At 40.7% G+C, this 141780-nt stretch overlaps 11 protein-coding genes and 1 pseudogene across 14 annotated transcripts in view; 1 reads left to right on the top strand and 11 right to left on the bottom strand.

The window, feature by feature from the left end:
* LOC148104363 (uncharacterized) overlaps positions 1-35 on the bottom strand; it is a 1938-nt gene extending 1903 nt beyond the window's left edge. Inside the window, exon 1 of the mRNA XM_087838352.1 lies at positions 1-35. This exon is cut by the window's left edge and continues 17 nt beyond it. Within this exon, the coding sequence (XP_087694478.1) occupies positions 1-35 (35 nt within the window).
* A 7284-nt stretch (positions 36-7319) lies between these two features.
* LOC148104362 (uncharacterized) lies at positions 7320-8480 on the bottom strand (annotated as a pseudogene).
* A 22060-nt stretch (positions 8481-30540) lies between these two features.
* LOC148104361 (uncharacterized) lies at positions 30541-31954 on the bottom strand. Of its 2 annotated transcripts, none has more exons than XM_087839409.1 (6): positions 31906-31954; positions 31416-31754; positions 31208-31249; positions 31027-31134; positions 30880-30911; positions 30541-30642 (listed from the first exon to the last, which is right to left on the bottom strand). In XM_087839409.1, exons 1-6 carry the CDS (start codon positions 31952-31954, stop codon positions 30541-30543), a joined length of 672 nt encoding a protein of 223 aa, XP_087695535.1. The 2 variants fall into 2 exon arrangements, with proteins under 2 accessions (XP_087695535.1, XP_087695536.1); XM_087839410.1 differs by having other exon boundaries at positions 31416-31748.
* A 15573-nt stretch (positions 31955-47527) lies between these two features.
* Positions 47528-48824, bottom strand: LOC102784188 (uncharacterized). Its single transcript, XM_087839411.1, has 5 exons — positions 48782-48824; positions 48285-48629; positions 48088-48205; positions 47970-48006; positions 47528-47647 (listed from the first exon to the last, which is right to left on the bottom strand). The coding sequence occupies exons 1-5, from the start codon at positions 48822-48824 to the stop codon at positions 47528-47530; spliced, it is 663 nt and encodes a 220-aa protein (XP_087695537.1).
* Positions 48825-54251: 5427 nt separating this feature from the next.
* On the bottom strand, positions 54252-56027 carry LOC148104360 (uncharacterized). Its single transcript, XM_087839408.1, has 6 exons — positions 55962-56027; positions 55472-55810; positions 55254-55295; positions 55049-55156; positions 54911-54945; positions 54252-54666 (listed from the first exon to the last, which is right to left on the bottom strand). The coding sequence occupies exons 1-6, from the start codon at positions 56008-56010 to the stop codon at positions 54565-54567; spliced, it is 675 nt and encodes a 224-aa protein (XP_087695534.1). The 5' UTR covers positions 56011-56027; the 3' UTR covers positions 54252-54564.
* Positions 56028-66596: 10569 nt separating this feature from the next.
* Positions 66597-67893, bottom strand: LOC148104359 (uncharacterized). Its single transcript, XM_087837731.1, has 5 exons — positions 67851-67893; positions 67354-67698; positions 67155-67274; positions 67039-67073; positions 66597-66716 (listed from the first exon to the last, which is right to left on the bottom strand). The coding sequence occupies exons 1-5, from the start codon at positions 67891-67893 to the stop codon at positions 66597-66599; spliced, it is 663 nt and encodes a 220-aa protein (XP_087693857.1).
* A 5553-nt stretch (positions 67894-73446) lies between these two features.
* On the bottom strand, positions 73447-75132 carry LOC148104358 (uncharacterized). 2 transcript variants are annotated; one of them, XM_087837729.1, is made up of 6 exons: positions 75084-75132; positions 74591-74932; positions 74374-74415; positions 74169-74276; positions 74019-74053; positions 73447-73774 (listed from the first exon to the last, which is right to left on the bottom strand). In XM_087837729.1, exons 1-6 carry the CDS (start codon positions 75130-75132, stop codon positions 73673-73675), a joined length of 678 nt encoding a protein of 225 aa, XP_087693855.1. In that variant the 3' UTR covers positions 73447-73672. The 2 variants fall into 2 exon arrangements, with proteins under 2 accessions (XP_087693855.1, XP_087693856.1); XM_087837730.1 differs by having other exon boundaries at positions 74591-74926.
* Positions 75133-89676: 14544 nt separating this feature from the next.
* LOC148104357 (uncharacterized) lies at positions 89677-91017 on the bottom strand. Its single transcript, XM_087837728.1, has 6 exons — positions 90969-91017; positions 90473-90817; positions 90256-90297; positions 90057-90158; positions 89882-89919; positions 89677-89781 (listed from the first exon to the last, which is right to left on the bottom strand). Exons 1-6 carry the CDS (start codon positions 91015-91017, stop codon positions 89677-89679), a joined length of 681 nt encoding a protein of 226 aa, XP_087693854.1.
* Positions 91018-94076: 3059 nt separating this feature from the next.
* Positions 94077-96302, top strand: LOC148104356 (uncharacterized). The gene is made up of 3 exons (XM_087838351.1): positions 94077-94229; positions 95371-96137; positions 96185-96302. Exons 1-3 carry the CDS (start codon positions 94077-94079, stop codon positions 96300-96302), a joined length of 1038 nt encoding a protein of 345 aa, XP_087694477.1.
* An 8524-nt stretch (positions 96303-104826) lies between these two features.
* LOC148104355 (uncharacterized) lies at positions 104827-111193 on the bottom strand. Its single transcript, XM_087837732.1, has 6 exons — positions 111071-111193; positions 110599-110943; positions 110475-110516; positions 105713-105823; positions 105554-105627; positions 104827-105190 (listed from the first exon to the last, which is right to left on the bottom strand). Exons 1-6 carry the CDS (start codon positions 111114-111116, stop codon positions 105071-105073), a joined length of 738 nt encoding a protein of 245 aa, XP_087693858.1. The 5' UTR covers positions 111117-111193; the 3' UTR covers positions 104827-105070.
* Positions 111194-120252: 9059 nt separating this feature from the next.
* LOC102782420 (uncharacterized) lies at positions 120253-122551 on the bottom strand. Of its 2 annotated transcripts, XM_087839406.1 has the most exons (6): positions 122506-122551; positions 121972-122316; positions 121845-121880; positions 121616-121723; positions 121512-121534; positions 120253-120404 (listed from the first exon to the last, which is right to left on the bottom strand). In XM_087839406.1, the coding sequence occupies exons 1-6, from the start codon at positions 122549-122551 to the stop codon at positions 120282-120284; spliced, it is 681 nt and encodes a 226-aa protein (XP_087695532.1). In that variant the 3' UTR covers positions 120253-120281. The 2 variants fall into 2 exon arrangements, with proteins under 2 accessions (XP_087695532.1, XP_087695533.1); XM_087839407.1 differs by lacking the exon at positions 121512-121534 and having other exon boundaries at positions 121611-121723.
* An 8497-nt stretch (positions 122552-131048) lies between these two features.
* On the bottom strand, positions 131049-132612 carry LOC148104354 (uncharacterized). Its single transcript, XM_087838350.1, has 6 exons — positions 132564-132612; positions 132094-132438; positions 131942-131980; positions 131712-131819; positions 131566-131598; positions 131049-131176 (listed from the first exon to the last, which is right to left on the bottom strand). The coding sequence occupies exons 1-6, from the start codon at positions 132610-132612 to the stop codon at positions 131049-131051; spliced, it is 702 nt and encodes a 233-aa protein (XP_087694476.1).
* Positions 132613-141780: the final 9168 nt, after the last annotated feature.

Here is a 141780-nt window from a genome sequence, read left to right as displayed (position 1 = left end):
GGAGGGTCCTGTCCTAATTCCAAACCCCACTTCATCTTAGTTCTGCTATAATGAGCCACAGAGCTTTTCCAAATACCATCGTTGAATTCCCTTTACCAATAAACGATGTTCAGTGTCTTCTAATGACCTGTCGTTTTTGAAATGCTGTGCACATCAGTTCCATTATTGAATTCCATCGGAGTGTCTGGAGGTTTTTCAGGGTGTGCCACAGGTGTAGGAAAAGATTTGCTTGAGGTAAAATAAGTTGTTTTTTTGAATGAGTATTGCTATAACCCTGTGCTTTTGCTGCAGAACAACAGCTTTGACAGTAATTTTAATCATTGACTTGGAAATGATTAATCACTGACCAGTAAAAGGAAAACAGTTAAACTGCCCAGGTTCATACTGGATGAATTTTTGTGATCCACCTACTACAAGAATGAAAAATAAAGGTTTTGTAGATTCAAATGTGTCTTATTGTGACACTTTCACGTGGTGTGGGTTTGACATTTAATTTCACACAAAAAATTAGCAGACTAAAGGCTCTGCACGTGTCACCTTACTATAACTGAGAGCAGTGAAGCGTGTTTGTGAAGTTAGGTGTGACCTGTACTCTTGAGTTCAGTGAAATAATGTGAAGGTAATTAACCACCAGCATGTGACCTGGCCTATGTGTGTTTAGCACACAGGAAAAAACACAGTCTGAGCAGCACTTCTAACTAACCCAACTCAGTCTCCACTGTCTCTGAACAGAGTAACAGTTTCATCCCACATATCAGACAGGTCTGCCCCGGATCTGGTGTCAAGCCGGCACTGCTGGTTGACTGGCTGCATGGTAACTGGTATTTCATCCAGATATGTGCCAGGTCTGGCGTGGATAGCACTGTTTATGGGATGGCATGCCACATCTGGCCCGATTATGGTTTGGGTTATGTGGCCCAGGCTCATAGAAAACACGTCTGGCCGAGATCCGGCATCAAGTTGGCACTTCTGACTGACTGGTATCATGGCAGGGTGTATGTCAACCAGATGTGGGCCAGGTCTGGCAATGATGGCACTTTATATGTTCCTATTTTCCTATTTTAGTTAGAAGACCCAAATGCTGTGTTGCAATACTATACTGCTATGGTAGCCAACATTTCAAATGCAGCGTTAACAGGTTTGTGAGTGTACACTTTATCCAAAACCTAGTGAAGGTTTACTCACTGAGTGGCTGTACCTCAGGAGGTAGAGCAGGTCACCTAATGATTGGAAGGTTAGTGGTTTGATCCCTGGTTCCTCCAGTTTGCGTGTCAAGAGTGTGAATGTAGTTAGGAAGCACTCAGTTTAGAGAAAGTGTGTGAATGTAGCATGTTGTATAGAGCACTTTGAGTAATCTGCGAGAGTAGAAAAGTGCTATATAAGAACCAGTCCATTCACTGTCTGAACAGAATTTCATCATGTTACTTTTGCACTGTTATGTTCTGTCACATGTTGTTGTTACATGGCTTGATTAAGGTACACATTAGGCTGACCTTGGGGGCCAGAGCTGAAACTGTTCTGGGCCAGCACAGGAACACCAGTGTGTCTGCAACTGGTCTTGTGCTGGCCCATGTGTGGGCCACCTCTGGCAAACCAGATCTAGGCCACCAAAGGGCCGTCATTCTTTGCGGTATGTGGGCCATGTGTAAGCACATTGTGTGGGCCAGATCTGGGCCATACCGATTTTGCTACGTGGGAATATGACCATAAGAAGTTCCATGATCATATCAACCATAACTGACAGTATACACAGTCCTTATTAGTATGTATGCAAACTGATCCAATCCAGGTTAAAACTGAACTGAGAGGAAAGGCTGACTCATGAAGTATTAAACAGGCAGATGTAAACAGACCTGTTTGTTACCTTGGACACACAACCCCCCCCCCCCCCCCCCCCCCAAAAAAAAAAAAAAAATTAGAGGATGTAAGAATTCTTTTTTTTTTTTTTTTTGCCTGTCCCGTTTGGTTCTTTTGCCATCAGAATTATTGTTTAAAGGCGAAGAAAGATGCCCAACGGATTTTCTTTACCAAATGGACCATCCCAGCCTTGCTGTATTAGGTCTATTTGATTCACCTTTGCTTTTATTGTTTATTTTAATTTAATTTGCTGAACACAGGACAGACTTGACTGGGGGAAAGAAAAAGAGCGGGGAAGAGGAATGGTGATAAGGGGCAAAAACCAAAAACCAACACAACAAACAGACAAAAACTACATATATCGATCACCTGGATCACCTGTTGAGAAAGAAAAAAGAGAAAACAAGCAAAGAAAAAGAGAGCAATATAATAAGCAACATCATCGCGATGATCTATGTGAATATGACAGTAAATACTAAATATTAAACATTATTGTGCAGCACGTAAGATCGACAGCACACAGTGTTCTTTGAGGTGGCAGCCAAAAAGGGTGTAGTTTGTGTGTGTGTGAGCACCCATGTGTACACCTGTGAGCGTGAGCGCGCTTGTATTTAAAAGGTTTCTTCATGTAATGATCTGCTAGAGGGTGTGGGGAGCCACAGCCCCGTCCTCCAGGGATTGAAGCAGGTATGGAGGAGATCAAGGCTCCAGACATCCAGAGGCCCCAAGAGCAAAGGAGACCAAGGAAGACCAACAGAGGGGCAGCCGCGCCAGTATCCCGCAAAGAGCTAAGGAGAGTCCCAGATGAGGGGTCACTCAGCAGCCGCAGAGCAGAAGCCAGGGGGGGTTGCAGTGACGTGCCCGTGAGCTCCGCCGGCAGCCAGCTGTGCCAGAGTGACCGAGCCCCAGGCCGAGAGGCCGAGGGCACCCCACCTCCGAAGGGGCCCGAGCGAGCCCCAGGCTCCAGGCCCCGACAAGCAGCCACCAGGAGTGAGCTGGTGTGTACCTGGACGCCCATCCCCGGACACAAAGAACCACCAACGCACCGATGTCTGAGGGCGTCTGCCACTGGCAAAGGGAGAGGTGGGGGGGAGATAGGCCTCCATACCATGGAGGGCCTGAGATGTCCCTAGAGAGGTGGCGTCTGATACCCAACCTGACATATAGACACAGACAAACAGGCACACACAGATACAAACATCCATTCCCACCCTCATGCTCTCATATGCAATTACTCAACACTCACCCAACGTGGAGACAGACATAAATAGACACTGTACACACAATCACACTCCCCAAGCATACTCCATACCCCGGGTCTAGGTACCCTTGCCCATGGAGGGGGAAACTGCACCCAGACCCAGGTAATGTTACCCTTTTCCCTGGGGTGGAGAGAAGCAGACCGCCCCGACTCCGCAGCAGCAGGGAGGCCCCACATTCCAGACCCCAATCGGACGGCCAACTCCTCCTTCAAGGATGTAAGAATTCTGAGATCAAGTCACAATACCCATACAAAAAACTATTTTGGGGTCTCTTTAACGTCCTCTTTTTCTGTTTCAGGATACATCGTGCATTATGACTGTGTACAATAAACCCTACCGATAAAAAGTTGCTTGCTATTAACTTTTTATTCTTCAGCTCACCACAGAAATACAGCCTGGAGTCAACTGAATCTACTTGTTTGATCTCAAGAAATAGCACAGAGATGTTGGATGTCATGCTGAATTTGCCATTTTGAAATCCTTCATAGAAAGTCACATTGCTCTCAGGGCTGATAATTGATGAGATCCAGCTAGCGTTGAATCTGTTGGTTATTCTGAAGTAAACACAAAAATGCTAAGGTTGGAGCGCTGCAGTGTGACTGCGTTACCAGGCTGAACCTCCACATAGTGAAACTCTAAGGCTAAGACAGAGATCCAACCTGGAACAAACAACGAGCACAACTTAATATTCAATAACAGTCCCTGTGACATGTCAGCCTGCATAATTATAAACAGTATTAGTCTTTATCTTTCTCTGAATAGGACTCCCTAAAGTCTTATCATTTCCCATCCTACGCAGTAGTGTATTTAAATAATAATAATAATGTTGATTTACCTCGAGCAAGAGGTGACGTCATTTAGATTTGTTTGACACACAGGAGCACGTATGCTCTGAGCAGCTCTTCCAAATGAACTAACTGAATCGTCTTTAAACAAATAGTAGAATTTAACAGTTGAACTGCTTACTGATCAGGAAGAGCCCCATCATGTGGTCAACTGCAATTCACAGCACATGCAGTACTTATTAGAAACATCTATGCATGTCCCCAATAATACATTAATCCAGGCAGTCAATCATCTTGTTAAAAATAAAAATCTTTCACAATGGTTCATGGCTTCTAAAAGTTTGCTAGTTTAATCAGATTGGGGCAGACAAAATCCTTTAGTGGGAAAAATGCTTTATTGATGAGGGCATCAAATACTCTCATTTTGTCAGATATACACAATATGTACAAATGTACTGGGCCACAGTGCTTAATCTTTAAATACAGGCATTGAAAATCTCATTACCACTGGTGAATAAAATCAAGTACCCAGCAGTCTGCCCTTCAGATGTTTTAGAAAGATTGGGTTGTTCTGAAGAGTTTACCGAGTTTGACAGTCAGTTTGTGAAATTTCTTCCCTCCTAGATATTTCACAATGGTGAAAGTGGTATTACTGCAAAACGGAAGCATCTAGGAACCAGAACAACTCACCTATAAAGGTGCAGACCATGTAAGGTTACAAAGTGTCGGTGGCTGGGCGTATCACCTCCACCTCAGCCTAATGTGTAAAAGCTGCTGATGCTCTGCTGACTCAGTGACTGCAGGGTTCCAACGTCCTGTGGCATTAACATCAGCAAAAACTAAGCAAAACAATGCACCAGTATATTCATGGCATGGCTGAGGACCTCCTGTAGGTTTAAGGTGGTCCAGTTACTTTGTCTGTATAGTGTATATCCTGTACAAGGTGTCTGATCACACCAGCCACATAGCAGCGAACAGCAGCATTTGATTCCAAGAGGTAATGCTTCTATTTCAGTCATTATAATGTCCATAGTGGAAGTCTGGGAGTGAAGCAAGATCCAAGGTTGTCAGCTGAGAGACACTTTAATCTGTTATTAATGTCCCCATGTTTTTGATTACTGTTTTTCTTTATACAACGTCTTTTTTTATTAAAAAGTTAAAAGAAGTTAGACTTTCTCTTTGTATTCTTATGTCTATTTTTCATTTAAACAGTAAATATAGGAGGCATGTCAGGAATATTCAGAAACAGCCTTGAGAAGAGCACACAGAGAAACACTAGTGTAGTGCAGGGAGTGATTGCCTGAATGTCAGACTTCAACATCAGTCTCTCCAGAGCCTGACAACTTCCTGCTGGAGTTTCCCATCTCAGACCCTCCTTCACCTTCTTTGAGGAGTAGCTCACACTGCCATTCATATTGTTTACCCCAAATTCGGACCCTAACAAGTGTAATATGTTTCTTTTATGTATTTTGTGTAATTACACCCCTAACATATACTGAAGTGAATTTGAATTGTTCGTGATCAACCAATCTGTTATGGGCTGTGAACACCAGGCAGAGAAGATGTCTCAATAGCAGACAAGGATTGAACAGTGAAGCATTTTCAGTCTCAAGTCTTTATAAACACAAGAGGAAATAACAAAGGAATCGAGGTGATAGTCTGAGTCAAGGTTAGGAGGGAGCGTCACTTAGTGAAAGAATAGTTTGGTTATTGGTCAGAAACGGATATTAAGATGTCTCTGAATGTGACTTGGGCAGTGAGAGGGAATTTTCTGGCTTACTTGGTGTGAATGGCAAGTGTGATGTGGAGGGAGTCTGGTGGTTTAAGGTAGGAAAGGAGCTCCAGGAGGTCAGGCAAAAGTGTGCAGAGTGTAAGTGGAAGCTCAAAGCAAGGACATAAACATCTTAGAACTTGGAAACTGGAGGTTTTCAAGAAGTCAATTTACCATGCAGAGCTAACTATCTTGTGAAGACTGAGTGCCCACATCATTCAAGTACATTGTGTGTGTGTGTTTGGATGAATGTTTTTGGGGTTTCTTTACAAATTGAGACCAAATCACAGTAGGAATAGCCTGTCACTGTCATTACTTCCATTGCTGCCACTGCAACTGGACTCTCATTGCACTACTAATAGAGTAATGCAACACAGATATGCTGTATAAGGTAAATGAACCACAGGCATCAACTAGAATTATGTGAAAATTGTAGCAATGACACTGAAGAACTACCTCACTGTGAACGTATCATCCATAAATAGAGTGAGGTCTGCTGTATAATCAGGGCACACTGGTGACACCAGTAATGTGTACTGATGCATGTTGTGTGGCGTACAGTCATAGACATGTTGTTAACCTGCACAGGTGATAGAAGCTGTTTCAGATAAAGTGTGAGGTTTTCAAAATTCATTATAGTTGGAAATTTTGTGTTCAAATGATGTAGAACAAATTTTCCACCAAAATTATGAAATGAGCAAATTTTTATGCTCAGAAAACAATTTTCATGTCACAGTTGGTGACCATATAGAAATACGGCTGCTTTCCCCCCTATTTTGTTGAATTAAAATTGCGTATACATGCTGAATGTTGTTCTTGTATAACCATTTATATTTCTCTACTTGACTCACTGATATTTAAACTGGTAAGATCCATTTGTAAAGCATTTTTTCTAACACTTTTAAATACAAGCAGCATTTTGTTGTAAACCATCATGTGTGTAAATATATCCTTTGTGCTATGTGACTACCCGATTCGATATTTCTGTTAACTAGCAGTTCAACAGGCCCACTAACAAAGTATGCTAACAATAAAGACATTACAGAATATCTATTTATAAACTCAATTTTAATACTAGAATATTAAAATACAGTTTAACTACTCCTTGTATAATTCCTACAGTGGTTTCAACCTTTATGTTCAATGGCACTGCATGACCATAACCACAGTCATTTTAAGACAGTCATGGCGCTCAGAAGATTATGACCTAAAAAACAAATGTTTGCAAGACAGCCCTGTGATATTTTCCGTGGTATTCAGACCACAGAGTTTTGTCTCTTCCTGTTCAACATATCTCACACACCTTTATGCCCCTCTCACTATTAAACTAAAGCAGAGCCTCACTACCTCTCAATACAAAAAATAGTCTGCATTATTTATCAGTCTTCACTAACTCCTCCATTACCTACCAATCACAATGGTTTGCTCTCAGATAAAGTCATAGCAGCTGTGGTGGGAGACGGAGAGATAGCTAGAAAGTGAGAAAGTATTAGAAGTTACTGCATTGTATTAATCTTTATTAGAAAAAGTGTTTTTTTGTTAAAGGTGGTTGAAAAGATTTACATACACCAACTGTACAGAACATCACAAGCAGATAAATATGATAGCTTTCACTTTGTGCTGGTGTTTGTTTATTTTGTGAGTCTATCTTGTAGCAGCGTACAAAACATTTGGCTCCAGCTCCCTCTGTGGTGGAGGCCTTCTCATGTTTGTTCTGGTATGGAAACTCAGTGCTGCATAGTTCATGGCATCAGACTCTGCATTCTGTAATGGAAAATGGGAGAGATGGAAATATGGTAACATTTTCTGTTTTCTGCATTTTCAGCATAGCTAAAACAATTAAACCCTAACTTAGATGGATTGCTGTTGACTGATGGAAGCTAACAGTTTAAATAACTGAATCAGACAATATATCAATAAATCAACTGGAATCCAAGGTTAAAATAGATTACCTCACTGTGTTGCAAATTCTGCATCTCGTCATGAGCTAAATGACAGAAACAGTACATCTATCAGTTCTTTGCTCAAAACCTTTGCAATTTCAGTTTAAATTCAAACACATGTATGAAGTTTCCTGATGCTAACAACCAGACCAATGATGACCAGTAGAAGAAAAACAGTTAAACTGCCGAGGATCACAGTTGATAGATTGGTTAACCCATCTTCTAAAAGAACATCAACTGCAAAAAAAGTAGCACATATAGGATATTCTGCCTTTTTGACAATTACTCAAAAATTAAAGTAAAAGAACAATCTTACCTTCTTACCTGAACCTTCAAATATGTTGCAGTGAAAACACTTGGCCTTCCCATGTGCAACTCTCCACAGAAATATAACCCAGTGTCAGATGGATCCACTTGTTTAATTTTGAGAAATACCAGAGGTGTTGGATGTCATGTTAAATTTAGTATCTTGAAATCCGTCACAGAAGGTAACACGACTATTAGCAGTCGACATAAAAGAGATGCGACTGGCATTGAGTCTGTCGGCCAGTCTGAACCAGAATATGTGGGTTGCAAAACTGCTGAAGTTGGAGCACTGCAGTGTGACTTCTTGTCCAGGCTCAACCACCACAGTGTAAAACTGTGCGAGTGAAACAGATATCCAACCTGAAACAATCAACAAGTATTCATAAAAGACAAATTTCCAAAGAACGAAACAACACCTAAAATTTATGTTGTCAATAAACTTTTGTGAATTTATTTTAATGGCTACAACAAATCTAAACTAACTACTGATAAAAAATAGATAGGTGTACTTACTGAGAGTATAGAGTAAAAATGATAGCAAGTTGAAGTTCACCATTGTGCACACGGCCACTGCAACGGCACTAACTGAATGGTGCTCCAGCAAAAGTGATCTCTAGACAAAGAGGTGGGCTGTTCTTATATGTGTAGACTGACTGCAGACCAACTGCACTGGTGCTTGTAGAAAAGCACAGCAACAAAAATCAGGATATCATCGCTTCTTTGTTAGGTTTGTTTGTTAGACAGTCTCAGTAATGCTTTTGTAAACCTTTCCTGACACTGGCACATTAAGTTTGTCTTTGATTTTTATAACTGCAGGACATGATAATAGTCTATGTGATTAAGCTTTGACTAAACCAGCATCTCTCTATCTAGCTAGCTGGATAGCTACTGCAGTTAAAAGTTTATATTCAGGTTAGTATTTTAGAAACAGTTATGCAATAAGAAAGCCAGTTGCTTCATAAATTGCAGGCTGGCGTGCATGTGCACAAATAACACAAGTAAATTAACAACATGATTATATCTTTAGTGGATATCTGACCTCTATAAAAGTGATAATTAATTGATAGCAATTGAATGATACCAGTATAAGTTTAACATTGAGGGTAGTGATGTTAGCTTATGCAAGTCTTACAGTGGCTTGCAAAAGTATTCAGCCCCCTTGAACTTTTCCACATTTTGTCACATTACAGCCACAAACATGAATCAATTTCATTGGAATTCCACGTGATAGACCAACACAAAGTGGTGTACACGTGAGAAGTGGAACGAAAATCATACATGATTCCAAACATTTTTTACAAATAAATAACTGAAAAGTGGAGTGTGCGTAATTATTCAGCCCCCTGAGTCAATACTTTGTAGAACCACCTTTTGCTGCCAGTCTTTTAGGGTATGTCTCTACCAGCTTTGCACATCTAGAGACTGAAATCCTTGCCCATTCTTCTTTGCAAAACAGCTCCACAACTGCCCTGTAACGGTCTCAGAGGTTGTCTAAGAGAATATTGGGAGCAACAACACCATGAAGTCCAAAGAACACACCAGACAGGTCAGGGATAAAGTTAATGAGAAATTTAAAGCAGGTTTAGGCTACAAAAAGATTTCCCAAGCCTTGAACATCTCACGGAGCACTGTTCAAGTGATCATTCAGAAATGGAAGGAGTATGGCACAACTGTAAACCTACCAAGACAAGACCGTCCACCTAAACTCACAGGCCGAACAAGGAGAGCGCTGATCAGAAATGCAGCCAAGAGGCCCATGGTGACTATGGACGAGCTGCAGAGATCTACAGCTCAGGTGGGGGAATCTGTCCATAGGACAACTATTAGTCGTGCACTGCACAAAGTTGGCCTTTATGGAAGAGTGGCAAGAAGAAAGCCATTGTTAAAAAAAACCATAAAAAGTCCCATTTGCAGTTTGCCACACGCCATGTGAGGGACACAGCAAACATGTGGAAGAAGGTGCTCTGGTCAGATGAGACCAAAATGGAACTTTTTGGCCAATATGCAAAACACTATGTGTGGCGGAAAACTAACACTGCACATCACTCTGAACACATCATCCCCACTGTCAAATATGGTGGTGGCAGCATCATGCTCTGGGGATGCTTCTCTTCAGCAGGGACAGGGAAGCTGGTAAGAGTTTATGGGAAGATGGATGGAGCCAAATAAAGGGCAATCTTGGAAGAAAACCTCTTGGAGTCTGCAAAAGACTTGAGACTGGGGCGGAGGTTCACCTTCAAGCAGGACAACAACCCTAAATATAAAGCCAGGGCAACAGTGGAGTGGTTTAAAACAAAACATATCCATGTGTTAGAATGGCCCAGTCAAAGTCCAGATCTAAATCCAATCGAGAATCTGTGGCAAGATCTGAAAACTTCTCTTCACAAACGCTGTCCATCTAATCTGACTGAGCTGGAGCTGTTTGGAAAGAAGAATGGGCAAGGATTTCAGTCTCTAGATGTGCAAAGCTGGTAGAGACATACCCTAAAAGACTGGCAGCTGTCTATTGACTCAGGGGGCTGAATAATTATAGACACCCCACTTTTCAGTTATTTATGTGTAAAAAATGTTTGGAATCATGTATGATTTTCGTTCCACTTCTCACATGTACACCACTTTGTACTGGTCTTTCACGTGGAAATCCAATAAAATTGATTCACGTTTGTGGCTGTAATATAACAAAATGTGGAAAAGTTCAAGGGGGCCGAATACTTTTGCAAGCCACTGTAAGTCGGTTAAGTGTGATCAGTACTCAGGATGTTGTGAGACAATGTAAGGCTGACTTACCAAGAGTGTGAAGTGATGTCAACAAGTTGTTTATTGTGTAGGAATAGATAATTTCTGAGCAGCTTTTCTAGATGAACTGACTGAATCAATCTCCTGAACAAATTAGTAGAATCAGCAATAAAACTGAGATACCTTACAGACCGTGAAAAACCCAATTTTCACGTCTGTATGTCTCTTTATGCATGAATCCAATCAGACAATCATTGGATGACAAAAACACCTTCATTAACTTTGACCTTGGCATGATTGTTGGTGGCAGAACAGTTAGTTCTGGTTAAAAATAAAAAAGACCCAATTACAACAGGTCAAACAACTCCTTTATTGAAGAGGATAATAATTCCAATATATCCTCACGTTTTTCTTGATAGAATATACAAGATGGGCATGTCGAGATTATTAGGAAGCTGCACTGACTGTCAAAAATACAAATAACATATACCTTCAATGGTGTTTGTGTAAGGCCCACAGTATAATCAAGAATTACAGACATCTAGCAAAAACACTCACAAAGCGCATGGAAATTTAATTACTTTAGTTATTTTTTATCCTGTGACAATTTCTGATGCAGACTTTTTGTCTCATCAGACACACATTATTGCAATTTTGACTCTTTGCTTACTTGCGCACAACAAAAAAAAAACTGAACTGAACCTGCCAACATGATGCTGACACTTTCTACCTCAGACCAATAGACCAAGCAGGAAGTTTAGCTCACACCCTTCATTCTTCACTGTAGTTGTTCAGCTCTCCAGCCTCATCTGTCCAATCTTATTTCACCACTCAGCATATTGCATGTATATGTGTATTGCATATAGAAAAATTAAACCCAGCAACTTTTTCCCTATCAACAGCTCCAATGTCTACACCATGCAGCCCCAAAAGTGTTACAACCTCCAGTGTTAGAACCCAGGTTCCAGCATCTGTTCCTGCACCAAAACTGCCAGCCTACTACTCATCCATTTGCTTCCACTTGCTCTGGTGACCTTGGGTACCAAGCTCTCATCAAACAAATATCAGATCATATACATCATCAGCAGGTGAACCCGAGGCTTTGAGCAGTTTCCATTTGTAGTTCACAAAACAGGAACGCTTTATTTTTATTAGTAAGTATTTGACTATGGTGTCCACAGTTATCTGTTCAGGTACATCATAACCAGAAACTCTTCTGAAAAACATGTGATATACCCTATGTTGTAACCTATAACATTGTAACCTTTTCTTATTCCTAGATCTATATCAATCAATCAATCAATCAATCAGCCAATCAAGGCTTTATTCACCACGTGCAGGTTGCCCTGCAGTGAAATGGGACACCCCCTCGACTTTACACAAACAACACAGACATCACATGGGGATACAGGTCGGAGATCAGTAGCGTTACAGAAAAAACACTGAAATATACACTACAATGGGAAAGTACAAGAGGAAAAAAAGAGACCTCTACTCATGCTGGGCTCCTCGGAGGACAGTATGAGAACAGGAAACAAAAAAACTCCTCTGCACAAAAAAGCACATAAATGTCCACAGCACAACATTATGAAACACGTGACAAGCCACAGGGTTGGGTGGGGATGAGTAGTAATCCGAGGCAAACACAGCACCCATCCTGCCCAGCGCTACCATTCCAGCGCGGGCTCAGACACACGGCGGGAACATTGAAAAATACTTGGTCAACTTTACTGTTATACCACAAATTAATGCTACCTGAACTTTTCTGCCCCGACACTGCAAATGTCCAAGTCAACAATATGTAAGATTTACATGTGGTAGTTTGTTTAAGCTAGCTATGTAGCACTGACCTTTGCTTTAACAATGAACATTTCTTTTGTTCTTTTCCAACACAGTGGAATTACTTACATAATCAGACTGAAAATACATGTAGCTGTCTGTACTTGCTTGTCTCTCTGGTATCACTCTTACACACACAACTTAAAGCATTTAACACAAAATCTGATGAGGTTTACACTCATTTAAAAAATCATCAATTGGCCAGGAAAAGCTGTTTGTTAGCTATTAAAAAAGCCCTCAGCAAAGCAAAGTCATCTTACTATTTATCACTGATAAAAGGAAATAAAAATAACCCAAGGTTTTTTTTAGTGCTGTACCCAGGCTGACAAGGAGTCAGTCTGTCTGAAGTTTTAACTGCAGAACCTGCATGCATTTCTCCTGTTGTGTAGAGATATTTACACCAGAAGTGTCAATGAGAATAAAAAAAAAACAACCCACATTTGTTATGAGGATGATGGATCATGGTTAATTCTGGTGCTGGTGGCGCTGTCACTTGGTGTTCGCTCGCTCTGTGGTATAGTATCACTTCCTGTTCCTGCTCAAACACAGTGGTGTTTCTGAGTAGCTTATTTGCTTAGCAGTTTAATTAACAACTTTTAAATACATTCTTTTTTCATAGTATAATCTTCACGTGCTTCATCCGAAGCACACTTTCTGTGTACTCACTACCTAATTTATAGCCAAAGTATTCACTCACTGTCTCTGTACTGTTTCGCTAGCTTAGCTCGTAGCCGACTTGTTAGCACCATGGCTACTTCACCTGTCCCTCCTGCAATTTCTTGCTCATTGTGTCAGATGTTTAGTTACTCCTCGGCCTCCTTTAGCAGTAATGATATCTGTAACAAATGTAGCATATTTGCAGCTCTGGAGGCCAGGATTACTGAACTGGAGACTCGGCTTCGCACCCTTCACTCACCCTTAGCTAGCCAGGCCCCTGTAGCTGGTGCAGCCGAAGATAGTGTAGGCCCTGCTAGCTGTTCCCCGGCAGATCCCAAGCAGCTGCGGAAAGAGTGCGGCTGGGTAACGGTGAGGAGGAAGCATAGTCCTAAACAGAAGCCCCAGGTACACCACCAACCCGTTCATTTGTCTAACCGTTTTTCCCCACTCGGTGACACACCCGCTGGGGGTCAAACTCTGGTAATTGGTGATTCTGTTCTCAGACATGTGAAGCTAGAGACACCGGCAACCATAGTCAATTGTCTTCCAGGGGCCAGAGCAGGCGACATTGAAGGAAATTTAAAACTGCTGGCTAAGGGTAAACGTAAATTCAGTAAAATCATAATTCACGTCGGCAGTAATGACACCTGGTTACGCCAATCGGAGGTCACTAAAATCAATATTGAATCGGTGTGCAACTTTGCCAAAACAATGTCGGACTCTGTAGTTTTCTCTGGTCCCCTCCTCAATCAGACCAGGAGTGACATGTTTAGCTGCATGTTCTCCTTAAACTGCTGGCTGTCTGAGTGGTGTCCCAGAAATGATGTGGGCTTCATAGATAATTGGCAAACCTTCTGGAGGAAACCTGGTCTTGTTAGGAGAGATGGCATCCATCCCACTTTGGATGGAGCAGCTCTCATTTCTAGAAATATGGACAAATTTATTAAACCCCTCAAAATATGACTATCCAGAGTTGGGACCAGGAAGCAGAGTTGCAGTCTTACACGTCTCTCTGCAGCTTCCCTCCTCCTGCTACCCCCCCAAAAACCCATCTCCATAGAGACTGTGTCAGGTTCCAAAAAGACAAAAAACAAACTAAAAACCAGCAACAAACAACTTAAACATTTACAAAGAAAGAACAATACAGTATCCACATCTGAACCAAAGAGTAAAACAGTGAAATGTGGATTATTAAATATTAGGTCTCTCTCCTCCAAGTCTCTGTTAGTACATGACTTAATAATTGATCAACAAATTTATTTACTCTGCCTTACAGAAACCTGGTTGCAGCAGGATGATTATGTTAGTTTAAATGAATCAACACCCCCGAGTCATTCTAACTACCAGAAATCTCGAAGCACAGGTCAAGGGGGCGGTGTGGCAGCAATTTTTCACACCAGTCTATTAATTAATGAAAGACCAAGACAGACTTTTAATTCATTTGAAAGCCTGATGCTTAACATTGTCCACCCCAGCTGTGAAACTCAGAAACCAGTCTTACTTGTTATCATCTGTCGTCCACCTGGGCCTTACACAGAGTTTCTGTTTGATTTCTCAGACTTTATATCTAATTTAGTTCTGAGCTCAGATAAAATAATTATTGTGGGTGATTTTAACATCCATGTAGATGCTAAAAATGACAGCCTCAACATGGCATTTAATCTGTTGTTAGACTCAATTGGTTTCTCTCAAAATGTAAAAGAACCCACCCACCACTTTAATCACACTCTAGATCTTGTTTTAACATATGGCATAGAAACTGAACATTTAACAGTGTTTCCTGAAAACCCTCTCCTGTCTGATCATTTCTTGATAACATTTACATTTACAATAATTGATTACGCAGCAGTGGAGAGTGGACTTTATCAAAGTAGATGTCTTTCTGAAAGCGCTGTATCCAAGTTTAAGAATATAATCCAGCCACTGTTATCATCGTCAATGCCCTGTACCAACATAGAGCAGAGCAGCTATCTGAACGCTACCCCAACAGAGGTCGATTATCTTGTTAATAATTTCACCTCCTCACTACGTACGACTCTGGATACTTTAGCTCCAGTGAAAACTAAGGTCTCTAATCAGAAGTACCTGACCCCGTGGTATAATTCTCAAACACGTACCCTAAAGCAGATGACTCATAATCTGGAGAGGAAATGGCATGTCACAAATTTAGAGGATCATCATTTAGCCTGGAGAAATAGTTTGTTGCTTTATAAGAAAGCCCTCCGCAAAGCCAGAACAGCTTACTACTCATCACTGATTGAAGAAAATAAGAACAACCCCAGGTTTCTCTTCAGCACTGTAGCCAGGCTGACAAAAAGTCAGAGCTCTTTTGAGCCAACCATCCCTTTAACGTTAACTAGTGATGACTTCATGAACTTCTTCACAAATAAAATTTTTATCATTAGAGAAAAAATTACCAATAATCATCCCACAGATGTAATATTATCTACAGCTACTCTTAGTACCATTGATGTTAAGTTAGACTCTTTTTCTCCAATCGATCTTTCTGAGTTATCTTCAATAATTACTTCCTCCAAACCATCAACGTGTCTTTTAGACCCCATTCCTACAAAACAGCTCAAAGAAGTCCTGCCATTGATTAATTCTTCGATCTTATATATGATCAACCTATCTCTAATAATCGGCTATGTACCACAGGCCTTCAAGGTGGCTGCAGTTAAACCTTTACTCAAAAAGCCATCTCTAGACCCAGCAGTCTTAGCTAATTATAGGCCAATCTCCAACCTTCCTTTCATATCAAAAATCCTTGAAAGAGTAGTTGTCAAACAGCTAACAGATCATCTGCAGAGGAATGGTTTATTTGAAGAGTTTCAGTCAGGTTTCAGAGTTCATCACAGCACAGAAACAGCTTTAGTGAAGGTTACAAATGATCTTCTTATGGCCTCTGACAGTGGACTCATCTCTGTGCTTGTCCTTCTTGACCTTAGTGCAGCATTCGATACTGTTGACCATAATATCCTATTAGAGCGATTAGAACATGCTGTAGGTATTACAGGTACTGCACTGCAGTGGTTTGTATCATATCTATCTAATAGACTCCAGTTTGTGCATGTAAATGGAGAGTCCTCTTCACACACTGAGGTTAATTATGGAGTTCCACAGGGTTCAGTGCTAGGACCAATTCTGTTTACATTATACATGCTTCCCCTAGGCAGCATCATTAGAAGACATAGCATACATTTTCACTGCTATGCAGATGACACCCAGCTCTATCTGTCCATGAAGCCAGATAACACACACCAATTAGTTAAACTGCAGGAATGTCTTAGAGACATAAAGTCTTGGATGGCCACTAACTTTTTGCTTCTTAACTCAGATAAAACTGAGGTCATTGTACTCGGCGCTGAAAAGCTTAGAAAAATGGTATCTAACCAGATTCTTACTCTGGATGGCATTACCTTGGCCTCCAGTAACACTGTGAGGAACCTTGGAGTCATTTTTGACCAGGATATGTCCTTCAACGCACATATTAAACAAATATGTAAGACTGCGTTCTTCCATTTGCGCAACATCTCTAAAATTAGAAATATCCTGTCTCAGAGTGACGCTGAAAAACTAGTTCATGCATTTATTACTTCCAGGCTGGACTACTGCAATTCATTATTATCAGGATGTCCAAAAAACTCACTGAAAAGCCTTCAGCTAATCCAAAATGCTGCAGCAAGAGTACTGACAGGGACTAGAAAGAGAGAGCATATTTCTCCTGTTTTGGCTTCCCTTCATTGGCTTCCTGTTAAATCCAGAATTGAATTCAAAATCCTGCTCCTCACATACAAGGTCTTAAATAATCAGGCCCCATCTTATCTTAATGACCTTGTAGTACCATGTCACCCTATTAGAGCACTTCGCTCCCGCTCTGCAGGCCTACTTGTTGTTCCTAGAGTATTTAAAAGTAGAATGGGAGGGAGAGCCTTCAGTTTTCAGGCCCCTCTTCTGTGGAACCAGCTTCCAGTTTGGATTCGGAAGACAGACACTATCTCTACTTTTAAGATTAGGCTTAAAACTTTCCTTTTTGCTAAAGCATATAGTTAGGGCTGGACCAGGTGACCCTGAATCCTCCCTTAGTTATGCTGCAATAGATGTAGGCTGCCGGGGGATTCCCATGATGCATTGAGTTTTTCCTTTCCAGTCACCTTTCTCGCTCACTATGTATTAACAGACCTCTCTGTGTTGAATCATATCTGTTATTAACCTCTGTCTCTCTTCCACAGCATGTCTTTTATCCTGTCTTCCTTCTCTCACCCCAACCGGTCGCAGCAGATGGCCGCCCCTCCCTGAGCCTGGTTCTGCCGGAGGTTTCTTCCTGTTAAAAGGGAGTTTTTCCTTCCCACTGTCGCCAAAGTGCTTGCTCATAGGGGGTCATATGATTGTTGGGTTTTTCTCTTTATCTATGAAGCGCCTTGAGGCGACTTTTGTTGTGATTTGGCGCTATATAAATAAAATTGAATTGAAATTGAATTGAATGATCTAATTATTGTATATTGCTTCTAAATATGTTTATTTAGGCTTTCACATTTTTTTTCCCTACACAGAAAAGCTGCCTGTTTTATCATCTACTTGAAACCACAGACTGTTTCTATTGTGATTGTCATACTGCAGTTTGCTGCTCTCTGCTGATAGAAGTCAATGGAACTCACCCATTTGTCTCTTTCTTTCTGCAAATTAGGATGTCCAGTGCAAAATGAAAAGCAGAAGTGACAACTCCACCCACAGGTGTCTCACAAACAGCAGGGGGGAAATAGCCATTCGTTACACTCTGAGCAGCAATTCATTTCCCTTCTGAACCTGTCTGGTGGCAACATACACAACAGTTGCCTGTGGCCCTCTTTTGTTTTTGATAAAAAGTTAGTGTGACATCGTCCCTAAATATAGCATGTTTAAGGTATGTTAGTTTTGTTTAACTAAGTTGTATGTTTAAAATATCAATAAAAGACAGTATGCAATAACTTGCAAATATCATAAAACTGCATTTTATTTGACACAGAACTCAGAAACACACATGTTTAAGCTTTTTAAGTAAAAAAAGAAAGGTAATTTTTTTAACAAGTTAGGTATAAACAAAGTAAGTGTATGAGTCAAAGTATAAAAGACAGCATAAAATCTTTTCAGTCATGAAGACAGATATATATCTAACTGACACACAGCGCTGTGTGCTACCACATCGGTTCACATGTATTTGTATTAACTGGTATCTTTGATTCAGATTCAGACATGTGGTTGCACATGTAGTATGCACAATATACAAGTCAAAATTTGATCCAGGTTCCACAATGAAATACTCTGATGTTCAGAAATGTTGGTGGCATTTACTGTTTTATTAGAGATTCTGTAACAAGAAAGATGCAAGTTAACAAGTGTCAGAATTTTCATCACAGTTGTGTTTAAACTATGCACCAAAAAAGTGCCACTAAAAAAGGCGAAAAACTAGAGACTATCTGGTAGCAGCATAGATCACATTTGACTCCATTTGGTTTCTTTTTGCTTTCGGCTGAAACGTTACTGTAGCATAGTTCAAGTCATCATTGTCTCGACTCTGTGAAAAGAACATTCACAATGAATAACAATTACTTATAAGGTGATTATTTGCTTAGTAGATCATATATTTGCAATACAACATACAGACAATGCAAATATATTTACTATAACACATATAGGAACACATCAAATGTTAGTGGTATGTGAGCTAATTTAAATTTAGTCACCTCACTTTGGTCCAGATTTTGTTGTTCTTTAGAAGCTAGAAGGCAAAAACACCACAGTTACTCTGTCTGTTCATTAGTGCACATCATGAAGATTAAATACAAGAAAAGCTGTTGTATGTTTTAAAAAGTACCTTGCTTAAGTTTCCTGTTTTGAACAACCAGTCCAATGATGACCATTAGGAGGAAAACAGACAGAACACCCAAGGTGACGCTCGTCAGCTTAGCTGCAACGTCAGGCTCTTCTACAAGACAAATGCAGAAAATTAAAGCCTCCAAAACTGTTTTTGGCTTTTAAATCATGTGCACGTACACAATAAAATACATTTTTAGAAAAATCTTACGTTTACATTTGCTGTCCATGTCATCCGCAGGCTCATCAGTGTCTTTTGAAAACAAGACACTGAATTAGTTTTTTATTGATTCAATAATTATAATTATAAAAATATAGAGCATCCACATTATTGTACAGTGGAACCCCGACTTATGAAATAAATTCGTTCCAGAGGGTCTTTCGTAAGTCAAAATTTTCTTAAGTTAAAGTACCTTTTTCCATCGCCTTGAGTGAGTGAGGCGATGCTGGCTAAAGACGAAGTTCTTGGTGGAGGAGGACTTCGCTCATATTTATCAATAATTCAATATCAATAATCTCTTTGTTTCCATCGAGAGCACTTTATGCTTCTTTTTTTCACTCGGATCACTTGCAGAAAGTTTTTTCCGCACTATGAATGAACGATAGGCTAATTGCAAACGAAAAGCACACAAAATAGCGCAATGCAACAACAATATGTCTTTCATGTGGAACAGCGAAGCGCAAGTACAAAAGCCAAGGAGTTATCACATCATTCGGAAGGCATTGTGGGCATTCTGAGCTCAGCCAGCGGATTTCGTTACTTGGACATTTTTCCGTACCACGGGCAGAAATATTACTGTTAAGTGCCTTTGTAACTTGAATTTTTCATTTAATGGGGTCTTTGTGAGCCGGGGTTCAACTGTATATGCAATGTAGGAAGTGTAGCTTAATGATAAAGAGAAATATTCAAACAGTGGGAACCAAATCAAAACAAAGACTACAATAATACAATAATCTTACCACCAACGTTTAAATGTGTCACACTGAAAACCAGACATCCATCATAAAATCCACAGAAATACAGCCCAGAGTCAGATTGAGCCACTTTCTTGATTTTGAGGAAAAGAGTGGAGATGTTGGTTGTCATTTCAAATTTTCCATTTTGGAATCCATCACTGTATGTAGCCTCACGTTCAGAATTTAAAGAAAGAGAGATGCAGCTGACTGTGGTACTGTTGACCATTCTGAACCAGAAAGTCAAAGAGTCCCATTTGGAGTTGTTAGTGCACTGCAGAGTCACATCTTCACCTGGCTGGACTTCTACAGTCTGAAAATCAGAAGCTGAAATGGAAATTCCCCCTGAAACAATGAAAAAAACAGACAAATGTTCTTTAGAGACTTACTGTAAGATAACATGATGGGGAATTCGATATCTCTAAATAGTAAAGTTGGTAATAAGCAAATGTAGTTGATGATGGGTTAAACAAACAATAATAAGTTAATATTGATGTTAAGTGTAATAAACTATACTTACAGAAGCTACAAAGACTTAAAGCTGTTATAAAGCTGAAGTTCATCGTCGTCTGTCTGACGCTCTGCAAGCCCGCAGTTGGTGTATTCACTAGAAAGGTTGCTCTCAGTGTACTACTGTGAATGCGATAGAGGCGGAGTGTCATGTTTTACTTAAATCATTTCAAAGGGGCCATGTGAGCTTTCTCAAGACAGTGTTTATTCCTGTTTGGCCATTTTGTAGATAGCAACATCGACCCACACATTACTGTTAACAAGTAACAGCAAATTTTATTTAATCTTCATTTCATTTCACTTCATTTCCCAAGATGAATATCTATTTGATTTACCACTTTCTAAATACAGATGTTTGCCAATAGGGTCAAGAAAGACTCAAACAGCACAAAATAAGAATATATTAGATGTGAGCAAACAGGTCAGTAACTGCACCCTAATTTAATTACCCTGCTAACCCTGATAATACTAGCAAGTTTTAGAGCTTGAGCATGTTTGGATCACTTCCTCGAAATCCCTTCTTGATACTTAGAAGAATTTACTCCACTATTCAAAATGAGCTTTGTAGCAGGGTACCTCAGTCAAACATTGCATTTCTGTACTGAAAAATCAAGTGTTGTGAGAACTGCAGAAGGTGTATAGCCAGCTTCTGTCTTCAAGTAACTGGTAGTGATGGGATTTCCGGCTCTTTTTAGAGAACTGGCTCTTTCGGCTCGGCTCACTAAAAAGAGCCGGCTCTTTCAGCTCCCAACCGGATCTTTCAAGGTTGGGAGCCTTTCAAGGTTGTTTTGCTACTTTACAGTGGCTTGCAAAAGCATTCGGCCCCCTTGAACTTTTCCACATTTTGTCACATTACAGCCACAAACATGAATATATCACTGGAAATCCACATGAAAGACCAATACACAGTGATGTACACGTGTGGTGCTATATTAAAAAGCTGGCAGTTGTTACAATGCTGATAGTGTCATGGTTGGCTGTGTGGCAGGCAAAGGTTGAACCCAAATGAAGGATGCAGAACACAAAGGGATGTACAAAAGGAGGGAGTTTTATTGCTGTAAAGTTATAAACCATAGCTAAACACAAAACTTTAAAACGAGAAACTAAGAACTGGAAACAAAGATATAATAATATATAATAAAGAAAGATATAATAAAGGAGCAGCAATGGAAACAAGGGAAACAAGGAAACAAACAGCTATGTGAAAGACACATAAGCAGAGGAAAACATGCAACACAAGTAGAAATAATCAAACCAACAGGATAGTAGGAAGCAAAACTGAAAAGAACCTGTCAAACAAAACAGGAAACAAACATAGAAACACTGGGTCATGGACCGGGAACCATGACAGATAGTCTTAGTCAAGTCTTGAGTTAAGATAAGTCAACACTTTTTTGACAACAAAAGATATGCTGTTATATAATGAAGTTGTGTTTCAACTTCCATTTGATTTACAACTTCATGGGACATAGCAAATGTTTTTTAAAAAAGAATACATGATCAAAAAATGCCATCTACAAAAGACAGAAACACAGTGACAGGAGGTCACTGAAAAAACTATTCTCCATCATGAACAACCCATCACACCCAGTCCCCTGTGGTCTGAAACTTAGAACCTAAGACAGAAATCCAGCCTGAAACAGTAGAAAGATGTTTCAAATGAACATGATGTAAAATCTGTTGTAAATTTACTTTACAGCTACCACCTCCATGCTTAAAAGCTGGTACAGTTTGAAAGACTCACCAGTCCTCCAAACATACCTCAGTTTTTGTCTTATCTGCCCATAAGACCTTTCTCCAGAAAGCAATTATTCTTTATTCTTCTGATAAATCGCTAGAAAGAAAGAAAAAACAGAGAAACATTGTAGCAGGTGTGGTCTGCGATGCTGCTGCATGTGAGATGGATGCACCTGTGTGGTGGCCGAAACCTGCACAGCCCGACGTTGGGGAGATGGAGGGACTGACGCCGGCCGAGCCGCCTGGGAGCCCCGGTGCAGTTCCACGACTCCTGCACCTCCGCTGCCACTGGATGCGCGGGCAGCCCAACAGAATCCAGGCAGCACAAACAGCCAAGAAAAGGAGTCCAGCAGCACAAGAGTCAAGGGACAGTGAACTGACCAGAGGCCCATGAGGAACACCAGCCGGGTTAATGTGACACGATGAGATAGAGATGATGCTCTTATTTCCCTTTCTTGCAAATAAGATGCAGGTGCAGTAGCAATAACCTTACTACATAAACTTGATGACATGACTTTAATAGAAATACCATAGACCCAATTAGAGCCATCATAGAGTTCTATTATTTTTTATTAGGAGACTCAAAAACACATCAGGGTGTTTAGTTTTTAAGTACCATCACTTTTGTATCTGAAATCAACAAAGTCATTTGATAGTTGTTGTCAGTGGTTAAGTTCTCCTGTGACAGACAGACTTTGATATCAAAGCATAAGTAATAAACAAAGTTTTAGAGGTGCAGGAAATTTAATTTTGTATTACTTGACTTAAATTTAATTATATCCCAAATATTTATACACATACAAAGTCTCATATTATCGGGTCATAATGTACATTTGTTTTGAACTTGGCTATAATGCTCTGCTGTATGTAGAGGCCTTGTGAGTTCACTTGTGCTCAGGCCACAGTGAGCTGTCTCTTCCTGTGGTATGATGTCTCTCACTCAGCTCTACCTCCCCCTGGAGGATTTGACTCTCCTTTTGAGTACAAATAACAATCATCATTTTCCATTTTGTCTGGTCACCAAAAAAATTAATATGCCCTTTTTTTCTTCTTCTCTTTTTTCAAATAAAGATCAGGGGCAGAAAAAATATGAAACATAAAAACATCGCACTAAATAGAAAAAGGGACACTAACATTGAAAATTTTGGACACACATTCTCATATAATGGTTTTTCTTTATTTTCGTGACAATTTACATTATAGATTATCAATTAAAGCATCAAAACTATGAATGAACATATTATGTAGTAAACAAAAAAGTGTGAAATAACTCAAAACACATTTTATATTTTAGATTCGTCAAAATAGCCACCCTTTGCTTTGATTACTGCTTTGCACACTCTTGGCATTCTCTAATGAGCTTCATGAAGTCGTCACCTGAAATGTTTTTCCAACAGTCTTGAAGGAGTTCCCAGAGATGCTGAGCACTTATTGGCCCATTTGCCTTCAATCTGCGGTCCATCTCATCCAAAAAAATCTCTACTGGGTTTAATCTGAGCAAAACCTTCCTTAATTGTATTTGCAACATATCCTGCTGTGAATTCTTTATCTTGTGACACGTGGATGATGCATTCAGTCTTTCTGAGGTTTTAACTGCTGAACCTGCATACATTTATCCTGTTGTTTAGAGATATTTACACCAGACGTCTCCATGGGAATAAAAAGAAACCAAACCCGCATTTGTTATGTGGATGATCTAATTATTGGATATTTCTTTTCTTGAATATTTATTTATGTTTTCACACTGTTTTTTTCCCCACACAGAATATGAGTAATGGGTTAAAGTGAGAATTCAGTTACTTCTCAGGTTTAATTGTTTGAACATGTAAAAAAAATGGAATAGATGGGAGTTAGAGCTAAAAAGTCCTGCCTGTTTTATAATATCTACTCGAAACCACAGGCTGTTTCTACTGTGATAATTTTATGAATTCATACTGCAGTGTGCTGCTCTCTGCTAATAGAAGTCAATGGAACTCACCCAGATGTCTCATTCTTTCTCTAGAACTTTTGCGAGATCTCGCAAAAGTTTTAGCTGCATTCGGAGGCCGCCAGGTCGAAGACGACCGGGAGGTCGAGGCAGGATGTGCCGGGAGAGCGGTGTTCCCCCCGGCTATAGTAGGTCTCTACCTAGCTTCTCGACTTAGCTTCGAGATGGTGGGTGTCAGATGTCTCCGAAAACGTCGGAGCACTTTTGCAAATATGTGATGTCTTGTAAATTGAGCAGATATTTGACATTTACACAGCTACATTCACGCCTCAAAATATCTTAAAAGTTTATTTTGTGACCCAGAAAGAGTAATATTACAACTAAGTAGCTGCCGCCATTGTTGGAATTCAACTTTTGCGAGACCCCGAGTTACCTTTGCGAGATCCCGCAAAACTTTTGCAAGATCCCGAGTTTGTTTTGCGAGATCCCGCAAAAGTTTTTTTTTCTCCCATGTCCCCTGCGGGGCTCCGTAGTTTTCAGAGTCTACAGTAAAAAAGTCAGAAATTGGGTAGTTTTTTAATTTGTGTGCACACGTGTGCACAAAATCAAATCCTTGCTCCTCACCAGCTGTGAGCACCAAGCATCCTGTTTCTCTATAGTAGTTTGTTCACGTCTGAGGTGACTCTGGGGTAAAAACTCAAACTATTACATGGACACAGAACTGTTTTTTATTCCTGATTTATTGCTAAGTGTAGATATTATTAAAGTTACAATATTGTGTGGACAAGAAAGTGTTTTCTTGCACTTTGAATGTGCACAAAGAGAAATTAGGATCTCCAGTGCATTATGAAAAGTAACAACCTCATCCACAGGGGTCTCACAAACAGCAGGTGGGAAAAGGCATTTCTTCTACTCTGAGCAGCAATTCACTTCCCCCTGAACAAATCTGGTGGCAGCATACACAACAGTTGCCTATGGCATTGATTAAAAGTCACTGTGGCATAGTTCATATGTGTAGTATGTGTTATGTTTAACATATAAATAAAAGAAGTATGCAATAACTTGCAAATCTCATAAAACTGCATTTTATTTGCAACAGAACACAGAAACATAGCATGTTTAAACTTTTCAAGTAAAACTTTAAAAACTCCGCAGTTGGTATGTTCACTAGAAAGGTTTCTCTCAGTGTACTACTGTCAATGCAATAGAGGTAGAGTGTCACGTGGTGCTTAAACTATTTCAAACTGGCTCTCTCAAGACAGTGTTTATTTCTGTTCAGCCATTTTATAGATAGTAAAATGAACCCCCACATAACTGTTAACAAGTAACAGCGAATTTAATTTAATCTTTGTTTCATTTCACTTCCTTTCCCAAGATGAAGATCTATTTGATTTACCACTTTCTAAATACAGATGTTTGCCAGTACGGACAATAAAAACTTAAACAGCACAAAATAAGCTTTAGGTTTTCCTGCCAGAAGAGCAGGAAAACACGAGGGACATAACTGGATTGAACAAAAAGCAAGCCTTTAATTATGGCTGACAGAGAAACGTAGAAACAAAAGGCAATGATGAAGCTAAACTATAGCCTAAACTGGGGAAGCTAGGATTAACTATGAAAACAGTGACATGAAACATAAACATGAACATGAATCTGAACCCAAGCTTGAAAGTAATCTTGTGACTTGAAGTACGTGATGCTAGAAAAACAGATGACCCAACACTTAACAGAGGAAGACAGGGGCTGTGTCCCAATTAAGAGACCGCATGCTTGAAGTACGCATTTTGAGTGCGATTACGTCACCACCACGCGACGATGTCTGTCCCAATCCGAAGTGTACTTCAAATGCATACTCCAAATGCGCCGTCGATTTCCCCAAATATTAAGCGTGGTCCGGTGCACGCTTTGTGGTCCCATATATCCCACAATTCATTGCGCGGCGGTGGGTGTGGATAATTTTGTGGCAAAATATTGCAGACGGCAGAAGGGAGCGGCCGAAGAGTGAACTGTCAAAAGTAAGTACTAAATATTATGTCACGTATTTATGTGCAAATGTTTAATAATGAAGAACATTAAAACATTACTGTTGGCCACATGTCAGCAAAGTTATGTGACATTAGTGATATTTGTACTGTCGAATGTGTCGACCTTAATCTTACAGAGAATGTGATGATTTTATGGATAATTAAAGTCAGTCATATATCCACAAACACAACAAGCTGGAAGTCAGTGATGCTGCTCGGTTTGTAGACCTGAATATCACGGCGCAAGCAGGATTCACTGCACTGTTAATGTTAGCTATGTTATATTGCTGCCTCTGTTCGGTGGTGTCGGGTCAAACGGACTTTAACGTGTGTTTGAACAAGCTGACAGTTCACTCGTTAAGCTGAAAGAAAGATGCTTTAATCACAGCAGTCACACATTTGTCCACTGTGTACCATCTGGGAACTCTTCTTGTATAGCACGGGATCTCGCAAAAGTCCGTCTTAATCTTTTTTTTTTCTCCCATGTCCCTTGCAGGGCTCCGTATTACACATATATGTAAGCATTGAGCCAAATGTAATGTAATGCCAACATATTAAACGAATAATATTTGTCTCTTATGTATAATACATCTGTGTATACACTGTCAAAGATACTTGTCTTTGAGTGAAGACTTAAGGTGATAGAAAATATAAATAACTGCAACTTGAATCTTTGACCCAGAGTTCAAGCTCACTGCTGTAATATATAAAAAAAACACCCAGCACGCCCCTGCGGGTGGTTTATCCTTCAAGCTCGGGTCCTCTACCAGAGGCCTGGTAGCTTGAGGGTCCTGCGCAGTATCTTAGCTGTTTCAGGACTGCGCTCTTCTGGACAGAGATCTCCGATGTTATTCCCGGGATCTGCTGGAGCCACTCGCCTAGCTTGGGAGTCACCGCACCTAGTGCTCCGATTACCATGGGGACCACCGTTACCTTCACCCTCCACATCCTCTCGAGCTCTTCTCTGAGCCCTTGGTATTTCTCCAACTTCTCGTGTTCCTTCTTGTTGATATTGCTGTCATTCGGAACCGCTACATCGATCACTACGGCCGTCTTCTTCTGTTTGTCTACCACCACTATGTCCGGTTGGTTAGGATAGGATGAGGGACCTATGGATATATATGTATATATATGTTCAGCTGGTGCTAATTGGCCACACCTAGTCAGGTGTGGATAAAAGCATACCAGAGGCAAGCTTGCCAGAAGCTCACTTGTCTTTGCCTTGGTGGCACCAGCCATTTCAGCCAACCTGCTACGCATTTTAGGATTAAAACCTCTTCTCACCTACAATCTGATGTTCGTCTCCTTATTTATGTTGCAGCTTTTGAGCCGGGTCGAAACACACACACACACACACACACACACACACACACACACACACACACACACACACACACACACACACACACACAGTGTTTTAACCTTTTGTGACCATACCAACAGTAGGAGTCAGACCATGTTTCTTTTTAGCTGAAAAACATTACATCCAGGTAACCTACAGTGTTGAACGATGTTTGCTACCCTACAATCCGTCCTACTCTGTAATAAAATCAGTGACGTTTGACCGTCCTGTTGCTCCCATTGAAATTTATATAGCCTATTTACAATCTAAAAATCTAAATCTTTGTCCTGTTTGAAATAGAATGAGAGAAGCTGGTTATTTTGTCATATGCACACGTACCTATATCAAACCCAAGGTACTAACTAGCTAACTGACTGGATGCCCATTAACCTGCTAACTCCTGTTTTATGTGTGTGTGTGTGTGTGTGTGTGTGTGTGTGTGTGTGTGTGTGTGTGTGTGTTTGTGTACAGAGAGACAGCAGGGCTTTTTCAAAAAAAGGAGCCACATTCAAGTAAAAGTGTAAGATCAAATGATCTGTCAGTCAAGAAAAATGTTGGATCAGTGTCTCAATATTTATATCTCTTATTAGATGTACATGTGTGTGAATGCGTGGAGTGCATTCACACACACTCCACCAGTGTGTGAACGCGAAAGTGAATGAATAGTGGCATTGTAAAGCGCTTTGGGTGCCTTGAAAAGCGCTATATAAATCCAATCCATTAAGAGACAACGGCGGTCTCTCTCCGATTCTTTATATCTTGGTAGAGATCACGCAGAGATGTTTCCATGTTTTACACAATCGTTTTATAATCCATTTTCCTTACAGATGCATCTGGAGATCAGCACACTGCAGTCCTATGCTAAAGGCTGATCTAAAGAATTCCACACAATAGTTACAGTTTGTGAAGGTTCTCAGTCATCCAGGTCATCGTAGTCTCAGGAGCTTGGAAAGAAAAGTGTCTGGACTTCTTTGAGTTGCTTGAAGACGTTTCACCTCTCATCCGAGAAGCTTCTTCAGTCTGAGGGTCAAATGGTGGAGAGTCCCAGATTTAAACCACAAATGGACCTCCTGATGATCTTCGACCTAATCACATGAGCCAAGGTGTGAAAACGGGTGTGGGTCACGATCAGCCAGGGCTTCGGGTGAGCTCATTGTGAAACCTAGCCCCATTCTATCATGTCATTTCCTGACTGTATAAAATGATATATTATCCAGTGTCACTAAGTCGTCCTTACCTTTAAACGACCGTGGCTCAGGGGGTTGGGAAGCGTATCTGTAACCGGTTCGATCCCCGGGCTCTCTGTCCTGGGCGTTGTGTCCTTGGGCAAGACACTTCACCTACCGCCTACTGGTGTTGGCCAGAGGGGCTGATGGCGCGATATGGCAGCCTCGCTTCTGTCAGTCTGCCCCAGGGCAGCTGTGGCTACAACCGTAGCTTGCCTCCACCAGTGTGTGAATGTGAGAGTGAATGAATAGTGGTATTGTAAAGCGTTTTGGGTGCCTTGAAAAGCGCTATATAAATCCAATCCATTATTATTATTATTATTATTATTAAACATAACCTCATTTCTTACTCTTCTGCCAAGTATCCTTGGCCGAGTTGCTCTGTGTGTGTATGTATGAATGTATATGAATGTTAGATAGAAAGCACTTACCTGGAGGAAGCTTATAAAAAAAGTGCTTTTATGAATCTGTGAATGAAGCAAGTTGTACAAAGCACTATAGAAGAACCAGGCCATTTACCATCTCTGAGTAAAATTATCTCACATTTTTTTCTCTCCCTTGAAACACAGCAGCTGTACCTTTTGCTAGCATATGGAAATGACACAGATGTACAGTCTGAAACAAGCAGAAGCAACAAACAGTTTAGTTTCAACTAACCAAAAGATGCATGAACAGTTCCTGAACAGCACTGGAGAATTTCTACATTTGAGAGGAATTCATGACAAGAAGTTACTGAAGCTTAAGGAAAATAAAGTTGTTATAAAGATGAAACACTTCCTAATGAATGATTGTTGGAAAGCAATGACCACTAATGAACACTTCAGAATTGTGCTGTTAAACTTTCATAAGATTATGTTATTTTGGAGCATGTTTACAAATGTATTTATATTACCAGAAATGATGAGAATTAATAATACAGCACATACAAATGTACAATTACAGTAGCATTGTTTTGTCACTGCAGAGTTAGATTTTTTTTTTTTTTATCAAGAGTTGCTGCACTATATCATTAATATGATACAGCAGCATTTCCTTTTACACAGCGAGTCCATCTGGTGGCAGCATAGATCATATCTGACTCGATCTCTCTTCTTTTTGCTTTTGGTCAAAATATGCTGCAGCGACATTTCGACCAAAAGCGAAAAGAAGAGCGATGTTCAATTTTTTATGATTAGTAATACAATAAGTAAAATAAGTCAACTGAACCCATCACTAATTTATTGATCATTAGGCTAATTTTTGGTAAACAAAAATGAAGCTGCCAGAACTCTTGCTAAGTCACCACCAACAAGGACAAGCTGAGACAACTCAGCTTATTTTTATCTGCATAGATAGCAAGGTTTCAACCAGAGGAAATGTTTCATATAAGTGTGAAGTCAGCAGTAATAAAAAACAGGTCTTTTGCAGGAAGAGGAAGTATAATTTTGTGTTGTTTTGTCTTTTGATCAAGACATATAAGAGCATAAGATAATACATACAATATCCAGTCACAGTTATATCCATGTGCCACATGAATGTAGTCTTTATTTTTCAAGAACATTTATAGTCAGCAAGTATCAACTGTTTCTGTTCAGGTTGTGTGCAGATTTCCATTTCATTAACAATCATGTCACGTCTTTGTTTGGCTAAATAGACTTTGATGGATGAAGTAAGAACTCAGAATTAACAGGAAAACACATATGAAAATTCTGTTAGCATTGGTTCACCACAGCAAAGTTAGTTTTATTTTTTTAACAAAGTTTAGTTTGAGTTTTTCATTTCCCCAATAAGTCATGATAACCTCATCAGTCAGTTCAAGTCGCCTGTTGATTCTATCTGGTGGAAGCATAGATCACATTCGGCTCGATCTCTCTTCTTTTTGGTTTTGGTCGAACTGTCACTGCAGCGTAGTTCACCTCATCAGATCCATGATTCTGTGAAAAGCACATTTATTATGAGTATTATATACATATTAATTATAATTATAGACAGATATAAGCAATAACAGTGAAGTGTTTTTGTTACATTTCTAAAGGAAAGAGGACAATTAGTCAACAGCTACTTATTTCTTCCTGTATACGATATGTAATTGACACTGTAATGGTGTACAATAACATTTTGTTTTTGCGCTGCCAATCAGAGCATAAAAGTACATTTTTAGATTGACTCACCGTGCTGTGGTCCGGATTCTGTTCTTTATTTGCTAATCCATGAATAAAACAACATAGTATTACTCTATTTCAAAAGCAATTATAAATTTAAGAAGATCAATAAAAAGTAAAGATTATGAGAGAGATTGTGTAGCTGTTAAAAAGTACCCGTCTGAAGTTTCATGTTTTGAACAGCCAGACCAGTGATGACCATTAACAGGAAAGCAGACAAAACACCCAGGGTGATGCTCGTCAGCTTTGCTACTTCGTGAGCCTCTAATAAAAAAATAAAATAATTTACATTCAAATGTTTCTAATCATCTGTGCAATAAAAGAAATGTTAACTTACGTTTAGAGATGAAGTCCATGTCATGCTGATGCTCATAGGTGCCTATTAAAAAAAGCCTTGATTTTTTTAGTCCTTATTTATATATTTATCTTAATCTATAACCACCATATACACAGGGTGTTCACAATAATTACACTGTACATGCAATATAAACAGAAAGAGCAAATAACCAAAGAATGAGGAGGCAAAGACTTTACAATAATCTTACCTCCAACCTTTAATTGTATGACGCTTAAATTTTGACGTCCCTCTGAGACAAATCCACAGAAATACAGCGCACAATCAGACACATCCACTTGTTTGATTTTGAGAAAGACATCAGAGGTTGTTTTGGTCATTTCAAATTTTCCAGGTTGAAATTCAGCATTGTACTTAACATCGTTAAACATAACAGCAATAGAGTTGACTGTGGTTCCGTTGACCAGTCTGAACCAGAAGGTCAAAACGTCACGTGTGTAAATCCTGGCGCACCGCAGAGTAACAGTTTTACCTGCCTGCACCTCTGAGGTCTGAAACTCAGAACCTGAGACAGCAATCCAGCCTGAAACAGTGGAAACAATGAGATGTTTAATTACTTCAAAAGAACATGAGGCTAAACCTGTAAAGTTACTAATAAGCAAATGTGTTTAAATTATTACAGGTTAAAAATGCAATAATAGATTAGCTAATGATGTCAAAGAGTAATAAAGAATACTTACAGAAACAAGAAAGGGCTAACGCTGTTATTACATTCACCATCCTGCACATGACTGCTGCCCTGCAATGTCCGCAGATGATGTGTTCACCAGGAAGGGTGCTCTCAGTGTGATAAATGTGATAGAGGTGGGAGTTTTGTGTTGCTTTCAAAGCTAAATTCATTTAGGTCATAGAGTCATGACACACGTGTTTAGTCATAAAGTGTTATTTCAAGGTTTTATGTTGTCTTTTTTTTAAAAAATAAGAAGAAGAGTGATGTTTCAGTTTTCTCAGTTTTAAAAACATGCATTATTAAAAACCTGGCTGTTGTTACAATGCTGATAGTGTCAGGGTTGGCTGTTTGGCTGGCAAAGGCTGGACCCAAATGAAGGACTGAGAACACAAAGGGTTTAATAAAAGGAAGGAGTTTTATTGTTGTAAAGTTAGAAACCATAGCTAAACACAAAATTCTAAAACTATAACTAACAAAGAACTGGAAACAAAAAGCTAGAAACCACGAGCTAGGAAGAAGGAGTAGCGATGGAAACAAGGGGAACAAGGAAACACACAGCAATGTCACTGACATGACAATAACCAGAGGAAAGCAGGGAACATAGCTGGAAGCAATCAAACTAACAGGATATTAGGAAGCAAAACCAAACACAGAATGAGAGCCTGTCAAAAAATAAAACAGGAAATGCATGGAGACGCAAACCAAGACACACAGGCTTAACACTTGGGTAAGAAACAGGCATAGGTGAGTGACATGACAGGCTGAGGAGAACACAGACGACACCAATACAACCAGATCACAAAAGGGAGCAGATTAAATGAAGAAGACACTAAGAACTAGAAAAACATGATTAAAGTAGGAAGAACAAGAAAATATCAAATGAGAACTAAAAAATGTAGAAACACTGGGTCACGGACTGGGAACCATTAAAGTCACAGTCAAAGAGTCCTTGAGTTAAGATAAGTCAACACTTTTATGACAACAAAAGCTGCTATAAGACAAAGTTGGGTTTCAACTTCCATTTGACTTAAAACTTCATAGGCCATAGTACTTTTATTATTTTAATTTTTTAAAAGAATACATCAAATAATAATCAAATAATGCCACCTACAGATGCACACAAGAAAGAACCTAACTTGAACTAAACTGGGAAAACTAAATGCTAAACACAAAAGGTAAAGAACAAAACCTTGAACATTGCAAAAATTCTCCATCCATCCATCTTCATCCGCTTTATCCGAGGCCGGGTCGCGGGGGTAGCAGCCTAAGCAAAGAGGCCCAGACCGCCCTCTCCCCAGCCACCTCCCCCAGCTTATCCGGGGGAACGCCAAGGCGTTCCCAGGCCAGCCGAGAGATATAATCTCTCCAGCGTGTCCTGGGTCTGCCCCGGGGCCTCCTCCCGGTGGGACATGCCTGGAACACCTCACCCAGGAGGCGCCCAGGGGGCATCCTTGTCAGATGCCCAAACCACCTCAACTGGCTCCTTTCGATGTGGAGCAGCAGCGGCTCTACTCTGAGCCCCTCCCGGATGGCCAAACTTCTCACCCTATCTCTAAGGGAGAGGCCAGACACCCTTCGGAGGAAGCTCATTTCCGCCGCTTGTATCCGCGATCTCGTTCTTTCGGTCACTACCCACAGCTCGTGGCCATAGGTGAGGGTAGGGACGTAGATCGACCGGTAAATTGAGAGCTTCGCTTTTACACTCAGCTCCCTCTTCACCACGACGGACCGGTGCAGCGTCTGCATTACTGCAGCTGCAGCCCCAATCCATCTGTCGATCTCCGGCTCCCTTCTCCCGTCACTCGCGAACAAGACCCCGAGATACTTGAACTCCCCCACTTGGGGCAGGAACTAATCCCCGACCCGGAGTGGCACTCCACCCTTTTCCGGCTGAGAACCATGGCCTCAGATTTGGAGGTGCTGATCCTCATTCCCGCTGCTTCACACTCGGCTGCGAACCGCTCCAGTGCGAGCTGGAGGCCCTCACCCGATGAAGCCAACAGAACCACATCATCCGCAAAAATCAGAGATGAGATTCTGAGGCCACCAAAGCGAAAGCCATCCGCCACTTGGCTGCGCCTAGAAATCCTGTCCATAAAAATTATGAACAGAACCGGTGACAAAGGGCAGCCCTGGCGGAGCCCATCACCCACCGGGAACGAGTCCGACTTATTGCCGGCAATGCGAACCAAGCTCTTGCAATGGTTGTATAGGGATCGAATGGCCCGTAGCAATGGGCCAGACACCCCACACTCCCATAACACCTCCCACAGGACACCCCGAGGGACACGGTCGAATGCCTTCTCCAAGTCCACAAAACACATGTAGACTGGTTGGGCAAACTCCCATGCACCCTCAAGTATCCTCGAGAGGATGAAGAGCTGGTCCAGTGTTCCACGACCAGGACGAAAACCGCATTTTTCCTCCTGTATCCGAGGTTCGACTAGCGGACGAACTCTCCTTTCCAGCACCCTGGCATAGACTTTCCCGGGGAGGCTGAGGAGTGTGATCCCCCTGTAGTTGGAACACACCCTCCGGTCCCCCTTCTTAAAGATGGGGACCACCACCCCAGTCTGCCAGTCCACGGGTACTGCCCCAGATCTCCACACAACATTGCAGAGGCGTGTCAACCAGGACAGCCCTACAACGTCCAGAGCCTTCAGGAACTCGGGGCGGACCTCATCAACACCAGGGGCTCTGCCACCAAGGAGTTGTTTAACTGCCTCAGTGACCTCACCCCCGGAAATTGGCGGGTCATTCCCCTCATCCCCAGACTCTGCTTCCTCCTCGGAAGATGCATCAGTGGGATTAAGGAGGTCCTCGAAGTATTCCTTCCACCGCCTGACAATTTTCTCAGTCGACGTCAGCAGCGCTCCGCCAGCACTATACACAGTGCAGGTAGAGCACCACTTTCCCCTCCTGAGACGCCTGACGGTTTGCCAGAATCTCTTCGAGGCAGTCCGAAAGTCTTTTACCATGGCCTCTCCGAACTCCTCCCACACCCGAGTTTTTGCTTCAGCCACTGCCCGAGCCGCATTCCGCTTGGCCTGTCGATACCTGTCGGCTGCCTCCGGAGTCCCACAGGCTAACCAAGCCCGATAGGACTCCTTCTTCAGCCTGGTGGCTCCCTTCACCTCTGGTGTCCACCATTTGGTTCGGGGATTACCACCACGGCAGGCACCAACCACCTTGCGGCCGCAGCTCAATGCAGCAGCTTCGGCAATGGAGGTGCTGAACATGGTCCATTCGGACTCAATGTCCCCCGCCTCCCTCGGAATGCTGTTGAAGCTGCGTGTGCGTTGAAGATCTCGCGGACTGGGGCCTCTGCTAGTCGTTCCCAGCACACCCTCACTAGGCGTTTAGGTGCACCAGGTCTGTCCAGCGTCCTCCCCCGCCACCTGATCCAACTCACCACCAGGTGGTGATCAGTTGACAGCTCAGCCCCTCTCTTTACCCGAGTGTCCAGAACATATGGTCGCAGGTCTGGTGATACGATTACAAAATCGATCATCGACCTACGGCCTAGAGCGTCCTGGTGCCATGTGCACTTATGGACACTCTTATGTTCGAACAAGGTGTTCGTTATGGCCAAACTGTGATTAGCACAGAAGTCCAATAACAAAGCACCGCTCGGGTTCAGATCAGGGAGGCCGTTCCTCCCAATCACGCCCCTCCAGGTCTCACTGTCGTTACCCACGTGAGCATTGAAGTCTCCCAGCAGGACAACAGAGTCTCCAGGTGGAGCACCTTCCAGCACCCCACCCAGGGACTCTAAGAAGGCTGGGTACTCCGAACTGCCACTCGGCGCATAAGCACAGATGACAGTCAGGACCCGTTCCCCGACCCTAAGGCGCAGGGAACAAACCCTCTTGTCCACCGGGAAAAACCCCAACGTACCGGCAGCAAGCCGAGGGGATATTAGAATACCCACCCCAGCCCGCCGCCTCTCACCAGGGGCAACTCCAGACTGAGACAGAGTCCAGCCCCTCTCCAGGAGACTGGTTCCAGAGCCCAAGCCATGCGTAGAGGTGAGCCCGACTAGATCTAGCCGGTACCTCTCAACCTCACGCACTAACTCAGGCTCCTTCCCCACCAGAGAGGTGACATTCCATGTCCCTATTGCCAGTCTTGGCAACCGGGGGTCAGTCCACCAGGGCCTCCGCTCCTGGCCTCCACCCGGCACACAATGCACCTGACCCCTATGGCGCCTCCTGCGGGTGGTGGGCCTGCGGGAGGATGGGCCCATGTCTCCTCTTCGGGCTGTGCCCGGCCGGGCCCCATGGACTAAGGTCCGGCCACCAGACGCTCGCCCTCGGGCACCCTCCCCGGGCCTGGCTCCAGGGCGGGGCCCCGGTAACCCTATCCCTGGCAGGGTAAACTGTTCCCTCGGTGTTCTTTTCATAAGGGTCTTCTGAATCGGTCTTTGTCTGGTCCCTCACCCAGGACCAATTTGCCATGGGAGACCCTACCAGGGGGCAAAAGCCCCCAGACAACATAGCCCCTGGGATCCCTGGGACACACAAACCCCTCCACCACGATAAGGTTGTGATTCACGGAGGAGGAGAAAAAACCTAAACATGGAAAATTCTGGAAACATGACATGGAACAACAGACGACCTGACAAGGAATGAACAGAAACACACAGACAACACACAAGGGTGATTAGGGGAGGTGGAAACACATGGAGAAACAGCTGACACTAATCTGACATAACGAGACAAAGGAAGCAAAGCTGACTATGCTGAACTAGGACAGACTTTCACAATAAAACAGGAAACATGAGACGCAGACATATAAACTTGATAATATAAACTTGACAACATAAGACATGCAGCTTGAACACATAAAGGAGACTAAAACACAGGGGTAGAAGACACAAGGGGAATCAAAATAAACAAATAAGCTTAGATAATCTAATGAACTTAAAAATAAACATCAAACATAGACTAAAACTTAAAGCGCTGGGTCAAAAGTCCCAGGATCGTGACACACAGTGAAATCCAAAAACCAAACACTAAAGCAGGCACAGAGAAACAGGGAGTGTGGTGGTCCACATTGTGGCAGGTGTGGTCTGCAGTGCTGCATGTGAGATGGACGCATCTGTGCGTCCCAGGACTGGGCCTGCCAGGGAAGGAGCTGGCCCAAATAGTGGCCACATTGCGGGACCAGTGTCATGCCACCAGTGGTTGGGACTCCAAGACCAGCTTGAGCACGGTGAGCAGAGGTTCAAGAATCTGGCAGCTCCCGGCTGCTACTGCTGCTACCCCCAATGGCGTTTCCTGGAGGCAGGGGAGTGGAGGGTGTTCGGACAGTTCTGACGCCACCCAGTCTGCTGCCGCACCCATCCCCACTCCTCGGGTGGGATGACTCTGCCTGGCAGGGGCCTGCCATGCTGTAGCTGGAGGCGCCTGCCAGAGGTAGAGGAGGAGCTGCGCGAGGGGCTGCTCCAGCTGGACGTAGATGAAGAGCTGCACAGGTGGTGGTGGAGGAGGTGTGCGAGGAGCAGATCCAGCCGGGAGCGGTGGAGGAGCTCTGCGAGGAGACAGAGGTCCACTTGCCAGGGGGGGCTGCTTGGCCTGAGCCTGAGGTCAAGGCGCCCGAAAGACCTGCGTGGTCCGAGGTTGGGGAGATGGAGGGACTGACGCCGGCTGGGAGCCCCAGTGCACTTCCACGGCTGCTGTACCACCTTAAGGGAGTCCAGCTCCATCCCCACGACAATACTGGCCTTACGGATCAGTTTATTGAGTCTGTTAGCATCAGCAACCTTCAATCTGCTCCCCCAGCATGCAATGGCGTAGAGGATTGCACTGGCCACAACAGACTCGTAGAAAATCCTGAGCATAGTCTGGCAGATGTTGAAGGACCTCAGTCGCCTCAAAAAATAGAGACGACTCTGGCCCTTTCTGTAAAGTGCTGTGGTGTTTTTAGCCCAGTCCAGTTATTGTCAATGTATACTCTGCGGTATTTATAGTCCTCCACAATGTCAACACTGACCCCCTGGATTGAAACAGGGGTCAAGTGTTTCCTGGTCTTCCTGAAATCCACTATCAGTTCCTTGGTCTTTGCCATGTTGAGCTGCAGATGATTCTGCTCGCACCACGTGACAAAGGAGTCGACCACAGCCCGGTACGCTGTCTCATCATCCCTGCTGATGCATCAAACCACTGCAGAGTCATCAGAAAACTCCTGAAGATGGCAGGTCTCTGTGCAGTGGCTGAAGTCTGTGGTGTAGAGGGTGAAGTGGAAGGGAGAGAGGACGGTCCCTTGTGGTGCCCCTGTGTTGCTGATTACCTTGTCAGACATACACTGCGGAAGACACACATATTGTGGTCTTCCTGTCAGGTAATCAACAATCCAGGACACCAGAGAAGCATCCACCTGCATCGTTGTTAGCTTATCACCCAGGAGGGTCGGCCTGATGGTGTTGAAAGTAGAGATGGCACGATACCACTTTTTTATGTTCAATACCGATACCATAAATTTGGAAATCGGCCGATACTGATATGAATCCGATTTAGTGTGTTTTTTAATCAATAAAACTGTTTTTTAAATATCTTGCTGCATTTTGTATAAGTTCAAACTCAAGTTTAAAAAAAAAACCACACTAAAGCTATTCTGTTATACCTGTATGCAAAAAATACACTGCACCCAAAATATTTCATAGTTCAGCAATACTGATCAATCTAATAAACTTAACCTACTCCATCCTCCCTATTCTGGTATTTTAAAGAGTAAGTAACCTAACTAATAGGGTTGCAAACTCCCAGCAAAAAAATAAAAAAAATAGGGAACCAACCACCCCTACCTCATGATGCTTAATCGACGTAATCAACTTTAATTTGATGCAATGTGAAAAAAAATGCACAGAAATAAATTATTTTTCTACAATATTTAAATAGATTCAACATCTTTCTTCAACAGAACTGCAGACTGCACAGATGGTACCTTTCCAAAGGAAAAAGTAGTATAGCTTACTAGGGTATATTAGACTTAATAGTTACTATATACAGTAATGGACTTCTATACATTTTACATCAGATTAAAACTTTGGGTGTAAGATTCAGATAATTATTTATTAAAAGCCAGACATTTTAAATGAGAATAAGAAAGAAAAGTATGTCTTTGTGCCCCCTTTTCCCTGTTCATGCCCTATGGCCCCCCTGGCTAAACTTTGCTAGATCCGCCCCTGCACAGTTACCAGTCGTCAGCTACATAGAAAAAGATCCTGGTGTAGAAAGTAATATTAAATAAATTCTATCAATCAATCAATCAATCAATCAAGGCTTTATTCGTCATGTGCAGGTTGCCCTGCAGTGAAATGCCCCCCCCCCCCCCCCCGACCTTACACACACAAAACACAGAGATCACATGGGGATACAGGTCAGAGATCGGTAGCGTTACAGAAAAACACTAAAATATACACAACAATGGGAAAGTACAAGAGGAAAAAAAGAGACCTCTACTCATGCTGGGCTCCTGGGAGGACAGCATGAGAACAGGAAACAAAAAAACTCCTCTGCACAAAAAAGCACATAAATGTCCACAGCACAACATTATGGAACACGTGACAAGCCACAGGGTTGGGTGGGGGGTGAGGAGTAATCCAAAGCAAACACAGCAGCCATCCTGCCCAGCGCTACCATTCCAGCCTGGGCTCAGACCCGCCGTGTTCCCAGGAGGGAACAAGCATTGAAGGCGTTTGGAAAGGGAGGGGGGATGAGTGTGTGCATATCAGTGTATATGTATGTGTGTGCCTGTCCAGAGTTCAGCTGAGACAGTGTCCTTCGCCTAACAACAGCTTATCAAGCTTAAACGTGCTGCTGTTGTTCAGCCGCTGGTTTCGTCTTTCTGGCGCGAAGTGGGTGAGGAACAAACAACAGAGACGGACTCGCGACAGTAAAGCCGATCAGCCGATCATTAATCAGTTTCAGTCGCCCCATATATCGGTTGTTAAGCTTAACGCTGGAATGCTTTACAAACATTCAGAGATGAACTTACACACTTGCTTTACTTCTCTCTGGGATCACTTTCTTGGAGATGAAATGCCAGTTTTGATAGCGAGGCTCCGAATGCTCAACCAGACCGCCGACAGGTCCCGCACGCCACAGCCGCTCTATCACGTGATGCATACTGCTCCGACGTGCTACAGTTATGAGCCAAGTTATGCCATGTCGCAAGTTTTGTGAGGTGCTTTTTTGATAATTAATGGATCTGATTACATTTTTTATTTCTCTCCGATATCCGATCCAGTGATTTAGGTCAGTATCAGACCGATACCTATACTAATATTGGATCAGTCCATCTCTAGTTGAAAGCACTGGAAAAGTCAAAAAACATGACCTTCATAGTGCTCGCCGGCTGGTCCAGATGGGTGTAGACACGATTAAGCAGGTAGATGATGGCGTCCTCAGTTCCAAGACGGGGCTGGTAAGCGAACTGAAGGGGATGCAGATGTGGTCTGACAATGGGTCGGAGCTGGTCCAGGATGAGCCTTTCCAGGGTCTTCATCTTTGGTACAGGGACGAGGCATGATGTCTTCCACAGCACTGAGACCCTCAGCAGACTAAGAATGAACAGTTTATGTAAGACTCCACATAGCTGGGGGGCAGAGGCCTGGAGGATGTGGGGACACACGTCTCCAGCAGACTTGCCTGAGTAACGTTGTAAATTATTAACCTTTACAAGCTCATTGAGTATGAGGAACAATTTAAAGGACTCAAAGAGGCACAACTTAGTTTTGCTGCTTTGTGTCAAATGAAACCAGCCTGGCCTTTCTTCTCTAAACTCTGTCGCTAATGAGGCATTTGGATTCAGAGTAGAGCGTCTTACTGGACCAGTATGTTTTTTCTCTAAAACCATGTCACCCTTTTCAAATGCATTAAAGCAGTTGACCTAAACAGAGAGATGTGAAACTTTTATGTGAAAGCAGTTCAGCTATTTTTGTGTGTGGTTTCATTGCAATGCTAAAGGCCTTTGATAAACAGTGTTGCTACAAACTTTCTGTTTGCTCAAATGTCAAGAAAGAAAACTTCCCCTTTTCTCATACAAGATAATAGAAACTGTGAAACAATTACAAATGTCAGTGTATTCAAACTAAAATCACTTTTGTGTTTTATATAAAACGTGATGGGATTAATTTAAGAGAAACATACCTTATACCATAGCTCCTATGATTTCATTATTTTTGTTTTTTGCGTTACTCATATAGGACCAGCAAGAGGAAAGTTTTGTAAATAACGTCTCTCTTAGTCTTTGAATCAATAAAGTAATTTCATATTTGTTGTTAATGCTGAAATCTTCCTGTGGCACAGGCTTTCTCCGTTACCTGTAACATTTGTCTTCAAAGGGTGCATGGCTGCAGTTTCAATCAGTTTCATTAAATAATTGTAATTATTCTTCTCAAAGTCTGCAATCTTGGACATTATGTAATCAAAACAAGTAGATGAGGTTTCACAGCTTCTTTTAAAACTTTACTATCACGTTACTATCTGCTGGCAGCTTAAGCAACATGAATTTTACTTCTCTCTCAACTGCAGGCTCTCTGTCTCCTGTTGGTTCGAGGTTGAGGTAAATGCAACAAAAAATCTAAAATCACATACTGAAAAGAAATGTCTAACCATGTCTGTTAAAGGACAGTGTACAGCAGCTTCCTGCATACAGTAGCAGGCAGTCTATGTAGCGCCCTCCTTCCTTGATGTTTCGCTGATAAGCCCACCACGTCTCTGGAAGGTTTAGTGGTCAATCCCATTGTCCCAGGCTCACCCCCAAAACAACATCTACTTTGTTGAGGCCTGGCTGAAGTCCGGCAAGTGTTTATGGTCCTTACACAGTGGAGACCAAACTAAAGTTACGTCTTTTGAGCCAGAATCAATGACTGCCTTTATCAGCACTTCTGGAGAGATTCTTCACCACTTGCTGATGGATCTACTCTCACACTCCCAACTCCCGGAAAAGCCTTGCAACCTGCTAAAATGGTTGCAAAACCTATGGAGCCAATTTCAACTGGTTGGACCTTTGCTTTCCAGCTGTGTTGTTTTCAGTTCCGTGTAGCTTCTTGTGCTCATCGGCCTCCTCCAGTGCATCATCTCATGGTACAGTAAGGTCAATGATGTAAAACAAACTGGAGTGATGCTCACCATAGCACAATGTCAGTGTAGACAATCTCAAGGGGGAAGTAGAGTTTTTGGCCTAGGTCCACCAGCAGCTTCCAGTCCTGTGTATTATATAGCTGACCAATGTCTGCTTCAGTGTTGATGGTGACGAGTAAAGCAAGCAAGTGGATCTCCTCTAAAACGCTGGCTAAGATTTTTGGAGATGGAAATATATCACAGCTAAGCAGCTGCTCCAGCTTCTCCAGCTCGGTGACCAGAACCTCATATGAGGTTAGTGGCCACATGAGACATGGAAAGAAGCAAAAGTCCTAAGCACCACAGATTCAGTTTGCCAGGGAGACTAGTTTTGTCAGTGGATTCCAGGTCATCCATGGCACACTTCCTATCCCGTTCAACCAGGTCAGTGTGCTTGAGGGGTGCACCATACTAAAACCCTAAGCTCTTCACAAGCTTATTACAGCAGGAATCAAATCTTCACCAATATAAAAGTATTTTTCAGTCAACTTTTCCTGGATGATGGAAATGCTTCTGCATTGCTTGACTTGATCTTCATTTGAGCCATTTGTATGTTACCTTGGAGCTATCTGAGAAGGCTCTGAGTACACATCTTGGTTGTGGTAAGAGTTGTGAGGTCTTGGTGAGATCCAGACACACCACATGCAAATTTCTTCCCTCTTTCTCTGCAACCTCTGCAGATGAAGAGAGATCAGAGGAAAGTCAAGGCGGTGCCGGAGTGGCCTGCCCCTCCTGCACAGGCTCAGAAACAACTCCAGGCAGTTCATCAAGAACTACAGTCAAGTAGCCTCTCCACTCACCTGTCTCACCTTCACTAAGGTGCCGTTCACTTGGTCCTCTGAGGCCCACACAGCCTTCAAAGAAATTTTTACCACCGCTCCAACTGTGATCCATCTTGGGACAACTGTTGTTGTGACTTGTGCAACAATTGGTATCACATGAATAAAACTATACTCCAACTGCCAAACCCACCTGAATAGACCTGAAAGACGGGAGACATATCGGGTCACTGTGTTATTTGTTTTTAAATTAGTTTTTAATACTGACTCAACAAAGTTTAGCTGTAGATGTTCCACTGTAAGATGACTAAAATTAAAGTTTTAACATAGCACTCCCTATTGCCAGTCTTGGCAGCCGGAGGTCAGTCCACCAGGGCCTCCGCTCCTGGCCGCCACCCGGCACACAATGCACCCGACCCCTATGGCGCCTCCTGCGGGTGGTGGGCCTGCGGGAGGATGGGCCCATGTCTCCTCTTCGGGCTGTGCCCGGCCGGGCCCCATGGACTAAGGCCCGGCCACCAGACGCTCGCCCTCGGGCACCCTCCCCGGGCCTGGCTCCAGGGTGGGGCCCCGGTAACCCTATCCCGGGCAGGGTAAACTGTTCCCTCGATGTTCTTTTCATAAGGGTCTTCTGAATCGCTCTTTGTCTGGTCCCTCACCCAGGACCAATTTGCCATGGGAGACCATACCAGGGGGCAAAAGCCCCCAGACAACATAGCCCCTGGGATCGCTGGGACACACAAACCCCTCCACCATGCTAAGGTTGCGATTCACGGAGGAATGGTTGGCCATGGTTCTCAGCCGGAAAAGGGTGGAGTGCCCACTCCGGGTCGGGGATGAGTTCCTGCCCCAAGTGGAGGAGTTCAAGTATCTCGGGGTCTTGTTCACGAGTGATGGGAGAAGGGAGCCGGAGATCGACAGACGGATTGGGGCTGCAGCTGCAGTAATGCAGACGCTGCACTGGTCCGCCGTGGTGAAGAGGGAGCTGAGTGTAAAAGCGAAGCTCTCAATTTACCGGTCGATCTACGTCCCTACCATAACCTATGGCCACGAGCTGTGGGTAGTGACCGAAAGAACGAGATTGCGGATACAAGCGGCGGAAATGAGCTTCCTCCGAAGGGTGGCTGGCCTCTCCCTTAGAGATAGGGTGAGAAGTTCGTAGTAGAGCCGCTGCTGCTCCACATCGAAAGGAGCCAGTTGAGGTGGTTTGGGCATCTGACAAGGATGCCCCCTGGGCGCCTCCTGGGTGAGGTGTTCCAGGCATGTCCCACCGGGAGGAGGCCCCGGGGCAGACCCAGGACACGCTGGAGAGATTATATCTCTCGGCTGGCCTGGGAACGCCTTGGTGTTCCCCCGGATAAGCTGGAGGAGGTGGCTGGGGAGAGGGAGGTCTGGGCCTCTTCGCTTAGGCTGCTGCCCCCGCGACCCGGCCTCGGATAAAGCGGATGAAGATGGATGGATGGATGGAACATAGCACTCTTTCATTTGTGAATAAAATGAATAAATGTGCACAGATGTATAGTTGTACAAGGATTACACACAAGACTTTATAAAACTCTTACCCTGAACCTATAGTTAGATTCTCCTGACAATTACTCCCATTATTGAACTCTACACAGAAATACAGACCTGGTTAAGAATCAATTTACTTAACTTTAAGATACACAATACAGTGTTTGATGTTAAACTTGGCATTTTTAAAAAAATCCATCACAGAAAGAAACACTGTTATCAGGTGAACTAACGTTAGTGCATTGCTGTATGACTCACCATGAAAATATGAGATTGAGACCTGACAGTTCTGTGTCGTCTTCGTATGTCTTCGTAGCGCTTGTTAAAAAGACCACAGGATCCACTTATGCCTTGCGAGCTACTGCTCCAATCACTTTATTGACACCATTCTAAAAAAAACCTCTCACACCACAGTCTTCTTTTATGTGCTCCCTGGAGGCATTCATGAGCTTTCTTAAATACAGCGCCCCCTGCTGGTAAACCTTATTACATGAACACCTACATATCACCACATCCCCTTTCCTCTGAATTATATACAACATAGGTCTTATAAACTAACATATACACATAATTGTTTTACATACAGGTATCAAACGCTGGATCTGAAAGAAACTGCAAGTATTCATTGGTGTTTCTTGTATTGAATGAAGAGATGTTAACAGTTGTATCGAAGACAACACCTGGACTTACCAACTGAGAAATGCAGTTAGCAGGCTTATCATGATGCACACAGTAGGACTGCAGCTCTTAACTGTGCTCCAGTAACAGTGTATCTAAGTAAAGGGGCAGCCTGTTTCTGATTGGTCACACAAAAAGTATAAATACTACAGGAAAATAAGCAGCACAACCACAAGGAGAATGAAATGTATGTGAGAATGTACTTGTTCACTGTGATATGGACACTTAGACAACCAAAGTGTTGAAAGTACTGTATGTGTCAATAGTTCATGTTTTCATTTAAGTTCATTTCAGGCAAAACACCTGTTAACATGTAATGTGTACCTCACTCAGTGTTGATACCTTCATTATAACTTTGAAAATAACTAAATAACAAAACTTGTCAATGTGTTGTCTGGTCTCTTCTACAATAAAGAGGAAAAACTGTCTCACATTAAATTTCTCAAATTTCATTTCTCACATCTTAAACTGTTGAGTTGAACCACCTAGCCGTTACTCACTCTCATTTCTAACCCGACAGCAGAGGTACTGGCTATGATCCTGAGCAACAGTCACAGCCATAGTGGTTTTTATTTCAGAGGCAGAGTAAATCATTTGCTATTCAGAAGGTTGGTGACTCCTCCAGTCTTCATGCTGTCAGGAGCAAATGTTTGTTTTTAGATGCAAAAATTAAAGTAGTGTATGAATGTATGAATGTTTAGAGTAGAAAAGTGTTTTTAGGTATTTTGAGGCTGAATCAGTTTCCCTTTTTGTAACGTCAAAGTTTTCATGTATTTGGTTGATCTTGAAGTTTTCCAGTAGCTAGGTTTTTTTATCATTTCAAAAGTTTAAACGTGTTTTTTTCCTTGAAAAAGCTAAAGGCAGCATTTATAAAATTATCAGAGTAATTCTCACCAATACCAATACCTTTTAAATCTGAGCAAAACTCTCCTTAAGTTTATTTGCAACATATCCTGCTGTGAATTCTTTATTATGTGACATGTGCATGGTGCATTCACTCTGTCTGAGGTTTTAAATGCTGAACCTGCATGCATTTCTCCTGTTGTTTAGAGATATTTACACCAGAAGTGTCAACGGGAATAAAAAGAAACAGGATGATCTAATTATCGGATATTGCTTTTCTTCAATGTTTATTTAGGCTTTCACACTGTTATTTTCCCCCCCCACAGAATATGGATAACGAGCTAAAGTGAGGATTCAATTACTTGATGCAGCAAATAAGATTAATTGTTTGAAAGTAGAAAAAAATAGTACATGTGTACACATGAACCAAAACCTCAGTTTGCGATGGCCACGTTACATGATTTGTTTAGGACCACACTTCAACAGTCACCTCTACAGTCACCTTTATAGACAAAAATTTAGCGCAGATATTCTGAAACATAAGTTTGACAAAGTGTTGAAATATCAGCATCAAGCATCCTGTTCCTCTATGACAGTTTATCTAGTTGGTGCTTGGTGTCTGATAACGTTGGATCCCTTCAAAGAGAGTTTCACTAAATTTGAGTGTCACTGATATTAGACAGAAGAGAGCTTCTCGGACTCATTGGCCTGTATCACAGAGTTTTAGAAATAATAACGTGCACACCCGTCATGTATACAGCTGAGATGAACAGTGGACTGACAGGCTGCGTTCACTACTGAAGAACAGAAGGTTTGAGGTGACTCTGGGGTAAAAATGCAAAATATTACATTGACACAGAACTGTTTTTTATTCCTGATTTATTGCTAAGTGTAGATATTATTCAAGTTAAAATACAGTGTGGGCAAGAATATTTTTTCTTGCACTTTCAAGGTCCAAAAAGACAAATTAGGATGTTCAGTGCAAAATGAGAAGCAACAGTAACAACTGCACCCACAGTTGTCTCACAAACAGCAGGGGGAAAACGTCATTCAGTCCACTCTGAGCAGCAAATCACTTCCCTCCTGAACCTGTGTGGTGGCACCATACACAACAGTTGCCTGTGGCCCTGATGAGAGACAAAAGAGCATTTTGTCTCTTCCTGTTGAACACATCTCACACACTTTTATGCCTCTCTCACTATTACATTGAACGAGTCTCACTCACTCTCAATATAATTCAATTCAATTCAATTTTTCAATTCAATTTTATTTATATAGCGCCAAATCACAACAAAAGTCGCCTCAAGGCGCTTCATAGATACAGAGAAAAACCCAACAATCATATGAGCCCCTATGAGCAAGCACTTTGGCGACATAAAATAGTGGCAATATAAAATAGTCTGCATTATTTATCAGTCTTCACTAACTCCTCCTCCATTACCTACCATCTACAGTGGTTTGCTCTCAGATAAAGTTATAGCAACTGTGGTGGGAGACGGAGATATAGCTAGAAAATCAGAAAGTATTAGCAGTTACAGCACATTTTGTTTAAATCTTTATTAGAAAAAATGTATTTTTTGTTAAAGGTGGTTGTAAAGATTTACATACACCAACTGTACACAACTCTACAAACAGAAAATAACAGAAATATGATAGCTTTCACTTTGTGCTGGTGTTCGGTTATTTTGTGAGTCTATCTCGTAGCAGCGTACAAAACATTTGGCTCCAGCTCCCTCTGTGCTGCAGGCCTTCTCATGTTTGTTCTGGTATGGAAACTCAGTGCTGCATAGTTCATGGCATCAGACTCTGCATTCTGTAATGGAAAATGTTTGAAGTCACTAATCTCAAAGCATTAAATGTGAACCTGTTGACATCCACCAGGTCACAGGCAGCCCATCAATAGATAAGATTAACATCCAACTGCTATTTATTGAAATTTAATCTTTTGGCAACGTCCAAATGGGAGAGATGGAAATATGGTAACATTTTCTGTTTTCTGCATTTTCGGCATAGCTAAAACAATTAAACCTAAACTTCGATGGATTGCTGTTGACTGATGGAAGCTAACAGTTTAAATAACTGAATCAGACAATATATCAATAAATCAAGTGGAATCCAAGGTTAAAATAGATTACCTCACTGTGTTGCAAATTCTCCATCTCGTCATGAGCTAAATGACAGAAACAGTACATCTATCAGTTCTTTGCTCAAAACCTTTGCAATTTCAGTTTAAATTCAAACACAGAAATATCTGTATGAAGTTTCCTGATGCTAACAACCAGACCAATGATGACCAGTAGAAGAAAAACAGTTAAACTGCCGAGGATCACAGTTGATAGATTGGTTAACCCATCTTCTAAAAGAACATCAACTGCAAAAAAAGTAGCACATATAGGATATTCTGCCTTTTTGACAATTACTCAAAAATTAAAGTAAAAGAACAATCTTACCTTGAACCTTCAAATATGTTGCAGTGAAAACACTTGGCCTTCCCATGTGCAACTCTCCACAGAAATATAACCCAGAGTCAGATGGATCCACTTGTTTGATTTCGAGAAATACCACAGAGGTGTTGGATGTCATGTTAAATTTAGTATCTTGAAATCCGTCACAGAAGGTAACACGACTATTAGCAGTCGACATAAAAGAGATGCGACTGGCATTGAGTCTGTCGGCCAGTCTGAACCAGAATATGTGGGTTGCAAAACTGCTGAAGTTGGAGCACTGCAGTGTGATTTCTTGTCCAGGCTCAACCGCCACAGTGTAAAACTGTGCAAGTGAAACAGATATCCAACCTGAAACAATCAACAAGTATTCATAAAAGACAAATTTCCAAAGAACGAAACAAAACCTAAAACTTATGTTGTCAATTACTTTTGTAAATTTAATTTAATGGCAATAACAAAATGCAACTAACTACTGATAAAAAACAGATAGGTGTACTTACTGAGAGTATAGAGTAAAAATGATAGCAAGTTGAAGTTAACCATTGTGCACACGGCCAATGCAACGGCACTAACTGAATGGTGCTCCAGCAAAAGTGATCTCTAGACAAAGAGGTGGGCTGTTCTTATATGTGTAGACTGACTGCAGACCAACTGCACGGGAGCTTGTAGAAAAGCGCAGCAACAAAAATCAGGATATCATCGCTTCTTTGTTAGGTTTGTTTGTTACTCAATCTCAGTAATGCTTTTGTAAACCTTTCCATAACACTGGCACATTAAGTTTGTCTTTGATTATTATAAATGCAGATCATGACGATAACTACTGACTTCACAGTCTATGTCATTAAGCTTTTTTACTAAACTAGCAGCTTTGTCATTACAAGGGTACAGTATCCAGCTAGCTAACTAGATAGCTCCTGCAGTTAAAAGTTTATGTTCAGGTTAATATTTTTAAAACAGTCATGCAATAAGAAAGATATATGATTATATCTTTAGTGGATATCTGACCTTTATAAAAGTGATAATTAATTGACAGCAATGGAATAATACCAGTATAAGTTCAACGTTGCTATAGCAGAGGGTGATGTGAGTTTATGCAAGTCTTAAGTCAGTTAAGTCTGATCAGTACTCAAGATGTTGTGAAACAATGTAAGACTGGTTTACCGTGTGTGAAGTCACGTCAACAAGTTTTGTTTACTGTGTAGAAATAAATTCACTCTGAGCAGCTTTTCCAGAAAAACTGACTGAATCAATCCCATTTGTGTCTGAACAAATGAGAAGAATCAGCAATAAAACTAAGACTCCTTAAGACCACGAAAAACCCAATCTTCAGGTCAACTGTGTGTCTATTTATGCATGAATCCAAACAGCCAAACATTGGATGAAAAAAACTCACCTTGATTAACTTTGACCTTGACAAGAACAATTAGTTCGGGTTAAAAACAAAAAAGATCCAGCTACCCCGCCACTAAACAATATTCCTTTTTTTCTGCAGTGCATCAAACATATTCTCGTATAGACAGTGTTGGGGAGTAACAGAATACATGTACCAGCGTTAAGTATTTAAAATACAAAATATGAGTAACTGTATTCCGTTACAGTTACCGTTTAAAAAGGTGGTATTCAGAATACAGTTACTTTGTTGAAATAAAGGGATTACACGGCGGTATTTTCCTGTTTGATATGTTCGGCTATGCTCTCTCTATTTTTGGCAATTCCACGCTGGTGGAAACGCAAACAGAACACGCATTAAGAGCCTCAAATGCCTGTGTTTTATCTGGCAGCCCATGTCACTAGGGGTGCAACGATACACGGCCAACGCGTTAACGAGCTAACTGCGCTAACGCACTAGTTCCCACCCTTGTAATTGAGCACTGTGTGGCACATCCAACATACTGTTTTACTTTAGTCCATGACGCGCTTACCTTCAGGGTCATACTTCACATGAAAACCAAAATAGTTCCAAACGCCAGATCTGAATGAGGGTGGGGGAGGTTCAATTTGCCATGTTGCAATGACAGCTTAACTTACCCTGCGCTCAGTGAATCTGCGTTCGACTACTCCGCCTAGGCTGCACTGTCGAACGCAGATCCACTGAGCGCTCAACACAGACAGCATCGTCAGAAGGAAAGTTGATAAAATAAATTAAACATTTTGTATTGTTCAATTCATATGTGTACCGAACCGAAAGCACTGTATCGAACGGTTCAATATCGATACGAGTATCGTTACCCCCCCCACATGTAACCTCTACTTGCGGCCGCATAATGACGTGAAGAAATATTTTTAAAAATTATTGCTCAAAAACTGATTTAATATGAAGGCAATAGGCAAAGTGTTACAGGCATAGCCCTAAAGAATGTAGCCTCATGGGCAGTGTAGTCCAGTTGTAAGTAAGCTATTAAGACTCGACTGTACACCGTGTTCGTGTTTTCCTCTGAAACAATAAGTTTCGTTGGTGCAGCCTTTCAACGCCTCTCTCTGTCTCTCGCTAGCAAAGTTGAACCAGACAACAAAGTAAAGCTAGTTTTCATCTAAGAGCCCAACACGGAGCCCGACGTATTAACCAGAGGTCCCTCTACTACAGTTTGAAGCTGCGGACCTGTTTTATATACGCGTGGAATAGTTTTCTATACGAGATCGCTGCAAAAACCCACCCAACAGTCCACCCTACTGTTTCTCATTTTTATTATTTATAAGATTTAAAAATCCAGTTGTTATTGGTATGGCGATTCACCTTCAGTAATTGTAATAAATCACACAGCAATAGTATATTCACCTAATTGTAAAAAGCATGATAATATATTAAGTAATCCAAAGTATTCAGAATAACGTAACGGAATATGTTACAAAATACATTTTGGTGCATGTATTCTGTAATCTGTAGTGGAATATGTTGAAAAGTCACCTTCCCAACACTGCGTATAGATTACTTTTTTGTTGAGAAAAAACTTCATCCTAATATCAAGACTTGTAAATATGATAGTATCGTAATGTCTGATAGTCCACTTGTTTCGAACTCAGCTTCCGCTTCAACCTTTTGTGTACTTCTGGGGATTCAATCCTCTTCTTTTGTCAGATAAAGAGTTTGTGGAATATATTTCCAAACAAACTGATATCTTTATAAGAATAAACATTACGCCTGACATGGCCTACAGTACGGTTTGGGAAAGCCATATGATATCATACTGTTCATATACTAGAAAACAGAAACAGAAAAACAGAAACAGAAATCTGAATTGATGTACCTTATTTCGCAATTGGAAGAGCAACACTCTACAACCCCCTCTCCAGATACGTATAAACAAAGATTAACTTAAAAAACGGAATTTAATTGAATTGAAGCAGTAGTGACACTTTTCTTTGGTAACCACTGGCTGTCTCAGTGATGCCCATAACACAATGTAGGCTGTGTTTGCATTAGGATCCACACTCTCTCCACTCAATGGCAGATGTGACACTGCCCGATTTATCTGCCTCTGAAGCAGAAAAATATTTCTGCTTGTCTATTAAACTGCTTCTGACATGTCTAGAAGATATCAAAACTTTGATGGCCCTAAACTTTTTAAAATGTAATTCATTCAAACAGATGTGGTAGTGTTTGGTTCGAGCAGACCTTGTGATTCTTTCTGTACAGATTTGGGACCCCTGGCACAGTATTTTTAAACTTGTTACTAACCTGGGTTTTAAGATGGACTGGAATTTTAAACTGGACACTCGAATTCGGGCTACAGTCAAGTCCACTTTTTTTTTTTTATCATTTAAGGCGTTTAGCATAGATAAGACCTATTTTATCCAGGCCTCATTATAGTATACCTCAGTTTGTTTTTTGGATGTTTTACAATATGAAAAAGATGTAACTTCACATACTATAAAGATCCAATACCTGATTTAAAAATCATTTATTATCCAATGTCAATAAGCTGTCCTTACTTTTAAACATAACCTCGCTTCTTCCTCTTCTGCCAAGTATCCTTGGCCGAGTTGCTCTGTGTGTGTATGTATGAATGTATATGAATGTTAGATAGAAAGCACTTACCTGGAGGAAGCTTATAAAAAAGTGCTTTTTTGAATGTGTGAATGAAGCAAGTTGTACAAAGCACTTGTTCTCAGAGTAGAAAAGCGCTATATAAGAACCATCTCTGAGTAAAATGATCTCACACTTTTTTCTCTCCCTGGGAAACACAGCAGCTGTACCTTTTAGAAGCAGACACACTGTGACAAACTACACACAAACAGTTTGTGTGTTTGTACTGATTTCTTGAGCGCTTCAGTTTGTTGTCCACATGGAGCTGACACACATGTACAGTCTGAAACAAGCAGAAGCAACAAACAGTTTAGTTTCAACTAACCAAAAGATGCATGAACAATTCCTAAATAGCACTGGAGAATTTACACATTTGAGAATAATTCATGACAAAAAGTTACTCAAGCTTAAGGAGAGTAAAGTTGTTATAAAGATGAAACACTTTATAATGAATGACTGTTGGAAAGCAATGACCACTAATGAACACTTCAGGATTGTGCTGTTATTGTGCAGCAGGAATCAATGTTATGTACAAATGAATATAAAAGCAATATGCAACAAGGATTATATTGTCACGGTCCTGGGTCGGAGACCAAGTGTTTTTGTTTTTTGTACTTTTACTTTTTTTTATTATGATGAATCATGACTGTTGGTGTTTTGGTTTCCCAGTGTTTATTCTGTGCTCCCTCTGTTTTGTGTCATTCCTGCCTGTGTGTCCCCTCTAGTGTAGTCAGGTCTCTGTGTTAAGCGTCTCTGAGTCTGTGTCTTTGCGTGTGTGTGTTTCCTGTTTTACTTTGAAGGTCTGTGTCTGATGTCAGTGTGTTTATGTTTCCCCCTGTCCAGTCGTGTCTGATTACTCCCAGCTGTGCCCTCCTTCTGTGTCTCATTCCCTCTGTGTATACACTCTGTGTATTTAAGCCTTGTGTCTGCGTCCTTTAGTTGCTGGTTCATCTGCGTTATCCCCCTCCGTCATCCGAAGTGGTTTCCCTGCATCTGTCTACGTCTCCTTGCATCTCCATTTGTTTCTCTAGGTTTCAGGTTTGTTTAATGTGTAGTTTTCCCAGTTTGGGTCCAGGCTCAGTTCTGTTTTTCGCCACCCTTGCCTTTTTGTATTTTCAAACTCCATTAATAAAGCTCCCTCACATCAGACGTGCCTGCATCTTGGGTCCTTTAATAATTCCACACAGCTTGCCCCGCGAGCCTTGACAGATATATGAGAACTTATGTTGTATCGTCTGATGAAAGAGTTTCAGATGTATTTATATTAACTGGACTCTATTGTATTTATATATGTTGTGTTTTTTCCAGACATTTAGCATCATGTTTGTTTGGCGACAAAGATTTTAAATGAGCAAGAAAATATTAAGAATTAATAAAACAGAACATACAAATGTACAATTACAGTAGCATTGTTTCTTCACTGCAGAGTTAGAATTGCTGCATCATATCATTAATATGATACAGCATCATTTCCAGTTACATAGTGAGTCCGTCTGGTGGCAGCATAGATCGTGTCTGTCTCGATCGCTCTTCTTTTTGCATTTGGTCGAAATGTCGCTGCAGCATATTTTGGGCCATCAGAGCCATGAATCTGATATGAATAATCATAACCAGTGTTCAGTTCTTTATGATTGATAATACAATAAGTTAAATAGTTCAACTGAACCCATCACCAATTTATTGATCTTGAGGCTAATTTTCGGTAAACAAAAATGAAGCTGCCAGAACTCTTGCTAAGTCACCAACAGCAAGGACAAGCTGAGAAAACTCAGCTGATTTTATCTGCATAGATAGCAAGGTTTCAACCAGAGGAAATGTTTCATATAGTGTGAAGTCAGCAGTAATAAAAAACAGGTCTTTTGCAGGAAGAGGAAGTATAATTTTGTGTTGTTTTGTCTTTTGATCAAGACATATAAGAGCATAAGATAATACATACAGTATCCAGTCACAGTTATATCCATGTGCCACATGAATGTAGTCTTTATTTTTCAAGAACATTTATAGTCACCAAGTATCAGCTGTTTCTGTTCAGGTCGTGTGCAGATTTCCATTTGATTAACAATCACGTTACATGTTTGTTTGGCTAAATAGACTTTGATGGACAAAGTAAGAACTCAGAATTAACAGGAAAACACATATGAAAATTCAGTTAGCATTGGTTCACCACAGCAAAGCATTTTTTTTTTTCTTAACAAGAGTTTTTCATTTCCCCAATAAGTCATGATAACCTCATCAGGCAGTTCAAGTCGCCTGCTGATTCTATCTGGTGGAAGCATAGATCACATTCGGCTCGATCTCTCTTCTTTTTGGTTTTGGTCGAACTGTCACTGCAGCATAGTTCACCTCATCAGATCCATGATTCTGTGAAAAGCACATTTATTATGAGTATTATAAACATATTAATTATAATTATGGACAAATGTAAGCAATAAGAATGAAGTGTTTATGTTACATTTCTAAAGGAAAGGAGACAATTAGTCAACAGCTACTTGCAACATACAAACTAAAAGTCTCGATATGTAATTTGCACTGTAATGCTGTAAAGGCACATTTTGTTTAAGGGCTGCTAATCAGAGCATAAAAGTACATTTTTAGATTGACTCACCATGCTGTGGTCCGGAATCTGTTCTTCTTTATTTGCTGATCCACAAAAAACAAATTAGTGTTATTCTATTTCATAAACCAATTATACATTTGTGAAGAGTAAAGATTATAAGAGCGATTTTGTAGCTGTAAAAAGTACCCATCTGAAGTTTTATGTTTTGAACAACCAGACCAATGATGACCATTAAGAGGAAAACAGACAGAACACCCAGGGTGATGCTCGTCAGCTTTGCTACTTCGTGAGCCTCTAATACAAAAATAAAGGTAAAAAGCAACACGGCTGAAATTTATTTCACATTCATGTGTTTTTAATCATCTGCACAATAAAAGAAATGTTGACTTACGTTTAGAGATGAAGTCCATGTCATCCTGAGGCTCATCGGTGCCTATTCAAAAATAAAGCCTTGATTTTTTTTAGTCCTTATTTATGTATTTATCTTAATCTATAACCACCATAGTCTTTGTATACAGAGTGTTGACAATAATTACATTGCATATGTAATATAAATTAAAAGAGGAACAACCGAAGAATGAGGAGGCAAAGACTTTACAATAATCTTACCTCCAACTTTTAATTGCATGACGCTTAAATTTAGACGTGCCTCTGAAGAAAATCCACAGAAATACAGCCCAGAGTCAGACACATCCACTTGTTTGATTTTGAGAACGACAGAGGTGTTTTGTGTCATTTGAAATTTTCCAGATTGAAATTCAGCATTGTACTTAACAACATCATTAGCCATAACAACAATAGAGTTGACTGTGGTTCCGTTGACCAGTCTGAACAAGAAGGTCATAACGTCATATTTGTAAATCCTGGGCCACTGCAGAGTGACAGTTTCACCTGCCTGCACCTCTGAGGTCTGAAGCTCAGAACCTGAGGCAGCAATCCAGCCTGAAACTGTGGAAACAATGAGATGTTTAATTGCTCTACATGGTGCTACACCTGTGAGTGTAAAGTTACTAATAAGCAAATGTGTTTAAATTATTATGGGTTAAAAATGCAATAAAAGATTAGCTAATGATGTCAAAGAGTAATAGAGCAAACTTACAGAAACAAGAAAGAGCTAAAGCTTGTATCACGTTCATCATCGTGCACATGACTGCTGCCCTGCAATGTCCGCAGATGGTGTGTTCACCAGGAAGGGTGCTCTCAGTGTGATAAATGTGATAGAGGGAGGAGTTTTGTGTTGCTTTCAAAGCTAAATACGTTTAGGTCATAGAGTCATGACACACGTGTTTAGTCTTAAAGGGCTTTTTGCAAGAATTTTATTTATTTTTTGTCTTTACTTTAAAGAAGAAGAGGAAGAATGATGTTTCATTTTATTCTCAGCTTTAAAAACATGCATTATTAAAAAGCTGGTTGTTGTTAAAATGCTGATAGTGTCAGGGTTGGCTGTGTGGCAGGCAAAGGGTAGACCCAAAAGAAGGGAGTTTTATTGCTGTAAAGTTATAAACCATAGCTAAACACAAAACTCTAAAACTAGAAACTAAGAACTTGAAACAAAAAGCTAGAAACAAGGATAAGCGATGGAAACAAGGGGAACAAGGAAACACACTGCAGCAGGAATGACACGACAATAAGCAAAGGAAAACAGGGAACACAGCTGGAAATAAACAAACTAACAGGCCAGTAGGAAGCAAAACTGAACACAGGATGAGCGCCTGTCAAAATAAAACAGGAACCACGCAGACCAAGACGCACAGGCTTGACACTTGGGGAAGAAACAGGCATGGGTGATAGACATGACGGGCTGGGGAGAACACAGACGACACCAAAACAACCAGAGCACAAAAGGGAGCAGATTAAATGAAGAAGAAACTAAGAACTAGAAAACTAAATTTTTAAACTAAGAAGAACAAGCAACCTAAACAAAATATCAAATGAGACCTAAGAAACATTTACTATCTGTCATGGGAACCATGAAAGATAGTAAAAGTCAAAGAGTCCTTGAGTCAACACTTTTATGACAACAAAAGACATGCTGTTATATGACAAAGTCGGGTTTTAACTTCCATTTGATTTACTACTTCATGGGCCATCGTACTTGTATTTTTGTTTTTTAAGAATACATCAAATAATAATCAAATAATGCAACCTACAAAGAACAGAATGTAACTGAAAAAACGGTTCTCCATCATGGACAACCAATCACACCCATTCCACTGTGGTCTGAAACTTACAACCCAAGACAGAAAATACAGCCTGAAGCAGTAGAAACAACAAGATGTTAGTTTGCAGCCTGCTGCTGCCTCCTTTAAACCTGCCTGGCAGCGGCTTGTGCCTGGCGGGTACCTGCCACACAGTCACTGGAGGTGGAGGTGCGTCAGGATCTACGCCTGCCGGAGGTGGAGGAGGAGCTTCTCCAGCCGGAGGTAGATGAAGAACTGGACCAGTCAATGGTGGAGGAGGCGTGTGAGTGGCTGCTCCAGCTGAGAGCGGTGGATGAGCTGTGCGAGGAGATGGAGGTCTACGTGCCACAGAGGGCTGCTCGGCCTGAGCCTGAGGTCGCCGCTGCCACTGGATATGCGGGTGGCCCCAAACCTACGACACCGGCACCGCTGGATGCGTGGGCGGCCACCAAGAACGACACCTCCCCATTGCTGGGCCAGAAGCTGGGGCCGCCAACGGTCCGGGCCAATTCAATCTCTCGCTTGCAGGAGGAGGGAGTAGGTTCACCTGGATGTTTTCTTTGGCCTCAGTCGGATGATGGAGGTATGTGGCGGGGCGTGGTCTTCAATGCAGCTGCAGGCGAGATGCGCTGCTGGCAGCTGGAAAGCTGCAGCCGTGTTGTAACACAACATTGAGTGTTGATAAAGTGTGTGAGATTCTGAAAAGCATGAACATGTGGACGGGTCTGTTATAGTTTTGTTACACGAATCAAGGCTTCTCAAATCACTAGAGCTTGAACACCAACACATAAAGTGTTAACAAAAACCCAGATGAACCCAGAAACCCCAGGTGGCCCCAACAAAAACAAAGACCAAATCACAGTGCATCCCATCAGCATGCCAAGCTTGAAACATACAGGAAGACCAGTGCCCAAGGCCCCTGCTGAGAACCAACAGAACCCAGACAGCACAAGAGTCAAGGGCAGTGAACAAACCAAAGGCTCATGAAGAACACCAGCCAGCTTAATGTAACACGATGAGATAGAGATGATGCTCTTATCATGCTACACTGACACATGGAAAGAACCATGTATTAAAAGGAGGGATTTTACAACAAATACAGCAACAGTGGTTTACAAAGAGATTCTGTAATTACCCTTTCAATAATCTTTTAACTCTTGTATGATTTGTGCAGTAATAATACAGGCAGAGGCATTCAAAGGCTACAGGCAGCACATCCACACCCAGATAAGCCTTTTTATCATCTACACATGGACTTTAACATTGATCTCAGGCCATGTGAACGTAAAAAATAATGCTCGGTGTTTGCTGACATGTTCTCAAAATAAGCAGCAGATTTCCTTTCTTGCAAATAAGATGCAGGTGCAGAAGCAAAAACCTTGCTCAAAGAAACCCTTTCAAAGTGGCAAATTCCAGATAAGCTCAGCACTAGTTTTGAAACAGTAGGTTAAGGCACAATGTGCATAAAAACACCCACACCCTTACAAACCAGAAAAGTGATAAGAGATCTTCAAAGATGATTCCAGATACTTCTGTGAACCCAGAATGAGGTTAAAGTCAAAGTTGAACCGCTCAAGACTCATGCCAGCAATTACAAGAAGATTCCAGCACCACAAAACTTACTCAGAGTTTTAAAGATTTGCACACTGATGCTGAGGAAGACAACAAGGTTGATCAACGTGCTTTGCCCTTTCAATCTACAGCTGCGTTGGAACAAACGTGAGAGTGTTGGGTGAAAAAGTGCCCCAACAAGAGCTTATCAAGCTCCAACTAAGCGACACACGGGGAGAAACTCTGTCACCAGGTATCAGCAGCTAAACACAGACAATACCTGTTTAGGATGGTGTGACCTGAGAGGTTTTTCAGTTGTGTTGTGTTTTCTGTGATTCGTGATCATTTTCACATATGATCAACATCCACATAAACACAAATGCTGGAAAGGCTTGAAGAATCACTCAAGGTGCTTTCTTCCTGAGAGTTTCAGCTTCTTCTCTAGTCCTAAATTTTATCCAAATAAATTTGTGCGTACACTATTTGAATCTCACAACTACTTCACTAATAAATTATTAGTGCATTTTCTGTATGGCAGGTAGACCTACTTATAATGGTCAACCCTAATAATAATAACAATTACTGCTGTGAGTTCATTTGTCATATCAACCACAGAAATTTTCACTCATCGTCTTAAATTCCAGGACTCTGTGGTCATTTCATCCCCACAAGTGATTTTGCGATGCCTCCAATATGCTTTGAACCCCCACAGGGTGTATTTGCTCCTTCAGAGATAAATGTGACTGATTGTTTCATCTCCCCCTGTCATGTGTTTGCTGGGAGCTCTCCAGGTCTCCAACAGATTCATGCATGTAGTGCAGACATTGATGATTTAATTGCCAGTCTTCTGTCTCCTACCACCAGCACTGAGTCAATGGGCATGACAGAGCTGGCCTTCCTGATGAGCTTATCCAACCACTTCCTCTCAGCTGCAGATAAGCTGCTGTTTCAACAGATATCATAGAAGATGGCTGATGCCACCACAGAGTCAGAAAAGGTCTTCAGGAGCACCTGCTACACTCCAAAAGCTTCCTGAGCAGGTAGAGTCTGATCTGACCCTTCCTGTAATGAGCATCAGTCCACTATCCCACTGTCAGTTCCCCAGATGTTCACTGGTGTCGGTGTGGTGGGTCTGTACCTGTGGAAATCCACCACCAGCATCAGCATGATGGTAAGAATTCCCAACTATGGAAAAGAAAGATCCTTTATGCCCACTCTATCCACACAATGAGTATAAAGGAGCTGTTATAATTTTGCTTTATGGCCAATCCTTGTGATAAGACTGTTCATGCAGTATTGATGTCTTTGCAAAGGCTTCAACAATCTTTCAATAAATATCTGAAAATCAGTTTGATTTTAGTTCTTAGTCAATTTGTTTCACATCACATGTCTTACCCAGTCTGACACATACTTGCAGTAATCCTCTCTAAATATGATGATTAACCTTTACAAGCTCATTGAGTATGAGGAACAATTTAAAAGAATCAAAGAAGCCAAACTTAGTTTTTGCTGCTTTCTGTCAAATGAAACCAGCCTGGCCTTCAGAGTAGAGCCTCTTACTGGATCAGTGTTTTTTCCACTAAAAGCATGTCACCCTTTTCAAATGCATTAAAGCAGTTGACCTAAACAGCTGAAAGAGAGATGTGAAACTTTTATGTGAAAGCAGTTCAGCTATTTTTGCGTGTGGTTTCATTGCAATGCTAAAAGCCTTTGATAAACAGTGTTGCTACAAACTTTCTGTTTGTTCAAATGTCAAGAAAGACAACTTCTCCTTTCTCATATAAGATAATAAAAACTGTGAAACAATTACTAATGTCAGTGTATTCAAACTAAAATCATGTTTGTGTTTTATATAAAACTTGATGGAATTAATTTCAGAGAAACATACCTTACACCATAGCTCCAATGATTTAATTATTTTTGTTTTTGCATATAAGACCAGTGTAGCTCAGTCATAGATTACATATTGTTACAATTACACAAAATGTGTTCTTTATACCTGACTGTTAGAACCTTCAAGCCTGTAGTTATATTCATTATCAGTTAGAACCCCTCCTCATTGTTCTTCTTCTTCTTTGGTGCAACCCTATGAATACAGTGTCCCCCTTTGGCCCCTCCCCTTTTTCTACAATTCCCCTGTGGGGGAGGAGCTAGAGCGAGTAAGTTGTTTACTTGGAGGTCTTTCTTTTTTTTACCCTTCTTTGTCAGACACAACACAGAAACACACCGGTTACACCAGCAAGACGAGAGTTTTGTAAATAACGTCTCTATTAGTATTTGAATTAATGAAGTCATTTCATATTTGTTGTTAGTGCTGAAATCTTCCTGTGGTGCAGACTTTGTCCATTTATTTGTCTTCAAAGGGTGCATGGCTGCAGTTTTAATCACTTTCATTAAATAATTGTAATTATTTTTCTACAAATCCGCAAAATCTGACATTATGTAATCAGTGTTGGGAAGGTTACTTTTAAAATGTATTCCACTACAGATTACAGAATACATGCCCCAAAATGTATTTTGTAACGTATTCTGAATACTATGGATTACTTAATATATTATCATGCTGTTTACAACTACATGAATGTACTTTTGCTGTGTGCGGGTGACTGTGGCTCAGGGGCTTTGGAAGCATATTTGTAACCGGAAGGTTGCCGGTTCGATCCCCGGGTCCTGGTCGTTGTGTCCTTGGGCAAGACACTTTACCCTACCGCCTACTGGTGTTGGCCAGAGGGGCCGATGGCCTGTATGACAGCCTCGCTTCTGTCAGTCTGCCACAGGGCAGCTGTGGCTACAACCGTAGCTTGCCTCCACCAGTGTGTGAATGCGAGAGTGCATGAATAGTGGCATTGTAAAGCGCTTTGGGTGCCTTGAAAAGCGCTATATAAATCCAATCCATTATTATTTATTACTATTACTGAAGGTCTGCGGCTCCGAACCGTAGTAAAGGGACCTCTGGCTAATACGTCGGGTTCGTAGCCGAAAAATAGCTTTACTTTGTTGTCTGGGTCAACTTTGCTTGTGAGGCGAGAGACAGAGAGAGGCGTTGAAAGGCTGCTCCAACGGAACTTATTGTTTCGGAGGAAACAAGCCAAACATACTGTGGCAAGCTCAGACAAGGAGGAGACAGAGGTGTCGTTTGGTCTTGCTACCCTGAGTTGCCAGGGAGCACAGCCGTTTATTTTCCAACAGAAACACACTGCTGTTACCAAACTGCTCGGCATAGCTTAGCACAACAACAACAACAAAAAGGCGCTCTCTCACCCAGGAAACACACAGTCGCAGAGAAAGCGTGTCGCCCTGTAACCATGGCAACCGTAACGCTGCCGCCTGGAACAACAGAACGTAGCTGTCAAACAAAACCCAAACAGTCCTGACCCGCCACAATATGAAACAGGAAAATACCGCCGTGTAATCCATTTATTTCAACAAAGTAACTGTATTCTATTGTAATTATTAACTGTTTTCTAAATACCACAAAACAAATAGGGGCTGAGGGCGTGAAGATGCAGCTGAAAGTATAGAGGAAATAGAAATAAAAACAAGAAGCAGCACGAACACCAGTCAAACAGGGAAATGAGTTTATCTGTTGGTAGTATAAATAACATGAGTTTCTGCTGCAGGCCTCCTGCGTCTTTTTACTGCTGATTGCAGTGCTGGATCCTTCAGGGTGCCAGGGTCCAGACTCTGTAATTAAAAGTACAGAAATAAAATAACTGGCTTAAAGCTGCAAGCATCAAAATATTCAAACATTACAGCATACTGTATAAAAAGGCTCCCACCTCAAATTGTTCTGGATTCTTATTTTCATGTTCTTTAGCTGATAATTCAAAGACATGATCATCAATTCAGTGAACAATACAGTGACATTAAAAGCTAAGACTTTGTGGCAACATTTGTATTTTTTCATATAGTTGACGTTTCACCAAATATGAGAAACACAGAGTTGAAGTAAAAAGTACCTGATTTCCCAAGTTGAACAACCAGACAAGTGTTGACTGTTAAGAGGAAAACAGACAGACCACCCAGGATGACGCTCGTCAGCTTTGCTACTTCGTAAGCCTCTAATACAACAATAATGGTAAAAAGCAACACGGCTGAAATTTATTACACATTCAAATGTTTCTAATCATCTGCACAATAAAAGAAATGTTGACTTACGTTGAGAGATGAAGTCCATGTCATCCTGAGGCTCATCGGTGCCTATTCAAAAATAAAGCCTTGATTTTTTTAGTCCTCATTTCTACATTTATCTTAATCTATAACCACCATAGTCTTTGTATACAGAGTGTTGACAATAATTACATTGCATATGTAATATAAATTAAAAGAGGAATAACCGAAGAATGAGGAGGCAAAGACTTTACAATAATCTTACCTCCAACCTTTAATTGCATGACACTTAAAATTAGACGTCCTTCTGAGAAATATTCACAGAAATACAGCGCAGAGTCAGACACATCCACTTGTTTGATTTTGAGAAAGACATCAGAGGTGTTTTTGGTCATTTCAAATTTTCCAGGTTGAAATTCAGCATTGTAGTTAACAACGTTATTAGACATAACAACAATAGAGTTGGCTGTGGTTCCGTTGACCAGTCTGAACAAGAAGGTCATATGTGTAAATCCTGGGCCACTGCAGAGTGACATCTTCACCTGCCTGCACCTCTAAGGCCTGAAACTGAGAACCTGAGGCAGCAATCCAGCCTGAAACAGTGTAAACAATGACATGTTTAATTGCTCTACATGGTGCTACACCTGTGAGTGTAAAGTTACTAATAAGCAAATGTGTTTAAATTATTATGGGTTAAAAATGCAATAAAATATTAACTAATGATGTCAAAGAGTAATAGAGCAAACTTACAGAAACAAGAAAGAGCTAAAGCTTGTATCACGTTCATCATCGTGCACATGACTGCTGCCCTGCAATGTCCGCAGATGGTGTGTTCACCAGGAAGGGTGCCACAGTGTGATAAATGTGATAGAGGGAGGAGTTTTGTGTTGCTTTCAAAGCTAAATGCGTTTAGGTCATAGAGTCATGACACACGTGTTTAGTCTTAAAGGGCTTTTTGTAAGAATTTTATTTATTTTTTGTCTTTACTTTAAAGAAGAAGAGGAAGAGTGATGTTTCATTTTTTCTCAGCTTTAAAAACATGCATTATTAAAAAGCTGGTTGTTGTTAAAATGCTGATACTGTCAGGGTTGGCTGTGTGGCAGGCAAAGGGTAGACCCAAAAGAAGGGAGTTTTATTGCTGTAAAGTTATAAACCATAGCTAAACACAAAACTCTAAAACTAGAAACTAAGAACTGGAAACAAAAAGCTAGAAACAAGGATAAGCGATGGAAACAAGGGGAACAAGGAAACACTGCAACAGGAATGATACGACAATAAGCAGAGGAAAACAGGGAACACAGCTGGAAATAAACAAACTAACAGGACAGTAGGAAGCAAAACTGAACACAGGATGAGAGCCTGTCAAAATAAAACAGGAACCACGCAGACCAAGACGCACAGGCTTGACACTTGGGGAAGAAACAGGCATGGGTGATAGACATGACGGGCTGGGGAGAACACAGACAACACCAAAACAACCAGGACTGGAGGGCAGGAGGAGACTGAACTACAGGGGACTGGAGTGAAGGCTGAACAGCAGGTGGGACTGGAGCAGACTGGACTACAGGCTGGACTGGAGCAGGAGTGTGAACTGATTGGACTGAGGAGGCTAATGGATAAACAGAGGTCGGTGAGGCTAATGGCTGAGCTACAGACTGAGCTAGCGAAGGAGATAGAGCTATAGCCTGGGCTAGTAAAGCTGGTGCCTGAGCAGGGGACAGGTCAGCTATTCTAACTAGGGACAGTGCGAGGGCGTGAAAGGCTGGGTCAGGAGGTGGAGGAAGTGGTGAAGTGGCCGGTGGACAAGTTAGGTATTCCGTGCCTCCAGAGCGTGAGGGCGCCGGCTGCGGAGCCTCAGCTGACTCTCTAGGGGGGTCAGGTCGGATCCTGGCCACCCTCAGCCTGGGCGCTGGGACAAGCATGGGAGGTGGCTGGACACCAGTCACCCCCACCCGAGAAACAGAAGCGGGTGTGGAGGTAGACTGGGTCGCAGCTGCCCTCCTCCTGGGAGCTGGCACTGGTGTGGGTGTAGACTGGGCCCTAGCCATCTGAGGAGGTGAAACGGGTGAAGGGGAAGGCCGAATCTGGGCCGCCGTGCTGGTGGGAAATGGCTGAGTAATGGGTGTGGAAATGGGGCGGGGTACACAGCCGAGCCTCCGGCGCGGGCGCCTCTGTTGAGCCGAGGTGGGAGGCGGAGCCGCTGTGCCATGGCGAGGTTGAAGGTCCGGTGAATGAGGCAGGTGGCGTGTGAGCGAGGAGCGGATCTGCGAGAGGGGGAGCCGCCGAAACGCGGCGCGAAACGCCCACTCTCCGCGGCAGATGCTCCGGTGCATGGGAGGTAGCAGGTGGGTGAACGCGGCGTCTCCGAGGCCCGCCCAGAGCCAAGCGAGTGCCCTCGAAGACGTGCTCTCGCTCCGCGAAGAGCCTCTGTCTCTCCTTGAGCTTTTCCGCCCACAAGGAGAGCGCTGCCTCCTGCCGCTCAAAAAGGTCCGAGTCCGCTGGGTCCACAACGCGGGGTCGTGTCATTCTGTCAGGGGTTGTGTCGTGGATGAGAAGGAGGACCCAAACGCTGGACTCACAGGTAGGTAGGTGAAGGTTGGTGTTTTATTATCGATGGAGTGAACAAACAGAGCAGAGGAAGGAAATGGCTGGCTGGCTGGCTGACTGAACGAAGGCGGAAACGACAACACAACATCACAGGAACATCAATGACACGACAAGGGCTGAAGGGAAGAGAGGGCTTAAATACATGACTAGTAATGATAACGATTGGAGACAGGTGAGTGAACAGCTGAACATAATGAACTAATGATAAATGGGAAGAGGACTGAACATAATGCACAAAGACTAAGGCTAACACAATAAAACAGGAAGTGGAACAGGCAGTAGATAAACGGTGAACGTGAACTGAAAATACTGGGTCAACGACCCAGAAACCCTGACACCCGTCATGTATACAGCTGAGATGAACAGTGGACTGACAGGCTGCGTTCACTACTGAAGAACAGAAGGTTTGAGGTGACTCTGGGGTAAAAATGCAAAATATTACATTGACACAGAACTGTTTTTTATTCCTGATTTATTGCTAAGTGTAGATATTATTCAAGTTAAAATACAGTGTGGGCAAAAATATTTTTTCTTGCACTTTCAAGGTCCAAAAAGAAAAATTAGGATGTTCAGTGCAAAATGAGAAGCAACAGTAACAACTGCACCCACAGTTGTCTCACAAACAGCGGGGGGAAAACGTCATTCAGTCCACTCTGAGCAGGATATCACTTCCCTCCTGAACCTGTGTGGTGGCAGCATACACAACAGTTGCCTGTGGCTCTGATGAGAGACAAAAGAGCATTTTGTCTCTTCCTGTTGAACACATCTCACACACCTTTATGCCTCTCTCACTATTACATTGAACGAGTCTCACTCACTCTCAATATAATTCAATTCAATTCAATTTTTCAATTCAATTTTATTTATATAGCGCCAAATCACAACAAAAGTCGCCTCAAGGCGCTTCATAGATACAGAGAAAAACCCAACAATCATATGAGCCCCTATGAGCAAGCACTTTGGCGACATAAAATAGTGGCAATATAAAATAGTCTGCATTATTTATCAGTCTTCACTAACTCCTCCTCCATTACCTACCATCTACAGTGGTTTGCTCTCAGATAAAGTTATAGCAACTGTGGTGGGAGACGGAGATATAGCTAGAAAATCAGAAAGTATTAGCAGTTACAGCACATTTTGGTTAAATCTTTATTAGAAAAAATGTATTTTTTGTTAAAGGTGGTTGTAAAGATTTACATACACCAACTGTACACAACTCTACAAACAGAAAATAACAGAAATATGATAGCTTTCACTTTGTGCTGGTGTTCGGTTATTTTGTGAGTCTATCTCGTAGCAGCGTACAAAACATTTGGCTCCAGCTCCCTCTGTGCTGCAGGCCTTCTCATGTTTGTTCTGGTATGGAAACTCAGTGCTGCATAGTTCATGGCATCAGACTCTGCATTCTGTAATGGAAAATGTTTGAAGTCACTAATCTCAAAGCATTAAATGTTAACCTGTTGACATCCACCAGGTCACAGGCAGCCCATCAATAGATAAGATTAACATCCAACTGCTATTTATTGAAATTTAATCTTTTGGCAACGTCCAAATGGGAGAAATGGAAATATGGTAACATTTTCTGTTTTCTGCATTTTCGGCATAGCTAAAACAATTAAACCCTAACTTAGATGGATTGTTGTTGACTGATGGAAGCTAACAGTTTAAATAACTGAATCAGACAATATATCAATAAATCAACTGGAATCCAAGGTTAAAATAGATTACCTCACAGTGTTGCAAATTCTGCATCTCGTCATGAGCTAAATGACAGAAACAGTACATCTATCAGTTCTTTGCTCAAAACCTTTGCAATTTCAGTTTAAATTCAAACACATAAATACCTGTATGAAGTTTCCTGATGCTAACAACCAGACCAATGATGACCAGTAAAAGGAAAACAGTTAAACTGCCGAGGATCACAGTTGATAGATTGGTTAATCCATCTTCTAAAAGAACATCAACTGCAAAAAAAGTAGCACATATAGGATATTCTGCCTTTTTGACAATTACTCAAAAATTAAAGTAAAAGAACAATCTTACCTTGAACCTTCAAATATGTTGCAGTGAAAACACTTGGCCTTCCCATGTGCAACTCTCCACAGAAATATAACCCAGAGTCAGATGGATCCACTTGTTTGATTTTGAGAAATAGCACAGAGGTGTTGGATGTCATGTTAAATTTAGTATCTTGAAATCCGTCACAGAATGTAGCACGACTATTAGCAGTCGACATAAAAGAGATGCGACTGGCATTGAGTCTGTCGGCCAGTCTGAACCAGAATATGTGGGTTGCAAAACTGCTGAAGTTGGAGCACTGCAGTGTGATTTCTTGTCCAGGCTCAACCGCCACAGTGTAAAACTGTGCGAGTGAAACAGATATCCAACCTGAAACAATCAACAAGTATTCATAAAAGACAAATTTCCAAAGAACGAAACAAAACCTAAAACTTATGTTGTCAATTACTTTTGTAAATTTAATTTAATGGCAATAACAAAATGCAACTAACTACTGATAAAAAATAGATAGGTGTACTTACTGAGAGTATAGAGTAAAAATGATAGCAAGTTGAAGTTAACCATTGTGCACACGGCCACTGCAACGGCACTAACTGAATGGTGCTCCAGCAAAAGTGATCTCTAGACAAAGAGGTGGGCTGTTCTTATATGTGTAGACTGACTGACTGCAGACCAACTGCACGGGAGCTTGTAGAAAAGTGCAGCAACAAAAATCAGGATATCATCGCTTCTTTGTTAGGTTTGTTTTTTACTCAATCTCAGTAATGCTTTTGTAAACCTTTCCATAACACTGGCACATTAAGTTTTTCTTTGATTATTATAAATGCAGAACATGAAGATAACTACTGACTTCACAGTCTATGTTATTATGCTTTTTTACTAAACTAGCAGCTTTGTCATTATAAAGGTACAGTATCCAGCTAGCTAGATAGCTCCTGCAGTTAAAAGTTTATGTTCAGGTTAATATTTTTAAAACAATCATGCAATAAGAAAGATATATGATTATATCTTTAGTGGATATCTGACCTCTATAAAAGTGACAATTAATTGACAGCAGTGGAATAATACCAGTATAAGTTCAACGTTGCTATAGCAGAGGGTGATGTGAGTTTATGCAAGTCTTAAGTCAGTTAAGTGTGATCAGTACTCAGGATGCTGCGAAACAATGTAAGACTCGTTTACCGTGTGTAAAGTTACGTCAACAAGTTTTGTTTACTGTGTAGAAATAAATTCACTCTGAGCAGCTTTTCCAGATAAACTGACTGAATCAATCCCATTTGTGCCTGAAGAAATGAGAAGAATCAGCAATAAAACTAAGACTCCTTAAGACCATGAAAAACCCAATCTTCAGGTCAACTGTGTGTCTATTTATGCATGAATCCAAACAGCCAAACATTGGATGAAAAAAACTCACCTTGATTAACTTTGACCTTGGCATGATTGTTGGTGGCAGAACAATTAGTTCGGGTTAAAAACAAAAAAGATCCAGCTACCCCTCCATTAAACAATATTCCTTTTTTTCTGCAGTGCAGCAAACATATTCTCGTATAGACAGTGTTGGGGAGTAACAGAATACATGTACCAGCGTTAAGTATTTAAGTAAAATATGAGTAACTTTATTCCGTTACAGTTACCGTTTAAAAAGGTGGTATTCAGAATACAGTTACTTTGTTGAAATAAAGGGATTACACGGCGGTATTTTCCTGTTTGATATGTTCGGCTATGCTCTCTCTATTTTTGGCAATTCCACGCTGGTGGAAACGCAAACAGAACACGCATTAAGAGCCTCAAATGCCTGTGTTTTATCTGGCAGCCCATGTCACTAGGGGTGCAACGATACACGGCCAACACGTTAACGAGCTAACTGCGCTAACGCACTAGTTCCCACCCTTGTAATTGAGCATTGCGTGGCACATCCAACATACTGTTTTACTTTAGTCCATGACGCGCTTACCTTCAGGGTCATACTTACCACCAAAATAGTTCCAAACGCCACATCTGAATGAGGGTGGGGGAGGTTCAATTTGCCATGTTGCAATGACAGCTTAACTCGCCCTGCGCTCAGTGAATCTGCGTTCGACTACTCCGCCTAGGCTGCACTGTCGAACGCAGATCCACTGAGCGCTCAACACAGACAGCACCGTCAGAAGGAAAGTTGATAAAATAAATTAAAAATTTTGTATTGTTCAATTCATATGTGTACCGAACCGAAAGCACTGTATCGAACGGTTCAATATCGATACGAGTATCGTTGCCCCCCCACATGTAACCTCTACTTGCGGCCGCATAATGACGTGAAGAAATATTTTTAAAAATTATTGCTCAAAAACTGATTTAATATGAAGGCAATAGGCAAAGTGTTACAGGCATAGCCCTAAAGAATGTAGCCTCATGGGCAGTGTAGTCCAGTTGTAAGTAAGCTATTAAGACTCGACTGTACACTGTGTTCGTGTTTCCCTCCGAAACAATAAGTTCTGTTGGTGCAGCCTTTCAATGCCTCTATCTGTCTCTCACTAGCAAAGTTGAACCAGACAACAAAGTAAAGCTAGTTTTCATCTAAGAGCCCAACACGGAAACTGACGTATTAGCCAGAGGTCCCTCTACTACAGTTCGGAGCCGCGGACCTGTTTTATATACACGTGGAATAGTTTTCTATACGAGATCGCTGCAAAAAGTGCAGCCTTACCTACTGTCCACCCTACTGTTACTCATTTTTATTATTTATAAGATTTAAAAATCCAGTTGTTATTGGTATGGCGATTCACCTTCAGTAATTGTAATAAATCACACAGCAATGGAATATTCACCTAATTGTAAAAAGCATGATAATATATTAAGTAATCCAAAGTATTCAGAATAACGTAACAGAATATGTTACAAAATACATTTTGGTGCATGTATTCTGTAATCTGTAGTGGAATATGTTGAAAAGTCACCTTCCCAACACTGCGTATAGATTACTTTTTTGTTGAGAAAAAACTTCATCCTATTATCAAGACTTGTAAATATGACAGTATCGTAATGTCTGATACTTGTTTCGAACTCAGTTTCCGCTTCAACCTTTTGTGTACTTCTGGGGATTCAATCCTCTTCTTTTGTCAGATAAAGAGTTTGTGGAATATATTTCCAAACAAACTGATATCTTTATAAGAATAAACATTACGCCTGGCATGGCCTACAGTACGGTTTGGGAAAGCCATATGATATCATACTGTTCATATACTAGAAAACAGAAACAGAAAAACAGAAACAGAAATCTGAATTGATGTACCTTATTTCGCAATTGGATGAGCAACACTCTACAACCCCCTCTCCAGATACGTATAAACAAAGATTAACTTAAAAAACGGAATTTAATTGAATTGAAGCAGTAGTGACACTTTTCTTTGGTAACCACTGGCTGTCTCAGTGATGCCCATAACACAATGTAGGCTGTGTTTGCATTAGGATCCACACTCTCTCCACTCTATGGCAGATGTGACACTGCCCGATTTATCTGCCTCTGAAGCAGAAAAATATTTCTGTTTGTCTATTAAACTGCTTCTGGCATGTCTAGAAGATATCAAAACTTTGATGGCCCTAAACTTTTTAAAATGTAATTCATTCAAACAGATGTGGTAGTGTTTGGTCCGAGCAGACCTCGTGATTCTTTCTGTACAGATTTGGGACCCCTGGCACAGTATTTTTAAACTTGTTACTAACCTGGGTTTTAAGATGGACTGGGATTTTAAACTGGACACTCGAATTCGGGCTACAGTCAAGTCCACTTTTTTTTTTTTATCATTTAAGGCGTTTAGCATAGATAAGACCTATTTTATCCAGGCCTCATTTTGAAACAATAATCCATGCTCCTGTTTCATACAGAGTATACACCTCAGTTTGTTTTTTGGATGTTTTACAATATGAAAAAGATGTAACTTCACATACTATAAAGATCCAATACCTGATTTAAAAATCATTTATTATCCAATGTCAATAAGCTGTCCTTACTTTTAAACATAACCTCGCTTCTTCCTCTTCTGCCAAGTATCCTTGGCCGAGTTGCTCTGTGTGTGTATGTATGAATGTATATGAATGTTAGATAGAAAGCACTTACCTGGAGGAAGCTTATAAAAAAGTGCTTTTTTGAATGTGTGAATGAAGCAATTTGTACAAAGCACTTGTTCTCAGAGTAGAAAAGCGCTATATAAGAACCATCTCTGAGTAAAATGATCTCACACTTTTTTCTCTCCCTGGGAAACGCAGCAGCTGTACCTTTTACAAGCAGATACACTGTGACAAACTACACACAAACAGTTTGTGTGTTTGTACTGATTTCTTGAGCGCTTCAGTTTGTTGTCCACATGGAGCTGACACACATGTACAGTCTGAAACAAGCAGAAGCAACAAACAGTTTAGTTTCAACTAACCAAAAGAAGCATAAACAATTCCTAAATAGCACTGGAGAATTTACACATTTGAGAATAATTCATGACAAAAAGTTACTCAAGCTTAAGGAGAGTAAAGTTGTTATAAAGATGAAACACTTTATAATGAATGACTGTTGGAAAGCAATGACCACTAATGAACACTTCAGGATTGTGCTGTTATTTTGCAGCAGGAATCAATGTTATGTACAAATGAATATAAAAGCAATATGCAACAAGGGTGATATTGTCACGGTCCTGGGTCGGAGACCAAGTGTTTTTGTTTTTTGTACTTTTACTTTTGATTTTATTATGAATCATGACTGTTGATGTTTTGGTTTCCCAGTGTTTATTCTGTGCTCCCTATGTTTTGTGTCATTCCTGCCTGTGTGTCCCCTCTAGTGTAGTCAGGTCTCTGTGTTAAGCGTCTCTGAGTCTGTGTCTTTGCGTGTGTGTGTTTCCTGTTTTACTTTGAAGGTCTGTGTCTGATGTCAGTGTGTTTACGTTACCTCCTGTCCTGTCATGTCTGATTACTCCCAACTGTGCCCTCCTTCTGTGTCTCATTCCCTCTGTGTATACACTCTGTGTATTTAAGCCTTGTGTCTGCGTCCTTTAGTTGCTGGGTCGTCTGCGTTATCCCCCTCCGTCATCCGGAGTCGGTTCCCTGCATCTGTCTACGTCTCCTTGCATCTCCATTTGTGTCTCTAGGTTTCAGGTTTGTTTAATGTGTAGTTTTCCCAATTTGGGTCCAGGCTCAGTTCTGTTTTTCGCCACCCTTGCCTTTTTGTATTTTCAACCTCCATTAATAAAGCTCCCTCACATCAGACGTGCCTGCATCTTGGGTCCTTTAATAATTCCACACAGCTTGCCCCGCGAGCCTTGACAGATATATGAGACCTTATGTTGTATCGTCTGATGAAAGAGTTTCAGATGTATTTATATTAACTGGACTCTATTGTATTTATATATGTTGTGTTTGTTCAAGACATTTAGCATCATGTTTGTTTGGCGACAAAGATTTTAAATGAGCAAGTAAATATATAAGAATTAATAAAACAGAACATACAAATGTACAATTACAGTAGCATTGTTTCTTCACTGCAGAGTTAGAATTGCTGCATCATATCATTAATATGATACAGCATCATTTCCAGTTACATAGTGAGTCCGTCTGGTGGCAGCATAGATCGTGTCTGTCTCGATCGCTCTTCTTTTTGCATTTGGTCGAAATGTCGCTGCAGCATATTTTGGGCCATCAGAGCCATGAATCTGATATGAATAATCATAACCAGTGTTCAGTTTTTTATGATTGATAATACAATAAGTTAAATAGTTCAACTGAACCCATCACCAATTTATTGATCTTGAGGCTAATTTTCGGTAAACAAAAATGAAGCTGCCAGAACTCTTGCTAAGTCACCAACAGCAAGGACAAGCTGAGAAAACTCAGCTGATTTTATCTGCATAGATAGCAAGGTTTCAACCAGAGGAAATATTTCATATAAGTGTGAAGTCAGCAGTAATAAAAAACAGGTCTTTTGCAGGAAGAGGAAGTATAATTTTGTGTTGTTTTGTCTTTTGATCAAGACATATAAGAGCATAAGATAATACATACAGTATCCAGTCACAGTTATATCCATGTGCCACATGAATGTGGTCTTTATTTTTCAAGAACATTTGTAGTCAGCAAGTATCGACTGTTTCTGTTGAGGTCGTGTGCAGATTTCCATTTGATTAACAATCACGTTACATGTTTGTTTGGCTAAATAGACTTTGATGGACAAAGTAAGAACTCAGAATTAACAGGAAAACACATACAAAAATTCAGTAAGCATTGGTTCACCACAGCAAAGTATTTTTTTTTTCTTAACAAGAGTGTTTCATTTCCCCAATAAGTCATGATAACATCATCAGGCAGTTCAAGTCACCTGCTGATTCTATCTGGTGGAAGCATAGATCACATTCGGCTCGATCTCTCTTCTTTTTGGTTTTGGTCGAACTGTCACTGCAGCATAGTTCACCTCATCAGATCCATGATTCTGTGAAAAGCACATTTAATATGAGTATTATAAACATATTAATTATAATTATAGACAAATGTAAGCAATAAGAATGAAGTGTGTATGTAACATTTCTAAAGGAAAGGAGACAATTACTCAACAGATACTTGCAACATACAAACTAAAAATCTCGATATGTAATTTGCACTGTAATGCTTTAAAGGCACATTTTGTTTAAGCGCTGCTAATCAGAGTATAAAAGTACATTTTTAGATTGACTCACCGTGCTGTGGTCCAGATTCTGTTCTTCTTTATTTGCTGATCCACAAAAAACAAATCAAATCACAAATTAGTGTTATTCTATTACATAAACCAATTATACATTTGTGAAGAGTAAAGATTATAAGAGCGATTTTGTAGCTGTAAAAAGTACCCATCTGAAGTTTCCTGTTTTGAACAACCAGACCAATGATGACCATTAAGAGGAAAACAGACAGACCACCCAGGGTGATGCTCGTCAGCTTTGCTACTTCGTGAGCCTCTAATACAAAAATAAAGGTAAAAAGCAACACGGCTGAAATTTATTTCACATTCATGTGTTTTTAATCATCTGCGCAATAAAAGAAATGTTGACTTACGTTGAGAGATGAAGTCCATGTCATCCTGAGGCTCATCGGTGCCTATTCAAAAATAAAGCCTTGATTTTTTTAGTCCTTATTTATGTATTTATCTTAATCTATAACCACCATAGTCTTTGTATACAGAGTGTTGACAATAATTACATTGCATATGTAATATAAATTAAAAGAGTAATAACCAAAGAATGAGGAGACAAAGACTTTACAATAATCTTACCTCCAACTTTTAATTGCATGACGCTTAAATTTAGATGTGCCTCTGAGAAATATCCACAGAAATACAGCCCAGAGTCAGACACATCCACTTGTTTGATTTCGAGAAAGACATCAGAGGTTGTTTGTGTCATGTTAAATTTTCCAGGTTGAAATTCAGCATTGTAGTTAACAACGTTATTAGACTTAACAACAATAGAGTTGACTGTGGTTCCGTTGACCAGTCTGAACAAGAAGGTCATAACGTCATATTTGTAAATCCTGGGCCACTTCAGAGTGACATCTTCACCTGCCTGCACCTCTAAGGTCTGAAACTCAGAACCTGAGGCAGCAATCCAGCCTGAAACAGTGTAAACAATGAGATGTTTAATTGCTCTACATGGTGCTACACCTGTGAGTGTAAAGTTACTAATAAGCAAATGTGTTTAAATTATTATAGGTTAAAAATGCAATAAAAGATTAGCTAATGATGTCAAATAGTAATAGAGCAAACTTACAGAAACAAGAAAGAGCTAAAGCTTGTATCACGTTCATCATCGTGCACATGACTGCTGCCCTGCAATGTCCGCAGATGGTGTGTTCACCAGGAAGGGTGCCACAGTGTGATAAATGTGATAGAGGGAGGAGTTTTGTGTTGCTTTCAAAGCTAAATGCGTTTAGGTCATAGAGTCATGACACACGTGTTTAGATGTAGCTGCCATCACCAGTGTGTGACTGTGTGCGTGAATGGGTGGATGACTGGATATGTAAAGCGCTTTGGGGTCCTTAGGGACTAGTAAAAGCGCTATATAAATACAGGCCAATTACCATTTACCACGGTCTTAAAGGGCTTTTTGCAAGAATTTTATTTATTTTTTGTCTTTACTTTAAAGAAGAAGAAGAGGAAGAGTGATGTTTCATTTTTTCTCAGCTTTAAAAACATGCATTATTAAAAAGCTGGTTGTTGTTAAAATGCTGATAGTGTCAGGGTTGGCTGTGTGGCAGGCAAAGGGTAGACCCAAAAGAAGGGAGTTTTATTGCTGTAAAGTTATAAACGATAGCTAAACACAAAACTCTAAAACTAGAAACTAAGAACTGGAAACAAAAAGCTAGAAACAAGGATAAGCGATGGAAACAAAGGGAACAAGGAAACACACTGCAACAGGAATGACACGACAATAAGCAAAGGAAAACAGGGAACACAGCTGGAAATAAACAAACTAACTGGACAGTAGGAAGCAAAACTGAACACAGGATGAGCGCCTGTCAAAATAAAATGAGCCTGTCAACAGGAACCACGCAGACCAAGACGCACAGGCTTGACACTTGGGGAAGAAACAGGCATGGGTGATAGACATGACGGGCTGGGGAGAACACAGACGACACCAAAACAACCAGAGCACAAAGGGGAGCAGATTAAATGAAGAAGAAACTAAGAACTAGAAAAACAAATGTTTAAACTAAGAAGAACAAGCAACCTAAACATAGGTTCAAATGCGACCTAAGAAACATTTAATATCTGTCATGGGAACCATGAAAGATAGTAAAAGTCAAAGAGTCCTTGAGTCAACACTTTTATGACAACAAAAGACATGCTGTTATATGACAAAGTTGGGTTTTAACTTCCATTTGATTTACTACTTCATGGGCCATCGTACTTGTATTTTTGTTTTTTAAGACTACATCAAATAATAATCAAATAATGCAACCTACAAAGAACAGAAGGTAACTGAAAAAACGGTTCTCCATCATGGAAAACCAATCACACCCACTCCACTGTGGTCTGAAACTTACAACCCAAGACAGAAAATACAGCCTGAAGCAGTAGAAACAACAAGATGTTAGTTTGCAGCCTGCTGCTGCCTCCTTTAAACCTGCCTGGCAGCGGCTTGTGCCTGGCGGGGGCCTGCCACGCAGTCACTGGAGGTGGAGGTGCGTCAGGGTCTACGCCTGCCGGAGGTGGAGGAGGAGCTGCTCCAGCCGGAGGTAGATGAAGAACTGGACCAGCTGATGGTGGAGGAGGCGTGCGAGGGGCTGCTCCAGCTGAGAGCAGTGGATGAGCTGTGCGAGGAGATGGAGGTCCACGTGCCACAGAGGGCTGCTCGGCCTGAGCCTGAGGTCATGCTGCTGTGCCGCCACTGGATACGCGGGTGGCCCCAAACCTACGACACTGGCACCGCTAGATGCGCAGGCGGCCACCAAGAACGACTCCTCCCCATTGCTGGGCCAGAAGCTGGGGGCGCCAACGGTCCGGGCCAATTCAATCTCTGGCTTGCAGGGGGAGGGAGTAGGTTCACCTGGATGTTTTCCTCGGCCTCAGTTGGATGATGGAGGTATGCAGGCGAGATGCGCTGCTGGCAGCTGGAAAGCTGCTGCCGTGTTGTAACAGCAACATTGAGCGTTAATAAAGCGTGTGAGATTCTGAAAATCATGAACATGTGGACCGGTCTGTCATAGTTTTGTTACACGAATCAAGGCTTCTCAAATCAAAATGTTCAGTTTGAACACCAACACATAAAGTGTTAACAAAAACCTAGATGAGCCCAGAAACCCCAGGTGGCCCCAACAAAAACAAAGACCAAATCGCAGTACATGCCATCAGCATGCCAAGCTTGAAACATACAGGAAGACCAGTGCCCAAGGCCCCTGCTGAGAACCAACAGAACCCAGACAGCACAAGAGTCAAGGGCAGTGAACTGACCAAAGGCTCATGAAGAACACCAGCCAGCTTAATGTGACACGATGAGATAGAGATGATGCTCTTATCATACTACACTGACACATGGAAAGAACCATGTATTAAAAGGAGGGATTTTACAACAAATACAGCAACAGTGGTTTACAAAGAGATTCTGTAATTACCCTTTCAATAATCTTTTAACTCTTGTATGATTTGTGCAGTAATAATACAAGCAGAGGCATTCAAAGGCTACAGGCAGCACATCAACACCCAGATAAGCCTTTTTATCATCTACACATGGACTTTGACATTGAACTCAGTCCATGTGAACGTAAAAAATAATGCTCGGTGTTTGCTGACATGTTCTCAAAATAAGCAGCAGATTTCCTTTCTTGCAAATAAGATGCAGGTGCAGTAGCAAAAACCTTGCTCAAAGAAACCCTTTCAAAGTGGCGAATTCCAGATAAGCTCAGCACTAGTTTTGAAACAGTAGGTTAAGGCACAATGTGCATAAAAAAACCCCACACCCTTAGAAACCAGAAAAGTGATAAGAGATCTTCAAAGACGATTCCAGATACTTCTGTGAACCCAGACTGAGGTTAAAGTCAAAGTTGCACCGCTTAAGATTCATGCCAGCAATAACAAGAGGATTCCAGAACCACAAAACTTACTCAGAGTTTTAAAGATTTGCACACTGATGCTGAGGAAGACAACAAGGTTGATCAACGTGCTTTGCCCTTTCAAACTATAGCTGCGTTGGAACAAACGTGATGGGTGAAAAAGTGCCCCAACAAGAGCTTATCAAGCTCCAACTAAGTGACACGCGAGGGGAAAGTCTGTCACCAGGTATCAGCAGCTAAACACAGACAATACCTGTTTAGGATGGTGTGACCTGAGAGGTTTTTCAGTTGTGTTGTGTTTTCTGTGATTCGTGATCATTTTCACATATGATCAACATCCACATAAACACAAACGCTGGAAAGGCTTGAAGAATCACTCAAGGTGCTTTCTTCCTGAGAGTTTCAGCTTCTTCTCTAGTCCTAAATTTTATCCAAATAAATTTGTGCTTACACTATTTGAATCTCACAACTACTTCACTAATAATTTCTCTAAATTACTGCTGTCAGTTCATTTGTCATATCAACCACACAAATTTTCACTCATCATCTTAAATTCCAGTCATTTCATTCCCACAAGTGATTTTGCGAGGCCTCCAATATGCTTTGAACCCCCACAGGGTGTATTTACTCCTTCAGAGATAAATGTGACTGATTGTTTCATCTCCCCCTGTCATGTGTTTGCTGGGAGCTCTCCAGGTCTCCAACAGATTCATGCATGTAGTGCAGACATTGATGATTTAATTGCCAGTCTTCTGTCTCCTACCACCAGCACTGAGTCAATGGGCATGACAGAGCTGGCCTTCCTGATGAGCTTATCCAACCACTTCCTCTCAGCTGCAGATAAGCTGCTGTTTCAACAGATACCATAGAAGATGGCTGATGCCGACACAGAGTCAGAAAAGGTCTTCAGGAGCACCTGCTGCACTCCAAAAGCTTCCTGAGCAGGTAGAGTCTGATCTGACCCTTCCTGTAATGAGCATCAGTCCACTATCCCACTGTCAGCTCCCCAGATGTTCACTGGTGTCGGTGTGGTGGGTCTGCACCTGTGGAAATCCACCACCAGCATCAGCATGATGGTAAGAATTCCCAACCATGGAAAGATCCTTTATGCCCACTCTATCCACACAATGAGTATAAAGGAGCTGTTATAATTTTGCTTTTTGGCCAATCCTTGTGATAAGACTGTTCATGCAGTATTGATGTCTTTGCAAAGGCTTCAACAATCTTTCAATAAATATCTGAAAATCAGTTTGATTTTGGTTCTTAGTCAATTTGTTTCACATCACATGACTTACCCAGTCTGACACATACTTGCAGTAATCCTCTCTAAATATGATGATTAACCTTTACAAGCTCATTGAGTATGAGGAACAATTTAAAAGACTCAAAGAGGCCAAACTTAGTTTTTGCTGCTTTCTGTCAAATGAAACCAGCCTGGCCTTCAGAGTAGAGCCTCTTACTGGATCAGTGTTTTTTTCCTCTAAAAGCATGTTACCCTTTTCAAATGCACTAAAGCAGTTGACCTAAACAGCTGAAAGAGAGATGTGAAACTTTTATGTGAAAGCAGTTCAGCTATTTTTGCGTGTGGTTTCATTGCAATGCTAAAAGCTTTTGATAAACAGTGTTGCTACAAACTTTCTGTTTGTTCAAATGTCAGGAAAGACAACTTCCCCTTTTCTCATACAAGAGAATAGAAACTGTGAAACAATTACTAATGTCAGTGTATTCAAACTAAAATCATGTTTGTGTTTTATATAAAACTTGATGGAATTAATTTCAGAGAAACATATCTTACACCATAGCTCCAATGATTTAATTATTTTTGTTTTTGCATATAAGACCAGTGTAGCCCAGTCATAGATTACATATTGTTATAATTACACAAAATGTGTTCTTTATACCTGACTGTTAGGACCTTCAAGCCTTTAGTTATATTCATTATCAGTTAGAGCCCCTCCTCATTGTTCTTCTTCTTCTTTGGTGCAACCCTATGAATACAGTATCCGTCCCTTTGGCCCCTCCCCTTTTTCTACAATTCCCCTGTGGGGGAGGAGCTGGAGCGAGTAAGTTGTTTACTTAGAGGTCTTTCTTTTTTTTACCCTTCTTTGTCAGACACAACACAGAAACACACCGGTTACACCAGCAAGACGAGAGTTTTGTAAATAACGTGTCTCTTAGTATTTGAATTAATGAAGTCATTTCATATTTGTTGTTAGTGCTGAAATCTTCCTGTGGTGCAGACTTTGTCCATTTATTTGTCTTCAAAGGGTGCATGGCTGCAGTTTTAATCACTTTCATTAAATAATTGTAATTATTTTTCTACAAATCCGCAAAGTCTGACATTATGTAATCAGTGTTGGGAAGGTTACTTTTAAAATGTATTCCACTACAGATTACAGAATACATGCCCCAAAATGTATTTTGTAATGTATTCTGAATACTTTGGATTACTTAATATATTATCATGCTTTTTACAACTACATGAATGTACTATTGCTTTGTGCGGGTGACCGTGGCTCAGGGGGTTGGGAAGCACATCTGTAACCGGAAGGTCGCCGGTTCGATCCCCGGGCTCTCTGTCCTGGTAGTTGTGTCCTTGGGCAAGACACTTTACCCTACTGCCTACTGGTGTTGGCCAGAGGGGCCGATGGCGCAATATGGCAGACTTGCTTCTGTCAGTCTGCCCCAGGGCAGCTGTGGCTACAACCGTAGCTTGCCTCCACCAGTGTGTGAATGCGAGAGTGCATGAATAGTGGCATTGTAAAGCGCTTTGGGTGCCTTGAAAAGCGCTATATAAATCCAATCCATTATTATTTATTACTATTACTGAAGGTCTGCGGCTCCGAACCGTAGTAAAGGGACCTCTGGCTAATACGTCGGGTTCGTAGCCGAAAAACAGCTTTACTTTGTTGTCTGCGTCAACTTTGCTTGTGAGGCGAGAGACAGAGAGAGGCGTTGAAAGGCTGCTCCAACAGAACTTATTGCTTCGGAGAAAACAAGCCAAACATACTGTGGCAAGCTCAGACAAGGAGGAGACAGAGGTGTCGTTTGGTCTTGCTACCCTGAGTTGCCAGGGAGCACAGCCGTTTATTTTCCAACAGAAACACACTGCTGTTACCAAACTGCTCGGCCTAGCTTAGCACAACAACAACAAAATGGCGCTCTCTCACCCAGGAAGCACACAGTCGCAGAGAAAGCGCGTCGCCCTGTAAATATGGCAACCGTAACGCTGCCGCCTGGAACAACAGAACGTGGCTGTCAAACAAAACCCAAACAGTCCTGACCCGCCACAATATGAAACAGGAAAATACCGCCGTGTAATCCATTTATTTCAACAAAGTAACTGTATTCTAAATACCAGCTTTTTAAACGGTAACTGTAACGGAATACAGTTACTCATATTTTGTATTTTAAACACGTAACGGCGGTACATGTATCCCGTTACTCCCCAACACTGTATGTAATCAAAATAAGTAGATGAGGTTTCACAGCTTCTTTTAAAACTTTACTATCACATTACTATTTGCTGGCAGCTTAAGCAACATGAACTTTACTTCTCTCTCAGCTGCAGGCTCTCTGTCTCCTACTGGTTTGAGGTTGAGGTAAACGCAACAAAAAATCTAGAATCACATACTGAAAAAAAGTGTCTGATCATATATGTTAAAGGACAGTGTACAGCAGCTTCCTGCATACAGTGGCAGGCAGTCTATGTAGCAAACAAAACAAATAGGGGCTGATGGTGTGAATATGTAGCTGAAAGTAGACAGGAAATAGAAATAAAAACAAGAAGCAGCACGAACACCAGTAAAACAGGGAAATGATTTTATCTGTTGGTAGTATAAATAACACGAGTTTCTGCTGCAGGCCTCCTGCGTCTTTTTACTGCTGATTGCAGTGCTGGATCCTTCAGGGTGCCAGGGTCCAGACTCTGTAATTAAAAGTAAAGAAATAAAATAACTGAACTGGCTTAAAGCTGCAAGCATCAAAATATTCCAACATTACAGCATACTGTATAAAAAGGCTCCCACCTCAAATTGTTCTGGATTCTTATTTTCATGTTCTTTAGCTGATAATTCAAAGACATGATCATCAATTAAGTGAACAATACAGTGACATTAAAAGCCTTTGTGGCAACATTTGTATTTTTTCATATAGTTGACGTTTGACCAAATATGAGAAACACAGAGTTGAAGTAAAAAGTACCTGATTTCCCGAGTTGAACAACCAGACCAATGTTGACCATTAAGAGGACAACAGACAGACCACCCAGGGTGGTCTGTCTGTTGTCACCCAGGGTGACGCTACTTCGTAAGCCTCTAATACTACAATAAAGGTAAAAAGCAACACGGCTGAAATTTATTACACATTCAAATGTTTCTAATCATCTGCACAATAAAAGAAATGTTGACTTACGTTTAGAGATGAAGTCCATGTCATCCTGAGGCTCATCGGGGCCTATTCAAAAATAAAGCCTTGATTTTTTTTAGTCCTTATTTATGTATTTATCTTAATCTATAACCACCATAGTCTTTGTATACAGAGTGTTCACAATAATTACATTGCATATGTAATATAAATTAAAAGAGGAACAACCGAAGAATGAGGAGTCAAAGACTTTACAATAATCTTACCTCCAACCTTTAATTGCATGACGCTTAAATTTAGACGTCCTTCTGAGAAATATTCACAGAAATACAGCCCAGAGTCAGACACATCCACTTGTTTGATTTTGAGAACGACATAAGAGGTGTTTTGTGTCATTTCAAATTTTCCAGGTTGAAATTCAGCATTGTAGTTAACAACGTTTGTAGACTTAACAGCAATAGAGTTGACTGTGGTTCCATTGACCAGTCTGAACAAGAAGGTCATATGTGTAAATCCTGGGCCACTGCAGAGTCACATTTTCACCTGCCTGCACCTCTGAGGTCTGAAACTGAGAACCTGAGGCAGCAATCCAGCCTGAAACTGTGGAAACAATGAGATGTTTAATTGCTCTACATGGTGCTACACCTGTGAGTGTAAAGTTACTAATAAGCAAATGTGTTTAAATTATTATAGGTTGAAAATGCAATAAAAGATTAGCTAATGATGTCAAAGAGTAATAGAGCAAACTTACAGAAACAAGAAAGAGCTAAAGCTTGTATCACGTTCATCATCGTGCACATGACTGCTGCCCTGCAATGTCCGCAGATGGTGTGTTCACCAGGAAGGGTGCCACAGTGTGATAAATGTGATAGAGGGAGGAGTTTTGTGTTGCTTTCAAAGCTAAATGCGTTTAGGTCATAGAGTCATGACACACGTGTTTAGATGTAGCTGCCATCACCAGTGTGTGACTGTGTGCGTGAATGGGTGGATGACTGGATATGTAAAGCGCTTTGGGGTCCTTAGGGACTTGTAAAAGCGCTATATAAATACAGGCCATTTAACATTTACCATAGTCTTAAAGGGCTTTTTGGAAGATTTTTATTTATTTTTTGTCTTTACTTTAAAGAAGAAGAAGAAGAAGAAGAAGAGTGATGTTTCATTTTTTCTCAGCTTTAAAAACATGCATTATTAAAAAGCTGGTTGTTTTTAAAATGCTGATATTGTCAGGGTTGGCTGTGTGGCAGGCAAAGGGTAGACCCAAAAGAAGGGAGTTTTATTGCTGTGAAGTTATAAACCATAGCTAAACACAAAACTCTAAAACTAGAAACTAAGAACTGGAAACAAAAAGCTAGAAACAAGGATAAGCGATGGAAACAAAGGGAACAAGGAAACACACTGCAACAGGAATGACACGACAATAAGCAAAGGAAAACAGGGAACACAGCTGGAAATAAACAAACTAACAGGACAGTAGGAAGCAAAACTGAACACAGGATGAGCGCCTGTCAAAATAAAACAGGAACCACGCAGACCAAGACGCACAGGCTTGACACTTGGGGAAGAAACAGGCATGGGTGAAAGACATGACGGGCTGGGGAGAACACAGACGACACCAAAACAACCAGAGCACAAAAGGGAGCAGATTAAATGAAGACGAAACTAAGAACTAGAAAAACAAATGTTTAAACTAAGAAGAACAAGCAACCTAAACAAAATATCAGATGAGACCTAAGAAACATTTACTATCTGTCATGGGAACCATGAAAGACAGTAAAAGTCAAAGAGTCCTTGAGTCAACACTTTTATGACAACAAAAGACATGCTGTTATATGACAAAGTCGGGTTTTAACTTCCATTTGATTTACTACTTCATGGGCCATCGTACTTGTATTTTTTTAAAGAATACATCAAATAATAATCAAATAATGCAACCTACAAAGAACAGAAGGTAACTGAAAAAACGGTTCTCCATCATGGACAACCAATCACACCCACTCCACTGTGGTCTGAAACTTACAACCCAAGACAGAAAATACAGCCTGAAGCAGTAGAAACAACAAGATGTTAGTTTGCAGCCTGCTGCTGCCTCCTTTAAACCTGCCTGGCAGCGGCTTGTGCCTGGCGGGGGCCTGCCACGCAGTCACTGGAGGTGGAGGTGCGTCAGGGTCTACGCCTGCCGGAGGTGGAGGAGGAGCTGCTCCAGCCGGAGGTAGATGAAGAACTGGACCAGCTGATGGTGGAGGAGGCGTGCGAGGGGCTGCTCCAGCTGAGAGCGGTGGATGAGCTGTGCGAGGAGATGGAGGTCCACGTCCCACAGAGGGCTGCTCGGCCTGAGCCTGAGGTCAGGCTGCTGCGCCGCCGCTGCCACTGGATACGCGGGTGGCCCCAAACCTACGACACCGGCACCGCTGGATGCGCAGGCGGCCACCAAGAACGACACCTCCCCATTGCTGGGCCAGAAGCTGGGGGCGCCAACGGTCCGGGCCAATTCAATCTCTGGCTTGCAGGGGGAGGGAATAGGTTCACCTGGATCTTTTCCTCGGCCTCAGTTGGATGATGGAAGTATGTGGCGGGGCGTGGTCTGCAATGCAGCGGCAGGCGAGATGCGCTGCTGGCAGCTGGAAAGCTGCTGCCGTGTTGTAACAGCAACATTGAGCGTTAATAAAGTCTGTGAGATTCTGAAAAGCATGAACATGTGGACGGGTCTGTCATAGTTTTGTTACACGAATCAAGGCTTCTCAAATCACTAGAGTTTGAACACCAACACATAAAGTGTTAACAAAAACCCAGATGAGCCCAGAAACCCCAGGTGGCCCCAACAAAAACAAAGACCAAATCGCAGTGCATCCCATCAGCATGCCAAGCTTGAAACATACAGGAAGACCAGTGCCCAAGGCCCCTGCTGAGAATCAACAGAACCCAGACAGCACAAGAGTCATGGGCAGTGAACTGACCAAAGGCTCATGAAGAACACCAGCCAGCTTAATGTGACACGATGAGATAGAGATGATGCTCTTATCATACTACACTGACACGTGGAAAGAACCATGTATTAAAAGGAGGGATTTTACAACAAATACAGCAACAGTGGTTTACAAAGAGATTCTGTAATTACCCTTTCAATAATCTTTTAACTCTTGTATGATTTGTGCAGTAATAATACAAGCAGAGGCATTCAAAGGCTACAGGCAGCACATCCACACCCAGATAAGCCTTTTTATCATCAACACATGGACTTTAACATTGATCTCAGGCCATGTGAACGTAAAAAATAATGCTCGGTGTTTGCTGACATGTTCTCAAAATAAGCAGCAGATTTCCTTTCTTGCAAATAAGATGCAGGTGCAGAAGCAAAAACCTTGCTCAAAGAAACCCTTTCAAAGTGGCAAATTCCAGATAAGCTCAGGGTGGCTGTAGCTCAGGAGGTAGAGCAGGTCACCTACTGATCGGAAGGTTGGTGGTTCGATCCTTGGCTCCTCCAGTCTGCATGTCAAATATCCTTGGGCAAGATACTAACCCCAAGTTGCTCTCCGATGCGTCCATCGGAGTATGAATGTGTGTGAATGTAGTTAGATAGCACTAAGTGTAGATAAAGTGCTTGTGAGAATGGGTGTGATTGGGTGAATGTGGCGTGTTGTATAGAGCGCTTTGAGTACTCCGAGAGAGTAGAAAAGCGCTATATAAGAATCAGTCCATTTCACTAGTTTTGAAACAGTAGGTTAAGGCACAATGTGCATAAAAAACCCCACACCCTTACAAACCAGAAAAGTGATAAGCGTTCTTCAAAGATGATTCCAGATACTTCTGTGAACCCAGACTGAGGTTAAAGTCAAAGTTGCACGGCTTAAGATTCATGCCAGCAATAACAAGAGGATTCCAGAACCACAAAACTTACTCAGAGTTTTAAAGATTTTCACACTGATGCTAAGGAAGACAACAAGGGTGATCAACGCGCTTTGGCCTTTCAATCTACAGCTGCGTTGGAACAAAAGTAAGAGTGTTGGGTGAAAAAGTGCCCCAACAAGAGCTTATCAAGCTCCAACTAAGTGACACACGGGGGGAAACTCTGTCACCAGGTATCAGCAGCTAAACACAGACAATACCTGTTTAGGATGGTGTGACCTGAGAGGTTTTTCAGTTGTGTTGTGTTTTCTGTGATTCGTGATCATTTTCATCCACATAAACACAAATGCTGGAAAGGCTTGAAGACTCACTCAAGGTGCTTTCTTCCTGAGAGTTTCAGCTTCTTCTCTAGTCCTAAATTTTATCCAAATAAATTTGTGCCTACACTATTTGAATCTCACAACTACTTCACTAATAAATTCTTAGTGAATTTTCTGTATGGCAGTTAGACCTACTTATAATGGTCAACCCTAATAATAATAACAATTACTGCTGTGAGTTCGTCATGTCAACCACAGAAATTTTCACTCATCGTTTTAAATTCCTGGACTCTGTGGTCATTTCATCCCCACAAGTGATTTTGCGAGGCCTCCAATATGCTTTGAACCCCCACAGGGTGTATTTGCTCCTTCAGAGATAAATGTGACTGATTGGTTCATCTCCCCCTGTCATGTGTTTGCTGGGAGCTCTCCAGGTCTCCAACAGATTCATGCATGTAGTGCAGACATTGATGATTTAATTGCCAGTCTTCTGTCTCCTACCACCAGCACTGAGTCAATGGGCATGACAGAGCTGGCCTTCCTGATGACCTTATCCAACCACTTCCTCTCAGCTGCAGATAAGCTGCTGTTTCAACAGATACCATAGAAGATGGCTGATGCCACCACATAGTCAGAAAAGGTCTTCAGGAGCACCTGCTGCACTCCAAAAGCTTCCTGAGCAGGTAGAGTCAGCTCTGACCATTCCTGTAATGAGCATCAGTCCACTATCCCACAGTCAGTTCCCCAGATGTTCACTGGTGTTGGTGTGGTGGGTCTGTACCTGTGGAAATCCACCACCAGTATCAGCATGATGGTAAGAATTCCCAACTATGGAAAAGAAAGATCCTTTATGCCCAGTATAAAGTATAAAGGAGCTGTTATAATTTTGCTTTTTGGCCAATCCTTTTGATAAGACTGTTCATGCAGTATTGATGTCTTTGCAAAGGCTTCAACAATCGTTCAATAAATATCTGAAAATCAGTTTGATTTTGGTTCTTAGTCAATTTGTTTCACATCACATGACTTACCCAGTCTGACACATACTTGCTGTAATCCTCTCTAAATAAGATGATTAACCTTTACAAGCTCATTGAGTATGAGGAACAATTTAAAAGACTCAAAGAGGCCAAACTTAGTTTTTGCTGCTTTCTGTCAAATGAAACCAGTCTGGCCTTCAGAGTAGAGCCTCTTACTGGATCAGTGTTTTTTCCTCTAAAAGCATGTTACCCTTTTCAAATGCATTAAAACAGTTGACCTAAACAGCTGAAAGAGAGATGTGAAACTTTTGTGTGAAAGCAGTTCAGCTATTTTTGCATGCGGTTTCATTGCAATGCTAAAAGCTTTTGATAAACAGTGTTGCTACAAACTTTCTGTTTGTTCAAATGTCAGGAAAGACAACTTCCCCTTTTCTCATACAAGATAATAGAAACTGTGAAACAATTACTAATGTCAGTGTATTCAAACTAAAATCATGTTTGTGTTTTATATAAAACTCGATGGAATTAATTTCAGAGAAACATACCTTACACCATAGCTCCAATGATTTAATTATTTTTGTTTTTGCATGTAAGACCAGTGTAGCCCAGTCATAGATTACATATTGTTATAATTACACAAAATGTGTTCTTTATACCTGACTGTTAGGACCTTCAAGCCTGTAGTTATATTCATTATCAGTTAGAGCCCCTCCTCATTGTTCTTCTTCTTCTTTGGTGCAACCCTATGAATACAGTGTCCCCCTTTGGCCCCTCCCCTTTTTCTACAATTCCCCTGTGGGGGAGGAGCTGGAGCGAGTAAGTTGTTTACTTGGAGGTCTTTCTTTTTTTTACCCTTCTTTGTCAGACACAACACAGAAACACACCGGTTACACCAGCAAGACGAGAGATTTGTAAATAACGTCTCTCTTAGTATTTGAATTAATGAAGTCATTTCATATTTGTTGTTAGTGCTGAAATCTTCCTGTGGTGCAGACTTTATCCATTTATCCATTTATTTGTCTTCAAAGGGTGCATGGCTGCAGTTTTAATCACTTTCATTAAATAATTGTAATTATTTTTCTACAAATCCGCAAAGTCTGACATTATGTAATCAGTGTTGGGAAGGTTACTTTTAAAATGTATTCCATTACAGATTACAGAATACATGCCCCAAAATGTATTTTGTAATGTATTCCATTACGTTACTCAATGAGAGTAACGTATTCTGAATACTTTGGATTACTTAATATATTATCATGCTTTTTACAACTACATGAATGTACTATTGCTGTGTGATTTGTTACTATTACTGAAGGTCTGCGGCTCCGAACCGTAGTAAAGGGACCTCTGGCTAATATGTCGGGTTTGTAGCTGAAAAATAGCTTTACTTTGTTGTCTGGGTCAACTTTGCTAGTGAGACGAGAGACAGAGAGAGGCGTTGAAAGGCTGCTCCAACAGAACTTATTGCTTCGGAGAAAACAAGCCAAACATACTGTGGCAAGCTCAGACAAGGAGGAGACAGATGTGTCGTTTGGTCTTGCTACCCTGAGTTGCCAGGGAGCACAGCCGTTTATTTTCCAACAGAAACACACTGCTGTTACCAAACTGCTCGGCATAGCTTAGCACAACAACAACAAAAAGGCGCTCTCTCACCCAGGAAGCACACAGTCGCAGAGAAAGCGCGTCGCCCTGTAAATATGGCAACCGTAACGCTGCCGCCTGGAACAACAGAACGTGGCTGTCAAACAAAACCCAAACAGTCCTGACCCGCCACAATATGAAACAGGAAAATACCGCCGTGTAATCCATTTATTTCAACAAAGTAACTGTATTCTAAATACCAGCTTTTTAAACGGTAACTGTAACGGAATACAGTTACTCATATTTTGTATTTTAAACACGTAACGGCGGTACATGTATCCCGTTACTCCCCAACACTGTATGTAATCAAAACAAGTAGATGAGGTTTCACAGCTTCTTTTAAAACTTTACTATCACATTACTATCTGCTGGCAGCTTAAGCAACATGAACTTTACTTCTCTCTCAGCTGCAGGCTCTCTGTCTCCTACTGGTTTGAGGTTGAGGTAAACGCAACAAAAAATCTAGAATCACATACTGAAAAAAAGTGTCTGATCATGTCTTTTAAAGGACAGTGTACAGCAGCTTCCTGCATACAGTGGCAGGCAGTCTATGTAGCAAACAAAACAAATAGGGGCTGATGGTGTGAATATGCAGCTGAAAGTATAGAGGAAATAGAAATAAAAACAAGAAGCAGCACGAACACCAGTAAAACAGGGAAATGATTTTATCTGTTGGTAGTATAAATAACATGAGTTTCTGCTTCAGGCCTCCTGCGTCTTTTTACTGCTGATTGCAGTGCTGGATCCTTCAGGGTGCCAGGGTCCAGACTCTGTAATTAAAAGTACAGAAATAAAATAACTGAACTGGCTTAAAGCTGCAAGCATCAAAATATTCAAACATTACAGCATACTGTATAAAAAGGCTCCCACCTCAAATTGTTCTGGATTCTTATTTTCATGTTCTTTAGCTGATAATTCAAAGACATGATCATCAATTCAGTGAACAATACAGTGACATTAAAAGCCTTTGTGGCAACATTTGTATTTTTTCATATAGTTGACGTTTCACCAAATATGAGAAACACAGAGTTGAAGTAAAAAGTACCTGATTTCCCGAGTTGAACAACCAGACCAATGTTGACCATTAACAGGAAAACAGACAGACCACCCAGGGTGACGCTCATCAGCTTTGCTACTTTGTGAGCCTCTAATACTACAATAATGGTAAAAAGCAACACGGCTGTAATTTATTACACATTCAAATGTTTCTAATCATCTGCACAATAAAAGAAATGTTGACTTACGTTTAGAGATGAAGTCCATGTCATCCTGAGGCTCATCGGTGCCTATTCAAAAATAAAGCCTTGATTTTTTTAGTCCTTATTTATGTATTTATCTTAATCTATAACCACCATAGTCTTTGTATACAGAGTGTTGACAATAATTACATTGCATATGTAATATAAATTAAAAAAGGAACAACCGAAGAATGAGGAGGCAAAGACTTTACAATAATCTTACCTCCAACTTTTAATTGCATGACGCTTAAATTTAGACGTGCCTCTGAGACAAATCCACAGAAATACAGCGCAGAGTCAGACACATCCACTTGTTTGATTTTGAGAACGACATGAGTGGTGTTTTGTGTCATGTTAAATTTTCCACGTTGAAATTCAGCATTGAAGTTAACAATGTCACCCCCTGGCTTAACAGCAATAGAGTTGGCTGTGGTTCCGTTGACCAGTCTGAACCAGAAGGTCATAACGTCATAGTTGTAAATCCTGGGCCACTGCAGAGTCACATTTTTACCTGCCTGCACCTCTAAGGTCTGAAGCTCAGAACCTGAGGCAGCAATCCAGCCTGAAACTGTGGAAACAATGAGATGTTTAATTGCTCTACATGGTGCTACACCTGTGAGTGTAAAGTTACTAATAAGCAAATGTGTTTAAATTATTATAGGTTAAAAATGCAATAAAAGATTAGCTAATGATGTCAAAGAGTAATAGAGCAAACTTACAGAAACAAGCAAGAGCTAAAGCTTGTATCACGTTCATCATCGTGCACATGACTGCTGCCCTGCAATGTCCGCAGATGGTGTGTTCACCAGGAAGGGTGACACAGTGTGATAAATGTGATAGAGGTGGCTAAATGCATTTAGGTCATAGAGTCATGATACACGTGTTTAGTCTTAAAGTGTTATTTTGAAGTTATTCTATATCAAAATGTCAATCATATAGATTTCACCTCTGTCATATTCTCAACATTTATAACTGAGCTACTCGTGTATATAAGAGGTCTTTCTTATACTTTGTAAACATTGTAATATTGTAATATTTAATTTAGTCCAGTCTGTTACTGTTCTTATTGTCTTGGAGCAATAGTAACCTTCATCACCCTGAGTGTTTATCTTTTATTATTAATATTCTTTGTTTCATTCTCGTCCTAGTTCTTTGGTTTTGCCCCTATGCGTCTCCTGTGTTTCACGCCTCTTCTTTAGTTTCCTGTCTAGCGTCTCCCGTGTGTCCCCAGCCAGCCGTGTCCCTGTGTTGCAGTTTGTTACTCTTGTCTCTGTGCTCCATGTTCGCTCTGTCTCCCCTCTTTGTGTCTGTCTCCTGTTTCCTTTTTTTCTTTGATAGTCCTGTGTCCTTTGTTCAGTCTTGTGAGTTCTGCTTTTCCCCTGTCTCTTTACGTCTGACTAGTCTCAGCTGTGTTTCCACCTTTTCCCCATCCTCTTGTTATCCTACCGGTGTATTTTAGTCCTCAGTCTTCCCCTGCTTGTTGTTGTGTCATTAACATTCATGTGGTCTCTTGGCTCTGTGTTTTCCTCTGCGCTTCCTAGTTCTCCTCCTCTTCCTGCCTGCCATACAGACGAATCATGATAGGTAACCACATAATTTTCTTAGGAATTAATAAAGCATTCCGAGTCTGATTATTTTCAGAAAATGCAACTCTACATATAATGATTAACACGCACAGTAGTTGGAAATTTAATCTTATTTTAAAGAAGAAGATTTGTCAGTTTATTTCAGCTTTGAAAACGAGACTCATTAATATAATGTCACCTACAAAAGACAGATAATAACCTACTGCAGAAGCAGGGTCTGCCAAAATAGCCACCTGATTTATGAAAGTTGAGAGATGACAGAGAAAAGGATGGGCATTCCATGAAAAATTAACCTCCCATCTGACATACTGACTTTATTTATTACTTACGCGTTCAAATCAAAGTGTCAGAGCTGCAGCAGTCAACAATCTCTTTATAATTATATCCCAAATATCTATACGTGTATGCAGTCTCATATTATCTGGCAATAGTGTATTTAGTCATTTGGTCTTGAACTCGGCTATAAAGCTCTGCTGACTGTAGAGGCCTTGTGATTTCACTTGGTCTCGGGCCACAGCGAGCTTTCCTCCTGTGGTATGATGTCTCTCACTCAGCCCTACCTCCCCCTGGAGTATTTGACTCTCCTTCTGAGTACAAATAACAGTAATTTTCCATTTTTGACCAATTCAAATAGGAGACAGTATTGTCTCAAAGGTCAGAGCCACAAGGTCAACTCCAGTCATTGTGCCTTTTTCTCCTGTTGCCTGCCCAACGAGCAGAATTATAACATGGGGGATAGTGAGCTCCTGCCAATGGGAAGAATGGCGTCACTGGCTGAAGGGAGACGAACACCCATTTCTCATTGGACAGACCTGAAATCAGTCACTCAGTGGCAAACGATTTTCCTTTGGTTTCTGCTCTCTGCTGACATTTTTAGCTCTAGCCACATTCTTCATTCCTTCTGTGTAAATAAAGTCTGGTAAACAGTTTAATTGTGTGCACTGAGTCTGCATTTGGGTCCAAGCCTTGTGTGAACCACGGGTTCATGAAAAAATGTATGTGATGTTTTTTCCTGTATACTAATGTCACTTTTAAAAACAGCATTTTCGAAGCACTCTCTACTTGCGAGCAAAAAGACCCCATCCCTTTCCTATTGGTGGAAAAATGTAATATGACAACCAATCAAAAATTATATGAGAACATGTGGCAGTTGGTTGTTTAGGAAGAGGGGAAAGATGTGGGAGTGACGGAGGTGAGAGAGATGGTGAGTTTTGAGATGTGAGAGATTTGTGGCATTTAGCATGTTTGGAGTGTGTAGTAAGTGTGTTCTTTAATTGTGTGTACCACTGTCGATTGTTTTGTTTTGTGTGTCAAAACAATGAGGTGACTGCTGAACAGTTGCTAGCCGAAAAGCCACCAAAGGCAGTTTTTGAAGTGCTATATAAGAATCAGTCAATTCACCATTTACCTACGGCAACCAGCTGGGGGTGAGGGGCAAGGACAGGGCAAAGGAATGATCACTGACACTGTGGAAGTGTCAGTGATTAATAATAACTAACTGCAACATGTTATAATAAACTGTGAGATTATCCTTTGTATTATGGTTTGGTATTATGATCCTTTTGTTATGCTTTGTTTATTAGTATTATTCTATGTTCTTTGTGAGGGGTTAGTTCTTGGGTTGTGTCTCGTGTTTAGTATAGGTTCAGTTCAGTGTCAAGTCTGTGTCTGTTTCTTGTTTCCTGTTTTATTGTGAAAGGTTGTGCCTCATGTCAGTGTGTCTAGCTTTGCTCCCCGCGTCTCGTTAGCCCAAACCGTCTCAGCTGTGTCTCCCTCCTGTTTCTCATTCCTTGATGACTCCCTCAGTGTATTTAAGCCCAGTGTGTGTTTGTGTCAGTGTCGCGTCGCGTCGTCAATGTCTACTCACCCCCAGTTTCCGCTGTGTGTTCTGTTATCTGTTTTTGCCTGCCTGTTAGTTTATATTTTCCAGTTTAGTTAGTCTTCTGTTTGATCAGCAGCCTGCAATAAAGCAGTTTATTCTGAGTTTACTTTCGCCTTCGTGAGTCCTGCATTTTGGGTCCTTCCTCTCTGCCTGCCTGCACACAGCCATGACAGAACGACGCGACCATAACCTGGACCCAGCGGGCTCGTCCCGGGACAGCGATCTCGCCCGCATCATGAGCTTAATGAAACGGATTTCCCACACAGAGGATACTAAGGCGATGGCAATTGGGATAAATGAATGACCCACCCATTCTGGTTGACTCCGACTGTCGTTCACCTGCCTCTTTTCTGGCAACAATGTGGTCGGGGGACGAGGAGCCAGCTTCCACTAATTCGCCATTACCGGTCTCCTCTACATCTCCAGCCCCTGTTTCCAGGAGAAAGCGACATAAGCCCCACCTGCGCTCCACCCCTCAGCCGCATTCCAGAACTTCCGAACCGCCAGTTGTGGTGAGTGAGAAAGACTCTCTCGGTTCTCTCCCTAAGAGCAGGAATGCAAACACCAATGTATCTGGGTCCACAGACTCCAGCTCAGAGGATTTAAGGACTGATTTTCACCCAGATTCTAAAGTTGAGGGGCTAAAGGACTTATCTTGTGTTACTTTTCCTAATCTTGGGGCAAATCCCTCTGAGACAGCCAGCCCGGATTGTGTTAACCCTGAGTCAGTTTCTCCTCTATCTGACAACCCCATATCTGACTTTTCAGGTTGTGCCAAAACTGAACTTAGAGGTCTCAAAACTGTCTCAGCTGACATATCCGTCTCAGACACTGATAGTTCAGATGCTGTTTATTCCCATTCTTTGGACGTTAAAGACTCTTCTTTTTGTGCTCTTTTGGGGCCTGGGAATATAAAAACTATCATCCCAGAAACTGTTTCTTTTGCCGGGGAAGCCCAGCCAAAAACTGTTTTTTCAGAGGCTGCGTTGGGGTTAAGAGACGGTGTGTATTCTGCTCCCCCTGAGCCAGGGAATATTACTATGAGTACTACCACACACCTGTCACTCTGGTCATCAGCTCAGTTAGACGCTCAGCAGCCCTCAGCTCAGTTAGCCGCTAAGCAGCCCCCTAGGAACTGCACCGTGCCAGCGCTGCCTGAGCAGAGCCAGCGCCCAGTTCTGTGACTTTTTTCGCTGGGGGGCCCGAGGAGCCCGTCCAGTCCCATGCCACGTCAGCTGGGGGGCCCAAGGAGCCCGTCCAGCAACCTTCCTCGTCAGCTGGGGGGCCCGAGGAGCCCGTCCAGCAACCTTCCTCGTCAGCTGGGGGGCCCGAGGAGCCCATCCAGCAACCTTCCTCGTCAGCTGGGGGGCCCGAGGAGCCCGTCCAGCCACCAGCTGCTCCACCACCTGCAACATCCACGTCGCCTGCAGCAGCAGCAGTTTCATCCACGTCGCCTGCAGCAGCAGCAGTTTCATCCACGCTGCCTGCAGCAGCAGTTTCATCCACGCCTGCAAGCAGCAGTTTCATCCACGCCTGCAGCAGCAGCAGTTCCGTCCACGCCTGCAGCAGCAGCAGTTCCATCCACGCCTGCAGCAGCAGCTGCTTCCGCCTCGCCTGGTCCAGCTGCAGCCTCTTCCGCCTTGCCTGGTCCAGCTGCAGCCTCTTCCTCCTCGCCTGCAGCCGCCTCCTCATCACCTTCAGCGTCGCCTGCAGCAGCCTCCTCATCAGCTTCAGCGTCGCCTGCAGGAGCCTCCTCATCAGCTTCAGCGTCGCCTGGTCCAGCCTCCGCATCAGCTTCGCCTGGTCCAGCCTCCGCATCAGCTTCGCCTGGTCCAGCCTCCGCATCAGCTTCGCCTGGTCCAGCCTCCGCATCAGTTTCTCCTGGTCCAGCCTCCGCATCAGTTTCTCCTGGTCCAGCCTCCGCATCAGCCTCGCCTGGTCCAGCCTCCGCATCAGCCTCGCCTGGTCCAGCCTCCGCATCAGCCTCACCTGCATCGGCTTCAGCTTTGCCTGGTGCAGCCTCCGCTTCAGCTTCTGCCTCTGCCTCATCTGGCCCAGCCTCTGCATTGCCTGGTGCTGCAGGGGCCATGCCGTCTTCAGTACCCCAACTGCCACCTCAGCGTCGCCAGCCACTTTCCAGGCCTTTGGTCGGACGACATCGCCATCAAGGGCGGCCCCCTGAACGACGCCGTCTCCGCCACAGCCTTTGGCGTGGACGGCCTCCGGACCTGCTCTGTCACCGCCGCCACTGCCTTCAGTGTGGTTGGCCTCCGGACCTGTTCTTTCACTGCCGCCACTGCCTTCGGTGTGGTCGGCCTCCGGACCTGTTCTTTCACTGCCGCCACTGCCTTCTGCGTGGCCGCTCCCCGGATTTCTTCCACCGGTGCCGCTGCTGCTGCTTTTCGCAAGGTCGGCCCCCAGAACTGTTTGCCCGTCGCCGCCGTTGCCGTCCGCACGGTCGTCCCCGGAACTGTTTGCCCGTCGCCGCCGTTGCTGTCCGCACGGTCGGTCCCCAGAACTGTTTCACCGTCGCCGCCGCTGCCGTCCGCACGGTCGGCCCGCAGAACTTTCTCGTGGAATTGTGATGGATCTGGTTCTGTGTTGAACTGTTTTCTTGTTTATGAACTGCTCTGGACTCATGCTCCTTGTTTTCTGTGTTGTTCTTCCTTCAGCCCAAAGATCAAAGAATTGAGAATTTAACTAAACACATAGTAAGTGAAAAAGGTGAGTGAAGAAGAAAAACTCTGTGCATCATGGGAAGCTCCCAGCAGCCTAGACCTATTGCAGTATAACTAACCCTCCAGTTTTGTGCACCCCCACCTTATTATTTTGTAAATTGTTGTTTGTTGTTGTTGTTGCTTGTGTACAGCGTCCTTGAGGGTTTTGAAATAAAATGTATTACTATTAATATTTTATTATTAACTCTATAAAAACAGAATGTTTTCAGCCTAATCTTAAAAGTAGAGACAGAGTCTGTCTCCCGAATTCAAACTGGGAGCTGGTTCCAAGTAAGCCTGCAGTGTGAGAGCGACATGCTCTATATGGTGATATTGCACTACGAGGTCTTTAATATAAGATGGGGCCTGATTATTTAGGACCTTGAAAATGAGTAGAAGGATTTTAAATTAACTTCAGGGTTTAACAGGGAGCCAATGAAGAGAAGCCAGTATGGGAGAAATATGCTCTCTTTCTAGTGCCTGTCAGAACCCTCACTGCAACATTTTGGATCAACTGAAGGGCTTTTCAGGAAACTTTTAGGTCATCCTGATCCAGCCTTCTCCGGCCTAGAAGTAATCCATGCATGAACTAGTTTCTCAGCATCACTCTGTGAGGATGTTATGCTGTTGTACATGACAATAAAACATTATAGCAACTTTACACCTCTGATGAAAAAAATGTCTTGACAACACATTCACTGTCTCTAAAGCAGAGTGCTTGCAATTCTCATTTTAACTGCATATGAACATTCACACTGACAATTGCAGGAAGTGAAAACACTTTATTTATATAGCACATTTAAATAAAACAGGCCTACTGACAACTGAAATCATTTAAGCCATTGACAAACATTAAAAACATTAAAATACAAATATGAAAAATAATTCAATTCAATTCAATTTTATTTATATAGCGCCAAATCACAACAAAAGTCACCTCAAGGCGCTTCATAGATACAGAGAAAAACCCAACAATCATATGACCCCCTATGAGCAAGCACTTTGGCGACAGTGGGAAGGAAAAACTCCCTTTTAACAGGAAGAAACCTCCGGCAGAACCAGGCTCAGGGAGGGGCGGCCATCTGCTGCGACCGGTTGGGGTGAGAGAAGGAAGACAGGATAAAAGACATGCTGTGGAAGAGAGACAGAGGTTAATAACAGCTATGATACAATGCAGAGAGGTCTGTTAATACATAGTGAGCGAGAAAGGTGACTGGAAAGGAAAAACTCAATGCATCATGGGTGTCACGGCTGGCGGGGTGAGCCGTGTGGTGTGGAGGAAACGGAGGACCCAAAATGCAGACAGCCGATGTGATGATAAGAGTGAGGGTTTAATTTACAGTGTACAAATAACAGAACTGAGGGCAGGACAGAACATAAACCTAAACTGGGTGAGCTAAATAACAACCGGATCATACAAATGGGGTGGGAGGCAGAGAGACACAGACGAGGAACAGACACCATGAAACACAGACGAGCCGACAACGAACACAGACCGACACCCACTATAAATACACACACCAGGTAATCAGGAAATGGCACACAGGAGGGGACACAGCTGGAACTAATGGACATAACGAGACACAACCCTACAAAGTAAAACAGGAAACACACAGACTGTTTTACATAACAACACAAGGACATGAACAGAGCACCGAGGGAGACGCAGGTAGGGAAGATAAACACAACCAAACACCAACAACCAATACAAGATCAGAAATAAACTAGAAAGTGATAATCATCAACTGAAAGCGCTGGGTCACTGACCCAGGACCATGACAATGGGAATCCCCCGGCAGCCTACATCTATTGCAGCATAACTAAGGGAGGATTCAGGGTCACCTGGTCCAGCCCTAACTATATGCCTTAGCAAAAAGGAAAGTTTTAAGCCTAATCTTAAAAGTAGAGATAGTGTCTGTCTCCCGAATCCAAACTGGAAGCTGGTTCCACAGAAGAGGGGCCTGAAAACTGAAGGCTCTCCCTCCCATTCTACTTTTAAATACTCTAGGAACAACAAGTAGGCCTGCAGAGCGGGAGCGAAGTGCTCTAATAGGGTGATATGGTACTACAAGGTCATTAAGATAAGATGGGGCCTGATTATTTAAGACCTTGTATGTGAGGAGCAGGATTTTGAATTCAATTCTGGATTTAACAGGAAGCCAATGAAGGGAAGCCAAAACAGGAGAAATATGCTCTCTCTTTCTAGTCCCTGTCAGTACTCTTGCTGCAGCATTTTGGATTAACTGAAGGCTTTTCAGTGAGTTTTTTGGACATCCTGATAATAATGAATTGCAGTAGTCCAGCCTGGAAGTAATAAATGCATGAACTAGTTTTTCAGCGTCACTCTGAGACAGGATATTTCTAATTTTAGAGATGTTGCGCAAATGGAAGAACGCAGTCTTACATATTTGTTTAATATGTGCGTTGAAGGACATATCCTGGTCAAAAATGACTCCAAGGTTCCTCACAGTGTTACTGGAGGCCAAGGTAATGCCATCCACAGTAAGAATCTGGTTAGATACCATATTTCTAAGCTTTTCAGCGCCGAGTACAATGACCTCAGTTTTATCTGAGTTAAGAAGCAGGAGGTTAGTGGCCATCCAAGTCTTTATGTCTTTAAGACATTCCTGCAGTTTAACTAATTGGTGTGTGTTATCTGGCTTCATGGACAGATAGAGCTGGGTGTCATCTGCATAGCAGTGAAAATGTATGCTATGTCTTCTAATGATGCTGCCTAGGGGAAGCATGTATAATGTAAACAGAATTGGTCCTAGCACTGAACCCTGTGGAACTCCATAATTAACCTCAGTGTGTGAAGAGGACTCTCCATTTACATGCACAAATTGGAGTCTATTAGATAGATATGATACAAACCACTGCAGTGCAATACCTGTAATACCCACAGCATGTTCTAATCGCTCTAATAGGATATTATGGTCAACAGTATCGAATGCTGCACTAAGGTCAAGAAGGACAAGCACAGAGATGAGTCCACTGTCAGAGGCCATAAGAAGATCATTTGTAACCTTCACTAAAGCTGATTCTGTGCTGTGATGAACTCTGAAACCTGACTGAAACTCTTCAAATAAACCATTCCTCTGCAGATGATCTGTTAGCTGTTTGACAACTACTCTTTCAAGGATTTTTGATATGAAAGAAAGGTTGGAGATTGGCCTATAATTAGCTAAGACTGCTGGGTCTAGAGATGGCTTTTTGAGTAAAGGTTTAACTGCAGCCACCTTGAAGGCCTGTGGTACATAGCCGATTATTAGAGATAGGTTGATCATATATAAGATCGAAGAATTAATGAATGGCAGGACTTCTTTGAGCAGTTTTGTAGGAATGGGGTCTAAAAGACACGTTGATGGTTTGGAGGAAGTAATTATTGAAGTTAACTCAGAAAGATCGATTGGAAAAAAAGAGTCTAACTTAACATCAATGGAACTAAGAGTAGCTGTAGATAATATTACATCTGTGGGATGATTATTGGTAATTTTTTCTCTAATGATAAAAATTTTATTTGTGAAGAAGTTCATGAAGTCATTACTAGTTAACGTTAAAGGGATGGTTGGCTCAAAAGAGCTCTGACTTTTTGTCAGCCTGGCTACAGTGCTGAAGAGAAACCTGGGGTTGTTCTTATTTTCTTCAATCAGTGATGAGTAGTAAGCTGTTCTGGCTTTGCGGAGGGCTTTCTTATAAAGCAACAAACTATTTCTCCAGGCTAAATGATGATCCTCTAAATTTGTGACACGCCATTTCCTCTCCAGATTACGAGTCATCTGCTTTAGGCTACGTGTTTGAGAATTATACCACGGGGTCAGGTACTTCTGATTAGAGACCTTAGTTTTCACTGGAGCTACAGTATCCAGAGTCGTACGTAGTGAGGAGGTGAAATTATTAACAAGATAATCGACCTCTGTTGGGGTAGCGTTCAGATAGCTGCTCTGCTCTGTGTTGGTACAGGGCATTGACGATGATAATAAAAATAAAAAGCAATTTAACAATTAAGAAAAAATTAGAGAGATTTGGACATTGGCGTAACAATGCAAATCAACTGCCATGGGAATGTTAATTTCTTTAGAGTAATCTACAGGGTGGGCCATTTATATGGATACACCGTAATAACATGGGAATGATTGGTGATATTAAAGTCCTGTTTGTGGCACATTAGTGTATGTGGGGGGGCAAACTCCTCATGATGGGTGGTGACCATGGTGGCCATTTAGAAGTCGGCCATCTTGGATATAACTTTTTTCAATAGGAAGAGGGCCATGTGACACATCAAACTTATTGGTAATGTCAAAAGAAAAACAATGGTATGCTTGGTTTCAACGTAACTTTATTCTTTCATGAGTTATTTACACGTTTCTGACCACTCATAACATGTGTTCAATGTGCTGCCCATTGTGTTGGATTGTCAATGCAACCCTCTTCTCCCACTCTTCACACACTGATAGCAAAAAGGGAAGCAAAACTAATCACACTGAGAATGGAAAACAAGACTGTGAAAATAAAACAGGAAACATAATGAGATGTAGAAATGAAAACACAAGCTTGAGAATAAGATGTGGAACACGCAGACATGAAATACATAACAGACTGGGAACACAAGGAGAGGAACATGGGATCAGATAACAGGGACAAGGGACGGACATAACTAAAAGTATAGCGGAAAAGAGAGAATTAGACAGGAAACGGGAAAATGACACAAGCGAGGGAGCATGGAAGATAATATTAACTAAAACCTATGACACACTAAATAATAACACGAGAACTTAATATCCTAGTACATCATAAGAACTCAAAAATACAAAATAAACTCACATTGTCCAGCGCCCTGATAAGTGCGCTTAATCAGTATGAAGTCATACTCTGCTTCTTGTTTTCCCTGTTTTTTTTTTTTTTGAGTTTTGCTTGTTGAATGTTTCTTTTGTCTGCCCCTTTTCGCTTTGCCTGTTACAAAGACTGTCTTCCCGTATGACTGTATGAAGGAAGCTGCCATATACTGGCCTTTAACAGACTGGATTAGCCACTTTTTAAAAAACTTATGGCTCCAAATTATTCATTGAGAGAGCTATAGCTCTGTTCAAATCACACAAAAACAACAAGAGTCAGAAGACATGAGGGAGGCTGAAATTCATGTTGCTTAAACTGCCAACAGATATTAGCTCTATAGTATTATTTATTAAAACAAATAAAAAAATATTTTACTAAAATCCATATATCTATCAAAATTACATTTTTATGGTTGTTTCTTCAGTTGTTTTTCCTCTGATTTTCATCTGAAAGGAACCTATTATTAACCTATTTTTATTAAATGTGTGGTAAACAGAAACAATGGAACCTGATGACTGTCATACTTAGAGTGAGAGTCAAATGGTCTGAAGGGGGAGGAAGAGAGGGTGAAATGACTTATCACTTCACAGGAAGAAACAGCACAGTGTGGTCTGAGAGCAGCTGAAATCACAAGGCCTCTGCAGCCAGTAATGCTATAGTGAAACCTGGCCTACCCATTGTTTGGTTTTATAGTAACAAGACAGATGTTGCAGGTAATGAACAAAGTCTATGCAACAGTAAGACTTCACCAATAATAAGAAATATCAGATGTTCTTATTGATTTCAACGGAAGTGCTCCTTGAAAAAGCTTTCCACTTGCTGATCTACTTATGAATGTGACTTAATATTATATCCAGTATCTAATAAGTGTATGTATGTATGTATGAATGACAAAAAGGATAGCTTTCTCCCTTGATATCTGAACATGTGTAGCGGCCCACCCCATTTCCTGCTGTGTTGACAACACTGTACAATGAAACCCACACACAGAAATAGCATTAACTGCTTTCACATAAAGTTTCACATCTTTCTTTTGGTTGTTTAAATCAACTTTTTGAATACATGTAGACAAGATCAAAACAGTCAGTTGAGGTTTAAGTATCACAAGGTATTATTACCACTGCACTCAGTGGTAATAATACACTGGTTATAAACACTACAGTACATGAAGATTTGTCCTACATAATAAACTCTACTATCAGCAAGTATTTTTAAGAGTAAGGGTACAGCCTCGGACTGGATCCATTTTTTTATTCACCAGAAGGATGCCACACTTTTCCTCCCCATTGTGATACTTAAACCTCAACTGACTGTTTTGATCTTGTCTACATGTATTCACTATTTCTGTATCTGGGTTTCATTATACAGTGTTGTCAACACAGCAGGAAATGGGGTGGGCCACTACACATGTTCAAATATCAAGGGAGAAAGCTACCCTTTTTGTCATACATACATACATACATACATACATACATACATTTATTAGATACTGGATATAATATTAAGTCACATTCATAAGTAGATCAGCAAGTGGAAAGCTTTTTCAAGGAGCACTTCCGTTGAAATCAATAAGAACATCTGATATTTCTTATTATTGGTGAAGTCTTACTGTTGCATAGACTTTGTTCATTACCTGCAACATCTGTCTTGTTCCTATAAAACCAAACAATAGGTAGGCCAGGTTTCACTATAGCATTACTGGCTGCAGAGGCCTTGTGATTTCAGCTGCTCTCAGACCACACTGTGCTGTTTCTTCCTGTGAAGTGATAAGTAATTTCACCCTCTCTTCCTCTCCCTTCAGACCATTTGACTCTCACTCTAAGTATGACAGTCATCAGGTTCCATTGTTTCTGTTTACCACACATTTAATAAAAATAGGTTAATAATAGGTTCCTTTCAGATGAAAATCAGAGGAAAAACAACTGAAGAAACAATCATAAAAATGTAATTTTGATAGGTATATGGATTTTAGTAAAATATTTTTTTATTTGTTTTAATAAATAACACTATAGAGCTAATATCTGTTGGCAGTTTAAGCAACATGAATTTCAGCCTCCCTCATGTCTTCTGACTCTTGTTGTTTTTGTGTGATTTGAACAGAGCTATAGCTCTCTCAATGAATAATTTGGAGCCATACGTTTTTTAAAAAGTGGCTAATCCAGTCTGTTAAAGGCCAGTATATGGCAGCTTCCTTCATACAGTCATACGGGAAGACAGTCTTTGTAACAGGCAAAGTGAAAAGGGGCAGACAAAAGAAACATTCAACAAGCAAAACTCACAAAAAAACCCAGTGAAAACAAGAGGCAGAGTATGACTTCATGCTGATTAAGCGCACTTATCAGGGCGCTGGACAATGTGAGTTTATTTTGTATTTTTGAGTTCTTATAATGTACTAGGATATTAAGTTCTCGTGTTATTATTTAGTGTGTCATAGGTTTTAGTTAATATTATCTTCCATGCTCCCTCGCTTGTGTCATTTTCCCGTTTCCTGTCTAATTCTCTCTTTTCCGCTATACTTTTAGTTATGTCCGTCCCTTGTCCCTGTTATCTGATCCCATGTTCCTCTCCTTGTGTTCCCAGTCTGTTATGTATTTCATGTCTGCGTGTTCCACATCCTATTCTCAAGCTTGTGTTGTCATTTCTACATCTCATTATGTTTCCTGTTTTATTTTCACAGTCTCGTTTTCCATTCTCAGTGTGATTAGTTTTGCTTCCCTCGTGGCATCATGTTTATTTGTGTCATCTGTGTTTGCTATGTGTTTCCACTTCCCTCATTACTCTTCTGTGTATTTATGTCTTCTGCCTCCAGTTGGAGTGGCTGTAGCTCAGGTGGTAGAGCAGATCAGCTATTGAGTGGAGGTTTTGAGTGGAGGTTTGGTAGTTAAATCCTTGGCTTCCCCAGTCTGCATGCCAAATATCCTTGGGCAAAATCTTAACTAAATACTGCTCTCTGATGTGGCCATCAAAGTATGAATGTTGGTTAGATTGCACTTGATTATAGAAGGAAGTGATTGGGTGAATGAGGCATGTTGTATACAGCACTCTGGCAGAGTAGAAAAAAGTGCTATATGAGAATCAGTCTATTTACCACTTTGTTCATTTTTGGGTCCCTTGTCCATCTTATCCTATTTCTTTCTAGTCAAAAACTACATTGTCGGGTTTATATTGTTGAACACACACACACTTACCTACACAACGCACAGACTGGTACTCTTTATTCACATGTATACCTATGTAAGACGTCATATGTTAATAAACCTATGCATATTCATGTAACCTCAATAAAGAGCAGTGTTATGAGGGAGCAGACGAGAGCAACTGAGGTCAAGCAAAGGAACAGCGCTCGTCCAGTTCTCTCCTTCATGCATGAGTAACACAAAGAACTTTGCCTACTTGTGTCTTGCTTTGCTGTGCAGTAGAATTTTCTTGTTCCAGCGGTGGGGTTGTGCTAGACAGACCCATCATACATATAGACTACAAAAACTACAACAGAATAAGTGAAAATTATTTTCTTTACAAATAACTCTCACTAAACTAACACAGCCAATCACTCAATATGTTTGTACTCTCGGCTCAAATTGACTTCATAGTCAGTGATTTTTTTGCTTTTTTAAGAACTTATTTTAACATTGCACTCAAAAACAAACAAATCCACCCTAACAAAAAAAAAGTAAGTTCAAGGACCAAATTGCATTAGATTTCTTCACGTCAAGGTAGGGGTGACATGGAAGTGGCCCCCGGGTCACGAGTTTGAGACCCCTGCTTTAAATGAAACATTCAGGATGCCATTGTTTCGCACTTTATCTGCCAACATAATAAACAACGTGAGTTTCCACTTTTCTCTCTATTGCAGGCCTTCTGCTTCTTGTTTTGGCAAGAAGCCACAATGCTGCAGAGTCCAGGTGAAGAGAGCCCTCATCCTGCAAATGAACAGTTTAGACTCACATACAAAAACAAAAGCAAAAAAAGAGACTGTCATTGAACCCATCTTTTTCATGACAGTCTGGTGCTCTGTAAACAGATAATTTTGGACTTTTAAAAAGCCATGACTGAGTGCACATCTGAGTGATACTGCTGAACAAGTACAAAATTGCTTTCCTTGAGTGTCATCTACTTAAATCAGAGATATCAGAGAAAAATCTGATGAAGCTCTAAAATGAGTAGAAGAAATCTAACATCAAAAGGCAGAATGAGTGAATGAACAAATAGGATAAGACAGCTTTGTATTTGTATTGAAATTACTCATTTTTTCTAATATAAAGGCTATCACAGTTATAAATTACCTGTAACACAGCTTTTGAGTAACAAAAAATGTGCTCCATCTTGTTTCTTTCAAGATGCAGCTCGTTCTTTGAAGCTAAAACACAAAGTAAAAAGTTAGAAGTTTGTACATGATTGTTACAGATATATGAGGATGTTTAATAAATCACTTATTTCTGTACCTTCATGAAGCTGCCTGACTTTAATAGCCAAAGCAGCAGAAGTCATCATGAAGAAAACAGCCATGCTGATAAACATCACAGTGCCAGCTTTTGTATTTCCATTACACTCTTCTGCAGTAAAGATTGAAAAGGTATTTAAATGGTGTTAGAAAGTTACCCTAGCACGCCAAACTGTTTAAGTGGATGTTTATCAATTGCAAATACAAGACCAATCAGACCAGGAGTGACATATTTAGCCGCATGTTCTCCTTAAATTGCTGGCTGTCTAAGTGGTGTCGAAAGTGGTGTTTCCTGAAAACCCTCTCCTGTCTGATCATTTCCTGATAACATTTACATTTACAATAATGGATTACACAGCAGTGGAGAGTGGACTTTAGCAAAGTAGATGTCTTTCTGAAAGCAAAGACATCTTAACTCAGTTTAAGAATATAATCCACCCACTGTTATCATCTTCAATGCCCTGTACCAACACAGAGCAGAGCAGCTATCTGAACGCTACTCCAAACGAGGTCGATTATCTTGTTAATAATGTTACCTCCCTACTACGTACAACTCTGGATACTGTAGCTCCTGTGAAAACTAAGGCCTCAAATCAGAAGTACTTGACTCCGTGGTATAATTCTCAAACACGTAGCCTAAAGCAGATGACTCGTAAGCTGGAGAGGAAATGGCGTGTCACAAATTTAGAGGATCAACATTTAGCCTGGAGAAATAGTTTGCTGCTTTATAAGAAAGCCCTCCGCAAAGCCAGAACATCTTACTATTCATCACTGATTGAAGAAAATAAGAACAACCCCAGGTTTCTCTTCAGCACTGTAGCCAGGCTGACAAAAAGTCAGAGCTCTTTTGAGCCAACCATCCCTTTAACGTTAACTAGTGATGACTTCATGAACTTCTTCACAAATAAAATTTTAATCATTAGAGAAAAAATTACCCATAATCATCTCACAGATACAATATTATCTACAGCTACTCTTAGTACCATTGATGTTAAGTTAGACTCTTTTTCTCCAATTGATCTTTCTGAGTTAACTTCAATAATTACTTCCTCCAAACCGTCTTTTAGACCGCATTCCTACAAAACTGCTCAAAGAAGAAGAAGAAAGAAGAACCTTCCTTTCATATCAAACATCCTTGAAAGAGTAGTTGTCAAACAGCTAACAGATCATCTGCAGAGGAATGGCTTCTTTGAAGAGTTTCAGTCAGGTTTCAGAGTTCATCACAGCACATAAACAGCTTTAGTGAAGGTTACAAATGATCTTCTTATGGCCTCTGACAGTGGACTCTGTGCTTGTCCTGCTAGACCTTAGTGCAGCGTTCGATACTGTTGACCATAATATCCTATTAGAGCGATTAGAACATGCTGTAGGTATTACAGGTACTGCACTGCAGTGGTTTGTATCATATCTATCTAATAGACTCCAATTTGTGCATGTAAATGGAGAGTCATCTTCACACACTGAGGTTAATTATGGAGTTCCACAGGGTTCAGTGCTTGGACCAATTCTGCTTACATTATAGATGCTTCCCCTAGACAGTATCATCAGAAAACATAGCAAATATTTTCACTGCTATGCAGATGACACCCAACTCTATCTATCCGTGAAGTCAGATAAAACTGAGGTTATTGTACTCGGCCCTGAAAATCTTAGAAATATGGTATCTAATCAGATTCTTACTCTGGATGGCATTACCTTGGCCTCCAGTAACACTGTGAGGAAACTTGTAGTGATTTTTGACCAGGATATGTCCTTCAATGTACATATTAAACAACTATGTAGGACTGCCTTCTCCATTTGCACAACATCTCTAAAATTAGAAATATCCTGTCTCAGAGTGACGCTGAAAAACTAGTTCATGCATTTATTACTTCCAGGCTGGACTACTGCAATTCATTATTATCAGGATGTTCTAAAAACTTGCTGAAAAGCCTTCAATTAATCCAAAATGCTGCAGCAAGAGTACTGACGGGGACTACAAAGATAGAGCATATTTCTCCTGTATTGGCTTCCCTTCATTGGGTCCATGGTAAATCCAGAATTGAATTCAAAATCCTGCTCCTCACATAATAACATACTCATAAATATCTTAATGACCTTATGTACCACATCACCCTAATAGAGCATTCTTTCCTTTTTGCTAAAGGGTATAGTTAGGGCTGGACCAGGTGACCCTGAATCCTCCCTTAGTTATGCTGCAATAGGCATAGGCTGCTGGGGGATTCCCATGATGCATTGAGTTTTTCCTTTTCAGTCAGCTTTCTCACTCACTATGTGTCAATCCGGTCTTTAAGTCCGATGACATTAGCCGTGCCTGGGCTCAAACTCTGCTGCAGGTCCCTAACTGTGGCATCACTGAGAGTTAAAAACTGTCTAAATCCTTTCATCTGTAATAAAATGATCACCGTTGCTGCTCTAATTTTAACATCCAGGCATCCACAAAAACAGAGTTTAAGAAATTTAGCAGAGTTAGAAGTTAGCAGGAAGTAAGCTCGCTAGTTTGCATCTACGTGATTGCTAGCGACACAGCTATGTTAGCATAATCTAAACAGTGAAGCTGGAGGATGAATGCTAACTTTTTTCCACTCGATAAAAGTTAAGGTGAGGATTCCCGAACGTTCGGGACAAATGCAATTGCATGTCAGGATGCTGAAAACGGACTGAACTTCAAGTGGAAGAACAACTGAGATAATCCATGAACGATACGAGCTTAGTTATCAATACACTGCTACATGGGCTGAGCTGTAATTATATCGTAAGGTTTTAAAAAATGAGCTTTAAAATGATTAGCGATAATAAAAACCGAGAGTGGCTGCCAGTGATCACTGACTGCTTTTAGGGGCTTGTTGAGATTAAATAGAACAACAAATAAAGCATCAAAACATGCAAAGAACACAAAAGCCTTATTAAACGTGGAGTTGTTTGGGTCCGGAAGCAGGATTCATCACGTCATCACTTAAAGACCGGATAGACCTCTCTGCATTGAATCATGCTTGTTATCAATCTCTATCTGTCTTCCACAGCATGTCCTCTGTACTGTCCTCCTTCTCTCATCCCCAACCGGTCGCAGCAGATGGCCCCGCCCCTCCCTGAGCCTGGTTCTGCAGGAGGTTTCTTCCTGTTAAAAGGGAGTTTTTCCTTCCCACTGTTGCCAAAGTGCTTGCTCATAGGGGGTCATTTGATTGTTGGGATTTTCTCTGTATGTATTATTATAGAGTCTACCTTACAATATAAAGCGCCTTGAGGTGACTGTTGTTGTGATTTGGCTATATAAATAAAATTGATTTGAAAAATTGAATTGAATTGAATAGTTAGGATTATGTATTTCAGTTGCACATAAACGTTTCATACATTTGGATTTGATAGTTAAAAAAAAGATGTAATACACTTGGTCAATCAAAAATTAATAATGAATTAACCTAAATTGATGTTAAATATTTTTACACAGTAAATGTATTTAAAACTAAATATGTGGGTTTATTTGCTTGATTATTGCTGTGTTTTAAAACATAGAAAACAGATGCTTAGTTTATCTTTAAATGGCAAATATACACATTGAGTTACACTGTTACACTGTTTATGTTAAAATCATATAATCCAAATTTGATAGTCTAATATAAGATTTTAGATACTCTGAACTGTACAATAACTGTTGATAAAAAAAAAAAAACTTAATAAGTTACAAAACTTAAATAGTGCTGAACTAAATCTAGTGAACTACTGTTTAATGTATCGGTCTCCTTGAAATAATATTGACATGGGATTGATCAATTAAAGCAAATCCCTACACAGGCAATAACAGATATAAGATCATGACTAACCGAGCCTGATTATAAGAGTAACTTAATTAGCTTTAAGCTACACCGAGACAGACCATCAGATCCATAATAATATTTACTTATAGGGAAAGAAGATTATAAATAAATACACTGAAAGACAAGGAATTACATCACCCAAGTTCTGTATGCTTAAAACTTAAACTCACTCTTAAACAGATCTTTTGCCCAGGACTCTGGAATGACCTGTCTGACATGCAGCTCACAGAGTCATCAGTGCATTTTCTAAATACTTGTCATTACATGACATATCTCTTATACTATTTTATTCTCTGTTATAGAGGCTAAGACCACAGTTGAAGCCACTGTGGTGTTCATTGGTGGGGTTGACGCAATGCCACTGTTATGAATGAAACTTGTAACCAAGTCCAATAACTCCAGCCGTACTTATCTTGTCCATTTAACATCTTTATGGTATTCCTTCAGTTGCATTTGTTTTTGAACACAGTTCTCTTTATCCAAAAACATTTATCACAACAGCACGACAGTCACAAACTGGTTCTTCTTGCGACCAATAACACCTGGCACCAATTACGTATGTCTACCTTAAATATGGTCCCATAAACACACCATACTGTAAAACACATTAACACCTAGCAGTGCATATAAGGTAACAACACAAAAGTGGCTTCTACATCAGTTTTCTCGTTTCAGTTGTCTTGTTCAATATTCATTAAATATTTTATGTTTTATTTTCAAAGGTGATATATAAATACATTTTTACGAGATCCTTTTTTACTCATCCATGTATGTGTTACTGTGAATGTGTTTCTTTTTACTTCTTTGAAATTTGAGGAAATAAAGTGCAAAGGCATATTAATCCACTTGTATTACTTTAGGAATGAAAATTATGCTACAAACAGGTCACAGTTTACTAGAGTAAAGTGACAAAAGAAAAACATTTTAGAGAGATAAAATTAACCATACCTTGACTACTGAGTTTCACTTCATCATTGGGTTCACCATTTCCTGTAGGCATGGTATAACTTTATACATAACAATTTGATGATAAATCATGTGCAAGAAATAAGCCTTTACCCCACAAGCTTACCTTGAATTCTTAACTCTACTGCATCAGAAATAACTGTGTGTTTATTTGTGTAAAATCCACAGAAATACAGCCCAACATCAGATAAATTCACTTCCTTGATTTGAAGAAAGACAAAAGTGATGTTGGAACTCATAATAAATTTTCCATTTTGAAATCCATCGCAGAACGATGCTGAGCCACGAGATCCAAACATAGAAGAGACACAAGTGGGCTTAGTTTGGTTGACCACTTTAAACCAGTCTGCCTGTGTTTGATGGTTGGAGGTGTTGGTGCACTGCAGTGTCACTTCTTCACCGGGCTGGACCTCCACAGTCTGAAACCCTGAACCTGAGACAGAGATCCAGCCTGAAACAAACACCACAGACAAATTAGTATTAAATTAACTGTAATCATTTTCACATGGTTCCAAAAATATTTAAATTCTGGTAGGATCCATATCTTGGACTGAGAATCATTAGATGCCAGTACTTACAGTGAATACAGAAAAACAACGCTGTTATAACGGTGAAGCGCCCCATTGCATGCTTAATCCAGCTGCTACTCGGACATTTAGTAAACCACACAGCTATTACAAAGGCTTTTAGAGGGCGAGGTGTTTCTAGTTTTTCATCCTGTCAGTGACCTGTTAACACATTGCAGTACCTTGGCTTAAAAATCATCAAGCCACTTCCTCTTGGTGGTGACGTGCCATTGGATCACAGTCTTGTCATATGACTTCCTTTGCTACACACAGTGGTGTTTTTTCTAATCAGCGCATTTAGTTACAAACCTTAACATAACAATTTAGTAACAATGTTTATTTACTCCTTGGCCTCCTTTATTAATAATGATACCTGTAATAAATTTAGCCTGGTTGTACCTTTGGAGATCACACTCAGTTAACTAAAGACCCAGCTCTGCACCGTTGACAACCCTGTAACCAGCCAGGCCCCTGTGATTGGTGCAGGTGAAGGAAGCTAAGCCACTGTTAGGTATTCTCCACCAGATTATGTGTGGGCCTGGACCTTCTCTCTGTATGTTGCTGAATTGTTGTTGATTATCATCTCCGCCATGGATATGTTATCTGCAAAGTTATATATGAAATTTGTGCTATGAATGGGATTGTAGTCATGTGTGAACACTGAATATAAGAGTCGACTGAGACCACAGAGTCGACTGAGACCACAGCCCTGAAGGGTGCCAGTGTTAAGGATGGTATGACTGAAGAAGAGAGACTGAAGGAAAATAGCATTATTTCATTCATTTTTTGCTAAAAAAGAAGAAGAGGGTTTTGTTGCTCTGTACAAATTATTATAAAGCATCCCTAAAGCTAAGAAGCCCATAAAGCCAGGACAGCTTACTGATGAATAAAATAAGATTTACTGAAGAAAGTAAGAACTCCAGGTTTCATTTCAGCACTGTGTGTAGACTCAGAGTCAGAGATCTGTTGAACCAAGTATTACTTTACCATGAAGCTTAAAAGCCAAATACTACTAGCCCTCAAGGTAGCTGTAAATAAATCTTTACCTAACGCATCACTTGATCTGTTTTTTATATACTGTGGCCCACACTGGGATGAAGAGAGGCCTGCTGCTGTGTGTGTCCACTGATTTTACTGGTGCATTTTGTCTTTTGTAAAATAAAGCCATATTTTGCAACCAGTCCCTGTTTTTCATCACAAGGCAGTCTACCATTTGAAATCTGCTACACAAGCAGAAAGATAACATCCTGGAACAGGATGAACAGCTTAAAAGGAAAGCAGATCTGGATGTGACTCTACACATACTCAAATCACAGAAAGCAGCTGCAGCTGCATTAGCTGAGGCTCAAGCTTGGGAAAATTCTGATCAAGAAAGTGAACATCCAAAACAGCCCCAGCTGGGCAACATGCAGCAAACCAACCCAACAGAACAAGTGCAAGAGTGTATGTGGCAACAATCAGTACTCAATAATGATCTGCAGACTTCACAATTGGGCAACCACTGCCACCGAGGCAACAGCAAAAGCTTGCAAAGAACCAAGTATCTGTCAGCCCAGTATGACCAACAACCAAGAGTTCACTCCTTTGCCAGTCAGCTGTGTTTTGAACCCTAAGAGAGAGTCTTGCAACTGGAGTTATGGTGAACAACCAGCAAATAATGATCAATTTCACCATCATCAGTCCAAGATTTGGGCACCCATACATGTAAGGGGTAGACATGCTGACTCTTCAGATCTAACAGGATATCTGATATGAAAGGGAAATGAGCTCCACTCCAGCATCTGCCCCACGGTGTGTGGTTCTCCAGCTGCACCACAGCACAGAGAAAGGCACTCCAGAGGGTCATCAATATGGCCCAAAAAAATCATTGGACATCCTCTTCCCTCCCTGAAGGACCTGTACAGCACTCGCTGTCTCAAGAGGGCACGCAGCATCCTACGGGACGGTACACACCCAGGACACCGGGTGTTTAAGCTGCTGCCGTCTGGCAGGAGGTTCAGGCTCCTGAGGTCCTGAACAAATAGACTCAAGGACAGCTTTTACAACAGGGCAATAGCCCTGATTGCAAATAGCTGACCTGACTGGCTACCTACCTGGACTTTTTTTGGGGGGGTTAACAACGGTAAAAACAGTAATAACAATAATATTTATATTTATAACAAGGTGCAATAATAATTCATGTGCAATAATAACAGTGTGCAATAAAAATACACTTATTCTTCTTTTTTATTGCTAAGTTATTATACTGTGTTGTGTTGTTTGTGTTGCGTTGTGATGTGTCATATCGTGTCGTGTTGTGTTACATGTAGTGCCGATGTAGGACAGTTTTCCAATTTCATTGTACTACTGTACTATGTATGACTGTGCAATGACAATAAAGAGTTATCTTATCTTATCTTACTTCCTTCTTCCACTTTATGGTACGATGCTAGTATGTCTTTGCATGTGATTATCCAGATGGGCCCTTAGAGCTGATCATTCACAAATGACACATTTGCTATATAGTAGGGGAGTTAGTTTTACAACATGCATTCAGACAACACGAGTGGTAATATGAGTTGCCTTTCTGCCACTTTGGTACTTTGTAGTTTTTGACAAAGGAACCTACCAGTTAAAAAAAACAGGCTGTTAAAAAATGTAGAAAAAAAAAATTGTGTGCAAATAGTACAGGATGTGTTGTTTGTGGTTTTAAAGGCTAGTCTTTCTGTGGCTTTTTATTTGGCTTATACACAGAGCCACTGCAGTGGAAAAAGACAGGGGGAGGTGCATAAAACTTGCCAAGCTTTGCACATAGACCATGGTCAGGGAAGAAAGCTGCCCATATAAACACTGCCTGTATCTTTATTTGCCCCTTTTGCCAGTATGCAACAGAGGTAAATAAAAAAACAAATGACAATTTCAACATATCTAGTTAAAGAACACATCTAAAAACATATGAAGGGATATACCCACACAAAATAATTCTAGCAAAAACACTGATGTTGCCACAGAATTTATTGTTTTATCATTTACATCAAGAATGAAACAACAGCGTTCTTTTTAATGTAGCATTATTCTCGGTGTTGAAGTCAACAGTTATTTGATATTTGTGATGAGTGAAAAGTCTTTTTCCTTAAATGTCTACAAGTACAAAGGCTGATGCGAACTAGTAAAAAGCAGAAAGTCAAATTTCACCAGCTGTAGAGGCCTTGTGAGTTCAGCACTCAGACCACACTGTGAAGTCTCTTCCTGTGAAGTGATCAGTATCTCACTCATGCCTCCACCCGAAGACTGCCTGACTCCCCCTATGAGTAACTTTGTGTACTCTCATTTTATTGAGATGAAGACAAATTAAAGCAGAAAAAAAGACACATAAATGTTTAGTACAGGGTTAAAAAAAAAAACTTAATCACTAAACGTGCTTTCTCATCATGAACACAGAGAATCAGCTCTATGCACTGGCAGCATAAACAACATGAGTTTCCACTTGTGTCTCTTTTGCAGGCCTTCTGCTTCTTGGTGTTTGTGGGTGGAGTCGCAATGCTGCAGAGTTCAGGTCAACAGAGTCCACATTCTGTAGGTGAAAAATTTACAGTCACATAGCAAAACAACCACAGACTCAGTACTTTCACTATCCTTGACTGTGACAGTCTGATAGCATATGCTAGATTATTCTAGGCTAGACTCCAAAAAAGACAGAAAGAGAGCCAAATGAGTTTTATTTTAAATGTACTTCTGAGTGATACACTAACAAATAAGTGTGGCATTCATTCATTACATTCATTTGAAACCTTCAGATAGAGATAATAGGGATTGGGACTATCAACTTTGCTTTACAATAACTCCAGGTTTCTACTTCAGACTTTGTGTCCACTCACACTAAATGTGGTGTTTGAGGTACAATATTTTCTTCACAAAATGGACCCAGGGCTACCTGCTTCTTAGTGGTTGTTAGATATCTTCAGAACAGAAGAAATGTAACATAAAAATACGATAAGAGATCTTTTCTTCAATTCTTTTCCAGCCCTTATCCTATTCAGGGTTGTAGAGCACCTGGAATCTATCCCAGTTATCACTGGACACGATCTGGCTAGGCTTTCCTTTCATACATAGAAGGAGCCCAGCCACTGGATTCAAACACTTCATTAAGTGAATTTATGACTATATGATATATACAATTCATGCTGTAACTTTACAACAGAGCGTCTTTTCGTGGTCAACAAGGAGCAATGCAATAAGCTGCACGTGTGAAATAAATGCATCTCCAAAGTGCAACTTTTTCATTTAGTGAAAAAGTTGCACCTAATTTGTAACTTAATTTGAGGTGACCATTGTTTTGATTTGCTGCTATATAACTAAAACTGAACAAAATAATAGATGTAAGAGGTTTCAAGCAAAAAGTTCCCAAGCACCATAGGGTTCCAGCAGGGTACAAAGAGCCATGATAATGATAATTCCAGCCCATTCACACTCAATATGTTATTTGGATCACCTTCTCTAACATCGTCAATGCTGCTCTGGACTGAACTTAGTAGCTTCCCTGGGATATTTGAAGACTTTGAAGTGATTATGATTATTTCTTACACGGCATCATAATCACAAATGATCTATTCTTAGCTTTTTTAGTAAATGTAATTTGCATTTTTTTTAAAGCGTCACCTTGTTCCTAGGAGTATGCTGTTCTTTGTCCACTGCTGAAAGATAATATAAAAAGTTACATTTTGAGTGTTAAAAGTCATTTTATCACATGTAATAACTCTTAATAAATCACGTGTTGTATGTACCTGAAAAAAGTGGCACAATCTTAACAACCAAACCAACGACAGCCATCACAAAGAAAACAGCCAGTGTTGCAAAGACCACAGGCACAAGGCTGGACTCTGCAACATAAAACAGCATTGACTGATAAAAAATGTTGTTAAAATCCTATAATATATATAAAAATGTGTATTTGCAAAAGACTTTTTAATGTGCTTTCATGCAAAAAGTCACATTTACTAACTTAAATACAAATCCATACACTGAAAAATAACAAAACAAGAAATGCCTTTAAAAAAATAGATTAGATAGTTTTAATATAATTAAAAATATCAAAACTGATGTGGTTATTTATTAGTCCAAACTGAAACTGGTAAAACAAACGTTATTACATATTTAAAACACTTGGGTTTAGTTCATGATTTATTATTATTAGTAATGGTTATGGTTATGAATATTCATACTGAGTACACTGAATACTATATGTAAAAACTTCCATTAATATGTTGTCACGATCCTGGGTCTTATGACCCAGCGTTTTGAGTTTTAGTTCATTTTGATGTTTATAGTGTATGTTTAAGCTCATTAGATTTCTATGTTCATTTGCTTATTATATTCCCCTTGTGTTTTCAACCCTTGTGTTAAGTCTCCCTTATCCTTCATGTGTTTCATGTCTGTTTCATATGTTGTCCAGTTCATGTAGTCATGTCAGTGTTTCATTGTTTCCTATTTTATTTTGAAAGAGGTCCTGTGTTTCGGTGCTCTGTTTTGCTCTTTCCCTGTGGGCGTCGTTATGTTCATGTTGTGTCTACTTTGCCTTTCTGTCCCATGTTTCAGCTCCCTATGTTCTGTCTCAGTTGCTGTTAAGTTTACATGTTTTGAGTTCAGTCAGTGTGTTTCCTTTTTTACTTTGAAGGTCCACGTCTCATGTGAGTGTTTCTAGTTTTGCTTCCCTTGTCTCGTCCAGCCTGATTACTCCCAGCTGTGCTCTCCTTCTGTGTCTCATTCCCTCGTTATCCCTCTGTGTATTTAAGCCCTGTGTTTCGCTTTGTCAGTGTTGTAGTCTCCCTCATGGCTGTGTTTCCCTGTGTGTTAGATATCCATGTCCCAGTTTAATTTAGTTATATTTTTCGTGCCGTTCTGCAATAAAGCAGCTTTTTGAGTTTAATTCCTGTGTGGTGAGTTTTGCGTTTGGGTCCTTCTCCTGCCTGGACACAGCCGAAACATAACATATGTATTATTTTTGTTCATGGCTTTAATTAAAAAAAAAAACTGTAAATAATGACCAAAATCAAAGTCACTCTCACTGTAAAGCAACCACAAATGTAATTTTACTTTGTATTATGACTATTATAAATATAGCAAATTACAAATTAATGTAAACTGAAATTTAAGACCACTCTCTTGGACCTCTTCTGCTTTCAGCAGACAGCTACTTCTGCTGGCTCCCTTTCGAATTGTTACAAATAATTTTAAAGCACATTAATTTCTCTGTCAAAACACTTGAACCTATAAACTGAAGTTTATTATAGCTGTGTTACTGTGTATCATCTTATAATGTTGATTAATAATATTATTAGCAATGATTAGATGCTTATTTATGTAAAGTTTAAAGAAACACAGGCAGAAACGCAGGCAATCCATGTACATGAAATGAAGGAAAGAAAACTGGAACTCATTTCAAATGTTAATATAATTAAAAACCTAAACCTAACTTTGAAGAGAAAGGAAAAGATGCTTACTTTCCACTCCATTCACTTGATCATTAAATTCCACTCCATCATTTGTTTCATCCGTATCTGTGAAGAACCATGGCCATTGATTTATTTTTATGCATAAAAATATTCTGTTACTCTTTCAGCTCATTTCATGCTACTGGAAAAATAAAATTGATGAGAAAAACTAAACATTACACAAACGCATAGGAACATATAAATAGATCATTAACTCCAATCTTACCTTGAATTCTTAACTCAACTGCATTAGAAATGACTGTGTGCCCACTGATGTAAAATCCACAGAAATACAGCCCGGCATCAGATAAATCCACTCGTTTGATTTGAAGGAAGAGAAAAGAGACGTTGGAACTCATATTAAAATTTCTGTTTCCAAATCCATGACAGAAAGAAGCTTCGCTGTCAGATCCATACATAGAAGAAACACAGCTGGGCTTAGTTTTATTGACCACTCTGAACCAGTCTGTCTGTGTTGGATAGGCGGAAATGTTGGAACATTGCAGTGTGACCTCGTCCCCGTGCTGGACCTCCACAGTCTGAAACTCAGAACCTGAGATAGAGATCCAGCCTGAAATGAAAGAGCACATAATTTATTTCTGTCTCTACAGTGTTAAAGTTATTGTGACTGGAAAATTGTCAATTAGTTCTGTTTAATGACGTTTAACAATTTACAAGGTAACAAGAAGACATACCAAGGCAGAGAAACAAAGTTGTTATCAAGACAAAGCTCTTCATCATGCGTTTAATCCTGTCACTGCTTTGATAGTTTCTAACACACAGCTCTTATAAAAGGGTTCAGAGGGGCGGAGTGTTTCTTTTCTTCTTCATCCCACCAATGACCTGCAAACATTTTCACTTTTGTCCCTCGTTCAACAGGTTCTTTTTAGGGTCTTCCAGCTGTGTGGTGCATGTGAAACCTGATATCTCGTTGTAGTTACCTGTGACAGTAAACAGGAAAGCAGACAGATGACTTTTATTACTCAATTTTACAATACTGGAGAACTTCTAACATAGGTTGGTAGCTGGATTATGTCACAGCACTTGATTGTAAATAACTGCTGCAAATTGATGTTTACAAGTTCATTATGTTGTGCAGAGAAACACAGTTGTGAGCTACTCCTGTGTCTGTATTGTCCTTATACAATTATTGGTTTGCCATACACCTTTACATTTTTCTAACCTGCCACTCATCTTGCATTTGTAACAGTAAGGTGGTCTTTACTGATATTTTAATGGGCTCGGAGAATCTCAGATTATGCAGAACAAAACTGCAATCTTGGAAAGATTAAAGTTTTTTGAGAAAACTTAAAAAAAAAACCTCAGAAATGTATTTGTTTCTTTAAACTTCTTCTTTTTTGAACATCTGCATCATTTTGTGATTAAACAAGAGTTTCAGACAGCTGACAGGGTTCTTGCCTTATTGGTATTATCTGGTAAACCTACAACTCTGCTAGACTTGCCTATACAAAGTCCTCAGACAGCAGGCCGAAACTAACCATGTTATCAGCAATCCTCACAAGAAACACACAAAACATGCTGAAATTATATTGCTCGCGCAGAGCCAATACTGAGTCAACTTCAATAACTAGACTCAGCTGTAATTCAGAGTGAAACAGATAAGCATAACCAGCTTTCCACAAATTTAATTATTTGCTGAATTCCAAATTGAACCAGCATCCATACCAGCATGATTTTGAGAGGTTAAAGGTCCTCCTCGTTTTGCTCCCAATGCTCGGTTCCATTGACAGTTGATGTCAGTGTTGTAGGGACATGCACGGTGCTCTTGAACATGCTCAAAAAGTAGACCGCCCAGTTCCTTATTTTTCTCACAAATAAATAACCAACGTGTTAAATAACCTACTACTGACAACGAGACAAGACTCAGGTTCATGATGTCAGAAAAAAACTCAGTAAATTATTCTTAAAAGTAGGAACGTGTTCATGCTTTAGCAAAATCTGTTCTTGCTGTTTATTTTTTAACAAAAAAGACATCATGTTTGTGTGAATTTTAAAAAGCTTGTGCAATGTAATGGTCTGTGAAGTGATTGACAATGCCAGATGCGACTGATGGCGGGAAATAGTATTCTTTGCTCATACCTCAAGGCACTGACCTATTGTATTGTTACACAATTAAGATGTGGAAACACAGCAGCTGGTTTAAATAGATCATAATTCTGTTGCTTTTATGCTGTTTAAGAAACTCCAACTTTAGATTTTCAACGCAGTTCTGCTCAGATCACACTGTGCTGTCTCTTCCTTACTACCTGACTCCTTCCACAGCAGACATTTAGACTCTCCCTATGAGACGTTTTCACAGTCATCAGTGTCATTTCTGACTTCTCCTCTATATTTACACTTTAATACATGTTTTTTCTCACACAAAAGGTAGACAAAGAGAAATAAAGCAATGGATGAAAAGTTGGAAAAAATGTTTTTATTTTCCAAGGACTCGTGTCAAAAAATATATCAACATGTCTATTCCTCTCCTCCCAGAACAGACAATGAGACTTTCCTCATAAGAAAAGTTCATATTCAGCGTCAGATCAATAACTTTTCAATCATCAACACACTTAAAAGAAAAGATGCACAATAAAAAAGACAGAGGCACAAAAGTAAAGATACAAAGACAACTTCAATGCAAATTTTGTTATTTTTATTTTTGTTAGTACGTTTTGCCACATCCTCCACAACACATACACAAAACTACATCAGTGAGTTATTATGATAAAGCATGAGCTCCACTTCCTTGTCTACCGTGTGGCAGCATACACAACATGAGACTCCAGCTCTCTGTGTGTCGCAGGCCTACGACTTCTTTTGAGTTTTGTCTGGAAACTCATAGCTGCGTAGTTCAGGTCATCTGAGCTCTTATTCTGAAAATCAAAATATTTAGTTACAGTAGAGTTTAATAAAATCTGAAGTAGTGGATTTGTGGGTTACATGATGAAAGATTTGATTTAAAGTAACATTTTAAGAGTTTTAAAGTAAAATATGAAAACAAGATGAATAATGACACTTGGATTCCAAATAATGGGTTTAAATACTGTTTTAATTTGTCAGTGCGCCCCAGGGTGGCTGTGGCTACAATGTAGCTTGCCATCACCAGTGTGTGAATGTTTGTGTGAATGGGTGGATGACTAGATGTGTAAAGCGCTTTGGGGTTCTTAGGGGCTAGTAAAGCGCTATACAAATACAGGCCATTTACCATTTAATTTGAAGGCTTTATGTACAGCACTTTTCTACTCTACTGAGAATTTTAAACATTTTTTTTCTGCCTTTCTATGTAACACTTCATTGAACACACTAGAGTGCAACTTGCGATACTTAGCATGCAGACTGGGAAAGCCGGGCATCAAACTACCAACATTCTTGCTAGTAGATGGCCTTCTCCTGAGCTACGGCCACCCTAAATTATACTTTTTCAAATTCAGCTATTATTTTTATGTTATCACTGAGTCTTTTCCGTGCATGCATGTTTTGATTATCCAGGCACTTTTCAGCTGAGCTAAATGAATGAAATGATAGGACAACATGGCTTGCTTGCCTGAAAAAAATGTTCAGGCTGATATAATTCACAGAATAATTACAAGGTTAATTGGTCTAAGGAGCTTGGAAAGAAAAGCGTCTGGACTTGTTTAAGTTGCTTGAAGACGTTTCACCTCTCATCCGAGAAGCTTCTTCAGTTCTAAGGTCAAATGGTGGAGAGTCCCAGATTTAAACTCAGTGGGAGTTTCCCCCCCAAAGAGGGACAAAGGACCCCCTGATGATCCTCTAATTACTTGAGCCAATTACTTGCTTGAAGACGATCCTCTATTTGTCCCTTTTTGGGGAGACAAATAGAGGATCGTCTTCAAGCAACTTAAACAAGTCCAGACGCTTTGCTTTGCAAGCTCCTTAGACTACGATGACCTGGATGACTGAGAACCTTCACAGACAGTCATGACATGCAATTTACCCAGTGTGAGTAAAAACACATTTACCTTGATGTTTCCTGGTTGGGAATCTGGAGTTAAATTGAAAATATAAAAGTATGTTTAGTTTATTTTTAGCAACCATAGAAATTGTCTTTTAAAAGCAACTTTACCTGTTTGAGGTGTTTTGATTTTTAAAACCAGAATGATGACCACTATAATGAGTAAACCAGTCAGACTACCTGGGATGATGTTCATTGGGTGTATCATTCTATCAGACTCTGCAAAAAAATTACACCGACACATTTCAGGCTGTGTACATCAGGTATAATACTGACAATAGTGAAATAACTATGATCCCAATAAAAATCACATTTTTTAGAGACAGGAAAATAATCTTACTTTCAGTCTTAAAGTCTTCATCATTCGTTTCACCACCTGTAAAGAAACATGGGTATTATAATAATTTGTGACTTCCCATTCTTATTTAAAGTCTCATCATGTTGTTCTGCTACTAAGGAAAGCTTACCTTCAAATCTTAACTCTACTGCATTGGAAATAATAATATGCACATTCACGTAAAATCCACAGAAATACAGCCCAACATCAGATAAACCCACTTCTGTGATTTTAAGAAAGACAGAAGTGACATTCGAACTCATATTGAATTTTCCATTTTGAAATCCATCACAGAAAGAAGCTTGGCCATGAGACCCAAACATGGAGGAGATGCAGCTCGTTTTAGTCGTGTTGATCACTCTGAACCACTCTGTATGGGTTTGACTTGTGGAAATGTTGGAGCACTGCAGTGTGACGTCTTCACCAGGCTGGACCGTCACAGTGTGAACCTCAGAGCCCGAGACAAAGATCCATCCTGAATCAAACAACAAAGACAAAATGAGATTCAACTCAAAGTGTACGGTACAACAGACGCTGTAACAGGGCAACAACTTTTCATTTGATTTAATTACATCACTGCTTTCTAAACTCAAATTTAAATTCTGTTGGGCTCCTCGTTCCATTACTTATTTTAAGCTGGGAGTAGTAATGTGCCAGTACTTACTGAGGCGGCAGAAAAACAAAGCTGTTATCAAGACGAAGCTCCTCATCGTGTGTTTAATCCTTCACTGCTCGGACAGTTAGTGAACCACACAGCTTTTATAAAGGGGTTTAGAGGGGCGGGGTGATTTAGTTTGTCATCTTGCCAATGACCTGCCAAAGCAATGCAATGCATTTGTAGATATTTTAGCTTTATTCACTATGAGATAACTGAAAGATTTTCACTTATGATTTCTGAGCTTTGAGACTCACGGACTTATAATACCATGTTACATCCATTTCAGAACATATTAAACAGAGTCAAACAATGAGTCACTGATCAATGAGCTTCCTCAAAAAATCTTGGACTTTCGAGCAAATATTCTATTTTAGTCCCTAAAAGTCTGGTGTGAAACATAAAAGAAAGGAAAGGGGGGGTTTACAGAGGTCTGCCCCTTTTTTGGCAGTTATCCAAGGATGCCATTTAGATTTGATCATAGAGATGAGATAAGGAAGTAACTTTGTATCCTAAAGTTGTAAAATTGTTTAAAGTCTTACTGTTTTCTTGTTGATTCTTGTGCTCATTCTTGACATGACACCATCTAACAGTGTTAGATTTCTGTATGAAATTCAGCTTCTTTTTTTAGACTTTTTAAACTGCTTTTCTGATTGCATGTAAAGCTGGTGTGGAAACTTGAGTTATAGTTACATTTACTTGTTTATGTAACAACAAACAGCAAAAGATAAGTTTTTGATCTTTCTATTTAATGGTTATAAATGTTATATATAGGAAGGTCTTTATTCTGAATTACTGGTTGAAAGTGGCACAATGCTCTTTATAAACGTAATTATTTTATGCACGCTTTCGTGGTCTATAAATGTTTAACTTAGATGAAAATCAAAGCGTGAGTTTAAAGATGTGTGTGGTCAGACCCATGATTACTAAAAATTGGCTGCATGTACATGTCACCATTGTGTTGTCACCAATGGTGACCACTAGTTCCTGGACTCAGTAAAAGATTTTGGTCACAGTCATGTTTTTTAAATTCTAGCTGGATGTTACTGTATTTAAAAGAGAGGCTGGAGTTCTAAGTTCATCAGCTAATATTCTGAAGCTCGGTAAGCATGCTGCACGAAGACATGTTGGAATGTAGACGTGTAAATATGCTGACTGACAATTAAAAGAACACCAACTTCGAGTTAAAGCCCTAAAACAATTCAAATAATTGAGTTACTAACAAAAAAAAACCACTCACAGCTCTTACAAAGGGCAATAACCAGCCCACTCCTACTCATACTGGCATTTCCAAGCCCAGACTCGTGGGATTGAGTCAGAATGCTTTACTAAATCATATTTGCAGCTCATCAAGAATGAAATTTTAGTATTAGATATTTGGGTCTAAGTTAACAACAATAACCACCTCTAGTGCTGTTGGCCAACAGGCTTCAAGTGGAAACTGTGCTACAGTTGGCCAAAGACAAAAGAAGAAGAAAGGGGGGTGTCCTGCTAGGAGGCAGTGGGAGAGAAGAAAAGGCAGGAGTGTGGAGGTGAGAGTAAGAGTTTAACACCTGATCCCTGTTTCAATCCAGGGGGTCAATGTTGACATTGTAGATGACTATAAATACTTCGGAGTATACACTGACAATAAACTGGACTGGGCTAAAAACGCCTCAGCACTTTACAGGAAAGGCCAGGGCCGACTCTATTTTCTGAGGCGGCTGAGGTCCTTCAACATCTGCCAGACAATGCTCAGGATTACGAGCTGGACTCTCTTAGGGTGTTGATGGAGAGGCGAATGTTATCCAGGATAAAGACAATGTTGGATAATTCCTTCCACCCACTCCATGACGTGCTGGCTAGCCACAGGAGCACGTTCAGTGAGAGCTAAGATTACCAAAAAGCACCACTGAATGACACAGGAAATCATTCCTGCCTGTGGCCATCTCCCTGTACTACAACTCCATCTAACACACTGTACACTGCAATCTGGTCGTTAAGTCTGACGTCACTAGCCGTGTCTGGGCCTAATCTCCGCTGCAGGTCCATATATCAAACGATCACTATGGCATTACTGAGAGTTGAAAAACTGTCTAAAGTCTTTCATCTGTAATAAAATGATCAGCGTTCTGCTCTACCAGGTGTAACAATTGAGGTTAACATCCAGGCATCCATGAAAACGGAATTTATGACATTTAACGGAGTTAGAAGTTAGCAGGAAGTTAGCTCGCTAGCTTCTATCTAAATACAATATAGCATGTCCTGACTGCGGGGTTTTGGAAACAAATTAAAACGTATAGCTCTGTTATCACTTCCAACATAAATGAAGACAGAAAACTAAACAGCAGTGACGTTTGTAGGGTTACTGAAGTTTGGCTAGCTGGTATATAATGATGTGCTACGTGACCGCTAGCGACACAGCTATGTTAGCATAATATAAACAAGCTAACTTTTTTTCCACTCGATAAAAGTTAACGTGAGTGTTCTCGGTGGTCAGGAACAAATGTAATCGCATGGCAGGATGCTGTAAAAGGACCAAACTTCAGCCAGGAGAACAACTGAGATAATCCATCCACAATACGAGGTTAGTCATTCATATACTGCTGCATGGGCTGGGCTGTAGCTACATCCTAAGGTTTTAAAAACTGAGGTTAAATAAATGATTAGCGGTAATAAAAGCCAAGGGAGGTCAACAGTGATCACTCACTGTTTTAGGAGTTTTTTGAGATTAAATAGAAGAAAATACAAAACATTAAACATGTTAACAACACAAACGCCATATTAAACGCAGACTACTTTAGGCCCAGAAGTAGGATTCGTCACGTCAATACTTAACAACCGGATAGCTACACCTTTTTTGCACATGCTCTTCTTTCTTATTCAGATATTTATTATTAAGTGACTTATATATATATTGTATATATTGTGCTATTTCTTACTTCTTGTATTGCTTTTTTTTTTATTACTGTTTGTAATGGAGCATCGTAACCAGCATAATTTCCCCTAGGGATCAATAAAGTATTCTGATTTAAATGTAGGGCCTATGACTGGTAAAAGGAGAGATCCAGCTGATGTAATGGTGAGAAGGAAGAGAAATGGGCTGAGAAGAACTTGTCTACTCCCCTAGAGTACTCAAAGCACTTAATACACCACACCACTTCCCTCTATGATTTTTAAGTGCTTATTAACTAACATTCACAGCATAGAGCAACTTATGGTTACGCCAGGGATTGAACAACCAACCTACCAATCAGTAGATAATCTGCTATTCCTCCTGAGCTACAGCCACCCATCAGTAAGCCTGTGTGCATGGGACCAGGTGTGAAGTAAGGCCAGGAACACTGGAGGTGGGTTCAATCTGTTCTACAGCGTAGATATAAAGAGAAATGGAGTAATGGTAATCTTTAAGGAAGAATATGTGACTAGTGTTGTGGAGAGTATCAGACAGGATCATGAGTTTGAAAAGGGTTGATGCTGAATATTGTCAGTGTGTCCCACAGGTTAGATGCCAATTCTCGTGATTATCTAAATGAAATTGAATTGAATTGAATAACATTGAAAAAAAGGTATCTATGCTTTAATCACATGCAAACTGGAAACTGCTGCTTTTGTATATATGTTGGCTTGGGCAAGGCATCAGGATTGGAGCTGATGTTGCTGCACCATCTCCTGACTGGTAGACAAAAATATTGTTGGCAATGTTACACTGGCTGCCTTATGAAGTTATTTTTAAAAAATTCTACTTGTGAATAATAATTCAAAAGGTCATCAGCTTTTCAAGTTTGCCTCATAGCTGTGTCTTACTGTGAACAGCAGAAGTTGTATATGTTAATTTATTGTCTTTATTGATTTTATAGCTTGTTGTGTATTTATCGCTGTGTCTTTTTCTATGGATTGTACAATACAATAATAATGTCCATCTATAGCTTAACTAACAGAACTCACTGCTAAATGGAGTCATAGTTTCCACACAATAAAGGGCGGTACCTAAGATGGGGCTGCCACACCCCCTCACAGGCACCTCCCACAGGAGACCAGATAGTGCAGTTAGGGTCACAACATGTGTTCGGAGAACCTGAGTTGTTATTTCAGTTGTGTGTCTGTCACCTCAAGCTAGTCTGGCACTAATAATGTACTGTGACAAAGAGTACTGCTTCTCACTCGCGTTTTATGTTATGAAGTTGTTTTTAATCTCTAAAACTCTATCAGTGAATCCATTTGAAAACGGTGAAACCAGCTCGTGGTTAAAGTCACACCTTTGTTCATTCCTCTGTTGCAGGCAAAAAAAGGAGAACGAAAGCAACACATTTCTGTGAAAACAGCAAAGCATTTGTTGCGTGTGGTTTTAAAGGCTAGTGTCTGTGTGGTTTTCAGTTCATCTGATACACAGTGCTGTCACCGCAGTGGAAAATAACAGGGGGGGATGCATGAGATTTGTTTCACCCCAGAATGTGCACAAGAACGTGGTCAAGTAAGAAAGCTGCCCATATACACACTGACTGTGTCAGGGTGTGATAGAGGTGTAATTAACATTTACAAAGTTAAAATAAATTTAGATGGCGTCCATTTAGTACCACTTATGTGGTAGTAATGTTGTATTAAATCTGTGGTTTTTCCATCAGCAAAGAGAAAACTGTTGCAAGATTTTCTGTGTTTCTTAATCATCTGTAGTCTTAAAATCAGCAAATTCTTACTGTTCCACAGATTTTATTCGTGACTCTTACACTGCTTTTCATCAAAGTTTGCAGGATCAAAAAGTATATTTTCAATTACATTTCATTATAAAACATATTACTGTCTTGGAATATTTTTCTAAAGTCTGTGAAAGTACAAAGCCTGACGTTATCTAGCTCAAGCTTCAATGCCTCTTCTTAAACTTTGCTGTGAACCATTACTGACTGTACAGGCCTTGTGAGTTCAGCTGTGCTCAGACCACACTGTGAAGTCTCTTCCTGTGAAGTGATCAGTATCTCGCTCATGCCTCCTTCCCCCTGAAGACGACATGACTCTCCCTATGAGTAACTTTATATGCCCATATTTTATTTGATATGAAGACAAATTAAGGCTGAAAAACAAACATAAAAATGTTTAGTCAAGGGTTATAAAGACTAAACCACTAAACACGTTTTCCCATCATGAACACAGAGAATCAGCTCTATGCACTGGCAGCATAAACAACATGAGTTTCACTTCTGTCTCTATTGCAGGCCTTCTGCTTTTTGGTGTTTGTGGGTGGAGTCTCAACACTGCAGAGTTCAGGTAAACGGAGTCCACATTCTGCAGGTGAAAACATTTACAGCCACAGACAAAAAAACCCCACACAGAGTCAATACTTTCACTATTCTCGACTGTGTCAGTTTGATAGCATATGAAAGATAATTGGACTTGGCTTCAAAAAAGTAGGGTGAGAACCAGTTGATGTTAGATTTCAGATGCTTGTGATTTAGGAAGCATCTGAAATCTACCACAGGTGTCAGTGGTCAAGAGGCTAGGTAGAACCTGACCAGGCTTTCATTATGTAGAAGTCGCCCAGCCGGGCAGGGGAATCAAACCTCACATTTGAGCTGCAAAAGTTTAACCATGATACATGAGGTTACTCAGTGTTACTGTATTACAGTCTAATGAAGAAAGTGCAGAAACATATATTAGTCTGTGTCCAGATCAAAGTCAAATTAATTTCATTAATTCAATATTCTCTCTGATAAATATATTAATCAGTCTGATTGGTGTCACTGCGATACCAGCAGTGTAAAACGGACTATATGCATTACATCAACATGTAATCACTCGATTGATGCATAAATTCAGTGAATATCATTTGGACCTACTTTGTTCCTGTGATGTTAGCAAGAAACTGGGCAACAGGCTGCGTAACATAAAAATATGTTGCAATGAATGATGTCTGAAAAAGATTTAGTGACAATGTGGTGCTTGTAACCTTTGACAGAAACTCTGCTTTTACATTTTTCCTCAATAAGGGGAGAGATTTTCTTCCTTGCTTGAAGGCCGAGGTTTTTCTTATATTAATTACACATTTAATCCTCCTGTTAAATCGTAAACCTTTTAAAATTACAATAAAGAATGATTTACCTCGCTGCTTTGCTCTGGCTGCTGTTGTGGAGCTAAATGCCAAATATAAAAGTGTGATTAGTTTATTACCAACACAGTACTTTTTTTTAGGACTTGTTGACCAGCTTATAAGAGTAGGTGAAACAAATTATAGCCACATTTACCTGTTTGAGGTTTCCTGACTTTTAAAACCAGAACAATGACCACCATAGTGAGTAAACCAGTCAGACCAGCCAGGATGATGGAGGTGTGGAGGTGACAAAAGGTATATGAGTTTGAAGCTGGAAGTTAAATGGGTGACTGGCCCAAAAGGAAGAGAGAGAGGAATTATGGAGTTACATGGACAGGTGAACAGAACGGTGGGGGTGGGGGAGGTGGGTGTGTGTGTGTGTGTGGGGAGGGGGTGGGGGAGGTGTTGGGTAATGATAAGGAAAGAAATGCAGACTGCCAGATAGCAGTGGATTTTTCAAAGGGATAAAAAAATAAAAGCTGTGGTGATGACATACACAAAGAGGGAGGAACGTAAGATGATGCAAAAAGGCAAATGATGATTTGTATGTGAGGCTGTACACTAAGGACACTGTAAAGGACTTCTGTTGGTTGCCAAGGCAAAGATCTTGAGGTGGAAAGGACCCAGCCAACATGCACATATGGGCCTCACCTGGGATTTGCTCGGGGTGGATGAGTACCATGTGGGCACTGGCTCAAAATGGGCTTTTTGTATGGGTTCCACTTGGGTTCCTCACATTAAACCAGTATGGACAATCCAAAGTGGGCACATATAGTAGGTCCTTGCTGGGTCAAAGATGGGAAATACTTAACTTGGTTCGAAATGGGAAAGACACGTTCACGGACTCACTTGGGTCAGTTGGGGCCCATTTAGTTTCAGATTTTCCCAACATAACACCAATATCAGTTTATAAAATTGGGGCCATTATGGAACCCGTGTACAATCCCACTTAAAACCCACTTTTTAGTTGTTGTGTTACCCAAATGGTACCCACACAAATTTGAAAGATGGGGCCCGGATGGGTTTTTGTGTACTTTGCCAAGTTGGGGCTCATTTAGTGACCAAATTTTCTCAACATAACACTTATATGGACATTTAACATGGGGCCATTACAGATCCGTGGTCATTCCTGTATGGGTCCATTTTTCAGCCCATTTCTAAACCATATGGGCCCCACATGTAAATGTTGGCTAGAGACGTGCAGCAGGTTAGGGTGATTTAGACGTAAATGTCATGTACGGTTTTAAATACTTATTATACACAATAAATATCAAAGACTTTGAGGCAAGTTAGTTGCATCAAGAAGCCCTTTTTGTTGAAGACTCATTTCTTCTGTTTATTAGCTAGGTTACAAAATTGTCTTTTGTTTGCCTTTGGTTCACATTTTGTGATATTGCAAAATGTGAGCTTGCTCCTGAGGAAATACATTGAGACATTTTCATTATGTGTCAATTATTGAGCAGAAATGAGACTAGCCTGAAATACTCAAATTACATCATCTGCTTAAAAAAAATAGATGATGCATATTTTTGCATTTTGTTTTCACCAAGTGAAAAAAAAGTAGAGCACGAGAAATGACTGGGACTCTTTGCTAAGAATCCAGGATAAGGAGACAGGTAAGAGTTACAGGACACAGCCAGAGCTCAGGCACCACAATCTCTCAATCTCTCAATCTCACAATCTCTAATCAAATCACCTGGTAGCAACTATCACAGCCACATCAGGCTGCTTTTATGGCATTACATTCGGTGCAATTTGCAGAAAATTATTTAAATAATATTTTATTATGATTGAAAAAATAAAATGTAAAAATACAGCAGCCTGTTTAAATGGCCTGTATTTGTATAGCGCTTTACACATTCAGTCATCCACACATTCACACACTGGTGATGGCAGCTACATTGTAGCCACAACCACCCTGGGGCGCACTGACAGAGGCGAGGCTGCCGGACACTGGTGCCACCGGGCCCCCTGACCACCACCAGTAGGCAACGGGTGACGTGTCTTGCCCAAGGACACAATGACCGAGACTGTCCGAGCCGGGGCTCGAACCGGCAACCTTCCATTTACAAGGCGAACTCCCAACCTAAAGCACAACCTTGCCGTCTTTATGCTTTCTAAAGCACTCTGACTTCAAAAATCTCATGAATTTCATCTCAGTTGTTGTCAGATAACACTGTGTATTGCTTGCAAGGAAATGTGTATTGCTCTTCTCCCAGAGCAGACCATGAAACATTCCTTGAAAGAAAATTTCACAATCACCGTTAGACCATTGTCTGACTTCTGCTTTATCTACACATTTGAAGCTTAGTGTTTTTCCCTTCAAACAAATGTGCACAATAAAAAAGACAGAAACACAAAAGTAAAGATACAAAGACTTTAGTGCAAATTTGATTATTTTTATTTTTTGCCAGCCAGTTTTTGCCATGTCATCCACAAAACATCCACAAAACTACATCAGCAGGTTACTATCATAAAGCATGAGCTCCACTTATTGAGTCAATCTGGCGGCAGCATACACAACATGTGTCTCCAGCTCTGTCTGTGCCACAGACCTGCAGCTGCTTTTGACCTTCATCTGTATATTCATCCCCGTGTACTTCAGATTTTCTGAGCTCACTTTCTGAAAATCAAATAGTTACACAGCTGAGTTTACAACACATATGTAAAATGTTTATTGACTTGTGGTTTGTACCAAAAAAATATTGTGCATCAAATGGGATTTTTTCATTTTAATTCCCTAATAATACCTTATCTATACCAGCTGGGCAGCACAGTATTAAACAAAATTAAATTAAGAATCCAAGTTAAGTTAAAATATTATCATATCCAGTGAACTAAAAGAAATGAGGAGAATTTTAATGACATAAGTCCTACTGATGTTACAGTACTAAAATGTTTCCCTGCTGTGAGTAATAACATAAAGCCTGATTCAGATAATATTTGGGATATTTGTTTTCAACTCATAACATTAAGCTTATAAATTCTAATTTAAGACAATTTAAGACAATTTTTTACCTTGTTTCTCTCTGGTTTAGGTTCTGCAGATAAGGAGCAAATATAAACATGTGATTAGCTCTTTAATACCACCATACTTTGCTTTGAATTTCAAATCAACTTATAAGAGGAGGCACAACAATACAGCAATTTTTACCAGTTTGAAGGTTCAGGATTTTTAGAACCAGAACAATGACCACCACAGCGAATAAACCAGTCACACCACTCAGGACGATGCTCATCACATGTGTATTACCAGGCTCTTCTGTAAAAGAGATTATAATAGAACATCACTCTAATTCAATCTGTTTGATTTACACGTAATATTAATAATAATAATGATCACAGTTAAAAACAAAATGTTAAGAGTCAGAAAAGTAATTTTACTTTCAGTCTTAAAATCCTCCCCTTCATTGGTTTCACCGCCTGTAAAGAAACATGGTTATTATAATATTTTGTGATTTCCTTTATGTCTGTGAGCTGATTTTGGATTACATATCAACTAAACTGAAAGAGAAAATTTCTCCCTACAAGCTTACCTTGAATTCTTAACTCGACTGCATTGGAAATGACCGTATGCTTATTCACGTAAAATCCACAGAAATACAGCCCGACATCAGATAAATCCACTTGTGTGATTTTAAGAAACACAGAGGTGTTGTTGGAACTCATATTGAATTTTCCATTTCGAAATCCATCACAGAAAGAAGCTTTGCCCTGAGATCCATACATAGCAGCAATACAGCTGGGCTTAGTTCTGTTGATAACCTTGAACCAGTCTGTCTGTGATGGATGACTCGAAATGTTGGAGCACTTCAACGTGACTTCTTCATCAAGTTGGACCTCCACAGTCTGAAACTCAAAACCTGAAACAGAGATCCAGCCTGTAATGACAGAACATAATGTTTATGTCTGAGCCTACAGTGTTACAGGACAACAACATCAACTACATCTGTTTAATGACTTTACTTATTCCATTATTTGAAAGTACTGTGGTGCCAGTACTTACTGAGGCTGGAGAGAAATAAAGCTGTGCTCAAGACGAAGCTCCTCATCATGCGTTTAATCCTGTAACTGCATGGATATGTTGTACAACACAACTCATATAAAGGGGTTCAGAGGGGCGGAGTGTATTTTTCTTTTTTTTATCTTTCCAGTGATCTGCCTATACAATGTAATGCTTTTGCATACATTTCTGTTTATAAATCCAGTTACAAAGTTTCCAAATGTTACCAAAGTGTGGTAGAAATTCATAAAAAGTAACTCAGAAACTCCCACAGTCCTCTTCTCGGCCCTAAAATGGTTTACATTTAAAACGAAACAAGAATGTGGTACTTTGGCATCATAGTGTTCCCATTTTGCTGTTGAATTTCAGCTTCACTGAAAATGCGTTGGAACAGACATTTATGAGAGATGTCCTGAAACATGTCAGAAGTTCTTATTTGCAGTGTGAGCTAAGTATTTATTCACTCAGTCAGAGGCAAAACCACGTGCTTTGTTTGTGGAGAACAGATTGCTGTATTTAAAGTGGACATGAAACACCACATTTATTAAGGCTATTTTACACCATAGAGCCCTACTCTCAAAAAATGTCATAGATGTAACACTGTCTGTGCAGCTGGATTTAAGAAATAAGTGCTTAAAGTTAAAGTTTTCAAAACATGTTTAGTTGGTTGGTTGCAGTCAATAGACTTACTTTATTTATGTTAGCTAACTAATAATAGAACCAATAACTCGACGCCCCTAAAACTAAGGATATACATTAAGGATATACTGTCCACTTTCACTCTCTGTCTTATTTGGAGGTTCTTCATTGTTTGGCTAGCTGCACTGAGACAGAAAAACCTAACTGTTAGCTGTACTGTTCGGGTTTGTAAAACACTTTATAACACAATGTCTTTTCAGCTACTCCAAGCCGCTCTGCTCTTTGCTTTTGCTCTGGCTCGAGCTCTTTTCTAATCATCCACTCTCTCTGTCCTCCCTGAACTAGGGCTGGGTAGCGTCACTGATTTCTACAACTGATTAAATTCTGTTTCAAAAGATCCCTATTCAATTCAATTCGATTCCATCTTGACTCAGGAAGTCAGAAATATTATAATTCTGATCATTTATATTGGATATGTACTGTCAAAAGAACCCTCTAAACCTTGTAAATTAAAAAAAATACTCCTGTCACGGACCCGGCTCTGGGGACTCGGGGTCCGTGGGCAGTGGGGACTAGGACTGTTGTTATTGTTGTTATTATTATTATTATTGTTATTATCGTTATTATTATTATTTGGTGTGTTGTCTGCACTGCCCCTGTGCACATCTGTATGTAGGCAGGTGGCTGTGTTGCCTTTCTTCTGTGGCCAAGTTACAGGCACCTTCAGCCCTGGGGGCGTGGCCTGACTTGAGGGCTGGCCACACCCGAAGTCCTTGCTGCACACCTGCTCCTCATCTGGGCTCGTCGGGGGAGCTATTTAGATGAGCGATGGAGCTTCCACCGATGCTGGATTATTGCGTTTGACTACACGTCAGTCTTCGAGCATAGTCAAGTGTTAGTGTATGCCCGCTGGGATACAGTGTGTAACAGCTGCCTCTATTGTTTTCCCCTCAGGAGGAGTGTGGGACGAGAAGGAGCAGTGAGCACGGGGAGTGCAGGGACACTGGGGCAGAGAGCACTACACGGGGACTTTTGGGAAGAAGACACTACACGGGAGTCTGGGAAACTGGGGATTTATTGTTGTTTACTTCACCACCTTGTAAATAAACACTGTTGCACTGAAGAGTCCGGCGTTTGGGTCCTATTTCCCCATCTCCCCATGGTCTGCCAGCCAGACCGTGACAACTCCAAATTATTTGACTATTTCTCTGCAATCACAAAGTCAATGTAAACTATTTAGGTATAAAAAAACTGACACTTGTGAGACTTCATCAGATGTTTTTGTGTCATGGTAATTCAAATATGAAGGAATTTTTCCTGGCCTGGCTTTTTATAGCAGATCAAAAAACAGAAGAAAACCATGAATCAACATATGAACATTACCTGATGCTGATGTGAAGTAAAGTTACAGAGGTTTTATTAGAGACACAGCCAAGTGTTTTGCAATTTGGTATAAGTTTAAATTTCTTCAGTGTTGAACAGCAGAAATAAGGATTTCTTGTTGGAGATCATTTTTTGAAAAAAATAAAAATAAAAACCGCGGCCGACAGCACTGAACACAGCAGTAGACTGGTGCTTAGTAAGTGAGTGAATAATGCACAAAATAGACATTTTTAATGGGAAACTGGTCTTGAAGTACACTGAGAAGGAAGTGTGATTTTATCATGGTGGAAGCAAACAGCAAAAGTAAGAGCGAATTCAAGCATAGTTTTGATCTTCTTTAGCCGCTGGTTGAGTGAATTTTGGTCGGAGAGTGACGAAACCTGCAGTTTCAGAACCTGTAAGATTTCAGTTTTCAGCACCCGATAGTTTATATATATATATATATATATATATATATATATATATATATATATATATACCTTTCCACATATAAGCATACATGATCAGAAGATGTTAGTTTTCTTTGAACCTCCCTTCATATTTGAATAAGCAATGATGAAACAGTTCTAAGTGATGAAGTCTAATAAATCCAGATATAGATCTTCTTTCAGTAACAATCACTGTCCACTATGCTTCGCATTTACAGCTCAGACGTTGTCCAAAACACACTCAATTTCACCCACCGTAAATGAAAAACGAAAAAAAGATAGCAATGGTAGCTAAAGTTAAGCGCTTTAAAATTTTGTCAAAACCTGCAGATTTTTGTGTTGTCCTCGGGTCAAAAATGACCCCAGGGGTATGGCAAACAAGTGTATGGGAATCCCGAGGACATTACAAGGGTTAACTAGTGATAAAATATTGGCTAATTCATATTTTCATTGTCTAATTGTAACATCTACCCATACCTGTATGGGATTTTTGAGCCTGATGTTTATATAACTCTAAATATTTATATAATCAATAAATTATCAAAAATAGAAGAAGATTTTAAGACCGCTCCTTGCTGAATATCTTTTGCACACACACACATGTACTGAATGTGTTCTGTGACCATGGCAGATACGTAACTTGCCTCTCTAAAGATTCAAGGCTTGTGGTCCCTCTTGGTTAAAACACATTCAGACTGCTGTCATTCAGTCTGTATTGCTGTTTGTTGTCTTTGTAAAGATGAATAAAACTCATAAAGAGATCTTGGTTTGTGAAGTGCATTGAAGATGTCCACAACAAACTCTCAAGCACCTGTGTGATGATACAGCTTGAGGGAAGATCAGTTTACTTCCACAACCATCTTCACTAACCACACACTTTTTTTCTGGGGACATCAAGGCTTTTATGGCAATGGTTCTCATGCAGAAGGCCAAACTTTCTGCACCTTCCTGATAGAGACTCTTGTTCAGGTTCAGTAGCACACTAGGCTTTTATACTCTCCTTTAGCAATCAAAGTGCTTTATACTGCATGTATCTATTTACACAAGCACTTTTTTCTACACTTAAGTGCTTTCCATCCAATATTCACGCTCCAGTAAAACATTGGGAATCAATGCGGGGTTCAGTATCTTGCCCAAGGATACTTTGGCATGCAGACTGGAACAACAAGGGATTGAATTACAAACCTTCTCAAGAGTTGATGACCTGCCTCCTGATCTACAATTACCTTGTTTTTACATGCTATGATTAGTGTATTATAGGTGGTTTTTAAGGGTACATCTATAGCCTTAACTTGAAGACTGACTATCTATCTATCTATCTATCTATGTATCTATCTATGTATCTATCTATCTATCTATCTTCATAACTACACTGGAGAAAGGAAGAGTGTCAACGTGTTTCACTTCCTGCCTACCTGAATGTGGAACTGTGCATTCTATGTACAATGCATGAAGTTGAGTGGAGTGAGCATGTCAGTGGCAGCAGAATAAAGGGCGGGGCCTAAGATAAGAATGCCATACCTTCACACAGGCACCTCCCACAGTAGAACATTTAGGAAAGTTAAAGTCATAGCATACAGTCAGAGAACATGAGTGCTTAACTGAGTTGAATTTTTGTCACCTCAAGGGAAGCGCTGCTCACTGAAGTTTTCTCTCAGAGCCCTTTTTTTCCCCTAACCCTATCAGTAACACTATCAGTAACACTATCAGTAAATGCATGTGAAAACAGTGAATCCAACCTCTGCTCATGGTTAAAGTCACTTAGATCAACTATATTCATTGTTCTGATGCATGCAAAGAAAGAATGAAGTGAAATAAGTGTGAAAACAACACAGTATTTGTTGCGTGTGGTTTTAAAGGCTAGCGTTTCTGTGGCTTTCAATTCGGCTGATAAACAGTGCTGTCACCACAGTGGAAAATAACAGGGGGAGGTGCACGAGACCTGTTGCGCGCCAGAATGTGCTCAAGAATATGGTCAGGCAAGAAAACTGTTGATATACACACTGACTGTGTCAGGATGTAATAGAGGAAAATGGAAAAAAAAAAAAAAGTTAAAATAAATTTAGATGATGTAACTTTAGTATAACTAATGTACTTTTAAATCTGTGATTTCATCGTTTCCATCAGTAAAGAGGTAACTGTTGCAGGATTCTCATACACTGTTTTTCATGAAAGCTTGCAGGATTGAAAAAAATGTTTTAATTACATTTCATTATAAAACATATCATTATATTTTTCTAAAGTCTGTGAAAATACAAAGGTTGGTGTTATCTAGTCAAAAGACTACTTTAACATTCGCTGCCTCTTCTTAAACTTTGCTGTGAACCATTACTGACTGTACAGGCCGTGTGAGTTCAGCACTCAGACCACACTGTGAAGTCTCTTCCTGTCAAGTGATCAGTGTCTCACTCATGCCTCCTTCCCACTGAAGACTACTTGACTCTCCCTATTAGTAAACTTTATATGCCCTTCTTTTATTTGATATGAAGACAAATTAAGGCAGAAAAAAACAAACATAAAAACGTTTAGTCCAGGGTAAAAAAAAAAACTTAACCACTAAACGTGCTATCTCATCATGAACACAGAGAATCAGCTCTATGCACTGGCAGCATAAACAACATGAGTTTCCACTTGTGTCTCTATTGCAGGCCTTCTGCTTCTGGGTGTTTGTGGGTGGAGTCTCAACACTGCAGAGTAAACAGAGCCCACATTCTGTAGGTGAAAACATTTACAGTCACATACAAAAACAACCACAGTCATTACTTTCCTTATTCTCGACTGTGACAGTCTGATAGCATATGAGAGATCATTCTGGGCTTGGCTTCAAAAAACGTAGGGTGGTCAAGAGGCTAGGTAAAGTCTGACCACACTTTCATATGTAGAAGTAGCCCAGTCAAGGCAGGCGAATGAAACCGCACTGCTATGAGGCAACAGTAGCAACACTGCACCACTAGATATACTGTAGCACTCTGGCATGATAATTACTTTAACATACTAGCTGCACATTTGAGCTGGAAATGTTTAACCATGATACATGAGGTTACTCAGTGTGTTGAGATTTGACACAGTGCCACAGCCTAATGAAGAAAATGCTAAAAACACATTAGTCTGGTTCATTTTTAACTGTGACATTTGTTCTTTACATTAATTTGAAGCCACAGTCAGTGATAACAGGTGTCATGATGGTGTTTACCAGCTACAATGTCTACATCTCTGTGTACGCTTACACTAAATGTGATGTTTGATACATATTTTTTTTTCTGCACACAATTGATAGATACGGTATCGAAGTGTCGTGAACTGGCTATGTGAAGCAGGCAAGATAGGACCCAAAACAGACTCACGGAGGCTCAGAATGCAGCTTTATTGCTAAAAACCAGAAATACAAAAACTAACTAAACAGATAAGCATGCAGGTAGAACACACGGCGGGGAATAAGGGAGATTGCAAAGCAGCATAGAGTGTGTCGTAAAACAGTGTGTCGGATTTTATTTTTTAATAATTTTGTTGTTTCAGCAACATTAAATTTAAAAACTGTACTTTTGAGTTAAAATATATATTTATAATTTTAATAAATGACAAATTAAAAAGGCATGAACATTTTTTTGTATCGAAAAAATATCGAACCGTGACACCAAAGTATCGAACCGAACCATGAATTTTGTGTATCGTTGCACCCCTAAAATATATACTTCATTAAACTAACCGCACTTAGCTTCTGAGAGCAGATGAGATCAAACATCCATGAGTGTGTATGTGATTGTACATTTAGTTGATTCTCTATGTGCATGAGGGTAAAACATGTATGTTAGTGAAGTCATTATAACATTTTTGTGTCCGTTTTTCTGCTGGTTTGTTTGTTTCTATCTTAATGAAACAAGAGCATACAAAGTTACTCATAGGGGGAGTCAAAAGGTCTTTGGGGGAGGGAGGTGTGAGCAAAATACTCGTCGCTTTACAGGAAGAGAGTGCATAGTGTGGTCTGAGTACAGTCAGAAGAGGTTCACATGAAGTTTAAGAAGGAGAAATGAAACTTGAACTACTTGCTTTTGACCAGCTAAATCCAGCCTTTGTACATTTACAGATTTTTGTTTTACCTATTTTAGAAAAAACATTGAGAATGAGAAATTACACACACACACACACACACACACACACACACACACTCCTCGTGCCTATGGTACAACAACTTTTCTCCGTGCCCCTGGTACACTGCGCAGGAACACCTTGCCGCACACACACAGACACGCACACATATATCTATATATATATATATATATATATATATATATAGATATATATAGATATACTTTTTAAAAGAACAATCTGGCATGCTTTGATGAAAAATTATGTGTTGGTCATGACACTTATTATAAAGCACAACGGCTAATGAAAATTATGCAGCCAGGGATTGCACTAGAGCTGTTTCTTAGTACTGAATTAAATAATATCTTATGTGTATTCATTTTAATTTATTTTAACTTCATCACGTGTTTTCATTTTTCATTTTCCTCTATTACATCCTGACACAGTCGGTGTGTGTATGGGCAGCTTTCTTGCCTGACGATGTTCTTGTGTAGTCTCACGCTCCTCCCCTGTAATTTTCCACTGTGGTGACAGCATGTTCTATCAGCTAAAACGAAAGCCTTTTTCTTGCCTGCATCGGAAGGATAAATAAACAAAGGTGATCTGAGTAACTTTGACCATGAGTAGAGGCTAGTTTCACTGTTTTCAAATTTGAGGGTGTTTTTGTTTGACTGATACTTGATCATTTTGCTTCATCTGTTTTTATTTATCATCTGTTTTTTATTTATGATCCTTTCTCTCCATCATTCCCTGGATGTGCATTATGCCACTTTACAATATGTGTGGTTACATCTGGTTATAAACATTCCAATATTATGTCGTCTGCAGAGAGAACGAGAGGGGCAGGTATGTGGTGCATCATGTGTCTTTGAGGAGTGGATGAAAACTGTTGCAAGAGCATTCAGTTTATGTCTCTAGGTGAGGGTGGCAGACTCATGCCTGATGGATGGAGAGGTTTATCAGTTTCATTCATACATCCTCTTCTTCTTATCCTTGTGAGGGTCGCTGGAGGGGTGGGGGTGGGGGGGACTCCGAACCAAAAGCACTGTATCGAACGGTTCAATACTGATACGAGTATTGTTGCACCCCTAATATATTTATCAGATTACCCTGAATTTCCAATTTAGCTATGTTGCAATAGGCCTAGACTTCTGGGGAGGCTTCCCATGATGCATGTTTGTGTTTTTGTTCACTTTCTATAGGCTTATAGATCACTGTGGATTTAGTCATTAGTAGGGATGGGTATCGTTTAGGTTTTATCCGATACCGGTGCCAAACCGGTACTTTTGAAACGGTGCCAGTGCTTAAACGGTGCTCGAACCGGTGCTTAAAGAATGGAGAACACAAAATTGGTCCAAAAACCTCTCATGTTCAGCAGGTTTTTTGTAAAACGATAACAATGTTAGCCTTTTCTGCAGCTATGGGGCATATATGGTATCATTCTTGGCTGGAAGCAGTGCTTAAACAATGGAAAAAACACAAACTTTGTCCAAAAACCTCTCATGTTTAGCTGTTTTCCACTTTTTCTTTGGTCATTTTAGCCTTTTTGGCCAGGGTGAAGGGAGTATCTGCCATCAAACAAGAAGACAGCCGCATGTAACTATGACAATGTTTGCTAGTTCACCTTACATGCATTAATGTAATAACGTGGTTAACCTACTCAACGTAAATTACACACGAACAACATTAAGCTACTCACGCAGAGAAGAACGGCTGCTGCTGCCATCATCATACGTCATCATTTCTGCTACACTGGCAGGGCTAGGGGCCAGGACTCTACTCTTCGGGTTTTTGGGGGATGTTGCTAACTCCGGCTCCGATAACAGGCACCACACCTGCAGTAGATGTGCACGGTGTGAGGTCTCGCAGCAAGCTATCAAATACGGTGCATTTCTTGGCTTTTAAAAAAAATGCTATGCGTCGCCAGGTGTTTCATCGGATTTGAGGTGTTACTTCCTTTGACAGTATCACAGTATCAGCTTAAAGCACTTGTTGCAGGCTGCTGAGTTTGCATATTTTGCTGTGAAGTACAGCCAGACTTTTGACCGCTTCGCCTTGGGCATTTTTAATCTGTAGCTCGCTCTAAAAGAACGTACGTACCTGGACCCGCCTACTATCCTTGGAAACGTAAAATGATTGGCTAGAATCTAAAGTGTATCACAGCTCAGGAAAACAAAAGCACCGAAATAAAGCACCGAAATGTGCGCTGCTTTTCGGTCTGGTTACTACCGTTTATGTCAGAACCGGTGCCATGATGGCACCGGTTCTGACACCGGTACCCATCCCTAGTCATTAGTCATTTTTACTCCACAGCATGTCTTTGTCCTGTTTTCTAACCATGGCAGATGGCTGATCCCTGAGCCTGGTCGGCACAGGCTTATTAGTGTTAAAAGAGAGTTTCTCCTTCCCACTGCTGTTTACTCATTCCCCTATGCGTAAGCAGCAGTATCTTGAGCTGAATATTGGAAAAAGTTTGCCAGTCTAATGAATCTTGGTTCCTGTTATGACATTTTGATAGTAATGTCCGAATTTGTTAGAAACAACATGAAAGAATTAATGCGTCCTGCCTTATTTAAGGATTCTGGGTCTGGGTCTGGGTCTGGGTCTGGGTGGGGGTGGCTGTAGCTCAGGTGGCAGAGCAGGTCAGCCACTAATCAGAAGGTCAGTGGTTCAATCCCAGGCTG

The sequence above is a fragment of the Neolamprologus brichardi genome, chromosome 3, assembly GCF_056152115.1.
Source record: "Neolamprologus brichardi isolate AB-2024 chromosome 3, ASM5615211v1, whole genome shotgun sequence".
Lineage (NCBI taxonomy): Eukaryota > Metazoa > Chordata > Actinopteri > Cichliformes > Cichlidae > Neolamprologus > Neolamprologus brichardi.
The sequence above is the reverse complement of the archived record's forward strand: the minus strand, read 5'-3'. Positions and strand labels throughout refer to the sequence as shown.

What these genes read in the sequence shown, in the direction of transcription:
- LOC148104354 (XM_087838350.1), bottom strand. Translation starts at nt 132,612, where the DNA reads ATGATGAGGAGCTTCGTCTTGAGCACAGCTTTATTTCTCTCCAGCCTC. An exon ending in AGTCGAGTTAAGAATTCAAG is followed by an intron (nt 131,981 to 132,093) that starts GTAAGCTTGTAG and finishes GTTTCTTTACAG; the next exon opens with GCGGTGAAACCAATGAAGGG. An exon ending in GAGAAACAAGGTAAAAAATT is followed by an intron (nt 131,177 to 131,565) that starts GTCTTAAATTGT and finishes ATTTTCAGAAAG; the next exon opens with TGAGCTCAGAAAATCTGAAG.
- LOC148104359 (XM_087837731.1), bottom strand. Translation starts at nt 67,893, where the DNA reads ATGGTTAACTTCAACTTGCTATCATTTTTACTCTATACTCTCA. An exon ending in ATTTTTACTCTATACTCTCA is followed by an intron (nt 67,699 to 67,850) that starts GTAAGTACACCT and finishes TGATTGTTTCAG; the next exon opens with GTTGGATATCTGTTTCACTC. An exon ending in AACATATTTGAAGGTTCAAG is followed by an intron (nt 67,275 to 67,353) that starts GTAAGATTGTTC and finishes CTTTTTTTGCAG; the next exon opens with TTGATGTTCTTTTAGAAGAT.
- LOC102784188 (XM_087839411.1), bottom strand. Translation starts at nt 48,824, where the DNA reads ATGGTTAACTTCAACTTGCTATCATTTTTACTCTATACTCTCA. An exon ending in AGCATCAGGAAACTTCATAC is followed by an intron (nt 48,007 to 48,087) that starts AGATATTTCTGT and finishes TTTCTGTCATTT; the next exon opens with AGCTCATGACGAGATGGAGA. An exon ending in AGAATTTGCAACACAGTGAG is followed by an intron (nt 47,648 to 47,969) that starts GTAATCTATTTT and finishes TTTCCATTACAG; the next exon opens with AATGCAGAGTCTGATGCCAT.
- LOC148104356 (XM_087838351.1), top strand. Translation starts at nt 94,077, where the DNA reads ATGTGGTCGGGGGACGAGGAGCCAGCTTCCACTAATTCGCCATTACCG. An exon ending in CTTCCGAACCGCCAGTTGTG is followed by an intron (nt 94,230 to 95,370) that starts GTGAGTGAGAAA and finishes TGCCTGGTCCAG; the next exon opens with CTGCAGCCTCTTCCTCCTCG. An exon ending in TTTCGCAAGGTCGGCCCCCA is followed by an intron (nt 96,138 to 96,184) that starts GAACTGTTTGCC and finishes CGGTCGTCCCCG; the next exon opens with GAACTGTTTGCCCGTCGCCG.
- LOC148104357 (XM_087837728.1), bottom strand. Translation starts at nt 91,017, where the DNA reads ATGTGCACGATGATGAACGTGATACAAGCTTTAGCTCTTGCTTGTTTC. An exon ending in CATGGACTTCATCTCTAAAC is followed by an intron (nt 90,159 to 90,255) that starts GTAAGTCAACAT and finishes TTGTAGTATTAG; the next exon opens with AGGCTCACAAAGTAGCAAAG. An exon ending in TGTTCAACTCGGGAAATCAG is followed by an intron (nt 89,920 to 90,056) that starts GTACTTTTTACT and finishes TTGAATTATCAG; the next exon opens with CTAAAGAACATGAAAATAAG.
- LOC148104355 (XM_087837732.1), bottom strand. Translation starts at nt 111,116, where the DNA reads ATGGGGCGCTTCACCGTTATAACAGCGTTGTTTTTCTGTATTCACT. An exon ending in AGTAGAGTTAAGAATTCAAG is followed by an intron (nt 110,517 to 110,598) that starts GTAAGCTTGTGG and finishes CCATGCCTACAG; the next exon opens with GAAATGGTGAACCCAATGAT. An exon ending in AGTGAAACTCAGTAGTCAAG is followed by an intron (nt 105,824 to 110,474) that starts GTATGGTTAATT and finishes TCTTTACTGCAG; the next exon opens with AAGAGTGTAATGGAAATACA.
- LOC148104358 (XM_087837729.1), bottom strand. Translation starts at nt 75,132, where the DNA reads ATGTGCACGATGATGAACGTGATACAAGCTTTAGCTCTTTCTTGTTTC. An exon ending in CATGCAATTAAAAGTTGGAG is followed by an intron (nt 74,416 to 74,590) that starts GTAAGATTATTG and finishes ATTTTTGAATAG; the next exon opens with GCACCGATGAGCCTCAGGAT. An exon ending in CATGGACTTCATCTCTCAAC is followed by an intron (nt 74,277 to 74,373) that starts GTAAGTCAACAT and finishes TTTTTGTATTAG; the next exon opens with AGGCTCACGAAGTAGCAAAG.
- LOC102782420 (XM_087839406.1), bottom strand. Translation starts at nt 122,551, where the DNA reads ATGAGGAGCTTCGTCTTGATAACAGCTTTGTTTTTCTGCCGCCTCA. An exon ending in AGTAGAGTTAAGATTTGAAG is followed by an intron (nt 121,881 to 121,971) that starts GTAAGCTTTCCT and finishes GTTTCTTTACAG; the next exon opens with GTGGTGAAACGAATGATGAA. An exon ending in TGAAGACTTTAAGACTGAAA is followed by an intron (nt 121,724 to 121,844) that starts GTAAGATTATTT and finishes ATTTTTTTGCAG; the next exon opens with AGTCTGATAGAATGATACAC.
- LOC148104361 (XM_087839409.1), bottom strand. Translation starts at nt 31,954, where the DNA reads ATGTGCAGGATGGTGAATGTAATAACAGCGTTAGCCCTTTCTTGTTTC. An exon ending in GTTAGCCCTTTCTTGTTTCT is followed by an intron (nt 31,755 to 31,905) that starts GTAAGTATTCTT and finishes TTGTTTCCACTG; the next exon opens with TTTCAGGCTGGATTGCTGTC. An exon ending in AAACATGAAACTTCAGACGG is followed by an intron (nt 30,912 to 31,026) that starts GTACTTTTTAAC and finishes TTCATGGATTAG; the next exon opens with CAAATAAAGAACAGAATCCG.
- LOC148104360 (XM_087839408.1), bottom strand. Translation starts at nt 56,010, where the DNA reads ATGTGCACGATGATGAACGTGATACAAGCTTTAGCTCTTTCTTGTTTC. An exon ending in TTTAGCTCTTTCTTGTTTCT is followed by an intron (nt 55,811 to 55,961) that starts GTAAGTTTGCTC and finishes TTGTTTCCACAG; the next exon opens with TTTCAGGCTGGATTGCTGCC. An exon ending in AGATTCCGGACCACAGCATG is followed by an intron (nt 54,667 to 54,910) that starts GTGAGTCAATCT and finishes TGCTTTTCACAG; the next exon opens with AATCATGGATCTGATGAGGT.